This window comes from Perca fluviatilis, chromosome 3, assembly GCF_010015445.1.
Source record: "Perca fluviatilis chromosome 3, GENO_Pfluv_1.0, whole genome shotgun sequence".
NCBI classification, from domain to species: Eukaryota; Metazoa; Chordata; class Actinopteri; order Perciformes; family Percidae; genus Perca; species Perca fluviatilis.
In genome coordinates, this window is record NC_053114.1 from 30,307,451 (window position 1) to 30,414,899 (window position 107,449).

The 107,449-nt window shown below is 39.8% G+C and overlaps 5 protein-coding genes across 5 annotated transcripts in view; 4 read left to right on the forward strand and 1 right to left on the reverse strand.

Moving 5' to 3' along the window:
• Positions 1-2,705, forward strand: part of supv3l1 (SUV3-like helicase) — an 8,535-nt gene extending 5,830 nt beyond the window's left edge. Inside the window, exons 13-16 of the mRNA XM_039794958.1 lie at positions 1-23; positions 217-393; positions 1,360-1,508; positions 1,654-2,705. The exon at positions 1-23 is cut by the window's left edge and continues 58 nt beyond it. Coding sequence (XP_039650892.1) covers positions 1-23; positions 217-393; positions 1,360-1,508; positions 1,654-2,080 — 776 coding nt within the window. The 3' untranslated portion in view covers positions 2,081-2,705. The remainder of the gene's footprint in view (positions 24-216; positions 394-1,359; positions 1,509-1,653) is intronic.
• Positions 2,706-4,624: 1,919 nt separating this feature from the next.
• On the forward strand, positions 4,625-15,183 carry LOC120555830 (hexokinase HKDC1-like). The gene is made up of 21 exons (XM_039794959.1): positions 4,625-4,870; positions 6,116-6,278; positions 6,399-6,556; positions 6,794-6,916; positions 7,005-7,100; positions 7,360-7,459; positions 8,351-8,534; positions 8,642-8,797; positions 8,909-9,142; positions 9,463-9,604; positions 9,808-9,964; positions 10,069-10,217; positions 10,504-10,623; positions 10,822-10,917; positions 11,165-11,264; positions 11,630-11,742; positions 11,863-12,029; positions 12,343-12,498; positions 12,764-12,851; positions 14,053-14,198; positions 14,380-15,183. Exons 1-21 carry the CDS (start codon positions 4,808-4,810, stop codon positions 14,507-14,509), a joined length of 2,841 nt encoding a protein of 946 aa, XP_039650893.1. The 5' UTR covers positions 4,625-4,807; the 3' UTR covers positions 14,510-15,183.
• Positions 15,184-25,069: 9,886 nt separating this feature from the next.
• On the forward strand, positions 25,070-45,705 carry LOC120555831 (hexokinase-1-like). The gene is made up of 21 exons (XM_039794960.1): positions 25,070-25,132; positions 31,780-31,942; positions 35,147-35,295; positions 35,390-35,509; positions 35,695-35,790; positions 35,964-36,063; positions 36,221-36,404; positions 37,079-37,234; positions 37,359-37,446; positions 37,797-37,942; positions 38,248-38,440; positions 38,539-38,650; positions 39,338-39,486; positions 41,261-41,380; positions 41,632-41,727; positions 41,818-41,917; positions 42,005-42,188; positions 42,324-42,479; positions 42,750-42,837; positions 43,391-43,536; positions 43,794-45,705. The coding sequence occupies exons 1-21, from the start codon at positions 25,070-25,072 to the stop codon at positions 43,939-43,941; spliced, it is 2,757 nt and encodes a 918-aa protein (XP_039650894.1). The 3' UTR covers positions 43,942-45,705.
• Positions 45,706-45,977: 272 nt separating this feature from the next.
• On the reverse strand, positions 45,978-53,782 carry tacr2 (tachykinin receptor 2). Its single transcript, XM_039794962.1, has 8 exons — positions 53,604-53,782; positions 52,792-52,944; positions 52,016-52,311; positions 49,276-49,470; positions 48,547-48,697; positions 48,252-48,371; positions 48,089-48,165; positions 45,978-47,993 (listed from the first exon to the last, which is right to left on the reverse strand). Exons 1-8 carry the CDS (start codon positions 53,634-53,636, stop codon positions 47,669-47,671), a joined length of 1,350 nt encoding a protein of 449 aa, XP_039650896.1. The 5' UTR covers positions 53,637-53,782; the 3' UTR covers positions 45,978-47,668.
• Positions 53,783-61,040: 7,258 nt separating this feature from the next.
• tspan15 (tetraspanin 15) lies at positions 61,041-102,632 on the forward strand. The gene is made up of 8 exons (XM_039794963.1): positions 61,041-61,377; positions 80,940-81,125; positions 82,514-82,588; positions 85,294-85,389; positions 94,379-94,495; positions 96,284-96,334; positions 97,213-97,329; positions 98,208-102,632. The coding sequence occupies exons 1-8, from the start codon at positions 61,288-61,290 to the stop codon at positions 98,370-98,372; spliced, it is 897 nt and encodes a 298-aa protein (XP_039650897.1). The 5' UTR covers positions 61,041-61,287; the 3' UTR covers positions 98,373-102,632.
• The last annotated feature ends 4,817 nt before the right edge of the window (positions 102,633-107,449 follow it).

The window sequence follows — 107,449 nt, forward strand, 5'->3', positions numbered from 1 at the left end:
ATGCTACACTGTCAAACCTTGTCGTGAGTATTTAATCCATTCATCCTCCTACCTAGGATTCTTCTACTTTTTTTGTCAAATGAGTATTCCTCTCTAGCACTGGGTAGGAGTTGTTTTGTCCTCAGGACAGCCTGAATTCTTTGAGGTGTTTATTCAAACGGTTTCTGCATTAATTTTGGAAGGGACCGGTTGTTGTCCCCCATATCTTTCTCACAGGACATATTTGTCAGCCTGTCTCAGGTGGACGGTATGTATTTTGTCTGCAACATTGACGACTTCAAGTTTCTGGCTGATATGATTCAGCATATCCCACTTAACCTGAGGTCACGCTACGTCTTCTGCACCGCTCCCATCAACAAGAAACAACCTTTTGTATGCACCTCCTTCCTAAAGGTAAGGATGAGTAGAAGTAAATATGGGAAGAAAGCATGAGATGAAAGGAGCCAAATGGAGATGAGGAGAGAAGGTTGGGTTGATGAGGAGTAGCAACACTGAGGGGAAAGTAAAAGCTATTCATTAATAGTAACGGCATTGTCTGGGTTAATTGGGGTCAGACGGGGGGACACAGTAAGAGATCAAACCAGACATTTGATCTGTAATCCTCAAACAGACACTCATTTGCTGCATCATTTCTTGACATGTAGCAATTACATTAATTTTTACCTTGACATTAAAGCTGCAGTTTGTAGAATGCAACAAAAACGCCAGGATTTGATTAGAGTGAGACCTCTTCCTGTAGCTCTCCCTTCTTTGTCGCACCAGCAATGCATGCAGAGAACAGCCACTAGGAACGCTGTCTCTCTCTCCGAAATGAACTGTAATTGGCTAACTTTTCCCGTGACTGCTAGATTTTCTGAAGCCCGAGCCAAGCGGAGGTGCAGAAGTCTAGTTTTCTCTTGGGTCACTTGAATTAAAATATAATGAAAGATTATTATGGATGTTTTGCCCAACAACGCCAAAAAGAAAGTGCCTGCCACAGCTTTAAAGTTTTTTCCTGTTTAACAAAAAATATGAACTTATTCAGTGTTGTAAAAAAAATATATATATATAAAGGTCCAAATATGGCTTTATACTTTTTATAGGCACTGTACTTTTGCTCTCCCACTTTATGGCCATACTGATAAAACAAGATTAGCAGGATTAAATTACAGTCCTCAACAAGTAACCGTTGAGATTCAAGGTCAAGTTGTAACTTCTAATATTGGTGTTGTCGATGTTTGCAAAGAAATCTCTTAATACTATGATACTGCTCTAGACAATGTTTCGTTGTGTCTGTTGAGCTTGTCTGTTGACCTTTGCATACTGCCCTGTACGTACAGCCTTGTCGCACGGATTTGAATCTTGTTGTTTCTCTTTCAGTTTGCCCGTCAGTTCAGTCGAGACGAACCCCTGACATTTGACTGGGTCTGTCGCCACGTTGGCTGGCCTCTGTCTGCACCCAAAAACATAAAAGACCTGGTTCACTTAGAAGCTGTTCATGATGTGTTCGATCTGTACCTCTGGTTAAGGTACGTTTTATGTTTTTAATATTCACTTCTTCTTCCTGTCACTTAAATGGGATCATTATGGGCGGTTGTTGTTGTTTGACGTAATCATCTATTGGTTGTGTGTGTGCGAGACGTGATGCAGTGAATTTGATTTCTGTCTCTGTAGCTATCGTTTCATGGACATGTTCCCAGACACGGCCTTGGTTCGAGAAACCCAGCGGGAACTTGATGACATCATACAACAGGGTGTCCGAAATATCACCCGTCTCATAAGAGCGACTGACCCAACCATCACTGACTCACTACAGACACAGGGCAGACAAGCGGTTGGTAATAGTGGAAGTGCCAGCAGTAGTTATTCGACCCATAGCAGAGGCCAAAGGGGACAAAGAGGCTCAGGGGAGATGATGGACCGCTCTCTGGCTAGTCGCCTGGTGAGAGACGGGCTGTTGACTCCTGATTTGCTCCGGCAGCTGCAGAGGGAGTGGTCCAAAGATCAGAAGCAAGAATTCTCCAATCAGAGCGCACTCGATACAGAACATCACCACAACAACAACAACAACAAAGGGAAACGAAAAAAGAAGAAGAAATGAAGAGAACACAAATGGGTCAATGCTGTTCCCATGAAGATCCATAACTGATACAAGCCTTGGATAATATCTGATGGTTTGTTTCAAACGAATCCCGTTTTCCAGCCCTGGAAGGATCGTAAAGAGCTTTGAGCTGAAGCTATAAAAATAAAGTCACCAAAATGCAGTTTGAACACAAGAGCAGTGTTTGATTATGGGCATTTGGTCCGGACTGAGACTGACACCTGAATACTGGGTTATACAATGTTTTCATTTGATTTACTTGTTTTGACTGTGCTAAACACTCGTTTTATTTTCTCCCATTTTAGTGAGAGCATCAAATAACTCCCAGAATCTAATTTTTAAAACGGTCGAATATGCCCAACAACAAACTTTACTGACTTCACTTGAATTTGGCTTAGTAGAAATAGACCCGTTGTCGGGGGTTATTGTGGGAGATGCCATGTCCTGGCTAAGCTACCGGCCCATAGTTGTAACTAGAAAACTGACCAGCAACATGGTTTACCACAAAGTTTCAGTGGACAAATTTCACTTTATGAGGTTTTTTAATATTAATATGCGTTCCCCCAGCCTGTCTATGGTCCCCCAGTGGCTAGAAATGGCGATAGGTGTAAACCGAGCCCTGGGTATCCTGCTCTGCCTTTGAGAAAATGAAAGCTCAGATGGGCCGATCTGGAATCTTGTTGGTTACCTCTCCTTTCTCTGCTTTGCCCGCCCAGAGAATTTGGCCCACCCATGAGAGAGAGAGACATCATGGCTTGCAAACAAGCAAAGTGGCAGTTGGTCAAGGCCACAACCCCACCCTCCACCTTGCCCCCCCTCTCGCTCCTCCTCAATAGCTACAGACACAGAAATGGCACATCCTAAGGGAAGCTCATTGTGGGACTGGCTCTAGTGGCTGTAATTCTGCACCAAGGCTGAATTTCGGGAGAGAGACTTCAGATACAGTATTAGAGGACCACTAAGGTCTATATAAAAGCAGCACCATGTCATGGGACCTGTAAACATGCACTGTACTGTATGTGTGTGTGTGTCTGTGTTATGCAGGTCTTGAATCAGTTTTCTTTCATTTTGCTCTGTATACTCAAATATAAAACCGCATGAGCAGGTATCCAACTTAGCAATTACTGTCAGTGAACTAATCTGAAATGAGTTGCAGTTTCTGTAAACATTTTGAATACATAGAATTCAGTTCATTTCTGTTAGTGTCTTGATACAGATGAGCCATATTTGTTTTGTATGTATAGTTAAGGTGAAGAAATTAGTCAATTAAAATATGTTTTAACAGTCTTGATTCCATGTTTATATTTTCTGTTATGCAGCTCACACTAGGGAGTAACAAAATGAAGCATACATGATGAAAAACTAACTCAGAAGTAACATTAATGCTCAAAGATGGTTTCAGATTAAATAGCATTTAGCGTAATTAAATCTAAACTTTTACATGTGAATTTATCACTGTCCTTGGGGTCAAATTGGACCCGTTATCAAAATGTCTATTTAAAAAATAAATCTTTTCCAACCAAAATTACCGAGAGAATAACATGGATGGTTCCAGGTTCGGAAGTACAATTAATGATCATTATTTTCATTGAATTTTGAGTTGTTTTATTCAATTTTATAGCATTTGAAAAAAAATTAAATGGTTTCTAAACAGTATTCTGACTCAACTTTGACATACACAAGTCTTTGATTATCCATCAACATACATTCCTCTAATATTAGTCAAAATAATTAGTAATTCCAGCTTTTTTGACTCAAAAATTAGGTATAATTTAAAAATCCAACAAGGTTTATTGACCATGAATCCCGAAAAATAAGTGTAACACTAGTGGTAATAAGTTGGTGTCTGTGTGGCATGTATACAGTACTGGTGGTAGTGGGAAAAAGCGTGAACAGTAAAAACAAAAATAAAGCTACAAAAACATTTGACCCGAGAGGACAACAAGCGCATGGTCGGCAGGGGAAGACAACACGAGGGTTAAATCAAATGTAACTATTCTAACCAAACAGGAAAGAAACCTGTGTACTAATGGGAAACTACAGTATTTCAAGTCATGACTGACTGACAAACTACATCAATAAAGAGGGACATCAGCCACAGGTTGGAATTAACAAACATGGATGTGGCAGGATCTGCCTCTACAATATATACCAGTAGTTACTTATATCCCTTAACATACAGCATTTTCCCTTTTTGTTTTCCTTTAAGCTGCCTTAAGGTTGTTAAAATCGTTTTTTATATGTATAAATATTCTGTATCAGCTTGTTCCAATCCATTGAAGTTATGTGATGTTCAAATGTCTGCATTATTCCATCAAATCATTTTCTTAACCTTTGCTGAGTAAGTCTGCTAATATTTTGGTAATTCAGTGTTTCTGCAGAACTTCAGTAAAGGTTTAGTGTTGGTCACAAGATACACTTAACTGAAACTAAAAAGACGAGAGGGTTGGGCGGAAAGAGAGATTGGGAGAAATTATGAGATCAAGGGGTTTGGCTTGTTGTTAATCATTAAGTTAGAGCGGAGGTTGATCTCTGCTCAGTGGGCTCAGTCAGTGAGAACAAGACGAGACTCAGGAGGGAAGAAACTGACTTTCTCTATCTTAATATGTGCAGATATCATAATATAATTGGAGTGTGTGCAGTTGTATCGCGCAGTGACAGAGGAGCACAGACTCACTAACAAACCAGCTGGAAGAGTTTTCATGGTGGTGTGTGTTGCACATCAAGATGTTTGCTGTTCATCTTATTTCCTTCTTCTTCTCCAAACTCCAGGAGGACCCCACAAAGAAGGTAAGAACTACTCCACAACTTTAACTAAACTTGTGTTCCAGTAGCAGTAATTCTCAATATTAAAGAGACTACTTTCAAGATGTAATCTGCTACAGACAAGGTATTATGAAATTGACAAAGCTTGCTGCAATATATTCAAACTGAAATGTCCTTCAAAACAATAAATCTGTAATATAAATAATTTGCTAAGTTCTCAGGCAAAAAAAGTGTATGTATGGCCTTACTTTATCTGACATTTACTGTAAAACATTATTTACGCAAATCACGGAAAGTTCAACAAAAAGATTAGACAAATGTGTACTTCTAACTTGCTCTAATGTAGTGCTGCATCATTCACTGTGGGAAATTCTGGTAGGATTTATCATATGATAAAAAGTTGACATTGTAAACAGATTTTATGTATCCAGCACTTGACCTGCTGAGGTTTTGCAGATGCGCCAACATCTATTTTTACTAAATCCAAACGATACGGCAGTAGCTTGTGCTGTAACAAGATGCTGTAATCATTAGTAACTGTGTCACCGTTCATCTCTCCTGAGCAATGATTAACATCTTTGCCTGGCAGTGTCACTACTCCTCCCTTGGTGCAGATGGGATCAACACACACTGTCCCAGGGACAAAGTATTGACACTCCATTAGAAACACTGCACACATTCACACTCAAACACAAATACAGTACATGCCCATACATGACACCACAGTAATAGAGTATACAGGGTGGGACTGAGCGTGGGAAAGCTTGTTTTACACACATATATATATATATATATATATATATGTATATGTTTGTCATTTCTTAAGAATATTAGCCAATGTGTGGAAAATAAATCCACAGTCTCCTCTGTTTCCTACAACATGTCCCACAATCAATCGACACTCCCTGGATCAAGTTACTGTTAACCACAAAATGACCTTTGAGCTTTTGATACATCTGACTTTAGTATGCTGCAGCAACTCTTGTGACATTTTAAATGTTTGCCACATGTAAACCTCAAAGAAGATCAAAGATTCTAGCATATTTGCTGATAAAAGACAAATCTTCACAACTACGATGTGGATATACTCCAATTTTGAGGGACGAATAAACAAGATTGAATTTCCACTGACCTTTGTTCTGCTGCTCGTTTTTCTTTATTACTTTGTTATCAAGATAAAAAACAAAAGAGTAAATCAGTATGCCTCATTTTACCTTGCCTTTGCTTCTGCTTGATGACCGTTTACTCTGTTTATCCTTTAACCTTCAGGTGGACAGGTTTCTGTACGCCATGCGTCTCCATGACGACCAGTTAAGTGACATCTCGGCTCGTTTCCAGGCTGAAATGAGAAAGGGGCTTTCAGCGGAAAGCAACGCTGCAGCATCAGTGAAGATGCTGCCAACACACGTCCGCTCCACTCCTGATGGATCAGGTAACTCACATTAATGGCTTTCACACTTTTTCAGGCTTTTGTGTTCAATGTCACTGAATATAAACTACATACAATACAATACAGTTAATATAATGTTGCCTCTTTTCTCCACTCATGCAGAGAAAGGACAGTTTCTGGCACTGGATCTTGGAGGCTCTAGGTTTAAGGTGCTCCAAGTTAAAGTGAGAGAGGGTATGGGGATTAGGAGGGGAGGAGTGGAGATGGTGGAGAAGACCTACCCCATACCTAAGGAGCTACTCATTGGGAGAGGAACAGAGGTACGGAGGAGTGGAAACATGGACAATTAAAAGCATAGAAACAAGGGATTGTAGAATTCTAGAGGGAACAGAAAAGACATATAGGATCTACATGAATGTGAAGAGTTTTGAACAAGGATGGGAGCAGAAGTATGGGATTGGAGAAGGGTGCATAAACAGACAGGGGGTTGGAAAGTTAACACATTATGAACCTTCTTATACAATGTCTTCCTGTCTTCTCTCCCTCTCTGTCTGTAGCTATTTGACCACGTGTCAGAGTCTCTAAAGGACTTCCTGCATGAGAAGAACATCAGTTTGGAGAAGAAACATCCTCTGGCCTTCACGTTCTCTTTCCCCTGTGAACAGTCCACCTTAAATCAGGTAACTATACATCCATCTGGTCATCTGGTTTTCATGACCTGCACCTGCAGTATATGTTACTCTGTATATATTCTTTCTTTTTCTGTAGGGATTATTGGTAAACTGGAGTAAAAACTACCGGGCTCGAGGCCTCCAGGGTAAAGATGTGGTCCAGGCCCTCAGAGAAGCAATAGACAGAACTGGGGTAGGACGCCTGTATTCATTACAGTATACATACTGTTACTTACCTGTTTTTGACCCACAAAACAATTTATCAGACAGGCCAGTAAAGGTACTGAGACATGACTTTTTCATGAGGAGCTCGTTCTATAGAACTACTGACTAACCCTTACCCACTTTTTTATAACTTAGAGCTCCCTGCACTTCTTCTGAACACTTCATTCAATATACAAACTGTACTGTAGTTAACCTTATAATCACTCACTCTGTAACTCACTCTGAAGGGTATGGATGTAGAGGTGTTAGCCATGGTTAACGACACTGTAGCAACCATGATGACCTGCGGTTTTGATGACCAGTACTGTGATGTAGGACTCATTATCGGTGAGTACATTCATCTTCATACAATTCACTTAGCTGTTTGAGGCCCTCTAGCGGTTGATTGTATTAATGCATCTGTGTGAGGGAAGGATTGTTTTGTGTGAATGGTTTTGCACCATGTGTTTGAACCATTTTTACCAGACTCTGAGTGAAAAGGGTTTAGATTATAGTCATTTTAAGGATAGATAGGTTTAACATCTTGTGATCATTTGAAGATAGAAAATTAATTTAACCAGAGTAGAGGTGTGCCATAGCACATAATTCATGATCATTTTAATATCATGGTATTATGTGATAAAGTTCATACTGTGATAATGACAATATTCTGACTTGTTGACGTACTTGCCTGTTAATTTGGGAACTGTTTGGATGTGCACTTTGATGTATTTATATTTTATACAGAATCTGAATGTCACGCTAATTTATTAAAAAGTTTTGAAAAGTTTTTACTGGATATTTGAAGGCAAACTGTTAACGTCTATGAAGACATAAAAAACTATAATACTCATGTGGCTGGGTTGGCTCAGTGGGTAGAGCGGCGTACATGTACTGAGAGGTTTATGCCTCGACGCAGAGGTCTAGGGTTTGAATCTGACCTGTGATGATTTCCTGCATGTCTTCCCTCCCTTTCTCACCTAGCTGTCCTGTCAAAAATTAAAGGCTGAAAAGCCCCAAAAAATAATCTTAAAAAAAAAACTATAACACTCATTTTGTTGCCATTATATGTTCTTGAAATAAAAATAAAATTATTGTTCAGTATTTTGTCATATCATCAAGGATATCATTATTGCAGATATTCCCTGAAATATCGTGATATTACTTTAGGGCCATATTGCCCACCCCTAAACCTTTGAACAGTATGATTATGGCTGTCCTGTATGCTTGTGTGTTTAGGCACTGGCACCAATGCGTGCTACATGGAGGAGCTGCGTCACATTGACCTGGTGGAGGGAGACGAGGGCAGGATGTGTGTGAACACTGAGTGGGGAGCCTTCGGAGACGACGGGGCTTTGAATGATTACATCACAGAGTTTGACAGGGATGTGGATGCAGCCTCCAACAACCCTGGAAAACAAATGTGAGGAGAGCGGCTTTGACTTTTCTCATGATATGACATGTTATGGCACAGCATGTATGACACAATATCAACCTTAAACCCCTCTGTTTCTTTTTTCCTCATGGCAGCCTAGAGAAGATGGTCAGTGGGATGTATCTGGGCGAGTTAGTGAGGCTGGTTGTATTAAAGATGGCTAAACTCGGACTGCTTTTTGATGGACATGTGTCTGATGCCCTGAGGACTAAAGGGAAGATAACCACGGCACATGTAGCAGCCATGGAGGAGTAAGTTACAGTATCTTTCTCTGTCTGTCTGTCTGTCTATCCTTCCAACCGTCTTTCTCACACTCCCTCTGTGTAAACACAAGTTATATCATACGTGTTTGTCTATTTCAGATACAAAAATGGTCTGAAGAACACCAGAAACATTCTCATGGATCTTGATTTGACTCCGACATCTGATGACTGTGTTGCTGTTCAACATGTCAGCACCATAGTGTCCTTCAGGTCCTCAAATCTGGTGGCTGCAGGACTCACTGCCATTTTGACTCGAATAAAGCAAAACCGAAATTTGAGGACAGTAAGGATCACTGTAGGTGTGGATGGAACTCTGTACAAGACGCATCCACAGTAGGTTATTATGGAAATATTCACCAAAAATCACAATCTTATGCCAGTGGTTATCATTTGTATATACAGTATATTGAATTATCATCCTGATTAGTCACATTCTAATAGCACACACCTTGAATTGTCATTGGTCATATTGTTATGACCTGTAAAAATACATTTGTAAGTATCTAAATTATAATATAATTATGGATTGTCATTTGTTTAATCAACCTAATACACTGTGCCAGACTTCTACATTGGGAAATTACAACAGTGAAGATGTTGCAGCAGCTGCAGATTAGCAAATAGAGGTTAAACATTAGACTCTTCCATTTCAGGTATCCTTCCCGTCTCCATAAAGTAGTGCGGCGGCTGCTTCCTGAGTGCCATGTCAGGTTTGCCCTCTCAGACTGCGGCAGCAGCAAAGGAGCTGCCCTGGTAACAGCAGTCGCCCAACGACTGGCATCACGAAGGCGGCAGGTTAGGATGCTGTGTGTGTGTGTGTGTGTGTGTGTGTGTGTGTGTGTGTGTGTGTGTGTGTGTGTGTGTGTGTGTGTGTGTGTGTGTGTGTGTGTGTGTGTGTGTGTGTGTGTGTGTGTGTGTGTGTGTGTGTGTGTGTTTCTGTACTGTATTGTAATGCTGTCAATTCTGGTATGACACAGCATCTCTTACGTGTATCGCAGGTGGATGAGACGCTGTCTCCATTCAGACTGAGCCAAGAGCAGCTCCAGTTGGTCAAGACCAGGATGAGGACGGGGCTGGAGGCAGGGCTGAAGAGTAAAGGCCCCTCTACTATCAAGATGCTGCCTTCTTTTGTGTACCGTACACCTGACGGCACAGGTCAGACACTAAAATTAAAAACACACAATGTGTCTATGAATAAATTAAACTGAATCGTATTAAAACAGATAATCCGTAAGCTCATCTTTTGTTTTGTTTTCCAGAGCGTGGAAAGTACCTCGCCTTGGATCTGGGAGGGACAAACTTCAGAGCTTTGCTGGTGAACTTTAAAAAAGGTCTGCAACAGAACACCCGGCTTTACCACAAGATCTACACCATACCGCTGGAGATAATGCAGGGAAGTGGAGAAGAGGTAGGACATTTTGTTGTAGTGTTCCTACTAAACAATCCAGACAGAAGGACTGACAGTGGTAGGCAGACAGATATGAAAGATGTGAAACTCGGGCTTGGTAAATTAAATATTCATAAAGAGTTAATGAGTATTTTCAGTAAATTACTGAATAAAGAAGCACATTACATGCAATTTTGTCGAAAAAAGCCTGTCAGAAGTGGAAGGTCAAATTAATTTTCTTTAAAAGCATTAAAAAGCCAACTAGGCTGGATACTTTCATTGAAACCCTTTCTTTGTCTGTCTCTAGTTGTTTGATCATATAGCGCAGTGTGTAAGTGACTTCCTGGACTACATGGGGATGAAGAACGCTCATCTTCCTGCAGGCTTCACCTTCTCTTTCCCCTGCGAGCAGACATCTATTGACACGGTAAGTGTGGACATCAGAGTTCAATTATATTAGTTTAGTTTGTTACAGCCACAGACAACATTTTCTCATAGGAACCAATCAGTCAAGGATCAATTTAATAGCTTTTAAGAAAAACACAGTAAAAATACACAAGTTAACAGACACCAAAATGAGTAACATCCATTTTGTAACCTCTTTCGACCGTTGTGTGTTCCTCAGGGCACATTGGTGAGCTGGACCAAAGGCTTCAAGGCCACAGACTGTGAAGGACATGATGTTGTGAGCATGCTGAGGGATGCCATCAAGAGACGCAACGTGAGTCAAAATACAACAGAATAGAGTTTATAATGATGATCTGGGTTTTGTCAGATGAGTTGAAGAATAATGGGCCATTTTTCCTATATGTAATAATTTGTTTATGTACATGTAAGAGTCTGCAAGATACACAAAACTCTACAAAGTGAATGTCACTATATTCTTGTATACTGTAGAGCAGTAGTTAAATATCAACTATGTATGTGTGTTTGTATGATTGTGTACACACATGTTTATGTCTGTATAGGAGTTTGACTTGGACATTGTAGCAGTAGTCAATGACACAGTGGGGACCATGATGAGCTGTGCCTATGAAGACCCTGAGTGTGAAATTGGACTGATTGCTGGTATGTGGCCTTCAGTGTTTTCATTTTTTTACAAACTGAGAACATTTGGGTTAGTCAGTAACTTAGTGTGCTTTTCAAGTGTAGGTCTTTGAATTTGAATTAAGGCTGGAATTGTGTTTAGGGTTGTGGTCAGTCCTGTAGTTATCATGGTTATTGTTATAATTTGGGGTTAGAAAAAGCTCTCACCAATCAGGGTCCTCACAAGTACTGTAAAAGTAATGTGATGTTTGTGTTTGTTGCTAAGCACTCTGGGTTCCGTCTCTAAACACAAGCTTTAGTTTGATAAGCAACACATATTTTGAATGCTTACTTTATTGTTATTGTAATGTTTTATATAACAGAGATGATGTGACTCTGTTTCACAGGAACTGGCACTAATGTTTGTTACATGGAGGACCTGAAGAACATTGAAAAAGCTGAACAAAAGACAGAAAAAATGGAAAGAGAAGAGGGGACCCCTGAAGGAGGCGAGAAAAAGGTTGAACAAGTCTTTTGCAGCACTCACAGTGTTTAGTTTTTCAGTGAGCTGTGTTGATGTTAAATTAATATTTGGATGATAACCCATATATGTAACCCCCTCATTTGTTTCTGCTCACAGCTGGATGATGGGACTAAAAGAGAGAAGAAGGTGGGGGATGCTGAGATACCAAAGATGTGTATAAACACAGAGTGGGGAGGTCTGGGTGATGATGGCTCTCTCAATGACATCATCACACCTTATGACATTGAGGTCGACCAAAACTCACTGAACCCTGGAAAACAAAGGTTAGAAACACTCACACATTTTGTTTGATCAGCATGCATGTGTGTGTATCCTCGTGTGTCTCTCAGGATTTCAGGACAGTAGCTTATCTGTGTTTTTTTGCATATGTATGAGGACATTTTCATACCTGTACATGTTTTTGTGCTTGTGTGTTAAGGCCCCATATTACTTGCATACTTTTATGCATATGTACGTATGTGCCTCATGCTCCAATAATTCTGTATGTTTTATATTGAGCTGTTCGGTAACTCGATCAGGTGGCCACTTTGGTCTTTGTGGATCTAACAAATAATTTGTGTCTTTGTGAGTGTGCAGGTTTGAAAAGCTGACCAGTGGGATGTATTTAGGAGAAGTTGTTCGTCAGGTATTATTGGATTTAACCAGAGGAGGTTTGCTGTTCAAAGGACATGTCACTGAAGCTTTGAAAACACCTGGAATATTCCAAACCAAATACCTTTCACAAATAGAGAGGTAGGAGAAACTGTGTGTATGTTGTATATGTCTATTTGTGTTTGAGACATGTGCAAATTTATACATACATGATGTCTCTTTCAGATAATTTCCTATTCCACAGAATAAAGGTTTTGTCCCCTATTTGTCCCCAATAATGCCTTTTAAATCTGTGAATGACACCTTCATTCTATCCCATACACCAGGGCAGAATTTAGGTGTGTAGGACTGTAACTGTGTGGCTGTATTTTACTGGAATGTGTGTAACTGTGTTGTCTCCCCCTAGTGACCGCCTGGCTCTACTGCAGGTCCGATCTATTCTCCAACAGATGGGGCTCGACAGCACCTGTGATGACAGCATCATTGTCAAAGAGGTAGAAGACAGAAAGAAAAAAAAAAGTCATATTTGTAGACGAACAGCTGTTTCAGTACAGTTTCAGAGTTCTAACTAACTTTAAGGTCTGTGTGTTTTTTAAAGTAAAATGCAATTTAAAGGACAATTCCGGCGCAAAATGAACCTAGGGGTTAATAACACATGTACCGAGTCGACCGTTCTCTGGGATATGTTTTGATGGTAATCAAATGTGTCTCTAGCTTGAAACAAGCTAGCGTGAACTGCTGATTAGCTTAACGCTAGGCTTTTGGGGCACTGGTAGAGTAAAAATAAATCGCTATTTTATACCACTAACCAGGCTCAAAATAGCACCACACTTCCACGGTAGCATAATTTACATGTCCCTACATGTAAAACTTGTGTAAGTGTACAGACAGTTTATTGAAAAGATAGTTTATGAAGACATTACCTTTGGGTATACACGGCATTCGTGGTTCGACTGGTCATGACGGTTTTCCCACGATGGCGCCTGCCTGTATACCCCAAAGGTAATGTCTTGTTTTGAGCCTTGTTAGTGGTATAAAATAGCGATTTATTTTTACTCTACCAGTGCCCCAAAAGCCTAGCGTTAAGCTAATCAGTGGTTCGTGCTAGCATGTTTCAAGCTACAGACACATTCAATTACCATCAAAACATATCCCAGAGAACGGTCGACTCGGTACATATGTGTTATTAACACCTAGGTTCATTTTGCGCCGGAATTGTCCTTTAAGGACATAATCTTTGTTATACTGTAGCTGAGGACTGTGCAGGACAAACATAGATATTTTAACCAGTTGTCAATATTTTGACATTAATAATAATAATAAGAGGTCATCTGTACCCTTTGGAAGTGGTCATTTGGCACACCTAATGCAATGCAGCCATCATTCATGTTAAACTTTTGAACCTTGTTAACGACGATTCTAAAGTAAGCGTTTAAATGTAAAATATCATCATTCTGCAACCCTATGGCCTATTTCTTGTCTCCGATTTGTCTAAAATACCAGAGAGAGGTTAAGAGTTTAAATTTTGACACACTCCGAGAAAATCATGTTCTCTGTTGCAACCTCACTTTGGCATTCAGTAAGATTTCTTTCTACTGGTTGAGGAGTGATATTATATTGTCTGGCTCAGCTAACTGTGGCACAAACAGTCTGTTAAGTGTTGCAATAATGATAATGGTTTTCATTGTTATACAGGTATGTGGAGCAGTGTCACGTCGTGCAGCTGTGCTGTGTGGGGCAGGAATGGCGGCCGTGGTCGATAAGATCAGAGAGAACCGAGGCCTGGACCATCTAAACATCACTGTAGGGGTGGACGGTGCACTCTACAAACTGCATCCTCAGTGAGTTTTTCTTGTTTTAATTGTTGTAGTTGTGAAGTGCTACAGGCACAAAACTATTTAAAAAGGATTAAATTCAATTAAAAGTGTTGTTGTACTTTTTCCTTGTTACCCCTTTATCTTGCTTCTTTAAAAAACTTTCTAAAAACAATTATTATTTTTTTTTTTCTTCTGCTGTTTCTAGTTTTGCTGAAGTCCTTCAAGAGACTGCCAGAGTTTTGGCTCCTCAGTGTAACGTGACTTTCCTGCCATCCGAGGAAGGCAGCGGAAAGGGTGCTGCCCTCATCACAGCTGTGGCCAGACAAAAGCTCTAATGCCAAGTTCCATCAGCACCGCTGTCCTTGTTGCAATTGTCGCCTTTTGATAATTGACTTCAGAAAAGACAGTGTCGAAAGCGAAGCATCATACATGATGAAGATGTACAAATCGTTCTTGAATACAAATACCTGGGAAGAGTGTTCGATTCCCAGCTGAAATGTAATGAGAACAAAGACTGTAATGTAGAATATACCGTATAGCAGAGAATTCATCTGCTAAGAAAGCTAAACTCTTTCGGTGTCTGCAAGGAAATTTTATGAAACGTTTATGAAACTTTTACCAAGAGTCTTTTAACTTTTTCATTTGTGTGCTGGTTTAATGGTTTGTCTGTTAAGGACAAAAACTGTCTGTCTAACATTGTTAAGGTCTGCTCCAAGATCACTGGAGTCCAGCAGAAAGACCTCAGCTCTCTGTGGAAGGAACGAGTGGTTCAGAAAGCTGATAAAATATAAACTCAACCTGACCACTTTTTATTGAATTTTTAGTTATGCCGTCAGGTCAGCGCTATTATGTTCCTGCACGGTAAATTAATCGGTATGCAAATTCTTTCATTCCTTCAGCAATTAGGCTACTGAACACAAATCGTTGATCTATGCTCTTGTTGTCACTGGCATGTTGATGTTGATGTGATAGACTGTAAAAATGAAATGCCCCTTGGGGATTAATAGTTTTCTGTCTGTCTGTCTGTCTGTCTGTCTGATGGTATGGGAGAGCTGCAGACTGTCATATATCACCTCAGATACAAATGGATTCACAAACAGCTTCTTTCAACCTGGTAGCAAGGAGCCTGACCTGAAGAGCATAAAACATGCAGAGGTTTTCAATGCATGATCCCTCACAGGCTTCCCACCCATGAGCCCAGCCATTTGGGCTGCGTTGTGCAGCCAGCTAAGATGAAGGCACTGCTGCCAGGGAATAATTTCTGGTTTCCTATAAAATGTAAAGAACTGGGATTTTTCACAACAACAAAACTTGTTAACCTGAAAATGTTTATTTGTTCGTCGAAAAACCCTTATTTTATTGTCTGCTCTGTATTAGATATACACTACACTATCTGAAATTCAAAATAAATGTATGAATGGCCTTACACAAATATTTTTCTTTTATACATATTTGGTACTTGAGGGCTTTACACCAGAGCCCTCTACTTTCCAATCATTACCAAGTCAACTCTGGGAAAATTGTCACACCAACAGCTGCTCAGTCACCTGATGCTAGTGTTAGCATTGCACTGATTAGAGTCTCTGCCTGTGATACCAGGGCTGAGTACTACAAATCACACCCTGCAAACTACTCAAGGTTATCACTTTAAGTGAGTCCAAACAAAAAGGAAATATACAGCTGCCATAACATTCCCTATGGCAACTGATAGTAAGCTTCAGTTGTCAAAATGTGATTCTCTGAAGAACTAAACTGTCTCTTCGCACACACACGCACACACACCTTCTCTTTGTCTCTTTTATACAACATACACCATATATTCTAAATAGATTGATATTAAATAATGTATTAAGTTAGTGTGAAAGAATCATCTGCTTCAAAGAACTGAAGAACTTATCAACAAGTAGAATAGAAACGTGTTGTGTGTGTGTGTGTGTGTGTGTGTGTGTTTGTGTGTGTGTGTGTGTGTGCGCACATGCGTGCGTGAGAGAGTCAGCAGTATCTCAGTATTGATGAAGGTTAAGAGGAGGATTGGAATGCTGCTGACCACATTTCCCAACAATAAAAACAACCAGCACTCTGTTCCGTCTTGACTGACTCTCTGTCCTTGTGATCCCCTGTCTGTCTCTGCATCTGTGCCATTTTGTCCATACTGTCTGTCTGCTTTATCTGTCTTGCTGGATCCTTGCCCATTCGCCTGTATCTTTATCTGTTCTGTATACATGGTACATGCTGAAGTAACAGAGAAATCCACCGATGTGTTTTACATTAGTATCGCTGATAAAATCAAGGACCTTAATTATGAGGTCAGGAGTACTATATACTGTACAGTAAATCTGATGGTTAGACTTTTTTTAACTCTTAAGCAGAAAATACAATTAGGGGTTGTGTTATGTCGCATTATAATCTTAAACTGATTTGACAATACTGGATACAATCCAATAAAATGAACAGTGCAATGATCAGTGTATTTATGATAATCCATTCATGACAGATTAGATGTGTTGAAGATGAAGGCAGGAAGAAAGCAGCAGAGTGCAAGAAATATAGAAAATAATGCACAGCAAAACCAAAGCATCAAGAAAGAAAGAATGAAGGCTGGAAATTTAAGAAAGAATTAAAGAAAGGAGTGAAGGAAAGGTATTGAGAACTGCTGCCTGCTAACAGGAGTGAGCACGCTAATCTGTTAGGGATTAGCATGTTAGAATGCTGCCATCTGAGGGCTACGACACACACACACACACACACACACACACACACACACACACACACACACACACACACACACACACACACACACAGCAGGGTAATCCCTCACTGTCCTAGTAGTGACCTAGTAGCTTCACAGTTAAACCACACATACACTGACTCTGCAGCTTCAATGCAGCAAACACAGCTGTGCTGCTGACTCTGCAGCTCTTGCAGCACAGTAAAGCGAGTGATACAGAAGATGGCATGTTGTGTCACTTTTTGCCTTGTCCTGTGTTTCCTTAAAGGTCCCATGGCATGAAAATTTCACTTTATGAGGTTTTTTAACATTAATATGCGTTCCCCCAGCCTGCCTATGGTCCCCAATTGGCTTGAAATGGTGATTGGTGTAAACCGAGCCCTGGGTATCCTGCTCTGCCTTTGAGAAAATGAAAGCTCAGATGGGCCAATCTGGAATCTTGCTTGTTATGAGGTCATAACAAGCAAGGTTACCTCCCCTTTCTCTGCTTTGCCCGCCCAGAGAATTTGGCCCACCCATGGGAGAGAGACATCATGGCTTTCAAATGAGAAAAGTGGGAGTTGGTCAAGGCCACACCCCCACCCTCCACCTTGCCCCCCCTCTCTCCTCCTCAATAGCTAGAGACACAAAAATGGCACATCCTAAGGAAAGCTCATTTTGGGACTGGCTCTAGTGGCTGTAATTCTGCACCAAGGCTGAATTTCGGGAAAGAGACTTCAGATACAGTATTAGGGGACCACTAAGGTCTTTATAAAAGCATCAAAAGAGCACCATGGGACCTTTAATGTCTTTCTCTTTTCATAACCTTCTGTACAAACTCCCTCCTCTCTGTTGGATACTTTAATGCAAAATTACCTTACATACCTATTTAATTTGACCTTTTTTTGTTTGAATACCTCAAATGCCCCTCACATCTTTCAGTCTTCCTGAATGACCATTCCTCAGGGAGCAAGGTGTGAATCTTATTATACATTCACTTTCTTGTGGTGTGTGTGTGTGTGTGTGTGTGTGTGTGTTAGGCTCTGTATGCGATGTCTTTGTCTCCCCTGCAAACCAACAATAAGAGCTTTGACACACACACACACACACACACACACAAACAGAAATGGTCACAATAGATTGGCAGAGTTAAGACGCTGGTTCTTCAGGACCTACAAAGGGACGAGCTGTGGCCCTGTTCTCAAAGGATTGTGCTCTGTTTTGTCATTATAGTTTTCAGGGAGCGCAGGCATTCATTTTTATTTGACACCCATTTATTGTCTTCAAAGATACAATGAATCGAAGATTTGAACCTCTATGCGGAGTCGACCATGGAAAAATGAGACACTACAATGTTTCAAAACATTATTGTGTTGACAGCTGTTGGATGCTTGATCATGGGGAAACTTTATCAATGAAGGTAATTATCCAGATATGAAGTGAAGAAGGAGGAGGCAAAGTATAAACGTTTAGGTAAACTTCAACTATGGAGCTTGAAAACACTGTGTAGACATTTAACATCACGCCGCAGAGATTCACTGTACTTCTTAGCAGCTAGTTGTCTGTACTGCATTGTTTGCATTAACAAGTGGTTAACTTACTGTCATATGTCTCAGTGTTTAGCAGGAGCAGGTTGACTAATGATAGCTTATACAGTATATATTGATCTGTAATATACATTTAGCTGGCTTGCTGGCTCCTGTGATCTTTACAATGAGAGACATGCTAACACGTGGCTAATTGTTTAAGCCATATCTTTTAGACAGACTAAAGAGAGAAAGAGCTGCAGATCGAACAGACTTTCTCACAAAAGACCTTTGATTTCCACATCTTTTTTGCTCGTTTTGCGCACTGACATTCTCCTTGGTTAAACCTGAAATCCTAAAAATCTCCTCCCCCTGTTTGGCATTTTGAGTTCATCAGGGGAAACCAATCAGGTGCTGGCCAGGGGTTTACCAATGGGGCACCTGTAAGTTTCATGTGGCATGTTGCTGGATAAAGTTCCTATCTTGAGTATTTTACAGAAAAGAAATAAGCAAAAAAGCATATAGAAAAACACTAGGACCAATATAATGAATACTTTGACTTCACTGTTGCAAAAATGTCACCAAAGATGGCAAAATTACTCACTTCCTGTACTTCCTGTACTCAAGTAGAAGTACAGAGACAAAAAAAAAAACAGAGAAAAATACTATGGTAAAAGTAGAAGTACTGATTTAACTTCTTTACTCAAGTAAAAGTACAGGCTTGGAAATTTCCTTAAAAGTATAGTAGTATAAAAGTAAAAGTAGCCTTGCAAATGGCAACCATTTTTTATGCAAAGCTACCTGGACCACACACGTTACTAGAGTGCAAGCTGAGACTTCAGTGGACGTGGAAAAAAGGCTCTTTATATGCCATTGCCTACATTTTAAATGGATGTCTGCCAATATGCCTAAAACATCACATATATGATTATTGTGACATAGACTGGGACTGCAGGTAAATACAACTGAGTAGCAAGATATTAATTAAATTGTGATTCTGTGAGAATTCAAACATGAGTCCTCTAACTTACGTCTGAGAAGTTTGAGATATTAATGTTAACATTAGCCCAAAATAAAGTCAATTTGAGACAAGACCAAGTAACTTAACTTAAGTGGTCTCGAAAACAAGAACGGCCTTGAGTAACGTTAACGTTACTACAGCACTGTTACACTATATCAAGTTACTGAATTTGTTTTTAATATAAAGCTATACATGCAGATATTGTATATTATTATTATTTTCAAATAAACTGAACGCTTGTTAACCTTAACGTTACTTGGCTTACTAAAATAGAACTCTGGGCAATTTTTACGTTAATCTTGATCGCTATATGCATGTGAGTACTGTCGATAGCAAAAAAAATGAGCCGAATTGGTGGTAGCAACACGGAGCTGCTGCAGCTAATGCCGAGAGCTCCCACTTAGCTAAAACGTCAGTTTGGGGACACAAAATGACACAAAATGCAATTAAAATGTCTGTGCAACATGAACACGGCCCTTACATGACAACAAGATGCGTTTTCAACTCAGACATTGTTTAAATTCACCTACCCTGTTAGCTGCTAACTGCCATCTGGAGGAGTTTGAGTTTGAGTTTAGTGTATTTATAAAAGGGGACAGCGCAAATTAATAAAACACATGATTTCCCATGGGTTAAAAAAGCCAGAATTAGCCAAAAGGCTATTTTTCATTTGTAGTCCCCTGCCTTTGATGTTAAAAAAGGTTTTTTAGTAGCACTAATAACTGAGTGACTGGGACTAAGTCCTTAGAGCTTGTTGGTATAACAGAAGAAAGCGTCTTTATCACTCAGGAGTGAGTGTATTCAGCCAGGCTTCGGTAATAATTAGCAAGCAGCAGTTCCATGTGTATTTGTAGCATATATATCCATTTTCTGTGCGTTCCATCTGGCGTTGGTGAATAGGAGTCTCGGCAGTGTGTTAGTTGCCTTAGCCGGGCTAGTAAGCCCGACCAGCATCCTACTTCCTTCACGCCTTCCTCGCCTGCCGCGGCCGACAACAATCCACAGGCGCCCGCTGGTCTGGTGGATGTCCTCCAGAGGAGTGGATTGTTGTCGGCCGCGGTAAGCGAGGAGGGCTGGGAGGAAGCAGAAGCAAGGACGCCGGCTAGCCCGGTTAAGGAAACCACAACGATCGACACTGACAAGACACCTACTCACCAACGCCAGATGGATCACACACAAAATGAATATATATGCTACAAATACACATGGAACTGCTGCTTGATGTTTATTACCGAAGCCTGGCTGAATACACTCACTCATCCCACACAACAGCTAGCAGGTAACAGGGTAGGTGAATTTAAACAATGGCAACAAGTTGCTAGATGCATCTTGTTGTCATGTAAGGGCCCTCTTCATGTTGCACAGACATTTAAATTGCATTTTGCATTTTGTGTTAAGAGGCACAAAGGCACTCTTTATTTTATGCCCCCAAAACTGCCATTTTAGCTAAGTGGGCGCTCTCGGCATTAGCTGCAGCAGCTCCGTGTTGCTACCACCGATTCGGCTCATTTTTTTTGCTATCGACAGTACTCACATATGTATAGCGATCAAGATTAATGTAAAAATTGCCCGGAGTTCTCCTTTAATGCTAGCGAAGCAAGGCATCGTCATTGCTAGCAGGAGAACAAATGTAGCTGATCATTAACGTAAACTTAATAAAATTACTGAAACAAACAACAAATAGCTTTTAATAACAAAAAAAGATGCATTTACCTCTACGTGTTTTTTCTAATTTGATGGTGAATTCATTTTAACAATGTATGTTCCAATCCAATTAGATTGAATTCGGTATTGATGACGCGAAAAATAATAACTGTAATTCCACTGAAATTATTTTAAACTAAAGTAACGAGCCAATTTTGTAAAATGTAAGTAGAAAGTACCGATATTTTTATAAAAAATGTAAGGAGTAAAAGCACAAAAATAAAGAGTAAAGTAAAAACATCTGAAAAATCTACTTGAGTAAAGTAACGAAGTATTTGTACTTCATTACTTCCCATCTCTGAATGTCACAGGTGTTATAGTGGAATTAACTCCACATCCGACATATTACGTAAGTGTATAAGGCATTACAGTTCATCTGTGTCTGTGGTTGTTCTCTAGAGAGGCCAAACAACAGACAGCTGTTGTTGTTGGGATAATGACGTCACGTCTGTCTGAAAGGACAGACAGAGGAGTGTAGTCAGAGGAAGTGACTGTCTGATCGGGAGAAGGTGAGTGAGTGAGTGAGTGAGTGAGTGAGTGAGTGAGGGAGTGAGTGAGTGAGTGAGTGAGTGAGTGAGTGAGTGAGTGAGTGAGTGAAGAGATGGAGTTGACAACAGGACAGGTGCAGTTTGTCATCAACATAGTTCTGCTTTTGGATTATGAGATATATATAAATATATATATTACAAAAGGCTTTATAGTTAAATGAATAATCTTTACATTTTTAAATCTATAATAGTTTATAGCTAACGTTCTGTCTAATATTTTTTAAATACATTTCTCTGTTCTTTGTTGTTTCACATAACTAAGACAAAAAATAGGCTATGTCAAATGATTTCAAGGGACATACATTATGGTGTTCCTGGTCAAAGGCTTCAGTCACACACAGACCCACTCAGGGAGGCACACCTGAGGTAATAAAAGACAATAGCTTTTTGAGGGTGAAACACAAAACATGTGAGAAGACAGTTGTTCTTATTTATGTCAAAACATAGGCCTTCACCAACAGAGACATAACATTGAAAGGTAAACATGCCCAAATACAAAAATTTTTTTAATTAAGATCCATGCATGACATTAGGCACTGCGATAAATGCCTGTATCATCCACTGCCAACTTACAAAGGCACAACAGAACATCAAAGAGCTAAATGTTTTATCTGAGGCAAAAAGGCCAAAAAGAGATGGAGTGAGTTATGGCAAAAGAGAAAGACAGACAGCACACACACACACACACACACACACACACACACACACACACACACAAAGCAATATATATAATATGATTGTCAATAAAATTGCCGAAGATGTCTTATTCAGATTGCTTGTTTTGTCCAACCAACAGTCCAAAACCCAAATCACTTTTAACTTTTGTGCACACATTGCCCCCAGTATGTACAAACCTGTAATACAGTTTTTCCCAATTGTTTACACACCAAAATTGGAACTTGAAACCTGAAACTCATGTACCAAATCCCTAAACCAAGTCGGCAAAATTGCAAGCACAATTCCTGCATTACACCAGAGACTATTTAGAATACACTCAGTGTCCAATTCTGCATTACACTTTTTGCAAAACACTACACACAGTTGTCTACATTAGGCACAACATTCAAAATTAAAATATCTGTAGTACCTTTGGAAAGCAACGCCAATCACAATGCCAAGCTCTATACACCAATTGGCAACACCCACTCCTCACAGGTGTAAACACTAGTTGCTGAATTGTGCACAGTCAGAGCTTTAGCATTATAAGGCCACAGATGAGCATGTGGTGAAGATGATGTGGGGGCTTTCAGCGGCTGAATCCGTCACTCCAGAAGATTCTTTCCCCGATGTTTAGCCAGGGTGAACATCACTTTTGATGTAAATGAGGTGCTGTGGCCAGACCAAAATAGGAGGTTTTGCATCTGTTTTTGTCTTTTTGTGTTCAGAGTTTTCAGGACCACACCATCAACCAGATACGTTTGAACGATTTACGTAATAAGAAAGATGATTGGAATGCGAGGCATGAAGTTGCCGATATGCGAGACGGGAATTTTCTTGTAGTCATCGGTTGATTTGACGTTGACTGCGTTGTGGGAGGCTTCGCTGGAGAATCCGCCGTAGCACTCGGGCACGACAGACCCCCCTTAGGACCTAAAGAAGAGGAGAAAGGAGAGGAACAGAAAGAGGGGGTAGGGAGGGATGCAGAAAGCGAGAGCAGATGAGAGGAGGTTAGGTGGTATTTATAGGAATGCCAGAAGAGGCATGTTTGAGGTGTGGCCCTGCTCCTGAAACTCTGCTAAGTAGCTTCAATTGAAATTAGTCACTTTCATTTGTAATTTTTGTATAGTAAACCCTTTATCTTACTGCATGTTTTCCTGGTTTTCTCCTCTTGGATATGGGAAGTGGTACCTACAAAACACAAGTGTTCAAAAATACTGCATTTTGGATATAAATAGCAATGTTTTTGTTACTGTATTGCATATGTGTGTTACAACCGGCTACAGCGTAACACTGAGAATGCAAAAGGCACAAACCTTCTGATGGGCTATTCATAGTAGTGTTTGGTGTTGAGCACATCAGTGCTGCTGGTTGGTAGACAGATCTATTGAAATGATGTGTGTGTGTGTGTGTGTGTGTGTGTGTGTGTGTGTGTGTGTGTGTATGTGTGTGTGTGTGTGTGTGTGTGTGTGTGTGTGTGTGTCATATTGATGCAAAAAAAAAACATTTTGGAAACAGATGTAACAGTTTTGAATGCAGTGTTTGCTTGTGCTAGGGACTTGTAGAGTTTACCATTTTTTTTTTTGATTTTGTGTTGTGTGTTTACAGTTTTGGGAAAATGAGCCAAGAATTCAGAAAACGTGTGTAACCAATTAGGAAAAACTGTAAAACCCACTCCCGTCTTCACACAGCAGACAATAAAGCCAGAAGAGATGAAAAAACACAAGGCATAGGTTTAGGTGTGGATGACTCCCTGACATTTGGATTCAGTTTCACCAAAAACACAGATGCTGCAACAGCACCATATAACTCTCTCCCCTTCACTCTTTTAACTCTCACAGATAACACTGGCACTGATGCTCCCTGACCTCCCTGCTATCATGTTCCTGATTTTTACCAAAGCTGTGTATTACTGTAACCCCCCCCCCAAAAAAAAAGTTCCCCAGGCTCGAAGAAGCAAAGGCCTGCAGCTTCCTCCCCTTCATCCCATTTTCAGTAATATTATGACCAACCCACCACACCGAATGGTATGTCACTTTATAACTTCCTTCCTTGGAACAGTAAACCCCAAATTCTCTCCTCACCTTACTTCCCTCTTTCTCTCTCTGTCCCTCCCCCTCTTACCCTCCATAATTTGGCAGTCTACCTCCTCCATCACTGAGTATGCCTCCAAGGCGTCAGCAGACCAGCCAATCACAGAAAAGAGGATGTGGCACTCACCCCCATGGCCACTCACATTCTCTAACCAATGAGCTCAGAGACAGTGGGCAGGGCTCATGTTCTGGCCCTCCCTGCTTCTCTCTTTCTGCCTCCTGCAGCTAACTTGCTGTCTCACTCATGCTTCCTGGCTTTACTCACATGCTCAGAGAGGGAAGAGCTGTAGTGTCTTAGCCGCACATGAAGAAGGTCTGTCTATTTTAAACCACACTGGGCTGGACTTAGGATATTTTTATATCTCTTGAAGCGTGTGAGAGATTGTATGTACAAAGTAGAGCCAGAGGAGAGTTTGAGTTCCTTTGTTTTACCTTTTTATTTAGGATTTTTCTTCATCTGACTTGAGGTGGTTGTGTGTGTGACAGAGAGAGAGAGAGAGAGAGAGAGAGACAGACAGACAGACAGACAGACAGACAGACAGACTGACTGACTGACTGACTGACTGTGTGTGTGTGTGTTTGTGTTTGTGTTTGAGTGAGTCTGCATGTGTGTGTCTGTGAGGGAGAAAGAGGACCAGGATGATTGCGGCCCAGCTACTAGCCTATTACCTCACTGAACTCAAGGATGATCAGGTTAAAAAGGTGAGTGCTTTCTGTTTCTTCTGCCTCCATTTTGACATTGTGTTTGTATGAGTGAGAGAGACTGATGGGGAGAAAAAGCACAAGTAGAGAGGAGAGCATGTTTGTAGAGGTCATTGAGTTTACTCATACTGTTATCATCATCATACCTTTGCTGTAAGACTGTAGTTTCCCAGTACAGTAGATATCAGGAAATCATACATGTCTTTAAGGAAGTGACTACAACATAGAGCATGTTGGGAAAGAAGTGCAGTAGCCATTTCAAACACTGAGATTTGTTTTCATTGTAAGATTTAAGTCAACCTTGGTCGGTGAGACGTGACAAACTGCACAGCGGTGTGTGTGTGTGTGTAGTAAGATGTGTAAGGACAAATGACTCACGAGTGTGCGATTGATGCCATGATGTAAGTTTTGAGAGGTGTGGCCAAGAGGAGAGAGGACGTTAGAGGAAAAGATGAAAGAACAGATGAGCAGAGGGAAGCGAAGGTAGAACTTGTAGAAATAGCAAAGACATTTTAGGGATCGCTGAGTTTCTTTTATGTTCCCGTTAAAATGATATCCACCTCAATTTCTCTCAGTAGAGCTCTGCTAGAGGTTCTAGAGTAGAAAGAGGAAAAAGAGCTAAGAGGCTTTCAATAAGATCAAATATTCAGTTATTCAGTACATTTACAGCCTTTCATCATTTTTGCAGCAGCCTGTTAACAACTGATCCTTTGACATGATCATTATCATCATACTAATCCTAGGCATATATTCTGTTTTCTTCAGAGAAAAGGTCTCTTGTAGCATTCATGTGTGTTTAACCTAAAAGAATGAGGGGGAAAAAAGTCCCTGAAGCTGATTGTTGTATCTTATTTTAGTAGGTTTTAAAGCATGATTAACTATATAAGTTCAAGGTGAAAGACGAGAAGAGTGTGTTGAGCACCATGAATGTGTGTCTTTCATAACTTCTCAGCTGAGCAGCCCTCACTGTGTGACTTCTGGTATAAAACTGACTGGACCAGTTTAGGTTGTCCTTAGAGCGGTGTGTGCGTGTGTATTTGTAATGAAGGAACAGAGCTTTTCCAGTTACTCAGATCCCAACAGTTCCCACTGCTTCTTAATTGAATGTGCCATGAAATAATGTTGTAGGCAACAAACACAGCTCCATCCTGTAAACTTGTCGTCCCATAAAGTAAATCTAAGTTGAGGAAGTTAAATTGCTATTTGCGTCATCATATTTTGTCATTGTTTAGTTATTTTCCTACACTAGTGGCAATGTCTTAATCACACTTTGTTTAAATTTGTATTTATTCCAAAGCATGTGCTGTCAACGTATGGTGCATGGTCCCTTTAAGGTCGCTCCCTGATGATGTCACATGTCATCACCAACTGCAGATTCTGCATGAAACTGTATTAATGGAAAAAGTTCACAGCTATTGCTCTTCCTTCCTCCATCTCCTTCTCTGTCTGTAACCTCTTTCTCAGTTCAGTTTAAATTGAGTAATCTTTATTGGCACAAGGCGTTAAAAACAAAGCTGTCATTCCCAGGTGGGCCTGCTGTTTGCCTAAGTCAAATCAGAGTTTGTAAAGGTAAAATACATTTATCAGCAGCCAGGATCTGATGTAATACAACACCTCTCCCTCCCTCTTTACTCCTATTCTCTTCCTCTCCCTGCTTACCTAAAATAGGCCAGCTTTGAGCCATGTGACCATAGGTGACAGGCTTACACACATACACACACACACACACACACACACACACACACACACACACACACACATACACACACTGTACCAGATGTGTAGCTATTGTGTAGAGAGCAGAGCAGGGTTCCCAATCAACTTCTCTAGTTATGAAACCGTGAAACACACAGCTCAGGATATAAACAACCACAAGTGAAAGTCTACAGATAATCTCATCACAAATTTCTTTTCAATTTGTGTGTAGCTGCAGTTGTCAAAAAGCTGCACAGCTGAGTCCGTCCCCACTTTACTCAATCCACTGCAGTGTCCTTGACTGTACTCTTTGATACACTGTTGGCTGTTAGCAGGCATCCAACGCTGTGTGTGTGTGTGTGTGTGTGTGTGTGTGTGTGTGTGTGTGTGTGTGTGTGTGTGTGTGTGTGTGTGTGTGTGTGTGTGTGTGTGTGTGTGTGTGTGTGTGTGTGTGTGTGTGTGTGTGTGTGTGTGTGTGTGAGAAAACAGGAAGGTGCAGGAGAGGGCAGCATAGAGGACAGTAGTTTTCCACAAATGGCTGTGTGTGCACAACATTGTGCACACGTACATACACAATGGAGTCAGGTTTCAGTGCTTCCTCAAACCACCTCGCAGTGACGAGGAGAACAGGAGGCATTGTTGAGAGGAGGAATGCAAACAGAAAGGAGAGAGAGAGAAGGAGAAAAGGGGAGGGAAGGAGAGACAGTGAGAGAGTGTGATCTTTTCCTGTAACTTGGCTTCAGGCGATGTCAGAGAAAGTTGTGTGTCAGAGAGAGGGGTGTGTTGAGGGGAAAACATGGCCTTTTACAGATTCATGCATACAGACTCACACACCACAGAGGCCTCGTGTCACCTTATCAGGAAATGTCACTTTGCTTAACATTAGTGGGGAAACTAGAAACTCCTATGTTGGATAAAAAACCTAACACATCTGATGAAGATGAATCCTACTTGCTGTGCACAGTATTTTCTGCATTCATGTGAGGTATAAGTATCCACAGCAGAGATCTGAGCTGTGAGATCAGATGATGCTCTGCTAAAATAAAGTGCTTAGACTTGGTTTCTAGCTGCAGATTGCTGAGTCATAGATGCTAATTTCTATCCTGCATCAGGAACTGAATTTAGTCTGAGTTTAGTGGATATCTCCTAGTTTTATAAGGAGAAATGTCGACATTGTCTGCTTTTAATCCTCCCCTTTGTAACTCAGCACCCCTAGTCAGCTAGTAACACATTGTAATTTAAGCAGACTAGCTAAGAATGCATTCTCATTCAATTAGCTGACTAGGAACACATTGAGAATCCAAGTTAGCTGAATGCACATATACTCTAAATAAACTGGTTGGTTCATTGAGAATACAGTCACTCATGCCATAAGTGAAAACATTATGTGGGAATGGTTATACACTGTTGCATTTGGCCATACAGTTTCCATTATATACTGTACAACCCAGAACAGAAAGCGGCAAGGTGATGATTGAAGAAATGCAAAATGCAACTCTTACTGCCACCAGTATGGTTGGAGATTTGGGTGTTTTGTGATAGATGCGGCTAGCCAGATATAGGGCAGATATGAGGAACGGGCTGCAGGTCTGGTAAGATCACTTCTTTCTAACTCTACACCATCAGATTTCTTTTATTCTTAAACTTTTGTTTGAGAATAAAAGAAAGCCCCAACCAAGCAGCTCCCTCTAGAAACACAAAAGGCTTCCCCCTTTCAGCTTCATGAACATCCTGTGTGATGGAAGGTAATGATGGGAAAAATTTCCAAAGTTTTGACTTTTAAGGCATTGGACAACTCAAGTTGGCAAATGCAAGTTTCATTAAAAAAAGTTTGCAATTTACTCTTTCAATGATTATGATGTTGGGACATAATATACGATTTAGGGTGTGGTTACCTTGGATCATGGGCTCTAGCTGACCTGAGGCCTCAATGTTTGTCTGCTTCTCAGACACTTCTATCATTTCGCAAATCGGGGTTGGAGAGAGCTGGATGAACTCAACCAGAGTGCCCAGAGAGCTACAGACTGCACATGACTGCAGACTAGATTATTGACTCCCAATGGAATCACCAGTACCAGTACTGGCAACCATTTCACATTACAGGGATGCATTTGTTTCAATGTGAGTATCACAAATATTGATAAATGGAACTTTGACAAGGTGTCAGAGAAGTGTCAATGTGTCAGTACAGGGCAATGCAAAGTTTGGAGAAACTTCTTATTAACACTTGGTTTCTACTCCTTACTCAGCCATTAGATTACATTATTTTCACATGAGAAGTTCTTGACAGACTGCAGATATTTGTGATGCAGTAGCTCTTCCAACTCTGCTTTCATTTCCTCAGGTTGGACAGCTGACCTGGGTCAAACAGACCATATGCAAATATGCATGCAACAAGCTCTGTCTTTGCATGTTTAACCTGTTTGGTGCCTTACCGTAGGGACGCAGTGATACGTAGGGACAAATCAAGAGGATGTTAATTTACCAAGTTGAAATTTCAAATACTCTCTTTTTTCAAATACGTTTAATTTTTTGTAAATTAAATGATTAAAATCTAATATACAGTAGTCATCTGTAAATATTTTCTACCTAGTTCAATTCTAAATTGTTGTCAGAATAGTTCTTCTAAATACCAACGTATTCTGAATACATGTAGTGTGTAGTAGTGACAGATAGAAGGAGAAGTAGGGAGTGGAAAGACAGCTGTTTGAGTGTGTGCTGGTCGTATTGAAATCATACATGCTGAGGGCAAGCTGTAGCGTCATGAGGGGAGGGCGTTGTCAAGCACCAACATGTCACTGAAGTTAAAAGATTTCTTCAAACCACCAACTAGACCTCAGTGTAAAAAACAGCTCTGTGTGCTATGAACCTGTTTGTGGCACGGTCCAGCAGTGTAACAGTACTGTATTTTACTGAGCTTATGAAGGTGAGAGGTTGCCTTGTCTTCTGTATGACAAGAACATGTGCTAATAAGCCTTTATCCCAGAGGTGGACTCCACATTTAGACAGAATATAGGGAATGTAACACCTATACAGAGTAGTTAGCAGTTGGACAGTATTGTTCATACATTGCTCATGTATGTAATTCTCTATCCATGTTTACTCACAACTTATTTATACTGTTCACATATGACTGCATGGTTAAACAGCAGATCATTCATGTTTGTCTACTTGTTAGAGCCCATTTAATGTATGATGAAAGCCAAATTGGCCATTACAGTGGCAGTAAAATCTTTTTACACTTTTAACTCGCATGCTCTAGTACATACTGTATGGTCATATCAAAACCTGTGTATGATTAATTGATTGATTTGCATATTTCAATATGTGCTGATTGTCTGACAACAAAATACAAATGTGGTTGTATGTACAGTACAATAAGGTAAATGTCTGCTGATTGTAACTTTTTAAAACACTGTATTTGTCTTTAGTGTCAGCCCACATATTTTCTTAACTATTTTATTATATCTATTTCTGTGGCCAGCAAATGCAAATTACACTAACACCCAAACTGTCATTGTCCTGAACCAGTTACCAAAGACCAGAGCTGTGTAGGAAATACAGTTAATATGTGACTCCTAAAACAGGAAGTCAGAACATTCCTATCTGATGTCTGTTACAATGCGTAATACTAGTGAATTATCACATAGACGTTACAGTACATACAAGCATTGTTTGTGTGTGGATATTGAATCATGTGAGCATGTTTGTGTAAATTAGTGTTTCATACTTCACATATTCTGGTAGTCAGAGTTATGAAACAGACTGATGATAATTCAGTTACGGATTCATCTTGCTCAGTTTCTCTTAATTTTACAGAGTGAGTCATAATGAAAATAATTAAGCAGAGTTATGTGTGTGTAGTCTTGGTGTCTAACACGAATAAAGTAGGTCTTTGCTTCATCATAGAGTGTGATGCAACAATGGATTTCACAAGGATTTTTTAACATCCTGTTCCTGAAAGCTTAGACAGCTCAGGCTGTTGTGTGCTGTATCTGCAACTATTTACACAGTGGGCAGTTTCAGCAGGCAATCTGAAAGGTCGAAACGCACTAATTATTGCTTGAAGGCACACCTAGCTGTGATTAATCTTTGGATTTAGTACGACTGATACCCTTATGCTGACCAGACAGTCCGTTTTGTAAATCTATTTCCCCCTGTTATTTATTTGTCAAAGACTCTCCTCCTTTGCCTCATCACTGTCCTACCCGTAATAAAGTCACAATGAACACCCTTCTGTGGAATTATGCGTTGATAACGCCACTGAGCAAGTATGCTGTATCCTGGTCTCGCTGTGTCACACTGATGATGCTGTGCTTTTCCTTAGATATTTGCTTTGCAATATAACCACAGTATGACCTGTAATTAAACAACTGCCCTAAGTTTTATTCCGTTATGTTGCAATAAAGCAACATAAAAATAGGCCTAGTTATTTTGGTTGGTGGCTCGGATTCATTTATGGGTTAAGCAGAGCTGGGATCAATCAATTCAGGAAGTGGATTATCTTTATGGATGACTAAAAACATTATGGGATGGGTAGTGAGTCATATTCACTGCATTATCATGCTTATAGAAAATAAAGATAGTCGGCCTCATTCACCAACTGTTCCTAGGAAGAAGTTTATTCTTAAAACCCACTTATGCAGTTTTCACGAAGATTCTGACATTCACCAATGTTTTCTTATTCAAGATTCATGAATCTTACGTAGACTTTTCTTAGGACATTTCTTAAGAACAAATTTGAGATATAACTTTGAAAGATATTGCTGAATGAGGTCCATTATGTTATCACCAAATCCAGTTAGTTACTTAGCCAGTGTCAGAGGATAGTGTGTTTATCAATGTTGTTATGTGGCACATTAATAGTATTGTTGTGGTTACAGATTGACGGTTAATAGTTAAGATTAAGAAGATGAATGCCTCTTTTTGTTTTTATCTGATGTTTATTTCAGATCGATAAGTACCTGTACTCCATGCGTTTCTCTGATGAGACGTTAAAGGAAATCACGCAGCGGTTTCGGAGGGAGCTGGTCAAAGGACTGGGGCGGGACACTAACCCCACTGCTGTGCTGAAGATGCTGCCAACGTTTGTGCGGTCAATCCCTGATGGCTCAGGTTAGTACCTTAATACATCCATGCCTCTAACCCTATGCAATAACTCACATTTTCACCATAGCTGGGTTATCTGAACCCCACCGGGTCAAACACTTTCTATCATGTAATCAGTTTCCAAGCCAGTTTGCCAATTTTATCACTATAAATGAGGGACAGTTTATTATTTCCTTCTCCTCTTTCTTGGCCTTTCATGGCATGTAGTCTACCCTTGCTATATCGAAATAATAGAGGTACTGACACAACAGAGACAGGAAGGACTCTTCTGCCACCAATCATGTCTAGGTAGATTTACATTCAAAATATTTTACTATACTCAATATGAGAGAGAGAGAGAGAGAGAGAGAGAGAGAGAGAGAGAGAGAGAGAGAGAGAGAGAGAGAGAGAGAGAGAGAGAGGAGAGAGAGAGAGAGAGAGAGAGAGAGAGAGAGAGAGAGAGAGAGAGAGAGAGAGAGAGAGAGAGAGAGAGAGAGAGAGAGAGAACGAACCAGTGAACCAGTGAACCAGTTTGTATTTGTCATTCATAGTTGCTGGGCCCTAGCTCAGCTTTCAGAGGACAGGGAAACATGCGCAGCAGGAAGTCCCTCACATTTATGAAACGTGTCCAAATGACTTGATCTTGCATGTCTTTGGCACGTCCGAGGAAACAAGATGTAATCACAGTAATGGGGCGAACATGCAAGCGTTATACCGACTGTTCTGGTGCTGTGATCCAAACCATGGTCCCTTTAGCTGCGAGTCAACAGTGCTAACCACCACAGTGTGTGGAGTTAGATTAGATTAGTAGCAGAATCACTTGTTACTTGTTATTGAAGCTGTTGAACAATATAATCCTGAAAGACAAAAAGATCATAAACTTTACCTTTCACTCCACATCTGGCACCGTAAATATCTTGCTTACATTAATATGACCTAAAGCAAAACTACTGTTTCCTCTTGGTGTAGTGACATACCGTATACACAATGCACTTACATACGTCATTGTGTCATTGTCTGCTGCATGCTGTCTAATCCTCATTTACTGCAGTCATTCTGCCCTTGTAACTCAGGTGAATGTGAATCAGAATTTGCTCATATCATGTACGTGCTGAACTTTGGGAGGAGAGGGCCCGTCCACTTAAACTGAGGGACAGATTTTATTACCTTTTTAAGTCAGATAAATATTAACAGAGGCAAAACTCCAAACATTGTTTGGCGGCACAAAATAAATCTTAAATCTACTTTAGTCTACAAAGTGAGAGCTGTTACTCCAGTCCAAACACACAAGCACACACACATCAGAGATTAGCACTAATCCTGCTGCCACTGTTAGAGAACATGATTACTATGGGCCTAATTTACTAACACTAGCGCAGTTTGCGCTGCGTCTGTTTATGCGAGTTCGGTAATAGCGCACGCTATGCTTCCACATTTTGCGTAGTATTTATCAACCCTGACACCCATCAGGCAATCAGCGTCTTTCTCCACCCACTATACCGTAAATTGCGCTGTAGCAAAGCGGTACTTGTGCTATGATATGGCTGAGTGCAGACTGCGATATATTCCCACTGCTGATGCTATGACTGTTTGAAATGATCCTGATGCCAATATTTGTAATGTAGCGAGGAGTTTAACAACTGCTGGAATGGGATGTGAACGCTGAGTGGGAGATTCAATTTCATCTTTGATTTCTTCCAGTAACTCTAATATTGCATGGCTGCTTGATCTGTAAGGCTAAATGATGTTGTGTTCACTGACAAAGTGTGATTCTTGTGTTAAAAATATTTTCAGCCTCGCCTATGTCTTCGTCTTGCTCAAATTACTTGCCTGTTACCATTTCCGCCGCGCATAAAGGTCTACGAGAAAACTCGATTGCGGCTGGTTTAGACCTGCTTTTAAGAGGCGGAGAATTTCCCCCAGAAAATAGAGGCGCTCTTACTGACAGTCTTTGTAAATACCACGGAATATATAATTAGGTGCACTTTGTGCTTATCCTCCCACCTTTTTGGGTGGAACTCCCACTTTCCCCACGACCCTCCCACGAACGCATATTGAAAGAGCAACTTGTCTCTTCTCGCTCATGTGGCAGACAATCTGCGATTTTACCCAAGTGCGCCCTGTTTGTAAATAGCCCGCATCGGTCACGTCCGTCTTTGCGACCAATTAGCGCCTGGAAACAGGCGCAAACGCCTTGATAAATCTAGCCCTATGAGTCCTAAAGTTACAAAGGTTCAACCCAATAGGTTTAGTCTGAATTATTACTAAATATATCCCAATCTTTTTTTTTTTTTTTTTTCTTTCAAGAAATGCAATTGATACTGTGAAAAACTGATTCTAAATAGTAACTGATGCACACCTAATTCTCGTACTTTCTCATATTTCTTATCAATGTTACCCTAAATCAAATATATGTCCTTAGTACACAAAGATTTATAGCTTTTCTAATTGCTGTTGTTGCTATTCGTTGGTGGTAAAGACAGGTAATGTCTTCGGCATCTTCTTACTGTGAGCCCCTACAATACATTTTATTATCTACTATATTGTCAAATGTGCACAGATATCAATTAACAGCCACGGAAAATAACAATGTCAGTGTTATTCCATGGCTCTGTTCTCTCTGCTCTCACCGACCAACAGAGAATATAAAGTAATTAGACAAGACTCAAATTTAAAAGTAATACTTTATATGTTGTCATTATTTTGAAACCTTGATTGTAACTGTCCTGTTGTATCAGTCAGTCTGCACCACTGACCCAACCTTGCATTCTGATGTGCACAAAAGGTTGTGGCACAAGATCAAAGTGATGTGAAACTACACTGCTGGGTAAAAGTAAAAATGTTTTAAATATTATTAGAAACTTTACTGAAAAACAACATACTGTGGTCTGGCATTTCTACATTTTAATTAAAGTCTACAATCATCATTTCCAACAAATTTAGAAAAGCATGTAAAGATTGACTATTTGTAAGTTAGTTGGTATTCAAATCAATGGGCTCTCTACTCTAAACGTTGGCTCATGCAGCAACACCAAGAATTTTCTGATGTGTATGACTTCTGGTAAATACTTTCTAAATTGGCACTTGAGGTGTAGAGTTACATTGGATGTGTGTTCTTAGGTAATGTCAACAATAATTTCCTTATGTACCTAACTGCAAATTAACATTTCTCCCCTCTCTCTTCTCTCTTTTCATCTCTCCCTCATCTTCCTACTTTTTCTGTCTCGACAGAGAAGGGAGACTTTATTGCGTTGGATTTGGGAGGCAGTAACTTCAGGATTCTCCGCGTCAGAGTGAGCCATGAGAAGAAACAGACCGTTCAGATGGAGAGTCAAATCTATGATACACCAGAGGACATCATTCACGGCAGTGGAACAGGAGTAGGTTTACACACACGCACACGCACACACACACACACACACACACACACAGTCTCTTGAGCTCAACCTCTCCCTCTTTCCACCTCTGTTCCAGCTGTTTGACCATGTGGCAGAGTGTCTTGGTGACTTCATGGAGAAACACAACATCAAAGACAAGAAGCTCCCAGTTGGATTTACCTTCTCCTTCCCCTGCCAGCAGACCAAACTAGATGAGGTAAAAGAAAATAAAACATTTATTGCCATGCAATCCATTTACATTATGAGTTGCCACGGTTGTAATGGAGACCTGATCCACAATAATGTGTGTGCCAGGCGCTGCACAACAAAACCAAAGTCTCCACAAATATGTCTCTTTCCTTTTCTCACTTCCCTCTGGCTGTATATCTCTGTTGTCTCCAGGGCTTTCTGATAACATGGACAAAGCGTTTCAAGACCAGTGGAGTGGAGGGAATGGACGTTGTCAAGCTTCTCAACAAAGCCATTCAGAAACGAGGAGTGAGTGTTATCTTTTGTATTATTTGTGCTTATTTGATGCCACACTTCAATTCCGCAATCTGAAGTTCTCAACTTATTTATCCTAATGCATTTGATTTAATTCAAACTGGGATGCAGATTGACACAGATGACAGCAAACCATACTTATTCGTGTGTGCTTTAATTTCATTCAGGACTATGAAGCTGACATCATGGCAGTAGTGAATGATACTGTGGGAACGATGATGACCTGTGGTTTCGATGACCAGCGCTGCGAAGTCGGCATTATCATCGGTACTACATCAGTGTGCATTTGAATAGTCAAGGGACCTATTAAAGTCAATTATTTGTCATTGTTGCAAGTTAAATGGAATTCAATACACTCCGAACCGATCAAAGAAGTAGAATTGAAAGTAGATCAAACTGTAAGGATATGTATTTCTGTGTTTAGGTACGGGTACCAATGCCTGCTACATGGAGGAGCTGCGTCACATTGACCAGGTAGAGGGGGACGAGGGCAGGATGTGTGTGAACACCGAGTGGGGAGCCTTCGGAGACGACGGCAGGCTGGAAGACATCAGGACAGAGTTTGACAGAGAGATAGACCGAGGATCTCTCAACCCCGGAAAACAGCTGTATGTCAAACCAAAACTATTAACAGTCTTGTTTATGTTCACCTTTTTGAGCTGCAAGGGAACCACAGAATCAGCTGACGATAAGATGCCAGTTAGTACCAGCTGTTGTTTATTGTTCTGGGTAGAGCGAAAGATTTACATGACTATTATAATTAATTTATATTAAAGCAAAAAAAAATCTATCAAAATAAGAAGTAGTTACTAGAAACTTTAAGGATAGCAGTGACATACCTCAAACCTTGTTGTTTTATCTTTAGATGAATGTAGCTGATTTGTGACGCTGTGCTTTAAGATCCAAGTTATCCTGCATGTTTGTTGTTTACACAAGTTGTCACAGAAGTCCTGCACTCTGTTAATGAGCAGAGATCAAAGCAATGCTCTTTGTTCGCTCTCTTGCCCTGTTTTTTTTTTCTCCACATGGGACCCAAAGTCAGATTTCTAAAAATGTGAGATGCTTATAGCCTGACCATGAGAAGGTCAGAATGTGAATCAGCACATTAAATGCTTCTTCTGAATTGAAAACGGGTAGAAAAGATTCAGCTGTTCTAAAAACTCAACTAGTGTCATCTTTAACTATTAGAGAACTGCTATCTGTTGGTATGTAGGGTATAGTGATATTTATCTAAACCTGTTTGTTTTACCAACCTCTCATTTTCTCTGTCACTGTGTCGTAGGTTTGAGAAGATGGTCAGTGGTATGTACATAGGGGAGCTGGTTCGTCTCATCCTGGTGAAGATGGCCAGAGAGGGCCTGCTGTTCGAGGGGAGGATCACCCCTGAGCTGCTCACTAAGGGGAAGCTTGAGACCAAACACATCTCAGCCATAGAGAAGTAAGTCACGCTACATGTACAATTCCATGCATTTTCTTAATTGAGTAGTTATATAAAAACAAAATCATAAAACTTGAAATATATATTTCTAGTCCATATTTGCTTCTCGGTCTTTCCTGTTTAGGAGTAAGGAGGGGTTGACCAAGGCCAGAGAGATTTTAACCAGACTTGGCGTGGAGCCCTCACATGACGACTGCATCGCTGTGCAACATGTGTGTATTGTTGCTGAAAACTCTTGTGAATCCCTCTTTTCAGAGATGCCACTTAAATTATTGAAACCATACATGGTCAAAGTATATTTAAGTAGTTCATGTAGTACTTTCAAACAAACTATTTCAAGCAAATAAAAATAAAAACATTTTGTTTTATTGTATTGGTGTGTTTTGGCATTTATATGCTTTTAATTGCGAACATAATCACATACATTCACATTACAACATACCTGAGATCTATACTGTAGTATCTGGAAAGAGTTTCAATAAAAATAAAAGGCTTCGTTTATCTTATTCTGCAGTTCATTAAGTGGGGATTTGCTGCTTGATAAATGTCCCTCCTCCTTCAGGTTTGTACCATTGTGTCTTTCCGCTCTGCCAACCTGATAGCTGCCACCCTGGCAGGCATCCTACTGAGGCTAAAGGAGAACAAAGGCGTGGCACGACTTCGAACCACTGTAGGCATTGATGGATCTCTATACAAGATGCACCCACAGTGAGTGGCATTAAGATTAAAGATTAGATCAAAATGTATGCATTTCTGTTTATTTTACATGTTCTATCGGTGCTTAAATGTAATATTATGTATCTATTATCTATTATGTATCAATGCTCTTTACTTGTCCACAAAAATCATTGTTAGTTGCTCTTAGGTCTTTGGAGGTGGCTTACTTTACATCGTACATTATGCAACACATGTTATTCATCATTATGTAATATATACTGTCTAAATAAGACCACATTTCTTATTAAAAATGTTAAAGTTCAGCACTTAAACTATCTTCTATATACATATTTCAGATATGCCCGTCGTCTTCATAAGACAGTCCGTCGTTTGGTCCCAGACTCTGATGTTCGATTCCTCCTATCAGAGAGCGGCAGTGGCAAAGGAGCAGCCATGGTGACAGCTGTGGCCTACCGACTTGCCGAACACTCACGAGAAATTGCCCAAACGCTGTCTGAATTCCGCCTGACGACCGAACAACTGCTGGATGTAAGAACAGAGAGATACTGTTGTGTGTTTATTTGTGTGTTTGTGCATCATTCACTGTGTGTTACTTCACTATTGAAGACATTACTAAATCCCTCCAGGTAAAGAAGAGAATGAAGACGGAGATCCAAAATGGCCTTTCAAAGAGCACTCAGGACTCTGCTACTGTCAAAATGCTGCCAACCTTCGTAAACAGCACTCCTGATGGCTCAGGTGACAACACACACACACACACACATGCATGCATATACATACTGTACATATTAAAGCTTGCAAGTTGTGACTTCACATGTGTGTCTTTTGGGTAAAGAAAACAGCTGTGATGATTACTCAGCATCTTAGCAGCTGGTTCGCACCATATCAAACCTCTCTGTGGTTGACAGAGCCCTTAGCCAATGATGATCTATTCTCACTGAAATGACGTACCCGCTGTAGTGATGTCACTTTTGGCACTATTTAAACCCTATACTTATTTTTGCAACTTCAAAAAGTTTTCATTATAATTTGTTTTAATAGAATACAAATGTGGCAAACTATAACAGTACAATTTTAGAGGGAGAACATACATGTAAACTAAGCAGGGAAACAGGGGTTGAACATAGGGTATCAAAGTGCAGTTACAGATTTATCATATGACTGATATTGAAATTGCATCTCCAAAGTGTGTGTGTGTGTGTGTGTGTGTGTGTGTGTGTGTGTGTGTGTGTGTGTGTGTGTGTGTGTGTGTGTGTGTGTGTGTGTGTGTGTGTGTGTGTGTGTGTGTGTGTGTGTGTGTGTGTGTGTGTGTGTGTGTGTGTGTGTGTGTGTGTGTGTGTGTGTGTGTGTGTGTGTGTGTGTGTGTGTGATGGTTCCTGTTTTGTTTATCTCTCTGGATGTTTTTCTGCCTGCCTTGTTTTTCAGAGCATGGTGATTTCCTGGCTTTGGATTTAGGAGGAACCAACTTCAGAGTTCTGTTGGTTAAGATTCGTTCTGGCAAGAGGAGAACAGTGGAGATGCACAACAAAATCTACGCTATTCCTCTAGAAGTGATGCAGGGCACAGGAGAGGAGGTGAGATCCATCAGGCATTTGACCCAATAATCTGTGCTAATCTGACTAAAGTGATGCACACAATGCATTTGAGTCAGAAGGCTGGGTGAGAAACCTTGAACTTAACCTCCTGTTACCTTGTTGGTACTGTAAAGATTATGGTAGTTAGTAGGAGGTCGGGGATGTGACACTTAGAGGTAAGTGGATAGGATAGGTTGATAGACCGAAATAGAGATTGATTAGTCGAGATTAGCAATGACTTGATAGTCTTTAAAAAAACGTAGATTTTAATTTAACTCGTGTGCACCAGCTGAGGCTAATCCGGTCTTTCACCTTTGTCCTTTTCATCTCCACTCTCACTTCTTCATGTGTTTCGTTTTCTCCTGAGCTAAGATGGACAATAAAGTCAGGATATGAAATGGCACCATTTTATTGTAATTTCACAGGTTTTCACAGGAAAAAAAATTATATATTTTTTTTATTAATTATTTTGCTTTAATAGAGTCTGTTTAAGAAGAGAGCCCACTCTGTTATTTGATAACTTGCACCTTTTATCCTTTATCCTTTTATTAGTATGTGCGGTTTGGTGCCTTTTTATTTTTTTTATTTACTTATTTATTTATTTTTTATTTTTAAAAGGGTGGTTTACTGTAAATCCTCACCTTAGCCAAAAAATGTGTAGACAATAGTAGCAAAGAGACATGGTCCAAAATTGTTGTTCTTGTCACTATACATTCCAGTATATTGTGTGTCCTCCAAATATTTTTTTTTAAACATATTTTATTAATCCCGCAAGGGAAATAGCTTTCTTTTTTTTCACTCTGTTGTTAGTAACACACAGGCCTGAAATAAACACATGCTCAGGACCTATACATGCACAAATGGAGAGAACTGGCACCTATCAAGCTACCAGTCCACACTCCGTACTTTGGTCCCTACAGGGACTTGAACCGGCGACCCTCTGGTTCCTCCCTACGGACTGAGCTACTGTACCCCATATGCTAACCCTAACCCAAATGTTAGTGTTGTCAGATAAGGTCCAGTATACCCAATGTAATGGACTTAAATTATTTCACAATACATCTAGTTGAAAGTCAAGCATTTTGCCCCTCTGGCCACATTTCACAGTCATGTGTTTTCCATCAGCTGTCCAGGAAAAAAATCTGCTGTGACATAAGTGATGGGGGGTGTAATGCAAAAGTAAAAAATGCTTGAAAGGCTTTTAATCCATACTGAGCAATGGAACAGCACCTTCCTACCTATGTGATTCAGTGTTGATTTACCCCCTTATTGGTCAATGTGAAAGGACAGTTGTCATACTTGTCATTCAGCGTGCACTATCTGTGTGATAACAACTACTCTTCCAGACCATTGCTGAAAAATATGAAACTTTCCTGGTTAAGTAAGTGACACACATGAACAATGGATTTAGCAGGGGTCCACTAAATTCCACCTTTCCCTGTCACAAGTCTATACTGCCTGCAGACCAGTCAAATTATAATTAAACCTCTGAAATATGTAAAGGCTGCATCCACCTTCATATAACACTTCATTAATGTGTTCTATAAAATCCATTAAACACCCAAAGGGATTAGTTTTTTTTTTTTTTTTTACTTTCTACAGTTAATTATTTTTGGTAATATTGCCAGACAGAATACTAATCTGGCCAGTAATAAATGTTGGAGGTTGTACGTTTAAAAAAACAATTACTGGAGGCTCAAAATGGAACAAAATGACAAATGTTTTCAATATAAATACTGTAGTTTCACATATTGTCATATCTTTCTTTTTCCAGTTGTTTGATCACATTGTGCAGTGTATCAGTGACTTCCTGGACTACATGGGGATGAAGAATGCTCGTCTTCCTCTGGGCTTCACCTTCTCGTTTCCCTGCCGACAGACCAGCCTGGACGCTGTGAGTGTGCATCTCTTCCTTCCTCTCAGATATGCTGAACTGGCTCTTGCTTCCCTAAATGTCTTAAATAAACTGCTGTGTCTGCAAAATGAGTCCACTGATAAGCATACATATTATCAGCATCAAGGGGAAACCTGCAACGAGCAACACTGTGTTTAATGAACCCAAGGATAGAACTTTCTGAGACCCAAGCAGATCATGAAATCCTCTTATTATAATCAAGATACGACATTTTTCAATTGTGTGTGCAGGGCATCCTGGTGACATGGACCAAGGGCTTCAAGGCGACAGACTGTGAAGGAGAAGATGTGGTGGGACTGTTGAGGGAGGCCATTAAGAGGAGAGAGGTAGGTTGTGAAGAGCAGCATCATTCAGTTAAATATAGCGCTGTGTGAAAAAATATGGACTGTGACATTAATATTATGTTTCTTCTTTAGGAATTTGACCTGGATGTAGTGGCTATAGTGAACGATACAGTGGGAACCATGATGACCTGTGCTTATGAAGAGCCCACCTGTGAGATTGGGCTCATCGCTGGTAAGTTTACATTTTTATTGTTTTGTTTTTTTAACAAATATTCAGTTTTCTTTTCTCTATCTATCTAAGCTGTCTGTCTGACTATAGGCACTGGCAGTAATGCATGTTACATGGAGGAAATGAGGAACATTGAGATGATAGAAGGAGATGAGGGACGGATGTGTGTCAACATGGAGTGGGGAGCTTTCGGTGACAATGGATGTCTTGACGACATTCGGACAGAGTATGACCGCGCTGTGGATGACTTATCCCTCAATCCAGGCAAACAAAGGTTAAAATCCCATCATACACGTTATGTCCATGTTCTTCAAGTCAGAAGCCCTTTATTTCCTAGACTAATATCCTTATTAATGACTTCCAATATGTCTAATAATGTGCATGCTTTGTGCTTGCATGTGTTTTACAGATATGAGAAAATGTGTAGCGGCATGTATCTCGGGGAAATTGTCCGAAACATCCTGATAGATATGACCAAGAGAGGATTCCTGTTCAGAGGACAGATTTCTGAAACACTGAAGACCAGAGGTATCTTCGAAACAAAGTTCCTCTCACAGATAGAGAGGTAAGAACATGAGCACGTTGTTGGTTTCTACTAATGGAGGTGAAAAGTAATCTGGACTTTTGTCTCTCCTCTGGCCAAGCTGGAAAAGTGACAACATCAGTGGCAGTAGATTAGCACCTCGTGTGGAATAGCATCTGTAACTGATTATCTTCACTCATTTCACTTTAAGTCTACTAATGTTGTTATCCTTTAAAATTGTACTTGACTTTTTGCCTGAGTTTATTTCTCATCTGCAAATGGCTCAGACGTTATGTTTTTGTCTTTCTCCAGTGACAGATTGGCTTTGCTGCAGGTGAGATCCATCCTGCAACACTTAGGGCTGGACAGCACCTGTGATGACAGTATCATAGTCAAAGAGGTAAGGTATAGCGAGATACATTTGTTTGCACATAACAGACCATAATATAAAAAAGAAATTAAAATTTAATTTAACATTAGCACACGAGCATATTTAGTATGTAATCCAGTCTCACGCTCAAGTTACCAACCAAAAAGTTACCAACGCAAACTCACCAACCTCACATGGTGTTTGGAGGAATATACATCCAGTTGCCAGTTAATCAGGTACATACATACCTACTTTAGCTCTAAACTGACCATACAGATGAATCAACACCACTCTAAAACAGTTTCAACAAAACTGAACATTATAACCTTCATGAAAGTAGGATTTATTGCAGGACTGGTATATTATACTGCATTAATCTGAGCCTTACAATACATTGTTATCAACACTTGTCTTGTGAAAGAAGCAGGCATATGTGACTATACAAGAGTTAACAGAAACAGGCATGATAAGTTATATTTATTTTCAATGTTTGTGGAGTGATATGATATTGTCTGGCTCGGCAAACTGTGGCACCAACAGTCTGTTAAATGTTGCAATAACAAGTGTTTTCATTGTTATGCAGGTATGTGGGGCAGTGTCCCATCGTGCGGGTCAGATGTGTGGGGCAGGAATGGCGGCTGTGGTCGATAAGATCAGAGAGAACCGAGGACTGGACCATCTGGACATCACTGTAGGGGTGGACGGGACACTCTACAAACTGCATCCACAGTGAGTTGAATTAATCAGTAACAGACACAACTATTCACTGTCCACTCAAGTGCCTATGAAACAAAGATAAAAATGTAACATATGGTGACTAGGCCAATCTGTCATGCTGTAAAGTCTAAATTAAAGGACTTTCTAGTACAGCTAACTCTTACCCAAAGCTGTTGAAAAGATTAATATGTGACACACACATTTTCCTGTTTTGTACAATGTTCATAAATTAACTCTTTAACGTTATGTAATATGTTGTCTCTGTCTAGTTTCTCCGGGGTCATGATCCAGACAGTAAAAGAACTGGCTCCTCAGTGTAACGTCAACTTCCTGCTGTCAGAGGACGGCAGTGGGAAAGGAGCGGCACTCATCACAGCCGTGGGCTGCCGGATGAGACAGGAGTTAAACAATAAATAGAAAATATCTCTTCTGTCTCGCTGTTATCTCCCCACCTTACTCTGTGTCCCCTCTCTTCTCCACCCTGTTATTTCCCCTTGTTTTCTGTCCTCCTGAATCCAACCACTCCGGTCAACGTATCACGCTCCTGTAGCTGCTTTAGCTCGTCTACATGACAGAGAGGACGATAGCTTTCTCTGCTGTGTTAGGTAGCGGAGTCAGGCACTATGATGTAGTTAGATTACATTGATTAACCATTGTAACAGTACCCAGACTCTTAAAGTTTTTGTGATTTCCAAGGTTAAATTTATCAAAGGAGATAAAACATGCAGATTCAACTCCTGTAAAAAAAAAAAAATGTGCAGGGCAGAAGTGTTCCCACACTCCTGTAATGCTCCCATGAGTTGTTTATTATCGCCATCTGGAGGATAATTGCAATCTGTTACAATATACCAAGTTGCAAGACAATTTCCAAAAGCATTGCAGAGAAATGTTTACCCTCACAACATGTTGAGTGGATGCAGGGACATAAACACACTGTTTTAGACCAAAGTTTCCAAAGTGTGTCTGCTGTCTGCTACTCACCGTCTCTACAACAAGACGTAGAATGGATACGAGGTGATATATAAATGTGTAATGAGATGAAAGGGAATATTTTTGCTTTAAGAAATGTAAGATCTTACCCAGATAGGATACAATATGTTTTACATACACTGTTGCTATTTATTTTATTTTTGTATTGGCCAATGTTGAAATTTTTTGCTGTTCATATAATGAGGCACACAGAAGAAGCGACCTCAGTTGGTAGGCCTACCTAGTGGAGCATTTAATAAACCACGTTGGGTAAGAAAGGTGACAAAAGAGGGACTGTTACCAGATCTGCAGGATATGTCGCATGCTTGCTTAATGTGCAGATTTGGTCTAATTTATGCCAGCAATCCTATTCTAATGTGCTGTACTGTAAAATATGTCCAAAGAGCACTTGTATTTTACAAAGTATGTTGTTGGTTCTAAACACAGCTGTTGATAAGTTGCCCTTGTTGTCTTAAGAAGTGCTGGCTACACTCATCATCACCGTGAGACTTATCAGTTACTTGGTAACAGCCATGAAACAGGAATGTGGTGCTAACATAGATGCCAGTGGAACAACAATGGCCAAAACAGTGTATAAGAGGACATTTTGTACAGTAGATGAAACTTAAACATTTTGGAAATAAAGCGTCCCCCTATCCTTACTCACTGTACTCCTTATGCTCCAAAAGACTCAGAAGGGTGTTTAAGTGAACTACTGTATGACTCATTCATTTAACACAATTCATGCAAAGTCATATTTATTTTTCTCTGTAATAAAATCCAATAATTATAATGTTGCTGTTAATGATACTCATGCCATTTTTGTGAGACATAGGCCTATGTAAAAAAAATGTTTTTATCCTAGCTAACAGATCATTGGCAGTTTTGGTGCAAGGATGGATCTGTGAGATGCTACAGTACATTTTTATAGCCATCTTTGTTAACCGCAGTTAAAATTCTGGCTTGTGGTGAGCAATTAGCACCAACCCAACCTAAAGCTAGTACAGTTAAGACATCTTAGCAGTGACATTGCAAGCAAGTCCTGCTTACTACTCAAACTTTCAGCTTCTCCAGCAGGCCTTCAGATGTTCCCAAAAGTCATAGAAAAGTCGGAAAGGCAGCCCCACATCACACAGACACTCTTTCCTTCTAGTCGCTAAAATACTGTCAACGAATCAGTCACTAAATAAAGACAAACCTGTGTTATCCCAATGTTGTAGTTTTTTGCACCAGATATTTTGCACTTATGTATGTTCCGATTATGTTCAGTGGTGTTAGTGTTCAGAGACAATCCTGTTACTTTTGAATAAGAACATAAGCTCTGTCAGCACCAGGCCTTCTGAAGTGTCCTTTAGCAAAACATTAAATCTGTACCAGTTCCAAGTGGTGCTGCCTTCTACTGTAGCACCAGACCTCTGTAACATTATGACAATGTGTAGTGGACAACTGAGGGACCATTGCACACACGTACATATACTGTCACATTTATTAAATATTTTATAAATTTTATTTAGGCACATACAACTACCCTGCTGCTTTGTGTAGACAACATATACAAATGTTTCACTTTGTCACTGTGTGTACTGTATTTGAAAGTCAAGAGATGTTACAAGGAATCAAAAGGTTTTTCTCTACATTCTGAAATGTTGACGCTAACAGGGGACACTATTTATAACATTATGTTCCTACTGTATGTGCACAACCATCACAAAGTCCCATAGTTACATGTCCACTTCATCAGCATTTTCTACATTAATATATACTCAATAGATAACATTTTACATCACATTCTTCTTAGTAGCAGCACTTACTTTTTAATGTGGACTGTATTGCACACTGACCACTGACCAAAAAATGACTGTTGCATAAACCAGTGAAGTCACAATATATGAGCAACATACTGTATGAATGTACACTATGTGACTGATATGTTAAACGGAAAGCACTGTACAGTAACAGATACATGTTCACCATATAACTGATAATGAGACAGATCCAGCAAAGTCTATGAAATAAGGTCAATTCAATTTTGTTTTTTACTTCTAAAATGTATAATAATCAGTTAATGTCAGTGTTGATATATTTTGATATTTATGTTAGACACAGGAGGAGGTGCCCTCGCTACTACTGAAATTGTGGTGATAACACTTTGACATAGAAAATGTTGAGTATATAAGGATATACTCAACATTTTCTATACATTTCCAGTCGTTCCATATGGGCCCTGCTGCTACATGTTACATCCTGTGTAAATAAATTTACTTTAAGTTACTTTTCTTTATTTCAGTTCCAACAGTAGGGACAGCAGTATTGACAAAAAAATCCTTAACTTCCAAATTTATACCACAGAGTTCCTTAGACAGATCTTTACTAATGAAAGTAATTTGTTATAAGGTCATCAATATGGCTGATCCCACACTAACTGTTAGAAAATACTTTTTTTTCTTTAATAAACTGAGCTACCAAAGGTTAACTTTAATTACAACTTTGTGTTGTGATTGGTGAAGAAAGAAATGCAATAGAAAATGTCCCTTTGAGAAAAGAAAACCTTTTTCAAAGTCCCATTTCTGTGGCAATAAAAAAGAAGAAACCCCATAAAAACAACAATATTAAGGCTTGGTGCTGATGCCAGTGGACTGTTCATCCATTACATGCTGTTGAAATACCAGTAACCACACAAAAAACTTTACAGTTACACAAACGTATCCAAAGTTCACAACAGACGCAGAAAAAGTCAGTGATGAAAGAAAGTATATAGACGATGGAGGGAGGAGGAAGGAGAATGGGCTTCAGTAAAAGAAATGAATGATGGACGGATTTATCTACAGACTTTTCCATTAACAGCAAACACTTGTAGGAATAAGCCTCTCTACACAAGCTCATATGACCACTTTGGCATTTACAGCAAAACATCCATCAGCTTGAAAGTCACATTCATTTATATTCCTCTTTAACAAAGAAGATTATTGGTCCCAAGCCAGGTCCAATGAACAACTCTTTACTTCAAGGTTTTCCACATGGATGAATGTCATCATGTTTGCTCCACTCTGTTTAGCAGTCAGCAGGCTCTCCTCTATTCTTTATTGGCTGCAGTCTATTTACTATCTGTTGTCACTGTAGAAAAACCCTGTTGCCTTCCCATGGTGAATGTGCTCATCGTGAATTGTTTCAGTAGTCAGCGGCTACGCTGCATAAGTTTGGCTGCTGGGGATTTTGTGTTGTCCGGCCTCTTCACTGCATGTGCGCTGTATGCTTCCGATGGTGATTTTTGAAGCTGCAAGCAAGAATCTCTCTCTTTGTTTAGCTGAGTGCTGACAGACAAATTTGTGTCGAAGGTGTTGTTTGTTTTGATGGAGGTGTGTGCATATGTACTGTCATTGCGGTGGCTGCGTGTCATCGTGACTCTGAAGGTGTGCGTGTGCTGCAATTCCATCCTGTCTTCCTCCGACACTTGGATGAAGGGACACCAAGCAAACGCATGACGGAAACCTGCACGAAACCTGCAGAAAGAGGGGAGAATTGGTTTACTGCCTCGAGTTTTGGGATACTGAAACTTGAGGAGTTTCTGGCTGTGTGAATATAGTATGTATTTTACCTTTGATTTAGACAGCAGTAAATGATAGGATTGTACATGGTCGAACTCATCGCCAACCAGAATATGGCCAGATACACCTGACAAAGAAAGGAAAAAGGATGCCCAGTAAATAAATAAATCAGACTAAAAATATGTAATAACAGACAGAAAGGCAGATGCTAACCTGTTGAATGTAATGTTGTTTATAAATGTCTCTGTTAAATGATCCCAGTATGAAGTAGATGTGGTAGGGCAACCAGCACATGGCAAAGGTCACCACCACCACAACCATCATCTTCACCACCTGTCAGGAATCAACGAGAAAGGAAAAGTAAGCAAATTTTGCCATATTTTAAATTCCAGTCTAACATAATTTAACCATGCTAAAGGTTAGGCCCAGGTTGTTTGAGCATTGTGATGATAGTTGACATATCAAAAGCCCAGACTTAAAGTTTATGACAGCAGAAAAATAAAGTGACCTTTCTCTTGGCTGTTATCTGGCTGTGGTAGTGGTATGTCGCCTCTCCAGGGATGTGCCCACCCCACAACGATTGGCCAACCAAACTGTAGGTCACCAGCATTACCAGTAGAGGGAGCAAGTAGCTCAGCAATATCACTGCAAACTGGTAACTGCATAGGCATAAAGAGAAAATAAAGCTATAATGGTTTCAGACATTGTGAGGTTGTGAACCTACATTTTAGAATGGTCCCTCTGGTTGATATATATACTCTGCCAATATAGCTTACTTTATTTCTAAACCAACCCCACTTACTGCCTTCACAACATTTAAAAGTGACTTGATAGATTATAAAATTACAAAATGAAATAATAACCCTTTATAAAAGTCAATCAAGCCTGCAATTATACAATAGTTTTTGGTCCAGATGTTTTTAGTACAGAAGGCGTCAAACCTTGGGAGCTAAAAAGACAAACCATCACAAAACAAAAGTGTGGCAATCAGTAGCTACACACAAACTTATTATAATGACCAAATTTCTGGGACTATGAGCTTACATGTACAGTATGTGAATGGCATAGTCAGTATGACTATAGTAAGTTTGTGTGTAGCTACTGATTGCCACACCTAAACACTAGGTGTATCAGTCATTTAGACAGTGTATTTGTATTGATAACTTGTTGTTTTATGTACAGATCTGCCTTGTTGTAAATGTCTGTCTATGTTTTTTTATTAATCTTGTTCTTTCACCTTAGTTGATGTGTTCCTCCATAATCATCAGGCCAGTTGACCATGCACACAGTTCTTGGGTAGTAAAACATTGTCACGCTGTAGTAGCACTGAGGGAAAGCCAGTGAGATTGCTACGGCCCAAATCAGGGCGATCACGACCTTTGTAGATGTAGAGGAGAGGCGGGGCTTCAGAGGATGGATGATGGCCATGTACCTGAAAGAAGATAAAAAGCTTTATTCATTCATATAATATCTATCAGGCGTAAAGAAACCAGAGTGACTTTATAAATACTTTTCTGTGCCACAGATGGTTAAAAGTCAAGCTCTCTATTTCCAGGAGAATATCCATCAGACCATTAGCTGTGAAGTAATGATTCAAGGTCATTTAAAGGTTCTTGTAAAGTTTTCTTCTTTGACAGCCTCTAACAAATAATTTATCAATATGCAGAATTTATATCAAATTACAAGGAGAAAATGTGTTCCTCCTAGTTTGTTTCCTCTGTGTTGCCTTTCCTTTTTATCCATCATCCTGAACATGTTATTCTCAACCTAAAAAGCTTTATAATAAATCTCCCATAATTCAAACTAATAATGATGATGAATAAAGGCTTGATCCCCTTTAAATCAGTTAGTGCTTTCACTTGAAAATTGAAGCACTATCTTTGAATGAAATGTTAATAAAAATGACTACACTGATTCTGTTGGCTTGGTATCTGCTTTAGTGGAGGTGATCAGCTTAATGAAAGAGAGCTCTCTTTAAAAGAGAGATACAACACTGCAAAAACATTAACAGCTCTATATTCTGTGTGGTTTCTGATTTATTTAAAGGTTCTGGGCACTTTCAGAGTCATATAGCAAAGAGGCAAAGGGTTATTCATCAATAAACCTGCACTGGATGTATTAATGACTCTCCTTAATGACCTGTCCTTCCTGGCCATCTGCCAAAGTACTGTATATATATATATATATATATATATTATTCCTCACTGCATGTCTGTGTGACATAAACTAAATTCAATGAATTAAAATAAGAGTATAGTGATTGGCATTAAATTGTCAAACTTAAAATATATCTTATGTATGTGTGTCATAATAATTTTGTGGAATCAGAAGAATCAAAGTGAATTAACTTTGACGAGTGAATGACTCATGATCTCGTCATTTATATGCAATATAACTGATCATGGACAAAAGTGTGTGTCTGTATGTGCATATCTGATGTGCAAGAACAAGAGCTTTTATGAATGAAGATGTAAAATGGATTAATAATAAAATATTCCCTCTGGTGTAACTAATTTGTCTGCTGATGGCAGTATGACATGGAAACGTCTCAACAAAGGTGGAATAATGATAATAAATACAAATAAACACGGTGGCCATGGCAATCAATCGTAAATCATATGCGAAGTATTACATGCATTTGCTTTACAACAATTCTCAGTATCATCACCATAATAATCAAATGATTCAACTATGAATTATTAATTTGAATTATTCAGGACCGACAGCATGAATCAATTTTAATGGTTCAAAGATGGAATTTTATTCTGTGGTATTGTATTAAGGGCAGTAGAGTATATATGAAAAGAAAATATGTAAATGTGTTACCAAAGACCAAAAATAAAGTGATAAAGGGTAGGGAGAACCTTTAAGGTTGTTGCTGTAATATGAAAGTGGCAGAGATCTTTTTATGAATGCAGACTGTTTCACAGTTTATGTGTTTAACATGTGATTGATTGTTGTATGCTTGGTGCTGCAGCTGGTAACACCAAAGAAAAATTGTAAAGTAATAAGGAGGACTTATCGCGCTATAAGCAACACCTGGTCTGATCTTAGCATAAATGGCTCATTCATCACTACATTTGTCCTGAGCCACAGAGAGGCATGTATCGTATATGTCATGCATAAATATGAGAGAATAATGAAATGCTCCAATGAAACTCTCCTCTGTGGAAAAAGTCCCATTGCAGTGTAAATACATTTACGAGTTTATTGGTTGCACTTCTGCTGTTAGGTGAAGTTTGATACAACAGCACTGCAATAATTCTTGTCTTTGTAAAGTTTATACTGTTCAACCCTGTGTCAGAAAGGTGAAGATTTGCCACTATGGCCATAATTAGTGATGGTGTTTTAGTTCACTGAATTGTATTACAGTAACATTGTGTACCTCTCATGTATGTAAATGGGAGTGGACAAAATATCAACATCATATATTAAGTGCAGTTTCAGACTAACAACAGTCTGACCATTCATGCTCCAATTTGTATTAACGACATCTGTATCTCTGCTGCTTGTTGACCCATTTCTCCTTCATGAAGCATTTGCCTCTGTGATGGGTGAATAGTTTCTGCTGCTGCTGATATCAAGTGATGCTCATGTATCTGAATGAATAGTAATTTTACAATTTAGCCACTCTTATACACCATAATTTATAATCCATAAAGAAAGAAGCATTAATATAATCAGAGATAGTGGCCGGGTTGGGTCAGTGGGTAGAGCAGGCGCACATAAACATAGAGGTTTATGTCTCGACGCAGAGGTCCAGGGTTCAAATCCGACCTGTGACGATTTCCTGCATGTCTTCCCTCTTTCTCACCTAGCTGTCCTAGCCATTAAAGGTGGAAAAGCCCCAAAAAGGAATCTATAAATATCACAGATAGTGTAGTAATGTAGTAGTTAAGTGGGTTATTTGCAAAGAAAAATAAAAGAAAGTTCAAATTAGAGCTAATTTGCACATCTTTGTAACAGAGCTTTCTTACCTGTCCACTGCGATGGCAGCCATCGAGTATATTGATGAAAACATGGCCGTGATGGGAAAGAAGTTCTGAAATCGGCAGTAGCCCAGGCCAAAGTACCAGTCATTGTGAAGCGCATAGACAAAGTTAAAAAGAGTGTTGAAGGTTGCCATGGAAACGTCAGAGAAGGCAAGGTTGACGATGAAGTAGTTGGTCACAGTCCTCATGCGTCTATGAGCGAGAATAATCCAGATCACTGTGACGTTACCAGTGATGGACACCAGGATGATGAGGGAGTAGGCTATGGCCCACAGAGCCACCTGAGAGGAGAGGAGAGGAGAGGAGAGGAGAGGAGAGGAGAGGAGAGGAGAGGAGAGGAGAGGAGAGGAGAGGAGAGGAGAGGATTGTGAAAAATGTATATACTGTGTGTAGCTACAGTAAGCAGTTTGAAGGGCAGCAGGGCAATCAAAATACTAAAGAGCCTAAGTGACAACATTTTTTAATTGAAACATTAGATAATATTCTGCACATTCGACAGGTAGACACATTTATTTTTTATACATCCTGAGGACCATCTCTATTACCCAATTTTTTTTAAAACATGGCATACTTGTTTTGTTGGTTTGTAGTAGTGGTTTTATAAATCTACTTATATAGTTGTTTTATAAAACCACTACTTTTTCATCCATTCTCATTTTATCAAAGTTTGCTGTAAATGCTTCGAGGCTCTGGATGTAATAAAGAAAGCAGTAAAGAAAGAGCTGGTCCTTGACAGTTTTATCTCTGATCTGTATTCCCACCTGCCAGTCGGGCTGCTGGAACTGATTCCCAATCGTCTCGTTTCCGTCCTCCAGCCAGTCGGTGCTCACTGAAAACGGTAAAGAAGTGGCCTCCATCTCTCGTTCAATGTGTTGAATAAGACTCTCCGCGTCCATGATCTTCTCCTTGTTCACCTGGTGACAGATATTTTATACTACTATACTACTATACTTTATGTAGGCTATAACTGTATGTGCGTCATGAGGGTCATAAGAGATTCACAGTAGGTCATTTAACCTTCAATGATCTTCCATCTTTTCATGTTCTTGTAAAGGCAATAGTCACCAAATATAGGCTATAACTTGATTTGGAAATATATCATGCAGTTCATATAAGTTGTTGTACAAGTTATATTTTTCCTTTGGTTTGCACATATTTCATTTTAATGTTTTTGAACCAGAAAAAACACCTATGCATTTCAGATTTGAGGCAATCACGTCCAGTGTTAAATTACACTGTGAGAGCATTTGGCTCGCTGAACATCAGCAGAGTCACCTTAGTTAATAATCATACATCATATCACTATTATGGCAAGTTCCACAGTCTACTGATAGCCTAATCTTACAGTAGGCCTAGCACATGTTAATTTTAATAAACCATTTCCTTGTGTGTTAAAGTTGTACTTTTTTTCAGCCAACATTTGATTGAAAAGATGTTTTATTAACTGTGACTAATACAAATATATTCATCAGCGAACATGCATCACGGGCATTACACACACACACACACACACACACACACATTAATAGGTACACACATGAGACAAAATGTCTGTTACTTTCATCCGTCTTACCTGATTAAGCGGTTGAGTTGTCAGTTTTAACATTTGTCCAATCCATAGTAAATAATGTCTGAAAATTAACAAGCATGTCCATCCAATAATCCATCAAGACATCTCAGCACATTCTCTCTCTCTATCTATCTCTCCCTGACATGCACACACTGTTTCTGTCTCTCCTGGAGTGTGTAAGTGATTACGATACAAGCTGCTGAGAGTAAGACGCACCGACACGCAGGCATGCGACTGTGCGCATGGAGCTGCGCCAACTCCATGTACAGAGGGAGAGAGAGATTAAGAGAGAGAGTGGATCAGTTGTGTCTGAGAAATGTGAGAGAAAAAAATGGAAATATTGAAAGAGAAATGGAGTGGCATTAATTGAAGGCTGTGCGCGACTCCGTCTAAAACAAGGGAAAGTAGATGTCTGGCAGCTTGGATGAGACAGCTACACAAAAGAAGGAAGAGAAAGATACAACCCCAGTTTCCCATCAATTTCCAGCTCTCCTGAAAAGCAAAAACACTTGTGGTGGTTACACATAAAATTGTATATACTATTTATTATCTATGCTTCTTCAATGGAGTAAACAAAAAGTTATCTTGGATCTTTACACCAAATAAACCTCGGCTCTACATGTTACTCATGTTATATTGCACCCTGTTCTATACATTGCACTGCAACTGTGAATTTTACATCTATTCTGTTATTTTTCACTTTTGCAAATTACACTGATATTGCACATATTGTACCTATTGTGTGCATGTGTATGCATATATATGTAAATGTATATCTTCCTTGTAAATATAATTTAGTTTTTCTTTTTATTTCTTCATTTAGTGCTACTTGTATATACTTTGTTCTGTTATATTGCCTATTTTGTTGTTTTATTCTATTCTAATTTAAATATTTTACTATATGTTTATACATTTGTGTGTAGCACGGAGGGGAATACAACTGCATTTCATTGCGCAGCCTTAACGACTGTGAAGTTGAACCAAAACTCTTGGGGTCCATTCAAAAGTTTACTGAAAGCACTGTAACCCAAAATCAACAGCAGCAGCAATCACTTGGGATTTAGTGAGATTGTCCTCCTTAGGTGTCCTTTGTATTTGGTTTTGACATGACTGAAGAGGTAAAAATTGTGAATATGGATTTTTGGTGTTGCCGGAAGGAGATCAATTCTTGGTGTTCAGTCTCTCCATTCTTTGCTGTCGCTCCAACAACATTTCTGTTTCTCCATGTTGTTGTGTTTTGAGCAATGTCCTCCCAGTCAGTGGTGTCGATGTGGATCTTTTTGAGGTTGTGCTTCATGTTGTTCTTGTACCTCTAAGCTAATGTCAATCCGCATAATATCAATACAATATTTATTATCGTTTCTATACTGAACACACATTTAATAAGCTCTAAGGTGAATTGAATGATCTCTTTGACATCTCAATTAACTGCAGTGCCTCCCAGAGGTTGAAAATTGATTTGAGATGAACTGTGGAAGCTGCAGAGTTGAAAATGAGGTTGATAATCAATGTCAAAGTATTTGCAAAGTACAGCCCATTGTTTGCAGTTATTGGCAGTCACACATATAGACAAACTGCTGCTGTCTACTACTAGTTAGAGCAATCTGAAACACAACACTTAAATGTCTCCCCAGAGATCGTACGAGTCATTTTATATGCTGCTGGTTTAAAAATGTGAACTTAGATAAAAATATTAATGAGTACATGTAAAAATACACACTCACACAGGGGACTTGGTCAAAGTCTTGGCATTGTCCTGATATATCTTCAAACTGCATCAATGCATGTGTGTTTAGAAAGAGATTAGGGTCTAAATATGTACTTTTTAACTTGGTCATTTATTACCACAAGGTGCCACAAAGGACATGCATTTGTACACTGTGTTCACATTTCTATAAAGTACTGTGGAGATGTTTGTTCATTGCTCTGACTTTATTTGTATTTCCCTACACACAACAGGTAGTCTAGCTTTGTGCTTTCAATGTTTAATGGTTTCTATTGCTCTCTGCCTTACTGTTATATCTTTTCTTGGACTTACTGTTGCTTATATTCTCACCAACAGTAACTACCCCCTTTGTTGTCTTTTATTGCTCACACTTTATTGCTCACACTCTCTGTTCGCATGTGTTTGCACAGAAAAGAACAGATAGAGCCGGCTGACTTCAGCTTAACTCATTCTGTCTTTTCTCTGTTGCATGTGTACAGTATGCACTGCATGTGTGTACTTTCACATGTTCAGTAAAACCTTATTGGCCAGCAGGGCCTGGTGAAGGGCATGTTGAAGGGTACAGACAGGGAAATGAAAAGTTGTTACTAAGCTGGTGTAAGTGTACATAAAATGTGCAGTCTCCTGAGTGAATCTAAAGCCTTAGGCACGAAACAAGGACAAATAACAGTAGTTACTATCCAGGGCCTAGAACACTAATGAGGAGGGGATGAAACACATCCTGTTTACCCTGTACTAGCACAAAAAAAGAGAGATGGCTGCAATGACTCACATTTCCTCACGTCTTCTGTTAAATGTTGCACACAATGTAACACATCTCAAAGTCTACATCTGACCGCTGACATGCATGAAGATTTCGCACATACTAACTAGTCAGTAGTCTGTTTTCCTAGTCTAGAAAAACATCAGTGAAAGAAAAACAAAAGCAATCTTTTTGGTGCCATAGCGAATCTGATTAAAACTGTCTGGTGATATTCTCAGAATACAAATTAAGAAAATTTCAGGAAGAAGATAAGGAAAGGTGGAGGTGATAAATAAGAAATAGCCAAACTAACAGGGTGAAAATAGTGATTCACTTGACTGAACAACCACTCAGACAGCTCCCTCTTACTGACTCAACACACTTTAGCGGCTGAACGGCTGCTGACAAGGGTCGACCAGAGTCAATTGTGCCAGCCAGACACACTGCAAACACCAAGGCCGATAGTTGGCCACAGACAGTCCAAAGGTGGCTGCCTGCTGTTTTGTTGCATCAGGGCACTAACATTGTAATTTGTTCCACACAGCTGTATATTCATCAGCTTGAGGACAGCCTTATCATTTAAAATCTTCACAAAAATAATTTTTTTATGGTGATTTGTTAAGAAAGTTAGGTTGCATGTATGTTTTGGTGCAATGTATGTTTTGTGTAGTCTTTAATTCTTTAATTGGTTGATTTAGCAAGTAAAGAGGCTCAACTTTAAGTTGTGTGTGGCATGAAAATTTCACTTTTTGAGGTTTTTTAACATTAACCCTTGTGTGGTCCTTCGGGTCCCAGTGACCCGAAGGACAACACAAGGATTATGTACTTCCCTTTACTTTGTTGAGAATTGCTCTCTAAACCCTGTTTCTTGTAAAGTAAGTAAGTAAAGTTTATTTCTAGAACACATTTAAACACAGTTTAAGCTGACCAAAATGCTGTACAAACAAGAACTAAGGTGCTGTATTAACCCTTGTTTAGAGAGTAATTCTCAACAAAGTAAACGGAAGTACATAATCCTTGTGTTGTCCTTCGGGTCACTGGGACCCGAAGGACAACACAAGGGTTAATATGCGTTCCCCCAGCCTGCCTATGGTCCCCCAGTGGCTAGAAATGGCGATAGGTGTAAACTGAGCCCTGGGTATCCTGCTCTGCCTTTGAGAAAATGAAAGCTCAGATGGGCCGATCTGGAATCTTGCTCCATATGAGATCATAAAGAGCAAGGTTACCTCCCCTTTCTCTGCTTTACCCACCCAGAGAATTTGGCCCACCTATGAGAGAGAGACACATCATGGAAACAAGCAAGTGGCAGTTGGTCAAGGCCACACCCCCACCCTCCACCTTGCAGACACAGATTGGCACATACTAAGGAAAGCTCATTGTGAGATTGGCTCTAATGGCTGTAATTCTGCACCAAGGCTGAATTTCGGGAAAGATACTAATATTATTAGTATTAGGGGACCACTAAGGTCTATATAAAAGTATCCAAAGAGTACCATATCATGGGACCTTTAACCCTTGTGTTGTCCTTTGGGTCCCAGTGACCCGAAGGACAACACAAGGATTATGTACTTCCGTTTACTTTGTTGAGAATTGCTCTCTAAACCCTGTTTCTTGTAAAGTAAGTAAAGTTTATTTCTAGAACACATTTAAACACAGTTTAAGCTGACCAAAATGCTGTACAAACAAGAACTATGGTGCTGTATTAACCCTTGTTTAGAGAGCAATTCTCAACAAAGTAAACTGAAGTACATAATCCTTGTGTTGTCCTTCGGGTCACTGAGACCCAAAGGGCAACACAAGGGTTAACAAAGCTGCATTGAGACCTCAAACAAAGGCAGTGATAGTAAATTCATGCTACGTTTACACATGGCCGGCTATTTTCATAAACGGACATTTCAACCTCTCAGTTTTCAGAAAAGTGTTCGCTTATATGTACCCGTGTATATATGCCGTCAAGAGCATACCAGACCTGTAGGTGGCAGTGTAACGAGAAGCTCAAGCCCACGTTAGCCAATCAGAATCCCGACAATAGCAACAACAGCAACCAATCACGTCCTCTTTCTCTCTCTCGGCTGCCTAAACCTCCGTTTGTCTCAGTTTACATGCAAACGTGCAAACGAAGTTTTCCAAAATCTCCACTTCGGCCAGAATTTTTTGAAATAATCGTTTTGTGATAAAAATGGGGTTTTTGTGTAAATGAGAGGCCAAACCGCAGGAAAATATCTGTGTCTTCCCTTCGTGTAAACGGGGCCTCAGTACTCCAGAGTTTGGCAATACGCCATCTTGTTTTTTTTGCAACCAGATGTGAAGATTCTTATTTTTTTAAGATTATTTTTTGGGCTTTTCCACCTTTATTTTCATAGGACACCTATGTGAGAAAGGGGAGAGAGAGGGGGAAGACATGTAGGAAATAGTCACAGGTCGGATTCGAACCCTGGACCTCTGCGTCAAGGCATAAACCTCTCAGTATATGTGCACCTGCTCTATCCACTGAGCTGACCTGGCCACGATGTGAAGATTTTTGAGGAGAGGATGGAGCTGGGGAGGATGGCAGCCAAGCCAGTGATTTTTATGGTTGCAATTGTGCAACCAAGCTAAGCTAAACGCTAAAGTTGCCAATTTTCAACCTTTCTGAAGAGTCATCCGGTGGAGATTTATCAGCAGGTAGGACAGAAAATCTACAAACTTTCTCTTAAGTTACCACCTAACCCACGTGTCAAACGCAAGGCCCGCAGGCCAAATCCAGCCCGTTGCAGATTTAGATCTGGCCCGTATATCAATTTGGGTTCACAATACATTTTGGCCTGCCTAGTTGTGCGCCAAACCAAAAACACATGGAAAGTGTTTTTTAAACTGCAATTACCTGACATTCAATTCAATTTGACAACTCTGAGACTCAGAAATCCCCCCAGAAGGAACTCTTGATGACTTTTGGAGGGCTTAATGCGACAAAAAGCGTACAAAAATGTCAGAAAATGCAACAAATTTACAAAAAAGGTGAAAAATGTCAGACAACCACAAAAACATCGGAACAAAAATGAGGAAAAAAGCTACCAAAATGTAAAAAAAGAAAAAAAAAAAAAACATGCATTAACAAAAGTATGTCAAACTCTGTCTGGCTCTTCGTGTGATCCTCTTTTTCCAGTGTGGCCCTCTGCGAAAATGAGTTTGACACCCCTGACCTAACGCTTGCGGTAGCTAGCCAGCTTGGTTGGCAGAATGCTAAACAAGTCATTTTCAGGTGACCAAAATGTTCCAATCAACTTTGACAAAGTGAAAACATACAGCAAGAGGGTCAAAGTTTAGGATGAAACCATAGACAACACCCAACAACAAGTTAATGGCTATTTTAATGTAGAGCATCTCCAGCTTTATTGTCTATTTCAAAATAAATAGGACCATAATTTACAAAATGATCATGCTCTATTGGAGAAGACTTTAAAGTAGCATTTGAGGCCATAAACTTGATTGAGGGAATGAATCAAGAGATTTCCATAGAAACAGACTTCGCCCCATGCTGGAAATTAGATAGAATGCAGGTTTTATTATTTTATTTGTTTGTATAAAAGAAAAAAAAATGTTATCACCACTTTGTATTTATGTGCAAGAAGGGCAGCATTGATGTAAAGCATGCTTTTTATTTCTCTTTTTTTGACAAATTCCTGAATCCACAATGAATAGGCTAGATAGACAGGGTAATATGTATTGTGCAGATTACTAGAGGAGGGAAGGGAAGTAAATGCTAGTGGTGGGCAGATCGATCCAAATATCGATAATATTGATCGTTACGGCCTCCATTTAAAAATGAACAAACAAAGGCTCAAAAGGGATTGGAGGATGCAACATATAAGAATGCTAGACAATGTTAACGATTATCCAACAAGCGTTAATAAATAATGAGTATTCCCAAAAGTAACAAACAAAGAAACAAAAAGGGACTGGAGACCCCGGCCAAAAAGAACAAAAGATGGGAAGGCGCTGGACCAAGCTCGCAGTGGGCCGTCGCTCCCCGCGTCTCCCCCTAAACTACCTAAAAAGGTTAAACTAACCCTAGAACAAACAAAAAAGACAAATAACTGAATTACCGGTAACCTCCAGCCCAAACTAACACAATAAACTAAAATAACAAAACTCCAATGTGCACAGAGGTTGGGAAAACACAAACCTGCTTGTTGTGGATAAAAAAGGAGGGAAACTCCTGTGTGCTGCTGGTGTGCTCTGCATGTGTCAGTCTGTCCTTTCACCCTCTGCCTTCTTATCACCTCCCCCACTCTACCTGAGCACTGATTACACTCAGGTGTGCAACAGGCAGAGGAGGGCAGAATGAGGAAGAGAGAGAGAGAGAGAGAGACAGACAGACACACACACACATGTAACACCAACGTTGGTATTGATATTGATCAACCAGTGTGCTGACATCTGGCTGTCTGTGTAAGTGCCGCTGCTTTTAAGTCCCGCTCCTGTCACAGCACGGAGCAGGCACACTTTGCTCCTCCTCCCCCCTCTTCTGATTTGATGTTGTACCATCACGTGACTCAGCAGCACCAGGCAAACAAGCAAGCAAGCAGCCAGGCCCAGCTGTATAATTTGTAAAAAGGCTGTAAGATACAGTGGTAACACAACTAATTTATACAAGCATATATGAAAATGTTGTCCTGTGTGTTAACTTATTAATAATCCAAATGTAAAATCACAAAAACACTTAGGCTAAAGGTCATGAAAATCCATCCATCTTAATTATTAAAAAGTAGCAGTATCGTATCTGCGATATTGGCCCTGTATTTACTTGGTATCGGATCGATACCAAATATTGCAGTATCGCACACCACTAGTAAATGCCGTCTTCTCGGCCAAACTTCTCATAAAAAGGGGCTTATTATAACCTCACTGAGACTTTTATTTTTTTAAATGAAGGAAAAGAGGAGGAAGTGCAATGAGCCCATAATTCCTGGATATGCCCCTGGAACAATTTTGTGTTTCAGCGGTCAAAAACAATTGTAGGCTAATTCATCTAACACATCAATCATTCGGACATCTCATTTAACATAAAACGTTTTAATGGCGTAAAACACCCCTTCGTTATCATTTTCAGTGATCGCCGAGCTCCCATCCATCAATCACTCAACGTGCGCTCCCAGGTGTGGTGACGATAACAACACGGAAGTGTGTTGTCAACAGTGCAGGGAGCCGCTGGAGTGGACCGTCCTCAGTCAGGCACGATGTCCAACAACGACGATATCCGATACTGTCAGCAATGCTCCTACATTTTCCTGAAATTAATCCTGTTCAGTTATGCCATCATCTGGTGGGTGAGTAACCGCATGATTATCGTTTGTTAAAGAGGAGCGCGCTCTGTGTTTGCACAGATATCACGGCTTGAGGAGACGGACGTAGCCTACCGAAAGATTGGGTGTGTGTCTGTGTGCGTGTTTCAGTTGGGGTGCCATGTGTTCTGCTCCATAGAAATAAATGACTATTGCGAGAAAATGATCGACATTGGATTCCCTTTTCAAATTGCAGCGTTCAGTTTTGTGATCTACAGTTTTGAAGTGACAGGTGCCTGTGGAGTAATGTTCAACTTTGATAAGCGTCTGTCTGCTATAATGTGGCCACACCCTCCTCTGTCCACCTTTACCCTGCCCTTACCTGCCTGATCCGTACCGGGTAAACGCAACGAGAGAGCAGATAAAGAGAAAAAAGAAAGAGGAACAATACATTCAGGCAGATTTTTTTCTGGGATATCACAGGCTGTTTGTGAACAGTTTGTCTGTCCTACTGTGGTCCGACATGAGTCATGTGTGGGCCACCAGATGACAGATCAGCAAAAAAAATGTCAGCGACTGTAAGAAAGCTAAATGACCGCATTACATTGCTCTAATTACAGAAGTCCAGTAATTGTAGCCTGTTGTTCAGATATCTTAACAACAACGTAATCTGCATGGTGGCATCAAGTTAGTATTTCAGGCATATTCAGCAAAGTTTTCAGATATTTATGACGGAACATTAACACATGAGTCTTGAATATTTTGTTAACATTTGAAGCAGTTTTAAACAAGGAAGTCAACACAACACTATGAGTGAATCTAAGTGCAGTTACACTTGCATGAGGTGAATGTGTGTTTTAATCTGCCAGCCAGTGTCAGGCGTTTTCCGAGCAAAGTGAATGAATAAATACTAGAGATGGCCCGATACCATTTTTTGCTTCCCGATACCGATTCTGATACCTGAACTTGCGTATCGGCCGATACCGAGTACCGATCCGATACCAGTGTGTCATATATTTTATTATGTTTTAACAACTGTATACTACTATCCCTGTATGGATGTGATATGATTTCTGTCTTTGTTGTCTGTCTGGCTCAGGTTAAACTCTTTGTGAAACATGAACAAACACAAACAATGAATGCCACAGAACTTTCTTTTATTATCCAGTTTGACAGTCCGTTATAACGGAAAAAGAACATAAATAAACTACTTTAACGTAGATTTTCTTCAGGGCTTTATTATGTGGTATCGGATCGGTGCATAAACTCCAGTACTTCCCAGACCATCTCTAATAAATACATAAAATAAGTTGGGTAATGGGAAAAAGGGAGGAAAGAAAATAAAAAGTGGACGGCATAGCAAGTGAATGTCTCCTTGCTCCTGGTAATATATTCTTCTTAAATCATTTGATAGTTCTGCACAGTAATCTCAGAACATGGTGGGAGTATACTGTAGGCCTATATGCAAACATATTATTTTCTATATGATTTCATGTGACAAATAAATTGATTGAGTACTCCAGAATAGTGTACTACAACTATAGTTTAATGGTGTTTGATAAATTTATGACTTTTTTTTAATGGAAAATAAAATAACTGCTGTTGAAAGACACCCATCAACTGATTTAAGTTGATCACTGTCTTTTAGTGTATATCACAACGTTTCATTTAAAGCCTGGCTTTATCTTTATTTGCATCTGAAGCAGATGCCCGTTGTACAAGGCTAAACCGGTTTTAATATGCCAACCGGTTGGAACAGGTATTTGTCACTATGACACCTTCTGGCAAGTTAAAAAGTATCCGACATTAGCAACCTGTGCCGACGCCATCACTGCGCTTAATACAACTTGTATTACGAGTGTTGAGAAGTAGTGTTACTAGTTTAACAATTTTTCAATAGCGTAGCAGTTTTTTGAATTAAACAGCTTATTAGTAGCGAAAATAAATTACATTAATAACAATTAATTTATTCATTGAGTAGCTTAGCTCTTTTATTGATCAAGTAGTGTTCTCACAAGCTACATTTCCCAGAGAATTTTGAAGTGCAGCGGAGCTTTTGTGCTGCTGTCTGAAATAAAACTGAGGATCACTGACGCCACCACCAAACACAGACGTGTATATCATGTACATGGATTATATAAAAGAATAGCTTCAATATAGGCCTACTATTGTGATGTTGCTAGCCTAGCTTGCTACATTTATTTGGGGGCTAACATTAGCTTCAGTGTAGTGAAGCTTTATTTAATGTAGAATAACTGGTAGCTTAGCTCTCTACACTTTCCAAGAAGCCTGCTTAACACTGGTAATAAGCAACATGACAACGTGATTAACATATTATGTTTGTTTATAAATGCACAAACTAACGGAGCCGCTAGTGTCTGATAGGCTGAGTGGCTTTAATTGATATTTTTTATAATGTATCAAATGACAATGTGAAAGGGGTCGCTCACAGGGATGAACCTTTTATCAATTATCACGTGAATATGTAGCTCCCCTCTGCTTAACAGATCTTTATAGTGAGTTTCAGCTCCATTGTTTAGCTGTATAACTTGCAACTTTACTGTTTTGGTTCACTCTCACTGCTCTCATAGTTTCATATCAGTCGCAGCAGGCAGCTGTTTTCAGCAAAAAAAAATCAAAAAAATCCACTGTATACTACCTGCTTAGCATTAAACAGCAGGCAGTTACAGTTAGAGACTAGCTAGTGAACATAGTGGAGCATTTAGCAGCTCAAGAGCCAGATATTTCCCTCAGGAGATGATAGAGACCAAAACAGAGCTAAAAGAGAGTGACTATTGGACTTGCATTCATCAGGCGGACATAAGCATAACTCACAAATAAATGATGGAAGTGTAAAGAAGCAAATGTCTGTTGTCACATCAACTTAAAATGACGTTATTGCAATGTTGTGTTCACAACTTAAGTAAATCGTATTGGTAATGGAGACCCTTTGCAGCCTAACAGTCACACATCTCCAGCTGCATGGGATCCTCATTTTAAGTGGTTTAGGGCTTGTATATGTTTTAAGATGCCACGATTTGTCCAAACAAGGGTGAATTGCCTTAAAATTTATAATTTACTTGCAGTTTATTTTTTGAAGGCAGTAACTTAAAGCCATATAATTTGTGGTGATGACACTTGTTTCAACAAATGTCTTGAAATTGTTTTATAACTGAAACAAGATACTCCAATGGCTTACACTTTGTCCGTTTTTTTTTAAAAAGAATAAAGGTTTTTGTGTGACATAGCCCAACTCTGCAGCTGCTCCCTCTCATAGACAACATGACAGATTGTATATTTATGCAGACAGATGGCTGATTGACATAACACTTAATGTACAAAGAAAATCACTTCTTTCCTTCTTCTGTGAGACATTTCTGAAACATGTATTCATGGAGAGAGAAAGTGGAATGGTGAGGCAGAGGGAGTCAGTAATGGGTTTATTATGAAGAATGAATACTGCCTTGATAGGAGAGGTGAAACAGAGTCATATTTAATGTGCTTCTATAGCTTGGTGATTCAGTCATGTTAAAGCGACCACATGCTGTCTCTGAGGAATGTGGTTTATCTTGGTGTGCTACAGTCAAGAATAAAGAGCCGCTCGGTTCATATTGTCGCATCCTGCAGTAAAACGTTGACAGTAGCAGATGTTCACACACACAGCATTACAATCAGTGCTGTTTTTATTAAAATTAGCCCCAACTGTTTTCTGCCATAATATTTCATAAATCAGGTGTGTGGGAGTAATTAAAAAAAAAAAATGTATTGACTGCATGCTGTTCCCAGTCTTGTAATTAGTGATGGAAACAATTAAAGCTGATACAACAGGCAGCTTTATTGGCAGCAGTGGCCATGTTCTCTGGTAGCGATTTATTGGTACGTTTTTGTCAGCCATACACGTTCCAGTGGCATGTTTCCATCCTCAGACCTTTGCTTTCTCCTAAATCAACTGATCTTTCAATCTACTTAAAAAGGAAGCTGTAAGAGTATAATTGGCTCTCACTGTGTTGCCTTCAGATTTTTATTAAATCCTCTTTTATTTAAAATGACCTGTTGTTCACACTGATTTAGTGTCCCGCAGGACAGGATGTCCCTGTGCTGGAAACTAGCTGCTGAGGCTGCAAACAGCCAAGTGAAATAGTTATGTTGGAGGAACAATGTACAGGAGTTATTTCCTGCTCACTGTGGAAAATAAATTGTACAAGGAAAATGACTTAATCTAATCCAGCGTTATTGTATAATGTATGTAGACTAAAACAAAAACTAAACCAAACCAAAAAGCAATAACCAAAGCATTTAAGGTGATTATTCCAAAGGTCTACTGCCTCTGAAAGTTATTCTGAGATGTTGTTATAACAATGTGTGTAGTGACATAATGCAGGGCATTTAGTAGGCATGCAGGGGTGATGGCACAGTGGATATGACACATACCTTTGGCGTGGGAGACCCACTGCGATACATCAACCAATGTGTCCCTCGGCTGAGCAAGACACTTAATCCCTAGTTGCTCCAGAGGCGTGCGACCTCTGACGTATAAAGCAATTATAAGTCGCTTTGGATAAAAGTGTCAGCTAAATGACATGTAATGTAAAGTTAGTAAGCAATGTTTCATAGGTTTTAATCAGTCACATTTAAAGATTAAGTTATTATTTTTGATTACTAGAAAATAATTGGAGTGCTGTAAAAGCATTTTTTCAGCAGTTATGATTACCATCTGTAATTTGTCATAAATTGCTTTCATATATCAGCTGAATTTTTAACCTAATTAATGTAGAATTTGAAGACAACTGTTATCCCAACTTGTTGTTCCTGTGGGTTTGTTTCACCTTAGTCTGCTATATGAGGTTATCTGCTTTTCTTTAAATTGTATCCACCCTGTAAGGGTTGACGGAGCACATTTGATGGCTCATACTGATGCGCATATTGGGACTTCCTAGTTTAACGCAGGACTTTTGACCACTTGTTTATGCACTGTAATTTCTGACTTTGTGCCTTGTGTTTCTGACTGAACAACTGGTGTGTGTGTGTGTGTGTGTGTGTGTGTGTGTGTGTGTGTGTGTGTGTGTGTGTGTGTGTGTGTGTGTGTGTGTGTGTGTGTGTGTGTGTGTGTGTGTGTGTGTGTGTGTGCGTGCGTGTGTGTGTGCGTGCGTGGGAATAATTACAAAATCTGAATCTTCTTTATTCTAGCACCCTATATGAAGTTGAAGTTGAAATATCTTTAATGTCCCCAAGGGGCAATTTGGTTCACAACATGTAGCCAACACATAAACATTAACACAAAAAAAGCACATAAAACCGAAAATAGATAAAAACATAAATACACATATACACTACACTTAAAAGATGACAAGTATATGCTGTGAAATGGCAAGGATGGAAGATGACCTATAGTTTATTGAGAAACCCAACAGCTGAGGGTACAAATGATCTCATGTATCTGTTAGACCGGGCACGTTTTCGGAAGGTATACCTCCTTCCAGATGGTAGGAGGCAAAACTCAGAGTGTAATGGGTGAGTGGTGTCAGCCAAAATGGCCATTGCCCTCTGTGTGGCTCTGGCCTCATACAATGCTAATGCTGTTGAGCTCAGTGCCAATTATTTTCCGAGATATATTTACAATTTTTCCCAGTCTGTTCTTGTTGGTTACACTCAAATTGCCAAACCAGCAGATCATGGCGAAGGTTAAGATTGACTCAACAAAAGATGAGTAAAAAGTTGTCAGAAGAGATCTGTTAACATTAAACCCCTTCAGCTTTCTTAAAAAAAACAATCTCTGATTGGCTTTTTTACATATATAGTCTGTATTGGTCTCAAAATTCAATTTATCATCTATTTCTCTATAATCTTTATTATTAGTGTTATATGTCTATCAAGTAAAAATGTCCCTGTGTGCTTCATGTAAAAATCACAAGGTTTAATTGTCATCAGAATCTAAAGTCCAAGACACATTGGTGTCCTACGAATCAGAATCAGAAAAGGATTTATTGCCAAGTAACACTTACAAGGAATTTGCCTTGGTGGATGGTGCATACATAAACATATTAAAAAGAAATAAACAATAAATGTAAAAGAATCTATTACATAAATTAAAGCTGCAAGCAGTGATCGCACTCTGTGCACGTCGGGGGTGCCAGCGGCTCCCAGTCGACGCGGCCATGTATTTCCATGACCGTCGGGCACTGCACGCAAGATTTTAAATTAAAGGAATATTTCACCGCTGGAAAGCTGAATATATCTTTAAATTGGGTCACTTATGTAGTAGAAATGTGAAAAAAAAATTGAAATTGGTGCCTTCTAGGCCGAGAAAAGCCAGAAAATGTGTTTTGGTCTTATATGGATGAAAAACACCAAATCCCAGAATGCACCTGCTTCGTTTGCTTTGAGTCCACTCCCAAGCCACGCGCCTACCGCTTGACAGACCCGGACAGACCGACAGAGGCATTCAACTCAACTCAAGCGTGTTTTATTGTCATTTCAACCATATACACGGAACAACATTTCATCGTGACTCAAGTGGTGTTACACATTTAACATATATAAAAACGACATTATATAAAAACAGGCTACATTTAGTAAACACACTTTATAGGCTCCGTAAAGTTCAGCTAACGCATATTTGCATTAGCGCTTGGTGGGCTGTAAACACCGAGCATAAACACAGCCGTGAATTAGTGTGTAATGTAGAATGGTCGGCATTTAACAGTCACAAACTCCACCAGCAGTTAGCAGTTAAATGGATACAAATCACCACATTTCTGCGCCACTCGGTGTTAACACAGCCCACAGCAGTTAGCAGTAGCTAGTTGGATTTTATTTCTACACCAGTCCACCTCCAGGGGCCGGCTAGAGCAGCCTGGTAGCTGGATAGTCCCGGTTCCGGTACACTGTTGTTCAGGCATGTTTCCACAACAACAAAAACACAGCAGTCACTGAACTCACGTTCGGAGTTTCGTTGAAGGAGGATGTAGTCCAGCTTGTTGTTTAATGAGCAGACACTTGCAAGCAGGATGGCTGAGACAGGTGGACAGCTAGCGTTAGCTTTCCACCTAGCCGATGAGGATGTCCCCTAGCCGGCTAGCGGCATTGAGCGACACCGCTGGTCTCCGTGCAGGCGAAGCTCACGTAGTGTGCCGAGTATTCCGTCTGTAATAACGTTTCCTGCATATTCTCCGATCTGTACTGATGTATCCCGGTGGTACACACGTCCGGTAGTTTGAATGCAGATAATTGTTGTAAATGTTTTCTGCTGAAAACCGAGAGCCTGTTTAGCGAAGATTCAAGATGTGTCGTTTTCATTCGGAATACCTCGGCCAGACTTCGGTCCTCCAACCCCCGTGGGGCAGTGTTGAAAACATACGGAAGTAGATCCTACTACTGGCTGTAGTCCTTTGCCTCTGGCCCAAAAATCTTCCGATGACGCAAAAATCGTCATTTTACGTCATCGGAAGATTTTTTCCAGGCCCCAAATGCAGAAATCTCTCGTCTCAGGGGGACATGAGGGAGGGAGGCAGGGTCATTCAGAAATACTATTGGGTTTCTACTGATACAAAGCTGAATGCTAAATCGGTGAAGTATCCCTTTAATTCCCTACATATAGTGTATAGCGTTGGAAATTACATATTTCAAATTCTGCACCACTTATTTGTCCACTATGTGGCGTTAGAGAAAACACACTATTTATACGTCATATTGCCATATATCATGTTTAAACATCTTGTAAATTTCAGCTAAATCGAAGGATTTTTGTCAGGACATACTTCCTGTTGCCAGTAGGTGGCGCTTTGACTACAACTCATTATTGACTCATAGATTCTCTTAGGCCTGGTCTCTAACTAAGCATAACAATTTTGGAGCGCATTAGAAAATGTACACTGGAGTGACAAACAACTACCTGTTTTGAACTGTTATATGGTAATTTGACACCTAGCCATAACGTTGGACGCAAGTGCAAAAGCTTCGGAAGTTAGCTTTGGCAAGGTGAAATTTTGTAGGGGGCGCTATTGAGCCAATTTACCTAGTGCCCTTTATATAGAGAGTGTGGCCAACTCAAATCATGGGTGCCATATTGGAGACCAACATCAGATGACTCTACAGTGTAACCCTATGGGGCGAAAATGCTATCTTGAAATAAATCGCTTATTTTCACCATAAATGGGCATTTACATGTTATTATCAACGTTTGTCAATATGTAAAAGGCCCTTACGGAAATATTTCAGTGTATATTTACCTTCTATATCGTAAATGGGCCTCTAAAAAATGCCCATTGTTGTGAGTGACCAGTTGCCTAATAAGTCTCTGAGCAGTGTTTACCTTTCTAAATTCCGCTAGCATACGTACAGGCTAACTATAGCCAGTTAGCTTTGTGTGTAACGTAACAAAAACCCACCCATCTCATAGGAGCGAAGCTTTTCATTCAATAAAATTATGGTACAAAAGGATGTCAACATAAGGTCTTATGTTAACAACATGGATACAGATATAGGAAACGCTGTTGCGCTAACGTTAGCAAACATCGGCGTAGACAGCCAACACAATGACATATTACAGCCATAAACCACAGTGTTAACCCATCATCATCAGTGACCCCTGCATGTAAGCAGAACAATGTATTTTCCATCTACAATAAAAGCTAATTGGATGCTCACCTATAACAATGTTGAGGACACTGCAATGTCGGTTGTTGTTGGGTCTGCCTGAGGCTGCTGGTGTTTTCTGGGAGTTCGCCTCCCTGCTTGCAATGTTTAACAAGAAACGGACGTATCCTCTTCATTTTCTCAAGTGGTATGTCAGCTTCAGCACACATTGCAACAAAATCTTCCACAAACTCACGCCTTGCATATGATTTTGTCGTTGCCTCAGTTGTAACCTGGAGAGATTTGCCCGCTGTGGATTTAGCTTTGTTCTTGAGATTAACTTTTGATTACATGGGTCTTTGCAGGTCCAGTCAACAGTATGTTGACAAAACTTACAAACAGTTGTTGTCCAGGCTCCTAGTAGTCGGGGTATTGTTCAGCCTGGTATTTAGCAGTCGTTTGAGAGTTTAATTTTTTCGCCACCATTGGCTTATCAGGAGCCACTCGCTTCAACATTGTTTTCCCACGCAACAAACTCAATGTGAATGTGAGGACGTATGGTTACTAGGCAACATGTTTAACAATGCCATTTGGCCACGGTTTAGGTAGAGACCTTTCTACGCTTGTTGTTTTAAACTGAAAAATGAGAAGCAAGGTAAAAAAAGAAAATAGTTTATTTAATATGTCAACAAAATATATGCAAATTCCGTGCGATTCCGCAAGAGAATTCCGTTTTCATGTGTAGATTCCGTGATTCCGTCCGCGTTTTCCGCATCATGGAAATCATAGGGCCTTAGGTTACTAACCCCTTCCTGTTTCATGGCGAAGCATGAAAAATCAACGCCATGCCCCACCCACAACTTTTGGCGGAGGAGGAGTTTGTTAAAGTACAACCCCTAAAAGAGGTCAAAATTGTTTGTATTTTGAAAATTAATTTCAATACAGCGGGCCTCCTGTTGGGTTTATGGGGTGGGTCCAAGAGGCTTTTTTGTATGTCTGGATAAGCTGCATATGCCTACCAAATGTCATGCTTCTACATGAGAGTTAAAGGAGGGGGCTTTAACTTTGAAAACTGATAGGAGGCGCGATCGAGCCAATTTGCCATGCCCAAGCCAGAGACCCATATCAGATGGCAATTTTCACCAAGTCTGAAAGGCATACCAATTTTCGTGCATTTTTTAGTAGCAGAGGCACCTCAAAACTACGCTTAAACGCTAATAATAATAATAATAATAATAATAATAATAATAATAATAATAGAAAGAAGAAACATTTGAATTTCAATAGGGCCTTCGCCTACCGACGCTGTCGGTGCTCGGGCCCTAATAAACAAATATGTACAATATAACTGCTTAACAAGAAGAAAAGAAGAAGGCTGTGTGGTTTAACATGTGTACGACATGCATCAAAACAAGGCCCTCTATTATTTTCTTCAACTTTATTTATGTCCCTGAAGAGCGATTAGGTGTGTAGCAAGTATAAACACATACAAGACACATAAATACATACACACAGTCCAACTGGAACACAACCGTACAAGGTGCATGGATAGCAGCGTGAAACTAACCTACATAGGGTAGGAAACGGTGCATATCACCCTACAAAGTTGACACAATATAATCAACAATGACCATGGTCAACAACAACATCAGCATCTATTACATTACATCACCAACCCCTTTTATCAGCGTTTCTGACATCCTCAACACATAGTCAACAGACTAGAATATATAACCAACAAAGAAAGAAAAAGAAAGAAAGAAGAGAGGATGAAATGAGGTAGCCAAGAGATCAAAGAAGACTCCTCCCCTGACCCCTGTTCAAGAAGGAAATGGCTGCAGGTATAAAGGAGTACTTGAACCTGTTACTCCTTACTTGAACCTGTTACTCCTTACAGATAGACATCTTAGACGGGAGCTAGACAGCAAGGACTGAAATTCAGGGAATAAGGGGTGGGAACTGTCAGAGCGAATAGCATTAGCTTTCCTGACTATCTGTCCATGGAACAGGTCTGATAATGTGCATTGTTGGACACCCAATATCTTGTTGCTCATCTTCACAACTCTGTTTAGTGCAGATTTGGACTTGATGTTAAGATTTCCGAACCAACAGAGAAGGGAGAAGGTCAGGACAGATTCAATGTAATATCTGTAGAACAGAATCATGACTCATAAGGGACTTGTCGACATGAAACTTGGACAGTTTCCTCAGGCAGTACAGGCGCTGCTGGCCTTTTTTTGCGTAACGTTTCAGAGTGGAAAGTAAATTTGAGCTTGTTATCCACTATGGTCCCAAGATATTTATTTGTTTCAGCAGAGTCTACAGTCTGTCCCTTGATAATGGTATTTTGCACATGTCCTTAGTTTGCTGCACATTTAGGTGTAGGAATGCATTGTCACGTAAATCTACTAATTCATCAACTACAGGACCGTGGCTGTTTTCCCTCACATGTAGGAGGCTGACAATCACAGAGTCATCAGCAAACTTTAAAATCGACATGTTTTCGTGCCGACATTGTCAGTCATCAGTATAAAGAACATAGAGGAGAGGGGAAAGGACACAGTGTCCTTTGCCTATTATAATTAATTAATAAACTCAGTGTTGTGTGTCTTATTAGGCTGTGTGGTGTCAGTAGCAGACATTTCATACTCTCAAGCTCTAGAGTCTCACAGACAGGCCAATGCTTAGGGAGGTCAGTTTTTGTTGAGATATTTCAGTCTGGACCAAAGTAAAGGACTGACCAACAGACAGATCTAAATTGCATCCATGGAGCCATGCCAGAAGTGTGGCTAAAATGATGGCTTTCTGATGTTCCTTTACAGTTTGAATATCTGGTAAATCTGTTAAACAATAGGTATCTTCAAATCGAAGTTGATTCCTCTTCAGATTAGTTTGTGTGAAATTGTAAAGCAACAGACAACTGATGCCCTTAAGTCACAGTCCTGCAGTGAGTCCTTGTACAAGTGCATTTTTTGTCCCATGTCTGCAGCTTGGAGCTTACATGGTTTCAGAGTTTCATCTGAGTTTCAGCACTGCACTGTATACCCCCACATGAGTAGTAGTACTAATAGTAGTAATAGTCAAGCACACTTATAGCACTGTGAAATTGTTTTAGCAGAGTGAAATAGGTTATACAACTTAACCTAAGACTAATGCCCTGATATTGTCACTAAGTGATCTGCAGCTAAGTGCATGCTGATAAACAGAGAACTACCCGTGTTATTATATTATCTCAGCTAAAGTAAGATTTGTTTACTCTATAAAGATGATTACTCATGATCATCTTTACAAAGAAATTTTGAGTTGCTCTAAGGCTCTCTCTATGGCTCTAAGTGCCCCCATCTCTCCTCTTGACTGAAGAAGTTAGTACAGGGTGGGCGTGCGACCAGCCAGCAGCGAGATACCATAACAGACAGCAAGCAGAGACATGTAAGGAAAAGACATATTGGTGGATTATAAACAGTGCTTCAACCTTCAGAACTCACAGATGACTACTAATGTAAAAATGCTCCTTTTATTTCCTTCCTCCTCCTCTTTTTCACTGACATGTCTATCTTAATTTGGAAAGGCTGAAGATAAATCATGGGGAGGCAGACAGCAATTAGCAACAAACCTGTCAAAGAGTGCGATGTTTGCAGTCGCAATGCTGTAATCTAAACCCTGTGTGTGTGTGTGTGTGTGTCTCTGTCTCTTGAGCAAAGTCTTCTTTGCTTCTTGCTCCTTATACACATGTAGCAAACAACAGTATATTCTCCATGTCAGACGCATTCTCACTTACTGAAAATACTCTATTTGGTTGAGGCGAGGGGTGGTGCCTGGGTAGAGCTTGTCTAACTGGAGAGACTTGCCTCCTGGCAAGTCTCTCCAGTTAGACATTTTCATTGCCTTCTTTATCTAAATCACACTTCTTCACCCTCTGATGTTTATTTTCTTCCAGTTTCGCTAGCTGCATAATAGAAAAACCCAAGGTGTAATAAACCAAAATTTTTGTTTATAGAAAGTGTCTTTTCCTCGTGTCATGTGTGTTAGTTGTGTTTAGCAGCTTCCATGAATATATAGATTTGTCATTGTACAGTGCATGAAAGGCGAATGTTGTTAGTTTTAGACTCTCTTGACCCTCCCTGGCTACATGAATAAAAAAAAAAATTGAAGTCATTATATGCCATTGGTTTGTGGCCAGTTACTGCTTCAGCTGCCTGATCACAATACAGTCCTACATTTACTCATGTGCCATTTGGCTGAAATTGAATCTGTGTAAATGGACTTTTTAATTTTAGATTTGCCCGAAGCTCATTTTAGGGACAGGCTTGGTCATTTAACTTTGTTGTCATGTATTGCGTGTGTTCATTTTCTACTTCAATTTACAGTATACATTAACAGGGAGAAGAAAGAGCTCCTGCAATCTGCTTCACCAGAATGTTTGCCCTTACGCCTCCTTTTAAGATCAAGAATAAGAATAGTAACACAGTCATCTTCAACCATGCACGATAAAGCAAACTATCAGGAGACTTGAGGGTATGAGTGCAAGGCCTGTTTATAATTCACAAACAATTTGTCCTTGCATTTCAGCAGACTGCCTGTCACTGTTAACTGCTGTGATGCTGATGGATGTACTGTTTTATCAGTTATCAGTCAGTTATTGAAATGAGTCATCCAAACTATTCATTCTGTCTTTAGTAAAAGTAATTCTACTTAAAACTGTTCACTGCAAGGTGTTTTGATTATCCTGAGTAACTGGGGCATTGTTTACAGTGCTGAGAGCACCACAAATTAAAAACACCTCTATTGTTTTGGGTTGGCAGCCAAATTATCAAACACGGATATTTCATACAACCAAAACTATCTCCATGCTAGATAATATTAGGGCCTAGGGGGAAAATATTTTTTTGTTTTCTTTGTAATTTGGGTGAACTGACCCTTTTTTAAGTTTTGCTTCACCCTCATAATATACTGTAGTAGTGACAGTTGCTATCGCAGATTGCATAATTAGTTGCTTCCAGGTGTTAATTTAATGCAGAGTGTAGATGCAGCTTTGATGCATGTTAATGTGACACTAAGATGGGGAAAGGAAGGCACAACACACTGGACTGGATAGTTTGCAAGTTATTTTGAATGAAGAATCCCGCTTCTGTTTCAATCAGTTGTTTCTCTGTCATTGTGCAGTGAGCTCTGGTCTGTATGAACTCGTCAGTGTGAAACAATTACTACATTTGCCAGATGGTGGTCCTTAAATTAAATGAAATGATTTATTATAATGTAATTAAACTGACCTTTTGAGGAAGGCTCAAATTAACAATTTTAATTTCTATGTAAATGAGCGTTGATGTGATATATCCTTCAGTTAGTAGAGAGTGGTATGTTGCTGCTCGGTTGTGGTTTAGACGTTTTTAGTTGCAAACTGAATATCTCACCATGCAGCCAAGGCTTATTAACACAAACCAGCACTCCTATCAAAGTTAGACCTTAAAGTGATGGTTCGGAGTAATTTCACTCTAGGGTCCTTTGCACCATGACCTCGAGCCAAACACCCCCCCAGAAGCTTTTTTCACCTGGGTCTAACATTGGGAGAGATAGCGTAGAGTAGCGTTAGCCGCTGAATAGCTTAGCGCAGAGGCTAATGGATCCGAAGTGTCTCTTAACATTACCCCACTAATAATGCCCGAAATTATACCAAAGGTCTACACTAGTATATATAGGTTATGCACTCATAAAACGATGGATTGTAAAGTTTGTAAGTACACCAGAAGGTTATGTAAATAACACTTGCCTGCTGGCTTCTGCTCTCTGCTGTTGTTGTTGCTGCTGTAAGACGAGTGCTTAGGGACATCTACAAATTACAACACCGAAAAGAGATGCAACAAAAATATTTTTTAATTTAACTTATTTTTTAAAGTAAGTGCTGTAGTATAACTAGCAGGAGACAAGTAATAATTGAGGTAAGTTTGGAGACATTACCTTATTTAATCATTAAATTAATAAATATTTTTGTTGCATCTCTTTTCGGTGTTGTAATTTGTATCTGTCCCTAAGCACTCTTACTGCCCGGTAGTAACAGCAGCAGCAGCAGCAGAGAGCAGAAGCCAGCAGGCAAGTGTTATTTACATAAACTTCTGGTGTACTTACAAATTTTACAATCCATCGTTTTATGAGTGCATAACCTATTTGTACTACTGTAGACGTTTGGTATCATTTCGGGCATTATTAGTGGGGTAATGTTAAGAGACACTTCGGATCCATTAGCCTCTGCGCTAAGCTATTCAGTTGATAACGCTACGCTACGCTAACGCTCCCAATGTTCGACCCAGGTGAAAAAGCTTCTGGGGGGGTGTTTGGCTCGAGATCATGGTGCAAAGGACCCTAGGGTGAAATTACTCCGAACCATCACTTTAATGTTCAGTCACTTGTGGCTGACCTGCTTACATATGTTTGAGAGTAAAGCCTGCAATTAGCATCCATTAGCAGCTATACAGTACTTGTTGAGACTACTTTTATGACTGTAGCATAAAACCAAATTAGGCAGTTGATCGAGATGCACTACTATTTAAACACCAGAAGCCATGCCACCATCATTATACTGTTGGGATGATTGTACTGTATAGTTAGGTTGTGAAAGATCTCAGTTTTCAAAACATCTAAGTTTTTCTAATTATATGTATCCCCATTTAATTGGAGGTTTGTTGACCTTTTTTTAAAACCACTAAAGTGTTCGTTCTAGTTTTGTTGAAAAAAGAAATTGTGATTCCATTTGAGCACAAAAGAAAAGACAGTTTCTACCTGTTGTGATTTTGCTAAAGTGATTATTGACGACTCATAGTGTTTTGATGATGGTGATGTTCCATCCTGTTCATATGGAGACTCTGTGACGTTTCTGAACTATTGATGATAGGAAACTATGATCAACATTATTCTCTTTTTAATAAATGGATGGATACAATGAAAGCCTTAAACGGAAGGATTAAAATTACAATGACTGCTGAAGAGTACTGTACCCGTACCCAGACAAATGGCACTGATTGTTGCCAGTACATTCACTGTATTGCAAACTAAAGTGCTTCAAAGAACCTAATTTAAGAAAGCGGAATTACGAGCGGAATCATCTGTTACTGCAGTCCACTCCAGTCTGGTGAAAATGCAGATTATAATTAGAATCGTATCAGGTCACTTTTTGATAGTTAAAGTTGTTCCACTGATATTAAACAAGAGTCTACAGTCATGCTAGCTGCTCTGTGAGGCTGCATTTAGGCACAGAAGCTAAATGCTAAAGTCAGCACACTAACATGCTCACAATGACAACGCTAACATGCTGATGCTAAGCAGATGTAATGCTTACCATGCTCACCATCTTAGTGTAGTGTGTTAGCTAACATTTGCTTATTAGTGCAAAACACAAAATAGCCTACCGCTGATGCTGATGGGAATGTCATTAGTTTATGTATTTTGAATGTCGGTATAAAATTTCATGGCAATCCATCTAATAATGTTTGAGATATTTCAGTCTGAAGTTAAGACTGAAATGTCTCAAACATTGGCAATGACAGTCAGTTGATCCATCAACTCAGTTCAGACTCTGAACCCAGGTGATGGACCAGCTTGGCATCATTGCCAATCTTACAACCACACAGCTAGCATGGCTAAAAACACAAGCAAAATAAAAAGTATAAACTGCAGTGTTAACATCTTTTTGATCAAATTTGTACATAGGATATATGTTAAAACCTGATGACCCCATTACGCTCCCCTGCCGATGATTCCTTTACACTTAACCTGTCATTTCCCCAACTGAGGGGTGGCTGTGAATGTGAAATCATGAAGCTTTGGCTTTTCTTTTTTAAACCTGCTGTAATTACAGTATAGGCCAAAAGTTTGGACACACCTTCTCATTCAATGCGTTTCCTTTTATTTTCATGACCTTGCAGTCTTGATTGCCTTTGCCACATTTCAGGCTAACATAAATTAAACTGAATTTTTGTGAAGAATCACACAAGTGGGACACAGAAGTGGTTAAAAAAAAAAAAACGAAATATTGGCAAATACCTTAGTTAAACTGTAGCACCTTGCGCATACAGCTGTAAGCCTGGTACCTATCGTTTTGCACATCGAGACGACATTTTGCCATCCTCCTTGCAACCTGAGCCAGTGAGGTTGGAGAATTTGTGAACAGCAGTTTCAGTTCTTTCCACGTCTAGATGATCAGGTTGACTTGACTTGGCCATCAACACCTGGATATGTTTATTTGTGAACCCCTAATTTTGCTTATGTTTTGAACATTGTCTGTTGGAAGACAATCTCCGTCCCAGTCTCAGGTCTTTTGCAACTCCATCAGGTTTCTTCAGAATGGTTGTATTTGGCTCCATCCATCTTCCCATCAATTTTAACCATCTTCCCTGTCCTGCGAAGAAAAGCAGGCCCAAACCATGATGCTGCCACCACCATGTTTACAGTGGGGATGGTGTGTTCAGGGGTGAGCTGTGTTGCTTTTACGCAAACATAACGTTTTGCATTGTTGCCAAAAGTTCGATTTTGGTTTCATCTGACCACAGCACCTTCTTTCCACATGTTTGGTGTGTTCCCAGGTGGCTTTTGGCAAACTTTAAACGACACTTTTATGGATATCTTTAAGAAATGGCTTTCTTCTTGCCACTCTTCCATAAAGGCCAGATTTGTGCAGTCATACTGATTGTTGTCCTATGGACAGAGTCTCCCACCTCAGCTGTAGATCTCTGCAGTTCATCCAGAGTGATCATGGGCCTCTTGGCTGCATCTCTGATCAGTCTTCTCATTGTATGAGCTGAAAGTTTAGAGGGACGGCCGGGTCTCGTAGATTTGTAGTGGTCTGATACTCCTTCCATTTCAATATTATCGCTGCACAGTGCTCCTTGGGATGTTTAAAGCTTGGGAAATCTTTTGTATCCAAACCGGCTTTAAACTTCCCACAACAGTATCTCGGACCTGCCTGGTGTGTTCCTTGTTCTTCATGATGCTCTCTGCGCTTTACACGGACCTCTGAGACTATCACAGAGCAGGTGCATTTATAGGAGACTTGATTACACACAGCTGGATTCTATTTATCATCATTAGTCATTTAGGTCAACATTGGATCATTCAGAGATCCTCACTGAACTTCTGGAGAGAGTTTGCTGCACTGAAAGTAAAGGGCTGAATAATTTTGCACTCCACTTTTCAGTTTTTATTTGTTAAAAAAGTTTGAAATAGCCAATGAATTTCGTTCCACTTCATAATTTGGACCCACTTGTTGTTGATTCTTCACAAAAAATTACAGTTTTATATCTTTATGTTTGAGGCCTGAAATGTGGCAAAAGGTCGAAAAGTTCAAGGGGGCCGAATACTTTCGCAAGGCACTGTATTTACATTGTAGATTCTCACTGAAGGCATCAAAACTATAAATGAAAACATCTGGAATTATGTACTTAACAAAAAAGTATGAATAACTGAAAACATGTCTTATATTCTAGTTTCTTCAAAGTAGCCACCCTTTGCTCTGATTATTGCTTTGCACACTCTTGGTATTCTCTTGATGAGCTTCAAGAGGTAGTCACCTGAAATGGTTTTCCAACAGTCTTGAAGGAGTTCCCAGAGATGCTTAGCACTTGTTGGCTCTTTTGCCTTCACTCTGCGGTCCAGCTCACCCCAAACCATCTCGATTGGGTTCAGGTCCGGTGACTGTGGAGGCCAGGTCATCTGGCGCAGCACTCCATCACTCTTCTTCTTGGTCAAATAGCCCTTACACAGCCTGGAGGTGTGTTTGGGGTCATTGTCCTGTTGAAAAATAAATGATGGTCCAACTAAACGCAAACCGGATGGGATGGCATGTCGCTGCAGGATGCTGTGGTAGCCATGCTGGTTCAGTATGCCTTTAATTTTGAATAAATCCCCAACAGTGTCACCAGCAAAGCACCCCCACACCATCACACCTCCTCCTCCATGCTTCATGGTGGGAACCAGGCATGTAGAATCCATCCGTTCACCTTTTCTGTGTCGCACAAAGACACAGCGGTTGGAAACAAAGATCTCAAATTTGGACTCATCAGACCAAAGCACAGATTTCCACTGGTCTAATGTCCGTTCCTTGTGTTTCTTGTCCCAAACAAATCTCTTCTGCTTGTTGCCTCTCCTTAGCAGTGGTTTCCTAGCAGCTACTTGACCATGAAGGCCTGATTCGCGCAGTCTCCTCTTAACAGTTGTTCTAGAGATGTCTGTTGCTAGAACTCTGTGTGGCATTCATCTGGTCTCTAATCTGAGCTGCTGTTAACTTGAGATTTCTGAGGCTGGTGACTCGGATTAATTTATCCTCAGCAGCAGAGGTGACTCTTTGTCTTCCTTTCCTGGGGCGGTCCTCATGTGAGCCAGTTTCGTGGTAGCGCTGGATGGTTTTTGCGACTGCACTTGGGGACACATTCAAAGTTTTCGCAATTTTCCGTACTGACTGACCTTCATTTGTTAAAGTAATGATGGCCACTCGTTTCTCTTTACTTAGTGGTTTGGGTTTTGGTATAAATTGAATTTTAAGTTGTGGAAGGGGGGGGGGGGACTTAGTGATTGGTTTTTGAATTATTTTGTTGTTTCCATCAACCTGACTTCTGCACAACACAACTGATGGTCCCAACCCCATTAATAAGGGAAACAATTCCACTAATTAACCCTGACAAGGCACACCTGTGAGGTGAAAACCATTTCAGGTGACTACCTCATGAAGCTCATTGAGAGAACACCAAGGGTTTGCAGCGCTATCAAAAAAAGCAAAGGGTGGCTACTTTGAGGAATCTAAAATATAAGTCAGTTATTTCACACTTTTTTGTTAAGTACATAATTCCATATGTGTTCATTCATAGTTTTGATGCCTTCAGTGAGAATCTACAATGTAAATAGTCATGAAAATAAAGAAAATGCATTGAATGAGAAGGTGTGTCCAAACTTTTGGCTTGTACTGTATATGAATTCAGACACCTGCTTGTTTCCCTTCAAGATCAAGCTGATGACTTACCCATCCTTACTTCTTCTCATTGTGTTTCCAGTTGATAGGCGGCTTTATCCTGGCCATTGGTATCTACGCTGAGGTGGAGAGACAACGCTTCAAGACACTGGAGGGAGTGTTTTTGGCCCCAGCTATAATCCTGATCGTTCTGGGAATCCTTATGTTTATTGTTTCGCTCATTGGAGTCTTGGGCTCACTGAGGGATAATATAACCCTACTGAAAGTGGTGAGTGGTGTGATTAGAGCCAAGTAATGTATCTTTTTTAAACAACAAAGTGGCTGCTGGGATGCTTTGAATACAATCTGTAAATGTTGTATTTCTTCTTTGTTTTTGTTTTTAAAATGACACACTTTAACATGACACACAGAACAATGCATCCTTTCCCTGTTCATTTTCTTATTCATAAAGCAGCATTAGTTATGAACCAGTGTGTTAATATTTAACTTCATTTGTACCAATAAATCCCTTTTTAAAACACCTGTGGATAAAGATAAACACACAGTTATACAGTATAACACAGGGCTTGCCTGTTGTGTCTCAGAATGAATTGGTATTAACAGTCTGTTCTTCAGATGTTGCTTTATTATAAAGTGAGGTGAAAGTGTTGTTAGATGGGAAAAGGCAGATAATGTGAAGATGAACAGATTCCTAATAGACCCTTTCACTGTTGCAAATCTACTCAATGGGTACATTTCCTGTTGTCCTGTTGGCTAATATCAGTACCTGACAGAAAATGACAAGCTGTTTCCCGGAAACGCAGTTACTAACAGTATATTAGTGATTGAAGATAAAGTATGAGAAAGTCACCTGACTGGGCAAGAGATGTTTGACCAACATATTCTCTACTATATTGTGACTATATTGCATATACTATGGGATAGCCCCCTGGTTTACTGTGTCACATGGACCTAAGTCTCCTGCTGATGCATGTTCCTGCAATGTATATAAAGGTTGTTTGCGAGAGGGTTCTGTGTGTTCTGTCATGTTCCCGTAGTTTCATATGCATTTCTAACCAGCAGAGAGTTAGACCATAAGTCTGACTATCGGTGACATTCCATACTCTGCTTGTTTTTGTTAACAAAGCCGTTTACTTTGGGCATTGGAGCATATGCTTTTCTTTTACACTACAACAGGGATGCAAAAAAAAGGTGGGTAAAGAAATGAAGACGGACAGTAATGCAAATACAGGAACTTAACAGTTGTTGCCGGATGCAAAAAAACAAGCGACCTCTTATGATCTCAAAATGAAGTACATTGCAGGATTAGGAATGTTTGAAAATGTGATATGCCTGTGACACAACAAGTCGTATATAATGCAGTATATTTAGAAAAGTAGACTGCAGACATTGGTGCCTGAGGTGTTGACTTGTCGCTGTCCTATTGAGAAAAGCCAGCTGTGGAAGAACTTAATGCACACCATAACTGCGCTTCTATGAAAAAACATGGTATGCATCCCAACTGTTAAGTGATATAGTTTTGAGGCAGTGGTAGAAAACCTACCTTTTTATATTTCTTTTATTTATAATATATTTTAAAGATAAATATTGAAATTTGAAGTGAATAATGTGTAAGTATATAATGGCTCTTCCTCTCTGTTGTGTGTTTGGTCACAGTTCATGTACACCCTGTCTCTGTGTCTGTTCCTGGAGCTGCTGGGAGGAATAATGGCGCTGATGTTTCGCAACCAGGTGAGCTGTCCAAGGTGTTGCTCAATAACCTGACCATTAGAAACACACACATAACAACCAAAGCTTTATGCAGCAGTAAACTGATGTTGACATACTGTAAACCGTGACAAAATATTACAAACCAAGAAAAATGAATCAGATTAATAATGTATAGTTTGGTTCCTGGTTGGTCTCAGCTCTGCTCTCTCAACACTGCATGTCTCTTTTAACTGCACAAGGTAGTAGGAATGAATAAACCATGACCACCTACATTACACTTAGTGGAAAATAGCATGATGTAATGGGATGGAGTAAATTAAAGTAAATGTATGTTATAATTCTCTTTTTTCAAAGCTGACCATCACCAAATGGCATGTTTTAGACAAATGATGAACCAAACCATGCAAGTTAATAAGATGATTTATTTCAGTGACACAGTGAAATCTTATTCTCATATTTCTAGTCAGGAAATGCACAGAGACAGTATAATCAGAACTAATCTGTGAGTAGATAGAATTATCATTTGAATGATATCTGTATGCAGATGTTTCATTTGCATATTGATATCATTCAAATACAGGTCAGGAAAGCAGAACATTTCGTTCTGCTTTCCTGACCTGTATTTGTGTTTCGGTATCTTTCTTCCCTCTCACGTCAAATATCTCTCTCCTACACCTTTTCTTGCATCCTTTTTGTTTCTCCCATTGTCTTACTTATTATCTCTGTCTTCAGTTTTTGATCTAAGTTCCCTCCCTGCAATAAAACCCAATAATGTTCCCGTGCACACTAACATAGCATCGGGTTTTTTTATGCAGGGGTGACTGTACGAGCAGCTTTCTCGCGTTGCGACTATGAACATTGCTTTGTGAGAAAAAAATACTAACATGACCTAGAGACCCTAAATAATTACCTATTTTGTAATGGAGTAAGGGTTGTAGTAATTTTACTTTTAATGCAAAGCAAACCGTGTTATAGACTCCAACTTACTGTCATATACTTGAAATGTTTTGACCAAAATTCTCAAATCATCATTTCAGTATTATGTTAATCATCAGCTGCTATAAACATTAATCAGAGTTGGTAAGTACATGACAAATACTAACTGTGCCTACAATATGCTGACCTTTAGTAGATTCTCTGTAGGAGTGAGATCAGGTATTTATTTCTTGTCATGATCCTCTAACAAAGATAACTGCTTTAAATTTGCATCCAAACAAATAGGAGAGCCACTGTACCCTTCATCATCATGGTTGCTGCTCAACTTTCTTATCAGAGATGTGCCTGCTGTAGCTGGAATTAGTGCAGTGTGTGGAATAACAACTAATCGTGAACTTTGTCTTGTTTTGCCTTTGCATTTGTGTGATTTTTATAGAAACCTAAATAAAAATGGTACAGCTGACAATGCATGAGGCATTAAAGTACCTCATATTATTTTTGTATTATTATATATTATATTTTTTTAAGTGTATACATATATAATGTTTTTATCATTAGATGGTCATTAGATTTTACACAAAAAAATCACACCTTGATAAGTGAGATAGTGCTAATGTAGTAATGTGACCAAGAGCCATGATTAAAGCGCCTAATGGGTATGATTATAACAGTCTCCTGAGATGTCATTTATGAAAACTGTCATTTATGAATATCTTAATTTGGCTCTTTGGGGAAAAGCTTGAGTATCATGTCTGTCTCTTCTCCTCTTATATGCTTTCAATCTCATTTACATGACTTTTACATTAAACATAATAATGGCCTCCCTTAGAATAACTTTTTTCAATAATATCGTGTGGTGCTTTTCAATGTTTATGCCTGTTATTCAAAAGAGAATCTCAATTATCAAAATAATGATTTCAGTGTGTTAATGGAAAACACAATAAAACTGAGCTTCTAATACAGTGTCACATCTTTATTTTTCAGTCGTCTCATTTACATTGAGATGAAAAAGATATGGCAGTGCATTTTATAAGAATAAGTGAGCCTATAGTGGGTTCTTTAATAATGGTCCAGTGTTTTCTGTCTCAAAGGAAAACGCTTCAGTAGACTAACTCCAAGTCTATAAATCTGCTCATTGTAATGTGGTTTAAATGAGACGGTCCTCCCCCTATAGATTCAATGTGAAGACCTGATATGTTCAGGGGAGGAAGAAAAGAAATTAAATGAAAGGCTCAGTCCCTTTTAATCTCTGCGACTCTCATGAGAGGAGCCAATTCAAGTCTTTATTAACTGTGGTTAAAAGAGAGAAATGACGGAGCATCGACAGGCCTGAATGGGATAAAAAGCCCAATTATTTGTTGCCCCCACCTCTAATGAAGTATAAATAAGACTAATGTATCCCGAACAAATAGTGAAGTGAAATTAGCGAAAAGAAAAAGATTAGTTCCCTAAATGAAAAGCTCTCTATGAACGTACTTAGTGGATTTCCAAGTTGCAAATGTTTGTTCTAGTTTCCGGACAGACTAATGCATTAACCTAATGAGCCCCCTCTGCACCAGATTGTGACTGACAGATGTGAGCTGTCAAACTGTCATATTTTAATATTCCAGTTCAGTGGACCAGTCACCTTGACGAATCGGAGCATTTCCTCCACAGAGCTGCATGTCTAACACATTGATTGTAGATCAGTTGTGTCGTGGAAACAACATAAATGTGGTAACATGACATCCTTTATCCCATTAACACACACCAAGTGTTTCAACTTTGTCTGTTTTCTCTCCCTCTTACAGACATTGGAGTTACTGAACAAGAACATCCGAAAAGGCATAGTGAACTACTATGATGACCTGGACTTCAAAAACATCATGGACTTTGTACAGAAGAAGGTAAGCTCACAGTATGTCACTCCTTGTTTTCTTATTCTTCCAGTTGAACACGTGACAGGATTGAAAGGTCCCTATGAGCTTTTCAAAGAATTCATACTGCAATGCAGTACACACATAACACACTTGCTCAGCTTTACAAGGCTCGAGTCAGGATTTGAAGTGACTTTGGATGATCACAGCAAGTTGTGTCCAGAATAATCAGAGAACTGTGCAGAGCCATCACGCTGCACCTGCTCGCAGAATGCATCATGCTGCCGTACACACAGCCTGAAGCTAAAGATCTCATTACCAACTTTTTATCGAGCGCAAGGGAATGCAGTGTCTGGGGCAGCAGACTGATCACACATTAAAATGAAGAAGCAGACTGCACCAAACCACTGAACCACAGAAGAGAAAAGACAAACGATCGGTCAGTCTGCAGGCTACATGCCACATGCTATTAAGGATTGTGCCGAGTGACCAGCACCAGTACTAGTCGAGCAGGATTGGGTCTTGATTTAATGATATTTTGGATGCTGTCTGAAGGGTAATTTGGTGGTTTAGCAAGCACCTTCCTCAGTTCAAATCCCTTCACAGTGGAACTGGTCAGCTTTTAAATAAATGACTTGAATCCAAAAGTCTAAACTTCCAGACTAGACTAGCAGCTTTATTAAGTTTCCCCTGATGTTCAGTATGCCAAGGTGGTCCAATTCTACCATTTATATAAATTTCTTATTATGATCAATAGGGTCATGCATGAACACACTAGCTGTCAAAGTTATAACAGTTCTCAATTGTTTCACATGAAAGATTTCTGTATTTGTTTTTGGCTCTTCCCATTGGTTTGAAGGACGGTGCTCGGTTGGAAAAAGGGGATGTCACATACTCCTGTGCACCAATCAGGATGTAGCAATATTTAAATCTAAATGTGATGACAGGTTGTCGGCGTTTTCCAGGCTAGTGTCAATCAAAACAGAATCAACAACCACAACAGTGTATTGAATGGCAATATGAAAACAATGTGAAAATGTGAGAAGGTTTCCTTGTAGTGATCAGCCTACAAGTTTTATAGTTTCAGCTCATTGTTTTGTTGGCCGGCCTAACTGTTTTGGTTCACTCTTGCCGCTCTCATAACCTAATTTTTTCCGCAGCAGGCAGCTGTTATCAGCGAAAAAACTCCTAAAACCCACTGTACACTACCTGCTTAGAACCTACTAAAATACAGTCAAAGTTAGAGACTGTAACTTGTGAACATAGCGTAGCATTTAGCAGTTCAGCAGCCAAATACTTCCCTAAGGAGTTGTTGGAGTCCAAAACCAGTGCAAAATGAGAGTGAATGTCCATCCATCCAACTTTGTCCGCTTATCCAGGGTCGGGTTGCGGGGGCAGCAGTTCCAGCAGGGTACCCCAAACTTCCCTTTCCCGAGCCACATTAACCAGCTCTGACTGGGGAATCCTGAGGCGTTCCCAGGCCAGGGTGGAGATATAATCCCTCCACTTAGTCCTAGGTCTTTCCAGAGGCCTCCTCCCAGCTGGACGTGCCTGGAACACCTCCCTAAGGAGGCGACCAGGGGGCATCCTTACCAGATGCCCAAACCACCTCAACTGGCTCCTTTCGAAGCAAAGGTGCAGCGGCTCTACTCCGAGTTCCTCATGGATAACTGAGCTTCTCACCCTATCTCTAAGGGAGACGCCAGCCACCCTCCTGCTGGCTGCTTATACCCTGAATCTCATTCTTTCAGTCATGACCCAGTCTTCATGACCATAGGTGAGGGTGGGAAGGAAAATTGGCCGGTAGATCGAGAGCTTTGCCTTCTGCCTCAGCTCTCTTTTCGTCACAACGGTGCAATAAAGTGAATGTAATACCGCCCCCACTGTGCCGATTCTCCGACCAATCTCCTGCTCCATTGTCCCCTCACTCGTGAACGAGACCCCAAGCCAGGTACTTGAACTCCTTCACTTGGGGTAAGGACTCATTACCTACCTGGAGTAGGCACTCCATCGATTTCCTGCTGAGAACCATGGCCTCAGATTTAGAGGTGCTGATCCTCCTCTCAGCCGCTTCACACTCGGCTACGAACCGATCCAGTGAGAGCTGAAGGTCACAGGCTGATGATGCCATCAGGACCACATCATCTGCAAAAAGCAGCAATGAGATTGCCAGCCCACCGAACTGCAACCCCTCCCCACCCTGACTACGCCTCAATATCCTGTCTATTAAAGCGCCCATATTATGCTCATTTTCAGGTTCATAACTGTATTTTAAGGTTGTACCAAAATAGGTTTACATGGTTTAATTTTCAAAAAACACCATATTGTTGTTGTACTGCACCACTCTCTCTCACTGCTGCAGATCCTCTTTTCACCTGGTTTCTGTTTTAGCTACAGAGTGAGACCTCTTTTCTTCTTCTTCTTCTGTACTATCTTTGATTGCACTCGCACATGCTAAGTAGTTCAGATGTAGAGCATGTCAGCTAGCTAACTCTAGAGACGGTAAAAGAAAGCCTGTTTCTCCAACTTTGGTCAGTTACAAGGCAGGATTAGCTGGGAGACTTCTAAATGAGGGCGCACATGTAAGTAGTTCTTTTGTAGATTATGGTGAACTTGCGTGTGTTGTAGCAGTGCTTTGCTATTGAGAACGACGTAGCATGCTAGCGTTAGCATTAGCGTTAGCATGCTAATGCCTACGGTTAGCATGCTAACGAGCTAACGGTTGTGGTTAGCCAGCTCATTTCGGATTGTGACGTCACAGTCCGAGCCGATTTTGAACAGCTCACTAGGAGACTGAAGGCAGGACACATTCAGAAACTGTATCTCACTCAAAACAGCATGGATGGATTTTTTTCAAAGTTTGTATGTGTGTGGAAGGACCAGAGACACAAAAGAACACCCCAAATCCCAGAAAAAGTGATTTTTTCATAATATGGGCACTTTAAGATCACAAAAAGGATTGGTGACAAAGCGCAGCCCTGGTGGAGGCCAACCCTCACCTGAAACAAGTCCGACTTACTGCCGAGAACCATACAACATACAGAGATTGTTGACTTAACCCTAAACCCCCACCCCCCCCCCAACCTCCTTCCACAAATTTTAAAACCCCAAACACCATGTATTGCACAAAAAAAACAAAAAAACAAAACTCCACCAAAAAAAAAAAACCACCATGGGCATACTCCCAGGCTGCCTCCAGGATCCTTGCGAGAGTGAAGAGCTGGTCCATTGTTCCTTGACCAGGACGGAATCTGCATTGTTACATTCAATCTAGGGCTGCACAATTAATCGAATTTTAATCACGATCACGATTTTGGCTTCCCACGATCAAATTTGCGTGATCGAGCGATATTTAAAATGCGTCATTCCGTTCATAGAACAGTTTTTGCAAAGCCAATCTAGCGCTCCATAAACCACTGTTTGATCACATGTCTCCATGAGCCAATCAGAGCTGTTCCCTGCCTGCACCGCGCAGCTTAGTTTCTAGATGTAGACAGTCACAGAGGACAGAGTAACGTGAGGAATATTCCACAACAGGTAGCAGTCGGTCATCATAAGCCGGTCACGATGTTTACCAGTTTACCAGTAAACGCAACGTTTTGTCCCGGCTGTGTTGTTTTTCAGACAACAGCAGTGACCAGTGCTAGTTTGTGTCTTTTAGCTCATAGCTTTAGCAGCAGACTGTTGGATGTCCCGCTGTTGGAATCCTACAGTGAAATACAGACACACTACACTGTTTAGCAGTCAGCATTTTAGCCGTGTTTAATCCAGTTACTACTGTGGCTAACGGTAGGCTAACGTTAGCTGCTGTGTAACGTGTTATTAGTGTTTACCAGCGTGACATTCAGCGATGTTTATGTTGCCTCTAACGTGGGTTTCGGAGTATCAGAGCGCAACGCAGACATGTAAGTGGCAGTGTAGTGAGCCACAGAAATCCGTGTAGCTATTTCGTCTGGTAAATACCGGGCACCATATGCGCCGTTAACGTGAACAGAAAATTGCGTTGCCTGTATCTTTCACGGCAAACATGCATGTGTGGAAAGCGGTCGCACAACAGCTGAAATGGCATACTCCTTCACAGTATCCTTCAATAAAGGAGGAATGTAGCACAATATGGATGTAAAACATTTTTTTGGTTTTGGCTAAAATCAACAAATAATCGTGATAATTAATCGTGATCTCAATATTTAAAGATTATTTTTTGGGGCTTTTCCCTTTATTTGATAGTGACAGTGGATAGACAGGAAAGGTGGAGAGAGAGAGATGGGGGATGACACGCAGCAAAGGGCCGCAGGTCGGACTCGAACCCGGGCCGCTGCAAAGGACTCAGCCTACATGGGGCGCACGCTCTTACTGGGTGAGCTAGAGGCCGCCCCGTGATCTCAATATTGATCAAAATAATCGTGATTATCATTTTGGCCATAATCGTGCAGCCCTAATTCAATCTGAGGTTTCACTATCGGCCGAACCCTCCTTTCCAGCACCTTGGAGTAGACTTTACCAGGCAGGTTGAGAAGTGTGATACCCCTGTAATTAACCCCTGTAACACACCCTCTGGTTCCCCTTTTTGAACAGAGTAATCACCATCCCAGTCTGCCACTCCTTAGGCACTGTCCCAAACTTCCCCGCAATGTTGAAGAGGCGTGCCATCCAAGACAGCCCCTCCACACCAAGAGCTTTCAGCATTTCTGGACGGATCTCATCAATCCCTGGGGCTTTGCCACTGTGGAGTTGTTGGACTACCTCAGCGACTTCCAACAAGTAAATTGACGACAATCCCCCATCATCCTCCAGCTCTGCACTGTCCAGAGTCTTCCACCACCCTCTGACCCAACTCACCACCAGATTGTGATTGATTGACAGTCCGCTCCTCTCTTCACCTGAGTTTCCAAAACATGCAGCCTCAGATCAGATGATACAATTGTAAAAATGATCATTGACCTTCGGCCTAGGATGCTCTGGTACCAAGTACACTTATGAGCATCCCTATATTTGAACATGGTGTTTGTTATAGACAATCAATAACTAACACAATGAATGACCACTCGGGTTTAGATCAGGGAGGCCGTTCCTCCCAATCACGCCTCTCCAGGTGTCTCCATCATTGGCCACGTGCGCGTTGAAGTCTCCCAGCAGAACTATGGAGTCCCCCACTGGAGCCCCATTCAGGACTCCATTCAGGGTCTCCAAGAAGGCCAAATACTCCAAGCTTTTGTTTTGTGCATATGCAAAATAGTGTCCAGGTTGAGTAAAACTAGAGTTACCCTTTAAGGCTGAGTCCTTACCGCAGCAACTCACGGCCCTGTTCTGCATATCTTCCCTTTCTCTCCCTGCCTTTCCTGTGTGTCTCTCTCACTATAAAATACAACAGAAATGCCAAAAAAATTATCTTTAAAAATTCTGTCTTAGTTTAGAGAGACTCTGTGTCAATCGTTTCAGTGCTGCCAGGAATAGTTGTTGTTGCTGGAGAGATAAAAAAAAATTACACTTGAGCAGTTCAAATTTAAGTCAAAAAATCACTTTTGGCATGCATTCCAGTCAACATTCTCATCAGCATTGGCAAACTTGTAGTACTTATTACCTTAAAAAGTATTTCCACTTCATTATCACTCTAAACAAAAGAAGGCCAGCTTGCCTTGGCAGCAGTTTTTTAATGTTTATCCTGTGATGTGATTTTTTTTTATGAAGATATTAACTTGCTGGCTCTCTGATCTGCTTGCTCTGATAACAACAAACAGTGCCTCAGTAATGGTAGAAAGCCATTTGGCAGCAGTGGCGTAAAGCTTCTTCCACAGTATATTTTTCCTGTCATGGTGTAAAGATGCTGGTTGGCTCAAGTGTCCTGAGTCAAGAGATTTAAGTGTTTTTTTGGAGGACTTGGACTAAGAAACAATCAGAAAACCTTAGCAGGGATTGAGGCTGTTTCCACACGTAAATGGGCTTTGTGGATTTATCTGCAATTGTGAGGACAATGGCCTGAGTAAATGGTGACACGTCTTCTCTTGGTTGTGACTAATCGATGGGAAAAAAAAATCCCTTTGTTGTTTGTGGGTTGGTGACTGCAGGCCATAACATAAGCTGAATGCCTTGGTTGCCACCAACAAGAAAAGGATGCAGGCTTTAACTGATAATCGATAATGGTCTCAAAATTAAACAAAAAACATCATTTTTTGGCATTCATCAAATCTGTGGACAAGTAATTTTTTTAAACTACCTAGACTATTAAGCTGGGCATGCACTGTATAGTTTGAGCCAGTCTCTGACCCGATTTTTGGTGGTTTACTGGTAGAAAAAGGTCAGGGTGGCCTGAGTGGGTTTTAAATGAAAAAAGACAGCTGCAGAGAGATTCAGCTACAGAAATCAGCAACTCAGAAAGATGGAGTCGAGGTTCTGGTATGCAGCTCTCCAGTGTTTCTTACCAATATAAAAGAGTTTGATATAGAATGGCAGTAAATGATAAGTTTGCCAAAACTGTTTTGAAAAGTATTTTTTATGGTAACCTTGAATCATGCATGGAAGATCTGTCTCAACATCACTGCATGGATGCCATGTAATAATGAAGGCAGGGAGCACATGATGGGTGGACTTCTGTCTTACGACCCACAGTTTAAGCAGTCAGCTGGCCAATTAGCCACTAAGTTAGTCACTCAGTTAGCCAGTCTGCCAGTGAACAGCTGGTCATCAGTCAGTTAGGCAGTTGGCAACAAAATCAGTCACTCTTTCATATTCAGAGACACGACTGACTCTGAGGACTGTCTCCCAGTCCCTCTGAAGAAATCATCCAACAGTGAAAAGACAATAGAAAAAAATGGAAAAAACATAAGAGAAAATTGTAAAGAAAGTTCATCTGTGACACCAGCAGAGCCAGACAGACACAGATGAAGATGAAGGAAAAAGCATGACATTTGATTAGTGTTGTATTTTACTATAACTTTAGTAAACAAATTGTTGTGTAATCCAGTCATAAATCTGAAAGTGACAAGGACAGTCTCTGTAGTCTCTTCCCTCGTCTCCTGCCGTCTCATTGGTGTTGACGTGTTTTGAGAGATTGGTCCTTCAGGTTTCTCCCGTGAGGCTACAAAGCCCGCTGAATTGAACTCGACATCAATCTTCCCAAAGATAGGATTTACTGCAGGACTGTGGGATTGAATTATGCTGTACAGTGGCTCCTACTGCACTAAGCCCATAACTTAGTGTGAATTGTAATATTGCTGGACTTATACACAACACTTGCTGACATTATAATCACATCATAATTTCTTTGCCTTCCTGTGACCTTCGTTCCAGACCTGACCCAGTGCTTGATAAACGGCACTCTGTGGAGTCATGCCAACGAGAAAAAGGAGTAACTTCCTGGCCCACTGTCATCATGTCTGCATACTGATCACAGGGCCTGGCAAAGAGCAACTTCATACTTATTCATTTATTCGTCCTCTCTCTTTATCTCGTGTCTCGTCCTCTCTTTCTGTCTGACCCTTTGTCCTATTTGCTCTCTCTCTTACTGTCTTCCTGACTCACCTTCTGCCTCCCAATCAAATATCTGTCTCAGTAAATGACTACAAAGCAGAGCTAATGGTGCGGCTTTGGGGTTTTTCTGCCAGTGTTTACTCTCCAAGGCAGCTGTGGAGCCCTTGTCTCTGCAGTGGAAGTATAAATGTAATAGAAACTGAATGGGGGGGATAACAGGATTGTTGTACTGTATTGTGAGTGCCATCAATTGGAGCAGTGAATTTTTTTAATTAAAATATTGAAAAGCATTTGGTCTGTGATGGTTGTCCTATCTATCCTACGAATAGTCTTTTCCCACATATTTTGACCTGTCAAACACAAGTGTAACTAATAAACTTAATAACAGCTGCATCCTATTGATGTTATTTGGGGGTGGTGGCCTAGAGGTTAAATAAGCAAGCTTGTGACCGGGAGGTCACTGGTTCAATCCCCAGACAGAAATCTGGGTGGGGAAAGTGAAAGAGCAGCACTTGTCCCTCCCTCATTACCACCACTGAGGTGCCCTTGAGCAAGGCCCTTAACCCCAACTGCTCCAGTGGAGCGGATCAGTGGCCGGCAGATCAGACTGTGGTTGTACTGGGCAGCTTCCAGGTATGAATGTGTAACTGTGTGACAGGTCGTCGTTGGTACTGAGAATTTGTTCTCGATTTACCTAGGTTAAATAAATTAAATTAAATACACCTGTTCTTATAGGTTACTGTATATTTTGATGGTAATTAAATGAACATTTACATTATCTGCAGGGTGGTCACCTAAACAGCATTCAAACCATGCAGTTAAACTCTGATAATGAAGTTGTTTTGAAGCATTTAGTCAATGTGACCCAAAAGCTCTCAGCCAAAACCAATAATAATCAACGTCCTTTAGATAGCTTATCAAAGCTTGTTTATTTTTCCTGTGAAGCAATAATATTTCCTTTCCTCCAGGGTTTGTCAGTAATGGCTGAAATAGAGGGCAATAAAAAAACAATTGGTTGGTGTCACACTATTTTGTGCAAGTATGAATTTGTTAATTTCGGCTCTAAGTGTTACTGCATCAGTAGCAAACACTTGAGTCTGTGAGGCTGCCACTTTTTTGTTTCTGTTGTCCAAATTAGGTTTTTAATCACTTGTTTGTCACGTACGTTTGTGATTGTTTTTCCACATGTATTTGTTTCAGAGATTATAATATTGTACTATATTATAATATTGATTTTAACCATATCGCCCACCCCTTCCACCTCTTGTACACTAGACACCAACATAAAACAGACTCATAATTACAAGCAAAGTGCCGTTAATTATGGCTCATTTCATCCCAAAATGTTACTGACATTACGCCAGCACAGCATAAACATGTTGTTTATCAAGTTGTTTATTTCTTTTTATCTTTCCCTCATCCCTTCGTCCCTTCTCTCTATCTCTTATTCTCCTTAAATATCCTCTTCCATCTCTCTCTGTCTTTTTGACTTTTCTCCTCTTTCCAATTTCTGCACTTGTCTCTACTCCGCCATCTTTCACGTCTCTGGCAGTTTAAGTGTTGTGGAGGTCAAGAGTATTCGGACTGGTCGGTCAACATGTACCACAACTGCTCTGCCCCTGGTCCATTGGCCTGCGGTGTCCCTTATACCTGCTGCATAACTACTAAGGTAGGTATAACTATTACCCTTTATAAGTATTATCACTACTACAACACTGCATTACATTCCATTACAGCTTTTTCATTGTTCCTGGCTCTATTTTTTTTATAATGGGTCTGTGAAGCCATGAACACTTGGTTCAGTATGTATGTCATTATAGGAATAGCTGTAATAGTGTGGAGTTGCATTTAAAATACATCTCATCTTCCTTATTATGGTGATTACGCCTTTGCCATGCCAGACACACTCACAGGCAATTTCCTCCCCCACAAAACAATGTGCTCCCTTTAATGAATACACCTACACTCCCCAGAGTTTACAGGAAAAAAGCTCACTACTTTTAACTGTAGATAAAGTCTGCCAGTTTGATATTGTTACTGTAGTATTTTCAGTGTACAAGTTATAGAATAATGAACTAATAATTGATTGATTCTCAGTTAAAAGATGTTCTGCTATAGCAGGAGCCACTGCCACTTTGGTTTATCATCTCATCATCTAATTATATTGTTCTCATAATAGAGATATTGTGGTTCATAGATGGATTATAAATGAGTACATTAAAATTGACGTACATTAAGTGAAGGATGAGAGACTGACAAAACACAACACCATGTGTGCCAGTGACAACATATGGTAGGCGACTATTGCCCTTGAAACAGGCTCATCTTGGCTAACAAACAAGAAATCCACAGATTTAGAGATTTGTTTATAATACTCCTTTCTTTGGAAGTATGTAGTAACAGGTTCCCATAACAGCCAGAGACAGCACGAATCTATAGGAATACATTATAATATATAACAAAGTACATTCTTAGGTTGGAAATTATGGAATTGCAAGTAATTTTGCCATTTCCCTGCACTCCATTCTTTAAAATGTTCTCCATTGGTGCAAATTTAAGATGGATAGAAGCAACGTCTTTCTTGTCCATCAATGGTGTAATCAATCTTAACGGCTCATATAATTTCATCCATATTTAGATAATATATGATGTCCATATTTAGGTTCACATCAATGCTGTTTTCTACTTTATGATATTTGTAATTATCTTTGTTATTGCAGGCCTGTTACATTATGATCTATCATAGAACACAGTATTACATTCAGTCACTTTGCAAAATCATGGGCAAAAAATGGTGACAGTGTGGAATTGTGAGTTCCACACTACTGTCATTCATAATACTGTAGTAATGTATTAAAAATTCCAAAACAAATTTGATTAATAAAGCCAATACAATGTGCATAATGACTTAAATAGGGTGATCATTCCTCATTCCTCTTCTTTCTCTGCAAGACGGCCACAGGAGGTTGGCAGTGTGTTGTCTCATTTGAATATATGAATATGTTTAAATATTTAGAATATGGAAAAACACAAGCTCAAAGTCATAAGGCACACACACACACACACACACACACACACACACACACACACACACACACACACACACACACACACTACAGCTGAGCTTTCAACAGTCAACCAGTATTGTGGTCCGTGTCAAGCTCAATGTCTCACACACACACACACACACACACACACACACACACACACACGTTTCGTTGGTGTCTTCAGCAGTCTTGTGGTTCAGGACGGTCATCTGTGCATGGGAGAGGCAGTTATAATGTGTGTCGTGTGCGTTTCCCTGGCAGTCTATTTGACGTTTTCACCATGTTAACCCTGCCTTCTTCTGTCTGTTGATTCCTCTTGAGGCTGAAAGGTGTTCACAGGCTTCGGTCTGTCTCCCACATACTATTCTACCTCTTAACGTTATCTGTTCTCTCTGCTTTCTCCCCTCCAGCCTAATGAAGTGGCCAACACTATGTGTGGGTACAAGGTGTTGGAAAAAACGGTAAGGCCTCAAAGTCTCACATGACTGAATTAATTGATTTCTCATTAAATGCCAGCTCCCTCCTTAATGTCAGTTTGAAATAGTAAGTGCATTTTTAATTGCCAGACAATTATAATTTTAAAGTGGCATTTTTAAGAGTTGTTCCAAACTATTAGACGGTTGCTGTGTATTTAGTCTATATCTTTGACGTTCCACTTCCGGGATTGCTCTGGTGCCGCAGGAAATTCCACTGGATGCATGTATTTTCGCCGATGTCCATTTCCTTCCGCTTTCTCTGTGTTGGAATTTTAAACTCCGGCTGTGGTTGACTGCTCCTCAGATCTATGCAGGGTATTTTACAGCGGCTCCGTGTGGAGCTTAGCATCTCTGCAAGGTAAATCCAGACAGCTAGCTAGACTATCTGTCCAATGTGAGTATTCTGTCGCATGACTAAAACAACTTTTAAACGTACACATGTTCCACCAAAACAAGTTCCTTCCGAGCCTATTTTGCAGCGGCACCGCTGCTTTTCTCCGGTTATTTAAGAAATGCCAATAAACCAGAGCACGTTTTCCTCCCATCCCGGAATGCTATGTGAACTAGCCAGACCCTCCTCCGCTCCGCAGCATGGGGTATTGCAAAGCGAGACTACTGTGTATTAAACACAGAGAGTGAAGAGAGATCAGGCCCAACAGGTCCAGGATGTTGCTGGGGCTTGATCATTTTCAGTTATTTTATTAATTAAAACATGAATAATAAATGTTTTATTTGTTGAATGATGTGCTGCTGGTGTTAGTTGTTTTACTAGTTTAGTGAATTATCTAAGTAACCAATTCCATGACTGTAACCACTGTAACTGAAAACTAATGCTACAGTAACCAGCAATTTCTGTCTTGCAGCGTTTGGACTTGATTGAAGCCATCCATATCAGAGGCTGCACTGATGCTTTCTTCATCTGGCTGATGGACAACTATAAGATTATGGCTGGACTGCTATTAGGGATCCTTCTGCCTCAGGTATACACACACACACACACACACACACACACACACACAAACACAGAGACAGACAACACAAACTTGTCACAAACTATCAGTTAAGGCAGTTTAATATGCATGATGGTCAGCACAAATTGTTCATTATGTATAAGGAAGGGGTCTATCATAGTGGGGGGTCTGGGTGTCCTCCCCCAGGGAAGTTTTGATTATCAAAAACTTAATTTCCCGTATTCGGATACACTTTTATGCACCAATTTATGGTTAAAATACCTTTATTGTGAAAAAGAAAAACACAAATGACAATTCAAAATATATCACAAATATAATGTAAAGTATGTTGTTGCGTGTCATTGGACATTTTTAAGTGGGTATATGGAAATCCTGGAGCTTTCTTAGTAGGTTTACTGCGTATACTTGTGAATCACGTAGATTATTTCACCACTGGTCTGTTGGTGTTTGATTCAAACCTAAATTAGATTCAGCTCAGGTTCAACATCACCAACACGTTTTAGATTTTATTTGAGTTCCGAGTCAGCATTTAGTTCAAAGTATTCTGGTGGATCTGTGGTACCGGTAGGTCTGATTAATGAAGGAAGCGTAAAACAACTTTCATAAATCATCAAAGATTTTTCTTTCCATTTTTGGTCTTTCATTAATGGATAATATTATAGTCAGGGAGAACAGAAGTCTTTTGTCTGTCAGCAGTAAAACACCTTCTGGCAGACCGGTGATTAGCTGTGCCTTCGTCAACAATAACTGACATCGCTTCAGAGAAAAGACATCTCATTTCTCTAAAAGCAATTCCTCTCCTTCCATCTCTTTCTTGTGTCTAACGAGGAGCGCCCATGGTGACCTCCCTTCCTATACTTAGCTTCTCTCTCTCTTTTTGTCTCCAGTTCTTTGGTGTGATAGTCAGCTGGCTGTACATCACTCGTGTTGAAGACGCCATCAGTGAGTACGGTAACTACATGGACCTACTGGACTCGAGCGCAGATGAAAGAAAAACCAAGGAGCAGGGCCGCATGGGCAAATGGTTTAGGTGTATGCCAGAGATCGACTGATGGAGCGAAAAACAAAAAGCAGCAAAAGGACTCCATCCAACACTCACAGTTGGTTAAATCACTCCAGTCAATCCAGATACTGCTGCAGCCACCGTGGGAGCCTTTGAACTGCAGGATTACTACATGCTCACTCTGCTGTGGAGAAGAAAAATGTGTTGATGTTTTTTCATTTTTGTTTGTTTTTGGGAAGAAGGAATTATTCAGCAACCAGATTTTTGAGAGTTTGATATTCAAGTGTCAGTAACTTTTTCAGTTTAACTGTAAACTTACTGCTTGTATACAACACCACAATGTTTGCAGGGCTCACTGTGGTGTTAACTATTAATTACTGCGTTAACATACAGTGTACTACTAATGCATGAGTGGGAAAAAAGAGCTCATTTAGGTATAGCTGGTGCTTTTAGCTGCATTGTGCCCAAAAGAGTCTCAGGGATAAACTCAGAAACCAATTGAACCACTTTTGCGTCTGATTTTATAATATGACATTTATTTCCAATACACAACCACAATTTACAGCACTGACCTTTATCTTACTTTTTATACCTGTGTTTTTGCTACAAATTAAAGCGATGCTTGGCTCCTTTATACAACCACTGGTAAAGCAGGTCCTATCATCCAACCACTACCATTTCCAAAATCTCCAATGCAAGCTATTGTATTTTAAGACACCATTTCTGTCATTTGAAAGCAGGACGTGTTTGCCTTATTTGTATAAAGACTTGAGGTTTGAGACTGTAGAATAAGTCTTTAGTACCCTGCACATCCACTTATGACCACAAGTGCTCACTGAACTTTTATGTGTCCAGGACAACAAGGGATGTTTGTATTGCTCACATTTTCTTCATCAAAGTCTTAACTTTGACTCTTCAAAACACACGTCCTGATCATCTTCAGTCAACTTACTGGTATAATGAGAAAATTAAAAAGCTGACCTGACACACAGTCTGCTTCAGATGATCAGTTTTATGTCGATTTTAAAGCAACACCAAAGATTCTTTTGTACCTTTTAAAATAATGTTCTTCACTTCTGCATTCGCTTTGCGACCCTCTATCGGCTATAACCGCACTATGCAAGTTTGCCAGATCGGGTGACCGGAGTTTAAAATGCCAACACAAAGGAAGCCCAAGGCAGCAGCATATCTGGTCAAAATTAGTGAAATCCAGCGGATTTTCCGGTGGCAACGGCGCAATCCCGGAAGTGGAACGTCAAGGATATAGACTACCACTGCCATAACAAAAGGATATCTCAGGATTACAGTAAAGACGTACAGCAACCCTGTCTCCTATAGCTTTACATACTTCTAAATTGCAATCTGTGAGACACACATTTTATTTTTTATCAACATGACAAAACATTTTAAGGATAAAGTGGCAAAATGTTCACACAGAACATACCTCTAGTTACAAAACCTTGTGACTTGAAGCACAAGTTATGACGTGTGTCAATGTCCTATTGTTTTGCTCTATCCACCCAGAACACCTCCCTGCAACGTTTACATGTCATACCACACTTGAAACAATGTTTCCATTAAACATAATCCAGGTAGCAATTAAGTTTCTAAACAGATTTAATTCGAAATTAATTCAAAGTATAATTTCTAGGAGACAGGGTTGCATATATAAATATTAATGCATATTCAAATTGGCTAGCTAGAGCATCCTAAAACATATAATCCAGTGTGTGTGTTTTTTAGTTTTACACATATGCACTTGTTATGACGTGCATGAAAAATGTGAATTTAATGTGCTACTGAACTTCGTTTGGTTTGATGTGAAGTTGGAAACTGAGACCAAATAGGTAATCTTTACATTTTACATTTTAAATCTCCTTTGTGATTTTTTTTGTGACTTCACTAATGATATAGTATATACTGTAATGTACTTACATCACTGCTAAAACATGTTTGCAAGCATTTCAAATTGGTTCTTTTCAGTCTCATTGCTTCTAATCAACAGGACTTACCAAGGTTTCCATGTTGGCCTTGTTTGCACTGGAGGGTCAAATAAAGATTGCCAGGACTTTATCCTCACTAGTATGGTCACAAATCAGTGCCAAATATCTATTAATGCAGAATAAATTAACTCAGCTCATGTTCATCTTGCTGCATTCATAAATCAAATTTGCAGGCTTTTTGAAGCATCTCTATTAGTGTTACAGTTGTTTTTAGTCGCTATGGTACCATTATCAATAGTATGGTGTAGTGTTTCAAAAATTCTAATTACAAGACTCCCAACTGATCGTACTTGTAAATCATTAAACCTTGCATTCAAAGCAACTGATTCTTCTTTCATTTGGCTTGTAAATATATTTCACTACAAGATCAATGTTTCAACCACTAAGTTTCTGGTGAAATACGAGTACATTTAAGTCACCTAAACATGTCATAGTACAATTCTTTCAGTTAAGTTATTATAACAATCACTTAGTTCAAGACCAAATAATGTAAAATACATGTTTCAAAATTACCCTTTAAAGTGCTAAAGATGATCTGTTTGCTTCACTGTTTTCACCTTACAGTAGGCAAAAATGTAACCGTACTTTACCCATCCAATTCAACAACAAACCATTTCTATAATTCCTATCCCATAATCACAAGTGCGATCAATGAAGATCTCTTCCCCCATCAGCGATGCAACAAACTTTTACTGTATTGCAACCTCACTGTAGGGTTTGTCTAATCAAATACTGTAAAAACACTAACGGAACTGAAAGAAAATTGTTAACCGTAAATACTGTAAAGGTTTTCTGTAGTACACGCTACATTACACTAATCTGCATCAATTCGGTCTTCTGGATTCGGCCATAAGTACTCATCCACATCACAATGTATGTTTTCATAGTTCACGCACCTTGGGAAAAATCTTCTTGAATGTCGAATCCAAGCCGGACATTGGTCAGCAGTAATGTCATCCCAAGCCTCATCCACACTATTGTGTTGTAAACACTGTAATCATTGCAGTGGTCCTTTGTGGCGCTGATGGATTGAGCACTACTATAAATTACCAACACTAGGTTGTGGGTTGAAATCCCACCAAAGTCACATAAAAATCTTACACCTAAGGGTGGTGATTCTCAAGTTTTACATTGGACTATAATAGGCAAAAAAAAAAACATACATACAGTATATTAGGCAAATGTTTCATTGACTATCAGTTATGAACAATGAGCATAATGTTAGTAAAACGTATTTTAACAAGAAGAAAATCCTATCCGAAGTTATGCATGTACTTTGTACGTAGTGTATTTCAATGTGAAACTGGTCTTTGTAGATGGTTTTTGTACGCAGTCAATGGCAGATGTACTTAGAGTTGTGAAAAGAGGTAGTTTTTGATGAGCTGTTGGTTTATTTGTACTTAAGGTAGTGAAATATTACCCCGTACTTTTGAGAATAGTACCATAGCATCAGAAAAAACTAATAAACAGGTAACAGGTCAGGTTCAACATACAGTAACATACAACAGCTTCATGCTGGTCAAACAGCACTGAGAAGAAAATTTCTGAGTTTTATGACATAATGGATTTGGAAGTAAAGACTTATTTTTTGGTTTCCACCCAGGTAACTTCATTTGTCTGACTCATTACATCAGACATATTGAATGGTTAAAAGTATTATCTTGGCTAATAAACGTGCAGGTCAGTCCAGGTTATCAAGGGAAATGACCGTATGAAACTATCAGCAATTTTTCTTTTTTCTTACTAAAATGTATTGACCCGGCTCTGAAAGAAAATATAACTATTCTTTACATTTTATTGCCTTTGTTTTGTCATTAACGTTTGTGAAGTCTGATCATACTGTGTAATACTTATAACCAAAGAAAGTCCACACAGTAATGTGTACAGCATGGAAGTTGTTTTTTAAACATGTTAGATATGACCTAAAGAATATTGCAGAGTGAGATGACCTTTCTGTAACTATCAGTCTACAATCACAGGACTTACACAGTTTAAGTGGCAATGTTGTCGCTTTAAAGGAATAAGCCAGATGTATATCCAAAATTGTCTTATGAGTTTCATATTTGCGAGGACATTCACCACTTTTATGTATGCCATCTACTGTGTGCATGTAGTTCGTCATGTGCTATATACAGGTGCATACATTCAGTACGTCTGTGGCCTTACTGGGAATTGCATCACCGATTTTTAATCATTTAATGCATTGTCAGTTCACTGATTTGCACAAACCACATTTATTGAAAGAAGTATGTTGTCAAGTTGTTTTGCCTGGTTTGGGGTGGAAAATAAAATGATTTAATACTGTTCTGTAGTTTACCTTTTGAGTTGACTGTAGCACTGAACAGATCTTCCTGTAAACGGATATTTGAGGATTGGGGGGCTGTTAAATAAATGATGGCCTATACAGTATCACACTGTGTATTTTCCGGAGCAGGCTTCACCCTGAGTCACAAGCACTGTCTAAATCTTTTATGTAAAAGTACAAAAATTTGTATGTGAAAGGTCCAAGTATAAATATAATATAGATGGTAAAAAAAAGTGCAGACCCTGTTAGAGAATATCTTAGAATTATTTCTATTAATATCTTTTAAACTAAGCATATTAGTTTAATCAAAAGTAGTGACATTCAAATTCTGGTGTTACAAAGGGTCTCTATTGCTTGGATCTGAAACTTTAAATGTCACAGAACATAAGCAGTAATAAGTATTATATAATAATTAGCACATTTAACTTGTTTGACAGTTCAGCATAACAATTCAGAAAATGCTAACATTATTTTAGAAAAATTGCACAGGATAAATATACTGTACTTTTAGATTAGTATTTGGTTTACCTTTTATTACCTTTTTATAGTTTACACATGTTAAATGTAACCAGTTTAGGCTACTCCTGCAGAACAAACACACATTGCATTATGAATAAAACAAAATCAAAATATGCAAATAAACAATGTACTCTAGACACTTTAAATCAGAACAAAATGTCATTCTTACTTCACATTAAAAACATCAATGAATAGATGTTTAACCAGCATGTTCACTAATCAATCCACTATGCGAAAGACAATTTGACCATTCAGGGTTTTAAAAATGTGAAATTAATGAAGTTGCTGATTTAAACTTTCACTTGAATTAAGGAAGGATTATGCTTCGATAAGATTCTATTAGAAAAATTGCCATACAAAACATTTTTTTCTCATACACAGGCATTATCTGAGACAGAGTGGTTTAGTGTTTATCTTTTAAATTTTCTTTTTTCCCGTTACTCCTGCTGCTTTGAGGACTTCCTGCTGGATGGCACCTATTAATTTTTTACTCCTACCACCACCACAGAGGAGGAAATCATTTTCCTACATCACCAACAAGGACGGAAGTTGTGAATGGTTTGGGAGGAGTGGTCATGTTGCTCTGCTCCACCAACGCACACCTTAAAATAACTTGTTTGGTTTCTTTTCATTGCTCTCATTCACTCTACAACTCCACAACCAGAGGAAATTTTTATTATTAATGCCCCCAGTCTCAGACTCAGAAAAGTGAGATTTCCTTGTCTTATAAAGCAGGTCGAGGGGCCAGATAAATACTGTAAAAGTATCAAAACACCCAAACCACAGAGAAATGCACACAACCCTTATTCAGAAACTGTGCCTTTAAACAAGCGGTCATGCCAGCATGGTTGTAATTTCACAACTATACTATATATAGGTAGGCAGTGTGCTCATGTTGTGGTTTTGATATACCATGTGTCTAAGTGAAAAGTTGATCACATCATAAGCTACTGTACATCTTGTATCAGATATCTGGATAAACTGCCATATGACACATACAGTGTGTCATGTGCAGGCAGTGTTGTCATGGAAGTCACAAGATTTGCCTGTGAATGGTGTGATCATGTAGCTGAACATGTGAGAGCAATGTTTGCATGAGATGTACAGAATCAGATCCGTAAATACATTTGTTACGTCTCATAAATCAACATCCAAAACCTCCTGTTTCACATGTGTGTGTGTGTGTGTGTGTGTGTGTGTGTGTGTGTGTGTGTGTGTGTGTGTGTGTGTGTGTGTGTGTGTGTGTGTGTGTGTGTGTGTGTGTGTGTGTGTGTGTGTGTGTGTGTGTGTGTGTGTGTGTGTGTGTGTGTGTGTGTGTGTGTGTGCGTGTGTGTGTGTGTGTGTGCGTGTGTGTGTGTGTGTGTGAGATTACACACGCCTCTGCATTCACTGCAGTATGGACCGTCTGTCACTGACCTTGCTGACAGGTTTGTGTCCCTTTCAGTCTCTCCTGTGAGAGACTTTGAGTTGATCTGTGTGTCCGTCGGTCATCTCTGCCAGACTCACTCTCAATCTGTCTACCTTTGACTTTCACTTCCCCTCTTCAGCTGTTCACTCTGAACCACATGAGCAGACGGATGTACAGACAGCAGAGGAGAGTCAGGGGTGTGCTATGTCCTATGACTGTGTGGTTCACAAGAGGACAAATGGAACTGTTTTAATTCAGGTTTGTCCTGGTCTCTATTCCATTGTCTATTTTTATATATTGTTTATAATCATATAGTTTTCAATGTCAGTGGATATTGTTTATAGTGAAGACAACATCAGAGACTCTGTAACTCTGTATCTATGTTGTGATATCCATCCACTGTGGTTTAGCTAGGACCAAAAGGTTAAATCCTACAGTGACCAACAGGATAAATACTACGGTGAAATTTAAATCAAAGGACCGTCCAGCCATAACACACTGACTTTATTTAATTCTCCTCAACTGAACACTTATCACATAGAAAAGTGCTGAAAGCAAAGAGTACGTCAGCAGAAATCATGTACAAATAAACAAACTAATGTCCCATTAGAGGCAACTTCAAAATCTTAGCTTTTTCTCAGATCAGCAGCACTTTGAGTCTGGAGAGGGCATCGAGGGCTGCTCTTACCAATGGCTCATCTGCGCAGCTCCTGCAGTGTTATTTATCATCCCTGTCAAACTTTAACCCAACATACAGAAACCAGAACTGTCACACAAGCTATGTTTTCTACTTTTCTGGGAACAATTGACCCCACCAAACTCTCACACACAAAAACACACACACACACACACACACACACATACATACATTCAACCTCTACTAATGGATTGCTTGCATAAAGTTAATGGTCCTAGCACAACTACAAAATTGTTAAAACATGCTCTGGTTGACAATGCCAATAAACTCAATTAACATCAGAGCCAGTGGAGTGGAAGTGAAGCACTGTGCACCGTATTTGACACATATTTGACGAACTCGAGCATAAGCTCAGTAGTTTCAGGACACAGTGAAATGAGCAAAAACACTCAGTAATTTCACATTTCAGTAACTGCAATATGATGTAAAGCTGCAAAATGATGACGGTTACAGCTTCGGTTAAATGTTTGAATTTTTTTAAGTGTGTAAATGTGTTTAGAATCATCATTTAATGCAACAATATAAACACAATTTGGCAAACATTTATTGTCATAAGTAAACATAGCAAAATCTATTAAAATGCATGATGTGCAATATTACTCGCTGAAAAAAATGACATGAATATAGTTTTACTCTTCACAAATGAAAATGAAACTTTTCCCAAAGATACTGCATTTGGTTGCCTGCCTACGAACAAAACCAACCCCTTCTTAAATCTGAGCCAAGTCACTCATGTGCATTAGAAGCCTGATAAGTTCAATCAGAGAGCTAATGAGGACAAAAAAACACTAGATCTTTTATTAATTAATTTAATCAAGTACAAAATTGAACTGGTAAGAGAAAACCTGTTCAAGACTAGTGGATCTATCACACTGCAATTCACCATTCACAACTAGAGTTTTGTGCACTCTAACTATAATATTGTTCTTGTAGGAAATCAGAAATCATGGAGCATTTGGCTTATTAGCTAATCAATTAATCCATTTTTGTCTAAACAGATATATTTTCTCTAAATATATATTCTCTTTACCAACTTTGTAGACACAAACACAAATACACACACTCACACACACACACACACACACACATACACACTGACAATGTGTGACTGTGTCCAATAATGTGTGGGAGGGTGCTGGTCATTTATTAGTCTGATAGATAGCCCAGTGTATGCACTGGTGCTAACATTTAGCTGCAGCAGGAACGTTGATGGAGCCACATGGCTTTTCACAGACCTACAGAGTGGAGCTATAATTGGCTCATGTTGCTACCTGTTTCTCAAAGATCAGCTCACCACATGCATGTATACATACCACATTAGAACCATGTCTATAGTGGCCATACTACACCTATATATACTCCTCTCACTGTGACTGCATATAAATTTGATTTTTATTAATCGGAGCAGACCAAGCAGACACATTGCTTTGAATGTATCAAACAAATGACCACACCATGACAACCAATATTATGTGAGACTCATTTTTTAGTCTGGTAATTAGTCTGATCTGATGCTAGCATTAACACTGAAAAATACACTCAATAAACTAACAACAGAAATAGAATGAGTCTGAAAAGCAGCAATGAACACAATGTCCTCTGTGTGAACCACAACACCACAAGAAAGATGTAATCAAAGATGTAATCATCCAAATGACATGCAACAAATGATATTTTCCCACAGTAGCAAATAGCTGCTTTTACTTACAGTAATATGTAATTATGCAGTCAACATTTGTCTAGTCTCCAATCTGTAATGTCTGTACAACGTCTCTGTTTCTCCTGTGAACACAGTAATTAAAGGTCATGCAGTTAGGAAACGGAAATTTAGTTTTATAGGTCTGGATTCATGCAGTTTTCTGGTCAGTCCCCAAATAAAGAGTGTCTTTTTTGTAATGAAACTGGGCCCTAGGTGACAAACTGTATTTACTCTGTTTGGGTTCCAAGTTGTAAAAGAACAAGGCCAATGAGCTTGAAAATTAAAAGGTAAGCTAGAGAAATTAAAACATGGACAGAATCTAAAAGATTGATTATACACAATTAATGTGTGCACCAAACTTCATGAAAATCCATATCATAGTTGTGGAGGCATTTTACTCAAAAGCTAAAAATGTGAACCTCATGGTAGCACTGGAGGAAAAGTCAGGGGGACAACTAAAGTACTATGGCTTCATCCTCTGGGCACCATTCACCT

What these genes read in the sequence shown, in the direction of transcription:
- LOC120555830 (XM_039794959.1), top strand. Translation starts at nt 4,808, where the DNA reads ATGTTTGCTGTTCATCTTATTTCCTTCTTCTTCTCCAAACTCCAGGAG. An exon ending in CTCCACTCCTGATGGATCAG is followed by an intron (nt 6,279 to 6,398) that starts GTAACTCACATT and finishes CCACTCATGCAG; the next exon opens with AGAAAGGACAGTTTCTGGCA. An exon ending in CTCTACAAACTGCATCCTCA is followed by an intron (nt 14,199 to 14,379) that starts GTGAGTTTTTCT and finishes TGCTGTTTCTAG; the next exon opens with TTTTGCTGAAGTCCTTCAAG.
- LOC120555831 (XM_039794960.1), top strand. Translation starts at nt 25,070, where the DNA reads ATGATTGCGGCCCAGCTACTAGCCTATTACCTCACTGAACTCAAGGAT. An exon ending in GACAGACCAGCCTGGACGCT is followed by an intron (nt 41,381 to 41,631) that starts GTGAGTGTGCAT and finishes TTGTGTGTGCAG; the next exon opens with GGCATCCTGGTGACATGGAC. An exon ending in AGGCCATTAAGAGGAGAGAG is followed by an intron (nt 41,728 to 41,817) that starts GTAGGTTGTGAA and finishes TTTCTTCTTTAG; the next exon opens with GAATTTGACCTGGATGTAGT.
- tacr2 (XM_039794962.1), bottom strand. Translation starts at nt 53,636, where the DNA reads ATGTTAAAACTGACAACTCAACCGCTTAATCAG. An exon ending in GCTGCCATCGCAGTGGACAG is followed by an intron (nt 49,471 to 52,015) that starts GTAAGAAAGCTC and finishes ATCTTCTTTCAG; the next exon opens with GTACATGGCCATCATCCATC. An exon ending in TACTGCTGTCTAAATCAAAG is followed by an intron (nt 47,994 to 48,088) that starts GTAAAATACATA and finishes CTCTTTCTGCAG; the next exon opens with GTTTCGTGCAGGTTTCCGTC.
- tspan15 (XM_039794963.1), top strand. Translation starts at nt 61,288, where the DNA reads ATGTCCAACAACGACGATATCCGATACTGTCAGCAATGCTCCTACATT. An exon ending in GTTATGCCATCATCTGGTGG is followed by an intron (nt 61,378 to 80,939) that starts GTGAGTAACCGC and finishes TTGTGTTTCCAG; the next exon opens with TTGATAGGCGGCTTTATCCT. An exon ending in TGGACTTTGTACAGAAGAAG is followed by an intron (nt 85,390 to 94,378) that starts GTAAGCTCACAG and finishes CGTCTCTGGCAG; the next exon opens with TTTAAGTGTTGTGGAGGTCA.